At 59.2% G+C, this 102,902-nt stretch overlaps 1 protein-coding gene across 2 annotated transcripts; it reads left to right on the forward strand.

The window, feature by feature from the left end:
- The first annotated feature begins 34,105 nt into the window (after nt 1–34,105).
- On the forward strand, nt 34,106–94,694 carry SHISAL1 (shisa like 1). 2 transcript variants are annotated; one of them, XM_053661409.1, is made up of 5 exons: nt 34,106–34,165; nt 60,451–60,546; nt 62,738–62,951; nt 72,584–72,901; nt 89,364–94,694. In XM_053661409.1, coding segments are annotated over exons 2-5 (600 nt in total). In that variant the 5' UTR covers nt 34,106–34,165; nt 60,451–60,479; the 3' UTR covers nt 89,365–94,694. The 2 variants fall into 2 exon arrangements, with proteins under 2 accessions (XP_053517384.1, XP_037016717.2); XM_037160822.2 differs by lacking the exon at nt 34,106–34,165 and adding an exon at nt 34,928–35,011.
- Nucleotides 94,695–102,902: the final 8,208 nt, after the last annotated feature.

The raw sequence follows: 102,902 nt of genomic DNA on the forward strand, positions 1-102,902 counted from the left end.
AGGGGTTTCCTGCCAGAAGCTGCCTCCCTCTGATCCCGGTAGAGTTGGACCTGCCGGCTTATCAGCCTGTGATGTCCGCTCCCATTTCCTCATCTTCCTTGTTAGCACTTCTGCTCACTTCTTCCTCGCCTGTCTCATGTGGATGGCAGTTGACAGGGGGCGAGGCTGGGAAAGGGAGAACATTCCAGACCGAGGGAACAAGGTGTGCAAAGAGAGGCCCGAGTCAAGAAGGAGGTGGGCGGAGCCTTAGCATCAACCTTCGGGGGGCCTTGAATGCCAGACCAGGGGCAGGCCCAAAGGACAGCGAGGGTTTGGATGTGCTCAGAGCTGTGGTAGAAGCTTCCAGGTGCTGTGTCAGATCAACCAGCCCTCAAGGACACCCCTTTGCGCCTGGGCCCGTGTTGGGTGCTGGGGACACAGAGATGGGCCCTGAACGTGAGGGGCGCATCATCCTCTGCACAGAGGCAGGAAAACCAACGTGGAAGCTCAGGGCTACCCCAGGTAATTCGGGAGGGCTTCCTGGAAGAAGGCTGCCAGGCCAGGAATGAGGCACAGCCAGCGCACAGCAAAGCTGAGCAGAGAGAGCGTGGAGGGTGGGGTGGAAAGGAGGACACACTGTGCCCCCGACATCACACCGCTTGCCAGGCGAACCCCCCCCCCCCACCGTGTTACCTTATTATTGTCTCGGCAGGCCCACCCTGCAACCGGTACTTTTATATCATTTACAGATGAGGACCTGGGTTCGGGGAGGTTAGGTGCCCTTCTGGGAAGTGGCGGAGTGGGGTTCTAGGCGAGGCTGCCCACGGGGCGCTGTGCTCACACTGGGCGCCGCCGGCTGGCGGTGGGCGGAGGGTGCTGGGGAGCCACCGGAGGTGGTAGGCAGAAGAAAGCAAGATCGAACTCCTACTTTCTAAAGGGGACTCTGGGCGAGACGGGTAAGCTGGGAGAGGCCGGCTCAGTCTGTGGCAGAAAGGTGGGGAGAGGCACCTTTGGGGACATCATTTGGGCTGTTCGGAGCCTGTCATGGACCACCAGAGGTTGGCAGCAGGGACCTGGCCCACCTGGCTTCCCCGAGAAGCTCGGCCCCCACCTGAGCCAGGCCCCTGGTGGGTGGGGGAAGGGCGGCCCAGAGCAGCAGTTAAGACCTCGACAATGAGGTGATTATGTCTTGAGCTTTGCTTTAAAAACCTTAATGGATTTTTTCCACTCCATCAAGCCCGCCCTGTGGTCTAGGAATGATAATTGCTATGGAGAAGGAGACTAATGCGTTCTAAGTGAGCATCCGCACCCCACCCCCAGCCTGCTGGCGCGCCCGTGGCCTGGCTTCGGAGCAGGCCCTGTGCAGTGTGAGGTCCTAGCCACCGTCCACCCCCACCCTCTGTGTGACAGTAACCCTAGCTGGGTCCCTCGCTCAGAGGAACACACTCAGTCCCCACAGCAGCCCGCAGCATCCCATTCTCAGAGGGAGAAACCTGGCCCAGAGGCCTGTGCCTGTACCCAGCACCAAGGCTTGCACACCTCTGGTGATGGGGGGCTTACCACCATTCTTCACAGTCCTTCTTGTGATCTAGCTTCCAGATCACCAGTCCGAGGGGGAGGCTAGATCCCAACAGGACTCCTCCACCCCAGAGCTCCGCCTACTTCTAGTCTCCCGAACTCCTCTCGGGAAGCACTGTAACAATGACACACCAGTAACAGTGGCTAACACGTCGGCAGTAGTTGCGGGTGGCAGCCTCTCACCATTCCACACAGGGTGCCCCGTGATGATGCCATGTTATTGCTGGGGACACTGAGACCCAGAGAGCTTGACGCTCACCTGAGGCCACACAGCTTCCTGGGTGCGGGAAAGCAGGGGGAGTTTGTGCCTTCGGCCCCCGAGAGAGGCCTCCTGCACTGGGGAGCAGTGTCCCCACAGCACCGGCTCCCGTTCCTGGTGTGCAGGGCCGTCCTGGTCACAGGCTCCCTGATCCCACCCCCTGCCCTGCAGAGCCCCCACCCTGCTCCTCAGTACCCTTCACCAGGCAGCTGTTTGCTAAAAAGGGCCCAGAGACTCCCCGTAGCGCCCGTGTGATGCTGGAGACCCCCTTTGTTCCCCGAAAGTTTAGAGAGTCTGGAGGCTCCTGCTCTGCTCCCTGGAGTCTGGGGGACAGGGGGACTCAGGGTCCCGCACTTAGCCCTACCACCAACCCTTCATGTGGGACTTGGGCAGTCGACTTCCAGTCCAGAGTCCCTTCAGCTCCACCTACCCCTGAAGGCTGAGTGCCTCTGTTTTTGGCGCACCTACTATGTGCTGGGCACCTGCAGCAGACTTCCACTGTCTTTGATTAGTCCCTGAGTCAGGTGGTGATGCCCCACTTTCATAGAAGAGGAAACTGAGGCCCGTCTTGCTCAGGGCCACGTTAGGTGGAACCAGGGTCGGGGTAGACCCAGGCCTCTAGCTGCTGACTTTTGGTTCCCACTTCCGTTCCGGCCGGGGGTCTGGGACTGAGCCCTCCCTGCTCCCAGATGCACAGCCGCCCCTTTGCTCACAGGGCTCTCTGGTTGCATTCCCGCAGGGCTCCTGTCCCCTGTTTGGAGCCAGCGTTTGGGTCCGCCTTTGTCTGGCAGAACTGGAATTGGGTGGGTGAATAAAGACACCGATTTGCTGAGGATAATTTTTACTTTGCATCTCCAGCATCAGCCAAGCTTCCTCTCAGAGTGCAGAGTGGACTCGCTCGCCAGCACTTAAGATGGCTGCCCTGGCATCAGCCACCGCCCCCTCCACGCACCTTGCCTTCTGGGGCACCCAGTGTTGTTTGCGAGCAGACAACATCTGGGCTGTGCGTGGTCCAGCCGTGGGGAGGGCAGAAGCCGCAGGCCTGCCAGGAGGGGCAAGAGAGCCACAGCCCTCCCTGGAGACACCCTGCCCCCACGCGGGGAGTCCTGCTCTGTTGGGACGCAGCTCCACCCATGTGGCCCCCAGTCATCCCTGGGCCCACGTCTGCTACCAGAAGCACAGGCTAGAAGGTTGATTTGTGCATGAATCACGACCCCATGTGACTTTGGGCAAAAGGCTTCATTTCTCTGGCCTCAGTGTTAGCACCTGGACAACAGGGCATACCTCACGCTTTGCCCCCGCACTGAGCATTAGAGAGAGAGAGCTCGCCACGCATTCACTGCGGTGCCGTCCTTCTCATCCCCACCCCCGGCCCTGCTCCCACACCTGCGGCTTCTGAGCCCATGCTCTTCCCGGGGTCACAGTGCCCCCCGCCTCCCCCAAGGCTGCCACCTTCTGAGCCCTCACAGGCCTCCCGGCCTCTGCTTTGCGGGCTCAGTGGGATGTGTGCGTTTGCCTTAAAGGTAAGTCTCAAATCCAGTACTGACCTTGAGTTCCCCTTTTGCTCCTGTTTCTTGAGACTGTTTTGAATATTACAGGCCCGTTTCATTCCCACAGAAATATCAAGATTGGCTTATCAATGCACAGGCGCACAGGCCCGCTGGGATTGAGCCGGGAGCGCAGGGGCGGGCTGGCTGGTCTGTGAGTTCGAAGCCCTTCGCGGTGGTCAGCCCTCTCATCTCTGAACCAGGCGTGTGTCGCCCCCTCTGAAAACCCGATCCGCTTCTTCCCCTGGGCGGTCTGGTTTTCCCTGGAGATGCCCTGCACACCGTGCTTTAGCTCTATTCTTCAGTGCGTTGTGTCCTGGACGAGATTGAAAATGACCTCTTCAAGGGCTGTTTCCTGCTTATCTGTGGGCGGGGTAGAGAAACACTCTGGGCGTGGCAACCTTGCAGGGAGCAACCTCGCTCGCTCCCCGTGTTCGTTCAGATAGATTATGTGCGATTCTTCTGGATTGTCTATCATCACCTGCCGCGTCGTCTGCACACGCTGACCGTGTTATTTCTTTTCCCCCTGGTCCTCACTCTTCTCCTCGTCTTGACTTACTGTGCCCGCCTCATCGTGAGTGGATGTCCCTGATCTTGGGAGGGGTTTTCAGTCTTTCAATATTAAGTGTTATGTTCGCTGAAGGTTTCGTGGAAACGATTTATCAGGTTAGAGAAATTCCCTCTATTCCCAGGTGGCTTCCATTAAAAATCTTAGGTGGGCGTCAACTTCTATTAAATGCTTTTCTACATCCGTTGAGATATATGTGTATGGTGGTCCCCACACATGGGGGACCACCTGGCTTGGCTGTCTAATGTCCCATTGGGCTTGTACCCCTGAGGAAGCCACCTTGACCCCGAGGCACTGTTCTTTGTCTGTTTGGCCAGACTCTGTTTTGGCGACACTTTAACTGTTTGCCCTTGGATTGTCCTTCCACGTTTCTCTCGTGTCACTCACCATCACTGCCTCTGCCACTGACCGGAACACACGGACCGAGACCCCCGCGTCCTGGTGGGCTCTGGGGCTCTGTCCCTCTGACGGGCAGCTCGCCTCTGGGCTCCCAGGTCTGCTTCGTGTTTTTGAAGGATGTTTCATAAGGCTGTGACTCAGGGTTGGTGGTCATTTTCTCCCAGCATGTTGCGGATGCCACACTTCGGGTTCCCGATGGCGTCGTCTTGTTGGAAAGCCACCTGTCACTCTCTGGCCGCTTGGCTGAAGGCGCTGTGTCTGTTTTCTCCGGCTGCAGTAAGGCCTTGTCTCTGGTTTGCCGAGATGTGCCTCGGCCCGGTTTGGGGGTGCCTCAGTGCGGTCTGTGTGTTGCTCAGGCTTCTCGAATCTTGACTTGATGTCTTTCATCCGATTTGGAAACTTCTTAGAACTTCTTCCTTCAAATATTGCTTCTGTCTAGTTTCCTTTCTCTTGTCCCTCTGGGACTCCGATTACGTGTGCGTTGGATGGTTGAACTGAATCCTGGGCCTTTTGATCGTCTTTTCTGTATTTTCCCTTCTTTTGTCACTGTGGGCTTTCATCTAGATATCGCTTCCTCAGTCATTTTGTGGTTAATTAACTCACTCTTCTGCCTGGATCGCTCTGCCCTCAACCCCATCTCCTGAGTCCTTGTTTTCAGTTATTGTACTTTTCACGTCTAGGTTTCCTTCCTCCTCCTCCTTCACATCTTCCAGCTTCAGGCTGAAACTCTTCATCTTGCCACCTGTGTCCTCGACCACGCCAAGCACAGCGATACTCATGTCAGCGCCTGACAACCCCAGCATTTGGACCACTGGCGGGTGTTGACTTTATCTGTTTTTCTTCTTGTTCTAGTTGCTGGCATGTCTGGGAATATTTCAGTGATTCTTGCACACTGTGTACAAACTTGGAGAGCCTCTGTATAATGTTTTAATGCCCCTGGGAGGGTTTGCATTAGCTTCTGAAGGCGTTTACAAGTGGAGCGAGAGCCTCAATCAAATCAGTTTGGCACTGATGCCAGACTGGGTCTGAGTCTGTCTTAGGCACGTTTCTCTCGGATTTACCCTGGTCCTAGGACCCGGCTGCCTTCCCAGGGCCTTCCGAGGTCCTTCCGAGGTGGTGGCGGCTCTGCCCCTTGGTGGTCCCCGAACTCTGATACTTTTTTCCCACGTGACCATATATCTGCTGGAAGTTCTGTTAAGATTTTCAGTCTCTCAGCAGCCCCTTTCTGCAGGGCTTATTCTGCTTAGGATTCGGCAAGTTTCACAAAGAGGAGACGGAGAAAGTGTCTGACTCACTCCTCTGTGCGCTGTCCTCTCTCCTGGAATTTAGACCCTCCGGTCCTGGACGGCCCAACAGCCCTGACCTCTAAGTTGCGCCCCCCAGCCCCTGGAGACTTCCAAGAACTCAGACCAGCTGCCACTTCTGCTTGATTTGGGGCTCGGCCCCTTAGCCTCGCAGAACAGCTGCCTACACGTTGGCAGACGTCTCCTGGGAAAGGCGGGGTCCGCAGCTGTCAGCCTCGCCTGGATGAGTTTCCTTCTCTCCGGGGTCTGGGCCCTTCAGTCTCAGCTGCCTCTGGCTCTTCCTCGCCTTTAAACAGATGTTTCCCGCATCTCGTCTGCCTTTCCTCTTTGCTCGGAGACCAGGAGACAGGGCAGGAGGGAGCCCATGCTGGCTTCAGCTCGGCTGGGGCAGCGGAGATGGCAGAAGTAGATGGATCGAGAGAGGTGCGGACATGGTGACTGAGATGGGGTGGCCGGGAGTCGGTGATGAATGCACCCTGTCCTCCTGAGAGGCCGGCACAGACCCCAAGCACCAGGCGGGCGTCTGCTCCTGCGGGCCTCTCCCCTGGCGCCCAAACTGCCTGTCTGTGCACCCCTCACTGTGGCCCTGTCCACTCTGTGGGCACTTGGTGGCCACCCGCTGGGAGCCCCGTGTTCCCAGCCTTGTCCAGCCCTGAGTCCGCCCCAGGTTACCGAGGCAATGAGTTTGTTCCTGTGAACTAGTCTAATGACAGGCCGTGGGGAGACCTGGGTCTCTCGGGCCCAAAGGCAGCTGCTCTGTGCCCAGAGGGCTTGAGCTGCAGCTGGGTCACCGGGTGAGTCCCAAGGCTATCTGTCCCCTGGACTCCCGGCTGTCCCAGACCTCACCCGCTTCTGGCCGAGCTGCAGGTCACCTCTGCTCTCCTCAGGTCGGAGGGCGTGTGTGCCAGAGGCCGTGGGCAGCGGGAGGCCGTGGGCGGTGGAGTCTGCCGCAGCCTGGGGGAAGGTAACGCCGCTCGTTATGACCCGGCCCTGTCCTCGGCCTCACCTTCGGGCCGGCGCAGGATTTCAGCAAATAACAAGGACAATCCCTTCCTACCTGCAGCGTCCCCACCCAGGCCCCGCTGTCTGCTGTCCCTCTCTCCTTACCACAGAGGGAAGCGCTGGGCCAGCGAGTCCCCACGGGCTGACCACCCCGGTTTCTCTGTGGTGGGACTGGACCCCAGCAGGGCGGCGCTGCAGGGCAGAGGGGGCTCCCAGGACAGCTGGCTGGCAGGCACCATGTGGGGGTCACTCCTGGTTTCAGATGGAGATCCCCTGAAACAAGCTCCACCCAGAGGGCTCTTTACCGCAGTAACCATAGCGTTTTCCCACGGCGGAGCCAGAGCTGCGAGGCCGGGTCCCGGGGGCAGCCGGGTCCCAGGGGCAGCCGCAGCAAACAAGCACAAATGGGGAGACTCGCAACAGCAGACACCTGTTTGCTCGCAGTTCTGGAGGCCGGACGTCCAAAGTCGAGGTGCCTTCAGGGCCACACTCCTTCCGGCTTCTCCCAGCTCCTGCCAGCTGCTGCCACTGCCACTCCTCAGGTTGTGGCCGCGTCCCTCCAGCCTCTGCCTCCTTCCCCGTCTCGGTCTGACTCTGGTCACCCGGCCTCCTGATAAAGACCCTGATCGCCAGATTTAGGTCCCTCCCTGCACCAACATGACCTCCTCTCAGCTAACTGCATCTTCAAAGATCCCATTTTCAAGAATGCTCACGTTCTGAGGCCCCAGGTAGACATGAACTTGGGGGGACCCTATTCAACCCAGTGCAGGAGCTGGGTGGATACTCGTGACCCGGCCGAAGGAGAGCTGCCACTGTGCCTTCCCGGCAGGCCCTGCCCTGGGTGCCCGGGCCTGTGACTGCTCCCCAAGCACCTGTGCTGTGTCCCAACCCCCCTCTGTGCTGCTCAGTCCTGGTCACAGAGCCACAGCAAGTTCGTGGCTGTCTGAGGCTTCACCAGGCCGTAATCGCAGCCCACACCTGTGACGTCTAGTTTGGATGTTTCAGGAGAAATGTCCTGAGGGCTTCCTTACCCAATGGGGCCAGGGCTGCCAGGGGACCAGGACTGATGGCCATTGAGGGTCCCCAGTGTTCAACCTTATGGCCCTCAGGTCTGGTGACTTCACCTCATATAAAACCTTCAAGGGCCCTGTTATTCTCAGATAAAGACCAACATCTGGGTGTGGCCAGTAGGGGCCTGTGGGCTCTGGCTGGGCCTCGACCACCCAGCGCCGCTCCCTCTCTCTTGGCTTGGGCTGCCCTGAAAGTCCTGCATCGCCTCGAATGCATCCTGCCTCAGGGCCTTTGCACAGCTGTCCCCCAGTCTGAGAACGCCTTTCCCCACCTTTGCTGTGTGGCAGTGGATTCCTCCCCACCGTTGGGTCTCAACAGCCATGTCCTTTGCCCCGGCCAGGCTCCCCACTCTGCAGTTCACAATTGCACGTTATTGGTGATGACCGTGGGGTGTCCCTCACAAGAAAACGCAAGCGCCACCAGGAACCGGCTCTCCACTGCGTCCCTCTGACGAGCACCGCACCTGCCACCTGACTGGGGCCCCCGAACTCTTGCCGAGTGACAGTGTGTCGGGTACCCAGCCTTGGCAGCCTGGTACCTGGGCTTCCGCCTGTCCTGCCCCTTCACGTATGGACTCAGACAAACCACTTTCTTTCTGAGCCTTAGTTTCTCCTAGTGGCAAAATCAGGTTTTGGATCCAGGTCTGTCTGCCTTCCTGAAAAGAGGTGGGGCTCAAAATCGTCCTCCGCACTCTCCCACGTGCCCGGTGAGTATGGCGGCGGGAGCTCCGACTGTGCACCAGGCACTCTGCTAGGCAACGGGCACACAGCTGTGGGACAAAAATGACAAAAGTCCCTGCCTGTCTGAGGTTACCATCCTGGGCGTGGGGCGGGCAGTGAAGCACCATACAACTGGTGGTGCTTTAAGAATCACCGACAGCAGAGCAGGTGAGGTGGCTGGGGCACAGGCAGCCACTGTGGGCCCAGGGGGCTGGGGGGCTTCTCCGTGAAGGTGCCACAGGCCACAGCCTCAGTACGGCTGAGTGCCCAAGGTCTTCGGAAAGGTGAGAGGCTCCCTGCGAGGCGCTGGGCCACAGGGGCGGCCAGAGCCACAGCCTGGAGGCAAGGAAGGCCAGGCCTGGGGTGGCAGGTGGCGGGGCACCCACCACGCAGGGCTCTGCGCCCGTGCTGGCCGAGGCTGGAAGAGGCCTGATGGCCCTGCGGCCGTGGCCCCCGCCCAGGGCAGCAGCTCAGCTTTGCAGATGTCACTCGTGAGCAGAGCTGTGCTATGCAGCCCCCAGGGAGGCTCTCATGGCAGCCGCCCGGGCCTCCCAAGCCTTTCTGGGGGAGGGGATGTGGATGCCCCCCACCCCTCGGCGCACGCACACACAGTGTTCGGCATTCCCTGCACGCACGTGCCCTCCCTCCCAGCCGCCTGCCCAGCAGCACACTTGCCCTGACAGACCAAGAAACGAGAAGGGCCCCAGCTGCTGCCTGGGCCTCCAGGTCCCTCCGAGGCAGGAAGGAATTAATCAGGCTGCAAGCAGCTGACAAATGTGCCCACGGACTGCGAAGGCTCCTTCCCACCCGTCGTAAACCAGCCCTGCGTCCTGCCTGGCCCCAGACAGGCCCTGGACACTGAGCTGCCCCCCCACCACGGGCTCTCCCAAGAGTCCCCCACCCATGCCCAAGGACTCCCTGCCATCGGCCCCAGGAGCCATTCAAGGTCAGGTTCTCACTGACAACTCTGCAGGGCTGCTGGATGCGGACCCGGCCCCGGAGGGATTCTACTGTGTCCCTGCTCCTGGTCACTGCCTGGCAGAAGCTGCACAGAGGGAAACCGGGGGGGGCTGGCTGACTGTGGGGCCGGGAGCCCTGGGTAGCCGGGGTTCGCCCCTCCGCCAGGGCGGGGTGGCAGCAGCATTGATTCTGGCGCGTGGGACTCCGGAAAGGCTCACTTGGTGTGAAGTCTGAGGTGCGGGCTTGGTGAGTGTCCGGCCCTGCCATATACCGTCTGTAGGACTCTAAACAGCCCCTGTCTTCTTTCTGAGCCTCAGTTTTCTCATCTGTAAAACGGGCTCCCAAATTGTCACAAGGGTCAGACGAGATTTAATGACTCCATTGGGGGAGGGGCACCCAGCCTTCTTGTCCACTCAGGAAACCATGACCTCTGGGGGTGGGGGTGGGCCCCCAGACCAGAGAGCTGTCCATGACGGTGCCAGGGTGTTTCTCAATCAGGACTCGATGTGGAAAATGAAGAGCGTGTCGAAGATCCTGGCTGTGGGGTCAGCGTTACGAGTGTGGTCGGTCAGATCGTTAGCTGTATAAATATCCCACTGTAGATCACAGGAAGATGCCTGTGACCTTCATGATAAGATCAGAATACACGGTGGGGTTCTGGGCCCTCTCCTGGTTAGCTGGGTGACGGGACGACCTCTGGGTGGAAGTGGGGCCGTGCTGTCCTTCGGCCCCGCTATTCCCTCCCTGGGGTCCTGTCCTTTCGTGCCAGACAGCGGTCAAGCACCTGGCCAGTTGTCCGTGGTGAGGTCTCCCCGCCACATGTCAAAGGCTCCCCTTGCCCCAAGGGGTCTGCACGGCACCTGCCCCGGCCCTAAGTCGTCGGGGTGATTTGGGCCACCAGCTGCCCTCTGAGACCTGTGCTGGCCAAAGAATGATTTCCAGACCAGTCCGCACTGAAAACAACTGCCCCGATGCCCAGAAGCCTTGAACACACAGGCCCACTACCTCGTCTCCAAATCAGATGTCAAGGACGGTGCCAGTCAGCGGCTGCCGTGTAACAAACCATCCTGGGTCTTCGTGGCTCAACATGCCAGCTGCTGGTTTAGCTCACGGTTGAGTGTGTTGCCTGAGGAGTGGGTGGTTCTGGGCGGGCGCAGCCCACCTCTGCTGGGAGATCTGTGCTGTGCGTCCCAGGTCACAGGTCAGCGGGCAGGATTCCAACACTAGGACCTTCTGGAAAAAGCAACACTGTGGAGGCTGTGGAAGGGTCGGTGGTTGTCAGGGACCGGGAGAGGGAGGGGGGGTGAGCAGGCAGAGCAGAGGGGAGTTTCGGGGTGCGATGCCGGAATGATGGGCACTTGTTATTTGTTACACGTTTGCTCACACCTACGGACTACACAGTATCAAGAGTGGACCGTGATGTAAGGTATGGACGTGGGTGACAGTGATGCGTCCGTGTAGGTCGATTGTCTGTGACAAACACGCCACCAGGGGGGTGTTGATAATAGGGGAGGCTTCGCCTGAGCAGGGGCAGGGGGACACGTGGCCAATCTCTGCCTCTTCCTCTCACTATTGCCATGAACCTAGAATGTTCTACAAAATAAAATGTTTTAAAAACACCCAGCCAACTCCCGTCTGAGCGGATAGGCAGCGGGGAGTAGAGACCATGCTGGGCAGGGCGGCAGAGGGTTGATGGGGAGACGGGAGGACCTGGGGGCGGGGTCCCGGAGTGCAGAGACCTGGGAGGTCGGATGGCACCTCTGGACTCTCCAGGGTGGGGAAGCAGGATCACAGAGTGGAGGACAGAGCGGGAGGAAGGCAGGCCCTGCTCTCTGGCCACTGTCCCTCTCTGTGACCTCAGGCGGTGCCCTCGGGCTCTGGGGACCAGTCCCCTGACACCCGCCTCCTGCTGGGGGTCGCTTCTGTGGCCAGTGTGACGGCCCCTTGCAGCGTCAGTCTGTGGGGCGGGGGGAGTCCTTTCCTCTCTGAAAATCCATCTCAAGCTACCTCTCGAGGGGCTGGGCTCTCACTGCAGGCTCACAGGCTTTTTTCTCTGTGGCTCTGACTCCGCTGGATGGTGCACAGAGCCTCGCAGGAAGTGCCAGGAGCTGCTGGTATCGTGGCGACTGAGCCAGTTCCTGCTCTGCTGTGTGACCTTGGGGCACCCTTCACCTCTCCGTGCCTCAGTAGCCCCATCTGGAAAGTGGGCCTGATGACGGCCCCCCGTGTGGATAAACCTAAGCCCTGGGAGAGCCCCGCACATCTGGATGCCACAGGAGCCACCGTGTGGTTCAGGACCCTTGCTGCTCTTCCCAAAGAGTCCGTTCATTTGTTCCTTCCCTCGTTCAGTTTGGTGTGAGTCTGGCGCATCGCTGGGTCAGAAGCTGATCTGGACCAGGGTCTTCCCCAAAGAGCCCCCAGACCATGGCGGCGGCTGAGACACAGGGAACTCAGGGCTGGCGGTGGACCCTGAGGCTGGGGGTCCTGAGCGAGGGTCCGTCTCTTCCCCTGGGCATCGTCAAGGGCCTCCCGGAGATCTTAGCGGCCAGAGCAGGTCACGTGTGACCCCTTGCAGGACTCTGCCCCACCCCCACCCCAGGCCCCTGTTTCCATCTGCGTGATGGGCGGGAAGAGCACGACGCTCTCCTGACACTCCTGTGCCTCTGCCAGGGGACTTGGGGACACCTTGGGAATGTGGGGCACGGACGCCGGGAGCCGTGCAGGGGAAGGCTTAGCCAGGTGAGAAGAGGACCCCAAGGTCCCTTTCTGCAGATCTATGGCCCGTTGGGAGGGCCAGGTCGACACCCCCAGGAGCCAAGTAGACACCCGCCTGCCCAAGGCCCGCAGAGGCGCCCCTGGCAGGCCGTCTCCGTGGGCAACGCTCAAGGCAGGGGCGCTTCTCTCTGGCTTTATTTCGTTTCCTCCAGAGATCAGCCTCTTAAGGATCAACCTGGACCAAAGAGCTGATTTCTTCAAAGGGAGAGACCCATGGGGAACTCGGTTCTTAATGCACCCTCAGGTGGCCCGGGGGTGGGTCCTCCCCTCCCCTCCCCTCCCCTCCCCTCCCCCCTCCCCTCCCCTCCCCTCCCCTCCCCTCCCCCCTCCCCCCTCCCCTCCCCTCCCCTCCCCTCCCTGCGGAGGTCCCAGTCTGGGAAGCGTGCATGACAGTAAGTGTGTGTGTGTGTGTGTGTGCCTGTGTGTGTCAGTCGATAGCTGATGGATTGACCCACAGGCTAAGGAATAAAAGTGCAGATTGGAAACCAAAGCCTGGTTTCTGCAAACATCACTTAAAGTACGTCCCAGGAGGCATCTGCATTTTAGACGCTTTCTGAAGACAGAAGAGCCCTCTCGGATGTGCCCTGGCTCAGGTTCGAGGCCCTCATCATCATGGCGCAGCTCAGGGGAGCCAGGGAGTGGAGGAGGAAGGCAGAAGCTGGGGCCACGCCTCGCCAGGATGGCAGCAGGGTGGTGCCCGATGGTGGCCGACATGCGGGAGGGCGTTTTTGACAGGTGCCCCATGAAACCCCTCTGGACCTTCTGCAGGAGGGGCTGGGGCATTGGGCTTTGTCCTGCTGCCCGCCCCCATCGCCTGGCTAGTTGCTCTTTGCCCCTTGGCGAATGTCCTTGTTCTAGGAACTCCCAATGGGACTCTCAATGGGGGGGCAGAATGGCTCCATTCCTCTCCCCCCCACCGCTCCCCCCTGGCCCCCGCCGGCCCATCCTCCCCGCCCTTGCAGGGACAGGTATTTCCCATGGTTCCCCAGGCAACTTCGGGGCAACACAAAGTCCAGGCGAGTCTGGGACCTCAGACTCTCCTGGAATCCGAAGCTCCCACGTGTCCCAGCTCAGCTCAGCTGTGGTCTGGGGGCCGGGGTGTGTCAGACTCTCCTGCACGGGCCCGGCACTTCGTCCTCACACGGGGTCCCTCCTGCGGTGCATGGCTGCCGCGGACTCCTGTTCAGAGCCGGTGGCTGGTGCGCTGACTCAAAGGGCGTCAGACGGGGCCTGAGCAGCACCTCGGAACGCCGTGCTAGAGTGCTGGGTGCCATCGGTCACACTGCCCCACTGAAGGAGGGTTCGAGAAAGAAGGGCTCCCTGCTGGTCCCTGCCCCTACCCCGTGAGGCGGCCTCGGGATGCGTCCTCAGCAGTCACATCACAGGGTTGGGGGGACGGCATGTTACTTCTCTGTCCTTTGTGAATTTGTTTTCTGCTCCCCCTGCTCTGCTGCTCATTGGCGTGTGGTCCTGGGTGTGTTCCTGCAGCCCCATAAAACAGGAACACAGATGTCCACCTTCCTTGGGACGATAGGACAAATGAATGTGGTAACTTACGAAAGCATCTACGGGAGCCAGGCCTCGGATGGCCACCTGCTAGGTATTGGTCCCCTCCTCCCTCTTCCTTCCGTAATTTCCAGGACCCCACCCTAACCCTAACACTGACCCTGACGGTGACCCCTAACCCTAACACTGACCCTGACGGTGACCCCTAACCCTACCCCCTGACCCTAACTGATTTCAAGTGACTAAACTCTATTGAATGGACCCATACGACTCACTTAACTGTTTCTCCAAACGATTTGCAACTACAATAAATCCACAACAAACGACTTTGTGCCCAGAGGTTCCTCAGGGACTGTCCCCAGAAGTGGATGCCCCGGGGGCTGGGGCAGCAAACCCTGGCTCTGCCCCTGTCTGGATGGGAGGAAGGGTTTCCTCTGAGGAAAGGATTGGGGGTCTTTAGGGTGAGAACTCTTCTGGGGGAGTTCACTGGCCTGAGGGGCTAGTGTCTGGGTACAGGGAGGGCTCTGCTTCCTCCACAGTCCCAGGTGTCCCAGGGTCCCGTCGCTACCTGGCAGGGTGGATTCAGCTGGCGAGAGGGTCTGATCATCATTTTATTCTTCTAACATCTGTATTGGTTGTCTCTCTCAGGGCTGTAACAAGGCACCACAGTGTGTGTGTGGTCGTGGGGGGGGGTGTTGAAACAATAGACATTGTCTCACTGGTCTGGAAGCCGGAAGTCCAAGGTCAAGGTTCTGACAGGGCTGGCTCCTTCTACACCACTCTCCTTGGTTCGTAGACAGCCGACTTCTTCCTGCGTCCTCCCTCACCTCCTCTTCTTCTGAGGACAGACATCGCTGTAGATTAAAGCCCGCCCGAAATGGCCTCGTTTTAATTTAATAATCTCTCTGAGGACCTGTCTCCTAATTCAGCCCCGGTCTGCGGTCCGGGGGTGAGGACTCCACCAGAGGAGGGTGAGAAGCACAATTCAGCCCGCGACACTGGTAACTCGCCGTAATTCCGGAATTGAAGCACCAGTCATACTGAGCCTCAGGGTCATTCCCTGGTAGCCCCTACAAAACAGCCCCCCGACAACAGTGAGTGCTCTACCTCCTTCGGGGACACGGAGGCCCGGAGAGACCGTGACTGGCCCCAGACACACAGTCTGCCAGGGGCCAAGGCAGGACTGGGACCCAGGCCTGGCTCCGTGCACGGCCTACTGGCTCTCCACGGGGCTGCATCAGCTTCCTAAAACAGTCCGGGAAAGCGCCCGGCTCCCAGAGCCGCCTTTGAGGGCTGTGACGCGGCCAACGAGTTCCATCAGGTGGTAGGTGGCAGCCAGGGGCTCAGTCCCAGGGTGAGCTCGAGGGCACTGAGCGACAGCCACTGATTTTGGCACCCGCGGCATGGGCCCGGGCCAGGCGCTCGGCTGTTCAGGAACTGTTGGATGAGTCTCGAACAACGCCGGCACAGCCGCGGGTTGGGGGGGACACTCGCTCCAGAAGAAGGCAGCTTGCTGTGTGTCTGAACACCAGGGACACCCCCAAGGTCCAGGCCACTTCCCCAGTCCAGCCTGGGCCCTGGCAGGCAGCACGGGGCTGACCGGTGTCCCGGGAGGTGCGGGCCCGAGCTGAGTGACGCCCTCACAGAACTGGGTCGTGATAGAAGTTGGTGGGATTCCTCGGGGGGCAGATCCGGCCCCCACATGTTCTCCATCGGTGCCAGGGCTCCAGGCACCACCACATCACCCAGAAAGACGGTCGAGGATGGGTCCTGATGGAGTGAAAGCCCCTGAGCCCAGCCCCGAATCCTGGCCACCTGTGGTCCCAGCAGCTGCCAGCCATAAACAGCCCAACGGGACTGCGTAGGCAGGGAGCCATGACAGCAAATGACATTTGTCTGGGTCCCAGTTGGAGTTTTCTTCCCAGATGATGCTGGATGGCATGGGCCTACTGTGTGAGAGCTGAATTTCCCAAACCCCCAGGCCACAGGGCAGCGACCGGGAGGAGGGTTCACAGCACCTGAGGCGTGTTTGGAAGCTGCTTCTGTGTGGGGCTCGGTCCGCACAGAGGCCTCACTGAACAGGCGGGGAAGCTGAGGCAGGGGTCAGAAAGGAGGGGTGAGTCCAGTTCCTCCCCTCCCTCCACCCTTCGTATCTAAGTCCTCTGCCCTTCAAGAATCCTGTTGGGCCAGTTCAGCAGGAACTGCCTGCCCTTGATGTCCGGTCAAATCCTCTTGGTGCCTGTCCACCCACTGGCCCCGCTCCCTCAGCTTTGAGCCCCCCACTGTCTTTGCTGGACTGGGAGTTGAGCTCCACCTCTTGCCCCTGTTGCAGGGGTGTCGGTCCCTGTAGCAACAGTCTTGAATGAAGCCCCTTGCTGTTTTTGGCGAGCACCTGACTCAGTCTTTCTCTTTAACACCCACCCTTAGCCCCAGTGGCCCCGCCATCCCCCCAAAGCCGTCCACCCCTGAACTCTTACCCTGTATCATGTGCAGAGCCCGCCTCCCCTCCCTGGCGGGCACCCTCAGCCCCCTGCGCCTGTAAAATGGGTGTGGAGGGGCAACAGGACCACACAGGCAACTCAGAAGGCAGAGCAGGCGCTCAGCAAACGCACGTGGGTTTCCTTCTCTGGGTCTCGTTTACCAGGCGCCTGAAATCTGCCAGCAAAGGAGGCGTCCACATGGCAAGGACCGTCTGCCCTCCTGCCGGGAAAACAAAATCCAAAGCCCAGGTGGTGAGCGAGCGGCCACTCTCAGAAACGGTGACCTCTGCCCAGCTCTCGCTCCTCCATTTATCTCTCTGTTTCGGTGCTCAAAAGGACAGGCAGGTGGCCAGCCGCAGAGCCGAGCAGAATAAAAGGGCCAGGAAGCCGCTGGATGGTCCACTCCGCCCGCAGGGTGCAGGTCCTCAATGAGCCTGTTTTCTCCTCGGCGGCCACGACTGGGCAGGGGGTCGGAAATGCTTTAGATGTTTGTCAGGCCTTTCCCACCCCCTGGCTCGAAGCTCTGAGACTGACCCGCTCGTCTGGGTGAGCCCGCGCAGTCCCAGTGCCTCAAAGGTCATCTGAATCTTTACCTCGGGGGGCTTCCAGGGCAGGGCCTGGGGACAGCGAGACTTGGCAAGTGTGACAATTCCAGCTGTCCTGGGAGTCTGACCCTTGGAGGCCCGTGCAGGGTTTTCGTGCAGGGAGATGCAGACCCAGAGAAGGGCCCAGCCAGCCCAAGGTCACGCCGCAAGTGGGTGGGGGAGCTGGGGGCCCGGATAGGTCCATCCCTTTCCTTCCAGGCCAAGTTCAAAGTCGCCTGCTCCGTGGAGCCTTCCCTGTACCCCCCAGCCCCATCCCAGGCTGGATCAGGGGCCCTCTGGAGCCCCCTGCAGCCCACCAGGCTGCAAGACAGTCACTGCTGATGCCACGCCCTCTGTGGGGGCGGGTGTCTGAGCGGGCAAACTCACCTGCCTGAATGAATGAATGCTCACAAATCTCGTTCCCCTCCTACACACGGTGGAGGGTGGCAGGCAGAGGCCTGACCGAGGGCCCTTTTATCTCCAGCCAGCTCAGACCGGCAACTGACAGCTGATTGCAATAAGACTATCGATAATAACAATAACAAAGTCAGTGCCACCACCGGCTCCCAGAGTCTTACTATGAACCAGGTGCATTTTCCACCGTCTTTTATCGGAGGCGGGTGACAGCGTGGGAGGCGAGTATTATTACTTTAATTTTTCAGGGGAGAAGCCGGGGACTCAGAGGACGGATTCCTTCCGTGAGCCAGGGCGTCACTCGCAGAGGAGACAGTTCTGGAGAGGGTGGGGCTGGGAGAGGGCACAGGACGAGGCAGGGCCCGGCCGGTGGGAGCTTGGAACACGGTGTTCTGGGCGGGGAGGACAAATCACTCCCCGCACACCGGGCGGCTGCAGACAGCAGCGATGCTTCCTCCCGCAGTCCGCAGGCCGGAAGGTCAAGGCGTCAGGAGACTCCGTTCCCGGCCCCTCCCCTCGCTTCTGGGGTTTGCTGGTGATCTTTGCTGGCCCCCCAGCTTGCAGATGCGTCACCCCGTTTTTGCCTCCATCTTCACATGGCATCAGTCTGTGTGCGAGTCTGTGTTCAAATCCCCCCCCTTCTATGGGGCTGTCGGTCATACTGGATCAGGGTGTACTTTAGTGTGGCCTCGGGTGAATTGTCTGTGACAACCCTATCTGGGGTTAGGACTTCAATGTGTGGATTTTGGAAGATGCACTTGAACCCATAACAGCTATCCAAGGATGCCTGGTAGGGGGCTGTAGGTGAGCTGGGCCGGCCACGTGTTTGGTGAGGTCAGGCTGAGTGCGGGTGGGTGCTGAGCATGGGTGCCCAGAGCAGGGGACCAACAGGACCCCGGGGGAGACCAGCTACTTGTCAGGGAGGTGTGGCCTTGCTCCCCCATCGGGACACATAGCTCCACCCCCGCTTTACTCCTCAAACCACAAACCCAGGGTTGCCCTTGCCCTGCCCTCTCCCTCGACCCCCAGACCTGACCCCACCCACTCACAACTCTTGAAGCCGTTCGCCACTCACAAATGAGCAGGTACATACAGAGTAGCGCTGATGGCAAGGGGCGCTTTGGTAGGGGAGCTAAAGCAGCAGGTGTAACTCCAAGGGGCTGCCCTTCTGAGAACAGGACCTGCCCACTGAGGCAGGGTGCAGGCTGGCCGCAGAGATGGCTGAAGACACCAGAACACCTCGGGGCAGGAGCGGCCGCTGCAAAGGCCCCGAGAGCCATAGCGGGACAGCACAGCTGGGAGGGAGGGGAGGCAAATGGTGGAGAGGGGACAAGGAAGGGGCCTTGGAGATGGGTGGGTGCCCCGGGCACCCCCTTCTAGGACCCAGTCTCTGACTCCTCTCGTTCCCCTCGACCTCCCCATCTCGGGGCAGGAGTGGCCTTACGCGCAAACCCAAAGCCTCTCACCCAGGCCCCCAGGCTGGTCCTCGCTGCGCAGGCAGCCGGGCTCCCCAGCCGGCAAGAACAAACAGCGCGTGATTTGCATCATTGCCGTCACTTTATGTAACAATATCATGAAGCCCCGGGGAGGAGCTGTGAAGAAAACCCCCAGAAATAGTGAAATAAAGACAATGGACTCACTCTGAACAGAAACCCCATTTGCAAAACCACAAAAGGGCTCACAATATTTCCAAATCCTCCCGTGGCTTCAGTTTAATTGCCACAAAGTACCATTTTCTTCCTGATGTTTTAATCAACCAATTTAGATGTATTACTGTGCTTGACACATACTTGATTTCTGATAAATGGAACAAAGATGTATTAAAACAAAACAAAACAAAAAACCACACTTGCACAGTCCGGAGCAGCAGGCATGGTTTGCTCAGCAAATTTTTGCTGACGGCCTACTATGCGCCAGGCCCCAGGAGACAGTAGAAAACAAGCAGGTAGAGACCAGTCCCCTTGCTGGAAGGGGCATTTGCAACAATGTAACAAGGGAGCAGGGCCCACAGAGGGTCGGGTGCTCCTGGCTATGGGACAGACTAAAACAACAGAACTGGGGAAGAGAGTCTTACTGGGGTGGGGGCTCTGTGGGAGGCACTGAGACCAGCTGACACTCTCCCCAGGAGTTGCCACCTTCAGGAGCGACTTGAGGGCGGGCAGCGGAATAGCTGTGGGGGTGCCTCGGGGTGACAGCGTGGCAGGGAAGGGAGGCTTCAAGACAGGCCTGGGTGAGGCGGGGCCTCGGAGGGCTGGGGTGCCCTGCAGTGAGGTCACTCGGACCGCAAAGGGGTCACCTCCGGCTGCTCACTGAGAGTAGACTGGGGGGAGGGGTGTGTTCACCCCTCCGCTGCCCAAGCATCTCAGCTGTGTGAGTCTTCCATTCCCCAAACCACCTGGAAGCTTCCCCGGGGCGGGGGTGCCTTGAGGTCAGGAGACAAGGCTGCATTAAGGGTTAGGAAGTGTGGATTTCCCCCCACGGCCCTGGGGAGCCGGCCTCACCGACACCTTAACCTTACTTCTTGCAAAGTGCTGGAGTTCCGGTCAGAAGTTCGCTCTGCTCGTCCTCTGGCAGGAGCTGGGAGGACCCCGGCCTGTGGCAGCACTGGAGGGGGGCGTGAGGGCGGGGAGCAGGATGACCCCAGGCAGCTGCTGCAGCGGTCCAAGCAAAAGGGACTGCGTCTCAGACGGGGTTGAAGCAGACGGCACTGGACAGAGCCCAGCTGCGGCTCTGAGGCTGCGCCCACGGCACCCGAGGAAGCAGAGGAGAGGTGCCTGATTGCGCGGCGGATGGAGCTGGGCACTCCAGAGCAACACTGGGCCCAGAGATGGATGAGACGGGGTGGGGGTGGGGTTGGGGGTGGAGAGGACAGGCAAGGTTAGAAGTACGACCCAAAAGAACTCCAGCCTGCCACCTTCTCTCAGGTGAGCCTTCCAGAGCAGCTCCGGGTCCGCAGCCTTCACCGCCGTGTCCCTGCTGGGTGATGGACGCTTTCCCCAGGCTCCCGGGGGAGCGTGCTAAGCTGCTACTTTAAAGCAGAAACTGGCCCCCATTACATCAATTGTGGGAAATATCCCTGAGGCCGCCGGGTGTCAGGAGGAGGACTGAGGAGGAACAGGTTGGCTGCCTGCCCTCCGCAGGCGGCTCTGACCCCCAGAGGAGCCCACCTTGCAGTCCGCAGGGCAGGGACATGGGCTGCAGACACCTGTGTGTCCACCTCTAGCTGGTCCACGGGAGAGAGCATGGCTTGACCGTGGAGTTGCCAGCAGGTGGGGATTCTGTGCAGCCTCGGGGCCGGGAGGTGGAAGGGCTGGAGCAGCAGCTGGGATGCCCCAGGCGGCGGGGGCCTCCCTACCCTGGTTGCAGGGCACTGGACCCAGAGCCAGGCAGCTGGGGCGTGGAGCCCTAAGTCTGCCAGATGATGGGTCCTTGCCAGCAACCTCCAGGGGGCAGCAGGCTGGGGGCTGCTCACTGCCTGGGGCCTAACTGTGGGGGCCCCCTAACCTCTCTGAGCCTCAGTCACCTCCTTTGTGAAACAGAGCAATCAAAGGGCACCCCAGACCTGGCTGGTGTGGCTCAGTGGACTGAGTGCCGGCCCGGGAACCAAAGAGCACCCAGCAGTGTCTGCATGAGCAGAACCCTGGGCAGTGCGCCAGGCAGTTTTATTTGTTCTGGTCTTGACCTTTTACCTTGTCCTCTCTGGCCCCGGAAGATGGGCCCACGGCCCTTTGTCCTTCTGGTCCACATTCATCCAGCTTGTAACCTTGGCCTCCTATCTACCCTCCCACCTGGCTCTGGGGTCCAGGACTGGCATTTTTCCTTCTTCCCCCCCAGGGTGGCCAGGGCAATGGGGCCAGGGGAGGGTCAGTAGCTGCCACCTGGTGGGGTCCGATCTGATTTTCAGCCCACAGTTTGTGCAGCCTGTCTGTACTGCAGACGAATTACAGAATCATGAAACCCTAGGATAAACACTGACCCTTGTGTGTGTGAATCACTGTAGCAATATCCCCAGAAAGCTGGGATCATTATACTTGATTGCCCCTAGAAATGGGGAGCTCTCTACCTAAGGGGACTGCTCATTCTGACTGTCTCTCTCAGCTCTGACAGTTGGAGCTATTCCTCTGAATCTGCCCTGATAGTCTCCCTTCCGGTTCCAGCCCTGCCCACCGGAGACACATTTCCTGTCCTCCCAGCTCTGCCCTGTGGAGGTCATCTGTGCCAGTCACCCCACCTAGCCTATGCCACAGGGAAGCACAATACCAGCACCGAGTGCCTACTATGTGCTTCAGAAGCACCTACTACATGCCACTTTATGTGCATCTCACACCACAGCACCACACCCCCATGATGGGACATATCCCCATTTTACACAGGAGGAAACTGGATGGGGAAGATCGAGCTGCTAGTCCAAGTTTATGATGCCTGTGAGTGGCTGCACTGTGGGGTTCGCTCGAGGCCATCCGGTTTCAGGGCAATGCCCTGAGCCCTGAGACGGTCCTGCCTGCCCATCCGGAAATGGAGGAGGCCAAGGCGAATGCGTGCACTTGGCAAAGCAAGAGGGAGGCTGGAGGCAGGGGCCTGGGAGGGGCCTCCAGCCTCCAAGTCCCGGGTGAGGGGGTGCATGGAGCCAGCTCCGTGACCTCAGTTGAGGGGTGACATTTTCTCACCTTGGGAACAGCTGTTTCCCCACCTGGGGGACCGGTGACTTGCCGATGGTCACTCACAAGGAAGAGACAGAGCCCAGGTTCAAACGCCCTGCCCTGACCCAGGGGGGGCCTCAAGGACAGCGGCCACGTGAGGGCTCAGTGCTGTCGGAGTTGGAAGCTCTCCGCCCCCAAACAGCTGGCAGGGTTCAGCCACATGCGAAGATGAGGCAGCAGCTGGCCACCCCTCGGGGGGCAGGGTCTTCTCAGTCCTGCTGTGCGAGGGGGTGGCAGGGGCAGCTGGATGTTCAGCTTCCCGTGCTATTCTTAGCTTCTCGGGGCCCACCAGCAAGGTCACTTTCCTGTCCCGAGAAGGAGGTGACTCAGATCTAGACACACGGACAGAGGGCCTGGTCCGCCGCAGTCCGCCGTGCTCCGGAGGCCAGGGCTGCCCCTGGTCCCGGGTGTGGGCCGGGCTGCGCAGCTGGGGAAACCCGTCCGGAAGCCGTTCGCTCGTCCCTATTGCTGTCATGTAGGCAGATACACAGTCTCGCCAAACGGTCGCCACTCTCCCACTGACTCCAAGGGCCCAAGCCCCGGCGTGCTGCAGTGACTGTGTGTCCTCAGCACCGAGGACAGCGCCTGGCACACAGGAGACACCCTGTGGGCACCTGCTGGACGAACGGACTGATCCACACGGTAGCCCCGGTCTACTCTGGAGAAGCGCACTGCCAAGGGAAGGTGGACACGCTGCACAGTGGCCATCGCCACCGCCGAGCACGGGCGAGGTGCTTCCTCCACGTAGCTGCTGTCGGGAGCCCAGGACTTTCCTCACTGGGTCCTCATGAGGGCGCCAACGAGAAGGGTCGCTGACGGGAAGGGTCGCACATCCTTGCTGCACACGGGCAGCTAGGGGCTGCTGGGCAGCGACCCCCAACGCCAGGCTGGGAGTCTCTGCGCCAACGTGAGGGCATCGCTTCTCTGGGCCTGAGGCAGGCGTGGAGGACCAGGTCCCAGGAGAGGCGCCCAGCAGGCAGGGACGCCGGGGCCTGGCAGACCCCGTTCTGACGGAGGGCAGGAGCCTGGTGTATCCGCGGACGCTGGCTGGGCACCCCAAGGCTTGGTGTCCATGGGTATCAGGTGGCCAGAGGCGGGCTTGGGTCAGGCAGGGGGCTGGATGAGGACAGTGTGCAGGCGGGACCCCCGGGGCTGCCCTGTAGAGCGGGTGTGAGAAGGGCCGGATCTACAGGAGGTGGTGGGGTCTGAGGTTAGAGCGCAGATGGACGGCTGGAGTATCAGGGGGCGGTGGGTGGGGGCAAGGCAGAGACGTGGCCCTGGGCGGCACCGGCTTCCTGCCATGGGTGTCTGGTGAATGGGAACGTCCTTCCCGAGGTGTGATGAGATGGAAAAACAGCCAGACTCCACGTCGAGCCTCCTGCCCTCCCCCCTCTTTTTTTTTAAAGATTTTATTTATTTTAGAGAGATGGGAATGGAGAAAGAAAGAGAGGGAGTGAAACATTAATCTGTGGTTGCCTCTAGCACGCCCCATACTGGGGATCTGGCCTGCAACCCAGGCAAGTGCCCTGACTGGGAATCAAAACGACAATGCTTTGGTTTGCAGGCCTGTACTCAATCCACTGAGCTACACCAGCCAGGGCCACTGCCCAACCCTTTTCACCTCTTTTCTACTGCTTCCTTAACCCCTCACCTGCCAGCCCACCCAACACCCCATCTGTTTGATCGGCACCTGCTCACCTCTCCATCCCAAAACACATCCAGCCAGCCACCTGCCCACCTGTCCACCCACCCAGACACACACCCAAGCATCGCCATCTCCCAGCCCGCCATGCACTTCCCACAGCAGCAGTTAGACACTAACTTAGCAAATTAACACGCAGGTGTTATGCTTGCAGCCGTGCCGGGTACCTCAACACACAGCTGTGGGCAAGTTGCTGTTTTTATTATCCCTACAGACTCAGCCACTCATCACTCGAGTACTTGTTCCTCTATTCAAAGGCCCACTCACTCACCTCTCCACGAAGCCCTCCATCTACCCAGCGGTCCTCCTGCACGTGCATCTTCCCATGAGCTCCCTCCCCCGTCATCCATCCATCATCCATCCATCCATCCATCTTACATCCATTCACGCATCCTTCCCCCCACTATCCAACCCCCCACCATCCATTCATTCACCCACCCACCCACCCCTAATCCATCCACCTCTCTGTCCCCTCACCTACCCATATCCACCCATCTTCTCCTCCACCCTTCCATCCACTCACCTACCACCTTTTCACTCACTCCTGATTCCTCCACGCGTTTTCCACAAGAGCTCAGTTACCTGGGTGTCCAGTCCCCTGCTCCTCTCCCAGGATGCAGAGACACGAAACCTTGAGTCTGACACAGGACTCTCCGTGTCATTGGGAAGGGTAGGCCAACACCTGTAAGAACGAGGATCTCTGCCCTAAACTCCAGAGGGAAGCAGAAAAGGCCAATCTGAGCGGACTAATCAGGGGAGTCTTCCTGGAAGAGGAAGACCTGCATAAAGCTGTGATTCCCAGGGGCCTCGCCAACCCCAGGGCACCCAGCCAGCTGGGCTCCAGTGCTTGGTTCACTCCACCCACTGCCCCTCTGGGCTTGCTTCTGTCACCTCTGAAAAAACCAACTGGTTACTTTTTCTCATGACAAAATCAAGCTGTGAGACAGCAAGTGCACGCATGGTTTTATAATAACAATAGTAAACTACCACTCAGTGCTGGAAGCCTCAAACCTACCTGCTGGCCCAGAGGAGGGAGGATTAGAACTGGGGGTGCAGAAGAGGGGCTCCTAACCACACTGTGGACTCCGCTCGTCGCTGTCTGCCATGGGGAGAGCAGCTGGGTTGGGGTGTGGGAAGAATTAATTAAAGTCGGGGATGCACATGGAGAGCTGAGGACGAAAAGTGCAAGTCAAGTGCTAAATGTGCTGATTAATAAAATGAGCTGTGGATGCCGCAGGATGGGGCGGGTCATCCCAGCCACTGGGAGGGAGTCAGTCGCTCCCAGGCTCCTGAGCTGGTGGTGGAGGGGGGAGCCCCGGCCAGTCAGAGCCAGTCACACAGCTTCTCATGCCGAGGCCTGCTCAGGGAGCCCAGAGGACTTGGAGACACAGCAGGACTCAGAGCAGGCTTCCAGGAGGAAGGGGCGAACCATCTGGGTCCTGAAAGATGAACAGGAGAAAAGGAATGGTCCCTGAAGAAACATGGCAGCATGGAAGAATCGCGTGTCCAGGAAGGACCGAGACCAAGCGAGCTGGCAGCGGCCTGTGGCAGGAGAGGGAGCTCAGTAGCCAGTGGAATCAGGCTTCACCCTGAAGACACTGGGGAGCCACAGAAGGGTTTGGAGTAGGAGCATGGTGCTGACAGATTTGGGTTCCACACAGATCCCCTTGGTTCCTGTTTGGAGAACGGCGGGGCGGGCCAGAGGACGGAGTCAGGAAGACAGCCGGCTACTGCCCATGTGCACGCAGGAGACAGTGAGCCTGAACCCGAGGCATCGGTGGGCACTGGAGGGAGGGGCTGAGGGCTGGAGCCGGCAACCAGTACAGAAGTGTTGTCAGGGGCAGTGTCTCCACGCAGACTGGTCCCCATGTCCCTGGCACCGACCGGGTCCTGCTGACACCGTACTCCGTGTCCTGGGGCAGGCCTCGGCTGAGGGTGCCTGCCAGCTGCAGCCATTGCCCACCTGACTCCCCGCCGTGTTGGTGATGCGGCTGCTTCCTCCCCTCCCCTGTGACGTGCAGGTCCCCAAGCTGGCTCGGGTGTCCCCTGGAGGGTAGAGGATGGGACCTCAGCTTACCTGGGAGGGAGGCAGGGGCGGAGGAGGGGCTTCACACACAGTAGGTGCTTAAGATCTAGGAGCTGGCGTTTGAGCAGTGACCTGGCAGCTGCAGCCATTTGCCACTATCGGGGCCAGAGGTTGTGGAGAGCAAGGTAGAGTCCCTACTGCGTGCAGACTGTGCAAAGGCACTACTACAGCCACTGCTAACCATTTTTCTCAGGGTCCCTGAAAGGTAGGAACCGTTGTCCCCCTTTCAAAGATGAGAAAATTTAGGCTCAGAGAGGAAAAGTGGCTTGTCTAAGACCATCTGCTGATACAAGGCAGGCCCAGGGTCTGACTCTGAACGTGGGGCCGATTTTGTAATGTCCGCAATGAAATGGGACACCAAGGCAGTGAAAAGGCTTCCTCTGCTGGTGGCCTTGGGCCAGCCACCGGGCCTTTCTGAGCCTCAGTTTCCTCATCTGCAGCTGGGGTTCATGCCTTGGTACCAGGGTTCCATCTTTGCAGGTGGCTCTTCAGGACCCTCCCATAGTACTTGGGGGGCAGAAGGCAGCCCATGTGCTCTCTGGCCGGACCTCTGGTACCAGGCATCGTGTTCTGGGGAGAAACTTAGAGCAAGATGTGAATAAAACGGGCAGCAGAGGGCTTGACCCCTCCTGTGGTCCGGGGTTCAGGGCAGGAGGGCTGGCATCTCCTGGACCCCCAACTGAGGGCATGATTTCTCTGATCAGGAAAGTGATGCTGGTCTAAATGGTTCTGAACTCCAACCCAGGACAGGCAGCAACTTTCACCCACCTGCTGTGTGACCCTGGGCAAGGTACCAACATCTCTGATCCTCCCTCTCTTCAGCTGCGGTAGAGATAATACTGCCTGGCTTATGGGGGGCCGGCGGGGCTCATGAAGTAATGTTTGCAAAGCCCCAGGCCTCACACTGGGGGTGTGTGTCTGGGCTCCAGAAGCTGGAGTCGCTTTTCCTCTCCCCCCTTCCAAGGAACCGGTCATCCAGGGAAGCCCTGGACTGGGCATGTGGGATGTCCCAGCCACACCCCAGCAGGCCCCTGAGCCGCCCTTTGGAAGTTCTGATTCATCTCAGATGTTGGCCAGTGAACGAGCTGTGGTTGGCAGGCGGCCGGACAGGCGGGGGCTACCTGGCCGAGGCCAGGGGCCCCACCCTGCAGCCGGGGCCAGGCCAGTTTCCCCACAGCCGGAGCTCACCAGAACGGAATTCAGACGGATGCTGGAACCCACCACCCAAGGCTCCCCTTTCTCTGAGCTCCGTGGAAACACGAGATTTTGCAATAATAAAGGTTGCTTCGTGAGGCCAAGCCAAACAATTTACAACATTCAGAGAGGCCGCTGAGCAAAATCAAAGAAGCCTGGAATTCCGACCCCAGCCCTGGGGCCTGAGCTGTCAAACTCCAGACAGCCTGCCTCCCTATGCCTGGGCCGAACCCGTGGGCTGAGCCTGCCAGCGCCTTACACGGCCTGAGCCCGAGGGGCCCAGCCAGAGCAGGTAGGGGAACCGAGGCCTGGGCAGACAGAGCCAGGGCAAGCTCCTGGTCCGGGGAGGTTGAGTGCCTGGGCCCAGGGCAGGGGCAGACCCATGTTCGAATCCCAGCTGTACCGCTTCCCAGCTGTGTGACCCTGGGCGAGTCACTTAACCTCTCTGGGCCTGTTTTGTCAAAGAGAAAGGCATAGAAGCAACTCCTAGGATGGCTATGGGTTCAGGGAGCCCATCCAAGTGGCACCATGAGGCACCGAGTGCCTGATAAGCAGAAACGTCACTGTGTGTCACTTAGACATACATTTGCTCAGCTGATATTATGCACTCAGCCCAGGTGGGGAGGACTGAGAAGCAGCCGTCGAATTAATTCTAAACGAAAGGCAGACGGCCATCTCCGAGGTCAGCAACTTGTCCAGGGCCACACAGCTGCAAAGGCCAGACTCCTGTTCTGGGCTGGAGACCGGACACAACCGATCTTTAGAGTGAAGCTCACACCCCAGTCTCCTAACACACACAGAGGCTCCTGAGAAGGAGCAGATTTCTCCTCTGCCTGCCCCCAGAGCGGCGTGACCTCAGGCCCGCCCACGACCTCTCTGGGCCTGCTCGCTGCAGCTCTGTGCCGAGGGCAGCTCCCCGCCCCCCCCCCGTGTTTCTCTCGAGTGTAAACGGTGAGCAGGGCACAGGACCCGAGAGGCGTAGCCAACTACGCCGACTAGCACTGTGGTTGCTGTCACTGCTGTGCCTGCCCGCGGGAGCGCCAGGCGGTGTGGGAATTAGGTCTCCAGCTCGGGATGCCTGGCTCAGCCAACCAATTTGCATCATGTTAATTCTCATCATCTGTGCGCCGGGTTGGAGATGCAGCCACAGCACCCAGTGAGCCCAGGGGGGGGCCACCAGCTGCAGCGGCCCTCCTAATTCAGATGGACATGGGGAAGTGACACTGTCACCGCCCATATAAGCTGATGCCAGCCAGGAGGCTTGGGGTGGGAGTGAGGGCCCGGGGGCAGACCCAGCTGGGGATCCAGGGGACGTGTGGGGGTCTCCCTCCAGTAGCATCTGCCTGCCTTCCTTTGGGCCGCGCCTCCTATGACCCCAAGGTTGAGGCCGTCCGATGCTCAGTTCAGGAAGGAGAAAATCAATGTGGCCGAGGCCACCAGCTGGCACAAGGGAGCCCAAAGCCAAGCCTAGGGCAGTTGGTGGCTAAGCCAGGGTTCTCTCATTCACCAGGTCCTCCCACAGCCCTGGAGTTGGTGGCAGGGTGTGTCGCCTCCAGTCTTGGCTCACCTGTGAGACTCATGAGGACAGACTGGAGCACAGCGCCCACCCCACAGGCTCATCCTAACTTACTACCCACAATGCACTGAGAAATCGACTCCAAGTAGAGGTCATTACCAGTGACAGTGGACAGGTGAGGAACCCGAGGCTCAAGGAGGCCAGGGACGCACTGAGTCTGTGGGACTCTCAGTTTTCAGCTTTGGGAAGTGCAGGTGGGCGTCCCCCCAACCCCTCCTGGTTCCTGCTGCTCCTCTGAGGCAGACCCCCGACCCTCACAGCGGTTCCTGACTCCTGGATGCCAGCAGGCTCTGAGCCCCAGGGGCCAGGGGCAGGCAGGGCTGCGAGGGTGGCCTCCCGGAGTCCCCCAGTCTCCCCGTCTGCCCGGGTCAGATGCCCAAGTGCATAGCAGAGTCCGAGCTGCTAGCCTTCTGCGGCTGACGGGGACCGTGTGACGCGGGCCAGCACGTCCCTGATACCCACACAGGCAGCTCTAGCAGGCGTGTTCCAAGAGTCAGAAACACCGAGAGCAATCAGGCGCTGTCCTTACGCAGAGGAAACCAGCACGATCTGCCGCTGGTGTCTGACGAGGGACCTGCTCTCTGAACCCAGGTGGACCGGGGAAGTTTGGCCTGTGTGGGCGGGGCCAGTCGTGGGGCGGGGGTGGGGAGAGGCAGAGATCAGAACGCAAAGGGCCTTGAATGCCAAACCCAGGTCTCGGACTTCTTTGGAAGGCAAGACCACAGCCGGTCAGCAGGCAGGGGAGTGGCTAGGTCAGGGCTGCGCTGCGCAAAGACCACCGCGGGGTCTGCTGTGGGAGGGGTGGGCTGTACGGATCTTCACCCCATGAAAAGGTAAGTCACTGGCAGGAGTATGGTTTTCCTATTGCTACATAAATTTTGCAGCTTAGAACAGCGGGCATTTATTACCATGGCTCTGCAGGTCAGAGGTCGGGGGGGCTCGGCGAGCTTCTCTGGCGTCGGCCAGGCTGGGCTCTGAGCCCTCTCCAGGCCCCTCGGGGGACGCCGGCAGCAGCCGTTTCTGGTGGTTGCCGGACCGGGGTCCCCTGCTCATGCTGGGTGTTGGTTGGGGGCTGCTCTCGCCTCCTTGCCCTGCGATCCCATCTCAGCGACAGCCGCCTTGTGTGGAATCCCTCCTCACACTGGCCTCCCTCCGACACCACCGCCACCTGGAGAAAACACTCTGGGCTTTAAAGGGCTGTGTGATCAAGTTGGGTGTGAAGGATAATCCATCTTTAGGTCAACTGACTGATAATCTTAATTACATCTGCAAAACCTCTTTGGCCACTTACTGTGATCCCGGGTTACTCCAAGGGGAAGGTCTGGGGCTGCACCTGTGCTTCCGATACTGCCACAGGAAGCCCTGTCTCCTCCGGGCTCCAAGGGCTGCCAGTGGCCCGGCCAGGCCTCCTGCGGGGGCCAGAACAGAAACTGTGTTCACACCCTGTGGCCCAAGGGCGACGGGCAGGGGAGGAGGAAACTCAGCAGAGGCCCGGGCTCTGCATCTGGCCTCGGGAGAGGCTTCCTGGACCCAGCGACCAGCTCATCACATCTTGCGTCCCAGTCCCCCAGAACTGATTACAAATCCTCGGCCCCAGCAGTGGCTTCCACATACTGCGCATCTGCTGCGGGCCTGGCCCCGAGCAGTGAAGAGCTGTGGCCCACGGAGGGGTGGACAGGTTGAGAGCACAGGCTGCGTTGGGGTGGGGCGAAAGCTCAGTGCTCTGGCCCAGAGCCAGCGTCCCTAACCATTGGGAGGCCCGGCCGCCCCTGGGGTCTGGCCCCACAGTGACAGGGAGGCTTAGCTTACTGTGATCTCTAGCTCCAGGGGCCAGGGGAGAGCAGGGGAGGAGGGCAGCTCACAGCCGCCCACCCGGCGGGGATGGCACTGGGGGGCAGGGGCTTGGTAGCTGGTGGGCTCCCCTTGCCTTCCAAGGGCCCTGGGCCCAGTCTCCCCAGCTCAGGACCTCTGTCCTTGGGGTGAACACGGGGACCAAGTGGCTGCTGCAGTGCAGACACTTCGCTCCGGTTGGGTCGATAAGGAAACAGGCTCCAAGAGGTGGCCGCTCGCCCACCACCCCATCTCCTCCACGGGAGGGACCGACGGGCCAGGGTCCAGGCCACAGGCTCCGGGGCCGTGGTAGCCGTGCCTGTCCCGGCTTGGCCACACCCTTGATGGGCATCTTCGCTGGGCGTTCTCAAAACCTGATTTCCTGTGTCTCGAATTTGGGAATAGGGGCTTAGGGCCGGAACCCTAAGATCTTGAAGAGAGAAGAGGTGGGACTCAGGGGTCCTTGGGAAGGTGAGTGGCTTCCCGAAGAAGATGGGGACAGGGAGAAGGTGACATGGAGGTGGGAGGACAGCAGTTGCAACCCCTTGCCCCATGCGCACCCTGGGGTCTCGGCCTCTAAGTGCCTCCCCATCCCCCTCTCTCCCCTCCCCCCTCCCTCCGGGCTCTGGGGCCAGGCCGCGGTGGAATGCCTCACGCCCCCACCTTCTGATTAAATGGCAGTGAGTTTGACGTGGCAGGTGATCTTCTCGGGAAGCCTGGCTTTAAATTTAGCTCCCTCCCCAGCCAGCCCTTTGAAAAGGCTGCTCTTCACCGACAGCACAGCGCGTGAGTCATCCACCAGGCCGCCCGCCTGTTGAGGGGGGCCGCGCCGATTGCGGGGGAGCAGTCCTCCCGAAGGCAGAGAAATAGTAAATAGGGAAGGATTAAAGGCGCTGGGGGATGAGGAGCAGAGCGCGGTGAGGGTTCTCATGGCGGTCCGTGTAATTACCTGTACCCCCATCACCGCCCCCTCTCCTCCAGCGCCGCCCGGCCCAGCCCAGGGCGGAGACGAGAGTTTGCTGAAGGCTCCACTGAAGCCAGTGCCCCTGCCTGTCACCCCTAAGTCCCCCCCACCCCTGGGCCCGCCGTGCCCCGTCCCTGGATGTACTGGTGTGGAAGGTTGGGAATTGCTCCCACCCCAAAGCTCCTGTCCTGCTCCCGGAACCTGGGGATGCTCCCGCTACGGCAAGAGGACAAAAGGACCTTGCAGGTGTGGTCGGGTCGTGCATCTGGAGATGGAGAATGTCCTGGATTAGCCAGGGCGCCCTCGGTGCACCCACAGGGGCCCTGCTGAGAGGGAGCAGGCGAGGCAGAGAGAGAGGGAAGGTGCTGGCCTTGAAGGCTGGAGGGACGCAGTCACAAGCCAAGGAGGCCTGCAGCCATGGGGGCTGGAAGAACTCCCCCCTCGAACCTCCAAGGAGGCGGTCCTGCCGACACTGTGAGGTCAGCCCCATAAACCTGGTTTTGGGGTTTCTGTGAGGCAATGCACTCGCATCGTTTTAAAGTGTCCGCCACGCACGTTTGCGGTCACTGGTTACGGCAGCCGCAGGAAGCCAGTGCACGGGGGTGGGGAGCAGTGAAAGGACTTGCCTTTCGCCACCTGGCTGCTCAGCGGCCGGGCTGAGGTTAAACCACGAAGCCCGTGCTTTCTCCTGCCCACACTGAAAGAACAGAACGGAAGGGAAACTGATGCAGGTCAAATACCTACTGAGTGTGCCCCGGGTCATTTATTTCAGGATGATCAGCAGGGGGGCTTCCTGTTTGACACGGCCTCTCATGTAATCCTCAGGCTGGCTCTTCAAGGTGGGCGGAATCACTCCCATTTTGCAGATGAGGAAATTGAGGCTTGGGGAGGCAAAGTAGCTGCATCTGTGTGCAGGGCAGGGGGCAGTGGGGCCCTGAGCATAGTGCGGGTGGCCAGCCAGCCCGGCACACAGCGGGCACATCGCGGAGGGCTGAGGAGCCCACACAGGGGCCAGCCTGGCCCCTGGGGACCAGTGGGCTTGATGAGTCTGGGGCTCGGGCACCTGGCTGCAGAGAAGGCTGGGAAGGCAGGCTGGGCAGAGTGGGGACAGGGTCGCAGATGCCAGGATCGGGTGACTGTGTTTCAGCCTGAGGGAAATGGGTGTTGATGGAGGCGTGACCTCCCATGCGTCACCCACCCAGGTGTGCACTCCTTCGGGCGGTGATCTCTCGTCTCATCTCTGGTTGTCCAGCACTGCACCTGAGTCTGGGACAGGCACAGAGCCCTGCTCTGTGATGCAGGGGCAGGGGGGGGGTGCTCCTGAGGCAGCTTTCCACTCACCCGATGCACACACACAGGCCCACAGATCCCCCTCACACGTGGGGACACACACTCCATACCATATATACACCACGTGCACATGTGCGCCCATGCGTGCACACACACTACACACAGTGCCTCCTGAATAACTCAGGAACCCAGCATCTGCCAGCAGAGAGCTCAAAGGGCCATCAGCTCTCAGCCCAAGCCCCGCCCCTTAGACCACAAGGAACTCTGCCCTGTGTCTTCTCTCTGCTCTTCTGTCCCCTCCCTAATATGGGACAATTGTAGGCCCCCATCCAGGGATGGTTTGCAGGCGAGGTGGGGGGTGCACCACGTAACCTCCTGGCTCCCTAATTCCTAACAGCATCGGTGAGAGAGGCGCTGCTGCGACCTTCACTTCGGAGAGGAAAACTGGCATTCGGGGGGTTCCATGCCACACTGAATGGCACGTGGATGGCAAACTCGAATTACTGCCTTGCTCCAACTCCACAAGCCTAGGCACTGGACACCACCCCTCTGCCCTGCCCCCGGACAAGGATAAGCCCGGGGCTGCAGCCTGGGCCTCACTGTGCTGAGGGGTCCCCATGGCAGGGCCCAGGCCTGGTCTACCAGGGTGGATCAATGTCCAGCCCAGCGCACCTGCTCAGACCATGTCCATTGGAGGAGAGAAGGGGCCTGGGTTCCTGGGGTGCAGATGGGAAACTGAGGCACCCCACAGGCGCAGACTTCCTGCAGGGGGCACCCTGGCACTCTCCCACCCCACCCTCCAGTTGCATCCCCCAGGCACCCGTCCAGACCTCAGTGCCATTGGGTCTGAAGGTGAAAGGTCGTGCTAGGAGGGCTGTCTCTGCGAGGACAAAGATGCCCCAGCAAAGTGCTGGGGTCTGGGACTGAGTCCTGGGCTTCAAGGTTAGGGGCCTGAGCAGCAGCCCCGGTTCTGCTCCTGGCGCGGGCGACCTCACTGTGCCGGGTGGGCCCTGTCTGTGACTGCGGTGAGGAATCAGTAACACAACGCACAGGAAGGGTTCAGCCCAGTTTCTGGGGACTCACAGCCTGGTCCGTGGCAGTGCAGGATCCCGGACAACCCGCTCTCCCGGCACTCACACTGACTCCCCGAACGACTGTCCCTCTGTTGGGTCCTTCAGGAGACTACAACGTGGCCTCTCTGTGACCTTCTTTACCCCTGGAGGTCGCCGGGCCAGGGACGGAGGTGGGGAAACAGGTTTACTGAGATTGGCTCCCTGGTTTGAGGCCACACAGCAAGGCAGGCATGGTCCTGTGCTGCAGGTGAGGGGTGCAGTGGGGGGCCCCAGGAATGGGGGCGGCAGGAGGAGAGGTGAGGAGGAGGCCAGAGGAGGAGAGGAGGCCCAAGCAGTGGTCTTGCTGTGGTACGAGGAGCAGAGCTTTTCCCTAGGGAAGTGGACAGAGGGACCTGCCTGACCAGAAGCGTTCTCCTAAGCCAGCCCAGCCCTGACTTTGACCTCGTGCAGAATCGGACTGCAGGGAATTTGCGGCTCAACAATAACACTGGGGGAGGCGCTGCGAGGCGGGGTGGGGCCGCCCCCGGGCAGGACGCAGGAGGGGCTGGGTGAGCCCCCCTGGTCCAGCCTGGCCCAGGGCTGGTGAGCCGTCAGGAGCGAGGCAGGTGAGCATGAGCTGGGCCTGGGGAGACGAGAGAAAGAAGGACCGAAGGAGCGAGGAAGGAACGAAGCAAAGGAAGGAGAAGGGGGAGGAGAAAGAGGGAAAAGTAGAAAGAAAGGAGTGAAAGAGGCCAGCAAGGAAGATGCCGGGAAGAATGAACAGCAGGAGGAACGAGCGAAAGGTAGCTAAAGAAACATTAAGAGAAGCACAAAGAGGGAGAGAGCGCGCGCGAGGAGAAGAAAAGAGATTGCGAAAGGAAAAATGAGAGGAGGTGCGGGGGGGGGGGGGGGGGGGGAGAGGGAGAGAGAGAGGCAGAGAGGCCGCGGCAGGCGCAGGAGAGAGGGGGAGCGCGGCGCGGCGGCGGGGCCGGCCGGCTGGAAGCCGCGAGCTCGGAGAGGGGGCAGCAGAGAGGGCGCGAGCGGGCGACCAGCGGCAAAGAGTGAAGTGGCGGCGGCGGCGGCGAGCGCAGGGCCCGGCGAGCATGAACGCGGCGGTGGCGGCGGCGGGCGCGGCGCGGGGCGCGGGGCCGGCGGGCGGGCGGGCGGCGCGGGCCGCCCAGTAGCCGCGGGCGGGCGGGCGAAGGGGCATGCGGCCGGCGGCCGGACCAGCAGCCGGAGCCCCAGCCCGAGCCGGAGCCCCGGCGCCGCTCCGCGCCCCACCAGCCTAGGAGCGGGCGCCTTCCCGGCGCCGGCCCGGAGCCCCCGAGTCCCCGCAGCCCCCGGAGTCCGGACAACTGTTGCGGCAGAGGCGGCACGGCGGGGGCGTGGGCGGCCCCGGGCCTCAGCAGGCGGCTCAGCCCGGCAGGCGCGGCTGCCGGCAGCGGAGCGAGGAGCGAGGCGGCGGGCACGAGGTGAGCCGCGCCCCAGGAGGGTTGGGCGGGGGCTACGCGGGGCGGGGGCGCGCGGGGCCGGGGTCCTAGCGCTTCGAGAAAGGGGCCGGGGGGCGGAGCTCCTGGTGGAGGAGGGTCCGGGAGAGTTGGGGGCGGCGTCTTCTGCGCCCCGGCTTCTGAGACGGGGTGCGGAATCCCGGGGCAGGAGGGGTGGGCGTACTTGGGGAGGCCGGTTCGGTGCGTTGAAGGTCTGGGGTGCTTTGAAAAGGGGCCGGGGGCACCCATGGGGAGAAGCTGGGGGCAGGAGCCGTATGGGGCAGACGGTGCCCTGGCATTGGGGTCCGCGCCAGGGCTCGCAGAGGTCGAGGTCGCTGAACCCTGGAGAGGACCGGGCCCGGGCTGGAGGAGCAGTCCCGGGGCGCAGTGTGTCGGGACGCCGCTGCTGGGGCCGGAATCCGCGTCCGAGGCGGGACCGGAGTCGGAGGACAGAGTCAGAGAGCGCAGCGAGCTGGGAGACCCGCGCGCGCCGGGAGCCGCGAGCGCACCGGACAGGGGTCCGGAGCCACGCCGGAGACCGGGCCGGGCCCGGGGGTCCTAGCTGGGTGGCGCGGGCGACCAGGAAGGTCCCTCCAAGTGCGTACCCCTCGCTCCCCGCCCGCCGTGTGGTCCCAGCGGAGCCGCCGCCGTCTCCCGGGGCCGACTCAATATTGATCCTGCGCCTGGGGCCGGGTGGCCCGGAGGCGGCCTCCGAAGCTCGTTAGCGCCAGAGGTTGCCATGGCAACGAGACCCCAAGCGTCCTCAGGTTATATTCTAATTATTATTATCATTATTAGTATTAGTATTTGTTACTGAGCCGGAGGAAACAAGAAAGGAGGGAGAGAGCCAGCGCATCCTGGCGGCTCCAACCTCTGTCTTTGCAAAGAGCCAGTGCTGCCGGCTCTTCGGGGGTCGGGTTCTCAGTGCGGCTGCCCCGCGGCACCCCTGGGGCGGTGGGGCCGGGACGGGGAGTTACGTAATCCGCCGTGGGAGTGCGTCTGTAAGCCTCCGTTCTGTCCGCCGCTCTCGGCCTCTCTGATCTCCCGGCTTAGGGATGGCTCGTGCCCAGGGAAGCCCAGACAGGGATGTGAAGAGCCGCCAGTGCCTCCTGTCCCCGGGCTGTGTGACCTTGAGCAAGGAGCCTGACCTCTCTGAGCCTCTGTTTCCCCACCCGAAAAGTAGCATGGGAGCCATTCCCACCTCAGAAGGGTGCTGCGAGGTCACCCTGTAGGGCCCATGTGCTGCTGGCTGGGTGACCCCAGGCTGCTGGCGGCCCTTCCCTGGGCCTCAGTTTCCATGGTTTAGAGGGAGGCCCCCGACCCCCCGCATGACTAAGACGTCCTCAGGCACCGGTGCCCTGCGACTCCCACTCTTTGGACACTGACATCCTGGGCAGCCAGCCAGCGGGGCTGGGTTCACACCCCGGCCAGGGCAGGGCCTCGTTCCTTCCTTGTTCCCACACCTGCCCGAGGGTCCGAGTGCGGCCAGGAAGCAGGCAGCCCAGCCGACTTCCTGGGGCCTCTTCACCTCTAGGCGGGCAGTGCGGTTTGATTGGCCATATCATTCAACACCAGAGTCAGGGTAACCTGTCGTCCTGGCGTCAGCCCAGGGTTGTCCAGGGTTGTCCAGAATCAGGGGGTACCTCCCCCTCTGTCCCCGAACTGTGTGACTACTCAGGATAGACTGCTCTCTGTAAACAGTGCATTTCTCCAGAGAGGCTGTTGGCCGTGCCTGTCCTGGCTGGGGGTGGAGTACGGGGCAAAAGGTGGCTGGAAAGTTCCATGCTGCCGGGCGGCACTGCCCCTGCCGGCCTAGACTGAGCCCAGGTGGGAGTTCTGCCTGTCCATTAAGGTCACCAGCCCCCTGAGCTGTTCCTGGCCCTGTCTCAGGCATTTGGGAGGAATTGCACTGCCTTCCAGGGACAGAGAAGGGAAGCCACCTGGCTTGGAGCTATGTGTGTGTTGGAGTGGATGCTTGTGTGAGAACGTGTGTGGCGTGTGAGCGTGTGTGCGTCCCACTCCCTCCCTCCCAGGCCACCTGGCCTGGACCTTATCAGGGGCAGGGCCCTGCTGCTCAGACCTTCCTGAGTGAGGGAGAAAGGGAGCGAGGCTGCCCCAGGGACGTCCGGGGACCTCTGAGAGCCACTCCCTTGGCCATCCACTGTCCGTCCGTCCGGCCATCCACTGTCCATCCGTCCAACCATCCATTCCTTCACTCCCCTTTAGCCAGCTCAGCAAGCCACCATGTCTGTTGCTGAAGGCGTTTTTAGCTCTGCCCTGGGCAGCTCTTGAGAAAACTGCCCCCAGTGGGGTTGGAGCTGTGCCTGGGGAGAGCCAACGTGGTGGCAGAACGCAGGTGGGGAGCGGCTGTCCCAGAGAGCCTGAGGACTGTCGGCGGGGAGCCTGGTCCAGAGGCAGACGAGAATCAGCCAGAAGGGAGGGGGAGGTGGGGTGTGGCAAGGGTGGGGCTGCTGGCCTGAGGAGCAGCTGGGAGGGAGCCGACACCACCCTGCCTGGGGAGGACTAGGACAGCAGAGGTGGGGGGGGGGTGGAGGGCGTCAGGGTTGGAGCTTGGAGGCTTACACCACCTGTGGGTGGGAGCTCGTGGGTGGGGTGGGCAGAGGGTGGGATAGTTTGGATGCAAGGAGTTCAGTTGCCACATCCAGGGTAAGCGGTCGCAGCCCAGCCAGCCTCTCCTCCCTTCCGGCTGTGCTGTGGGAGGGGAGGCAGCAAGGGCACACAGACCTGGGTGCTTTGTTGTCTGCGTCCGTTAGTCACATCCCTGACACTTGCCCGAGGCTGCACCTGCCAGTGAAAGCCCACCGTGCCCCTGTGTGCCAGGCACGGTGCTGGACAGGGTCCATCTCATGGACCCTCAGGGACGGTGCCCCTACAAGCTGGCGATTACTGATTCTGTTGTGCACACGAGAAAATAGGCTCAGAGAGGTTCAAATAACCCAGCTGGGACCCCATCCTAACCACTGCACCACACCACCCGGAGCCCGGCCCACACCTGATGGCGATCACAGTGGCTCTTTGGACACAGGGCAGTGAGCCACTGCAGGTCAGGATCTCCGGGCCTCACATGCTGGTCATTGTCCTGTTTATCGACTCCGGACAGACCCAGGGCGTAGCCCGTCCTGCACTCAGAAGAAAGATACCACCTCTGCTCTTAGCGAGACTCCACCTCTGTCAGCTTGGCCTCTGCGACTTCAGCTTCTCCCCAGCCGAGTCCCAGGGAAGAGTTGTACCAATTTTAGAATGAACCAAGAACCCTACCCCCAGAGAGGCTTTTCCCAGCCTAGCCGCTCTTCCTAGCGGTTACTGAAGCAGCAGTCAACCCCTAAGAACAGCGGAGCCTGCTGCCGAAACACTTCCACGAGGTGGGGTCACAGGCACTGTAGAACCAGTGAACACCAGCCGGGTCACTGAGGCCCTGCGTCCCACCGGCCGCGCTCTGCTGGGGATGCGGTGTGCCCCTCACTGCTGCTGCCGCTCTCGCCCGCCTCAGACCTGGCAGGGAGGAGGTCCCCACCCCTCCCTCCCTCCCTCTTTCCTCCGTTCATCCAGCACTCTCACTCCTGACCCTCTTCTCCCTGTGCGACCCCCTGGGGGAGATAAGGGGATCCCAAGGCCCCTCAGGCCTGTCCCCAGGGAGCTCCTTGCCTAGACACCACCAGGACTTGGATGCGTTTGGTGTCCGACCTGGGCCGGGCCCTGTCAGTGTCCCCCTTCCCTCGAGTCAGCGTGGCCCACTGTGCACGATCTCCTCCTTCTGACCAGGCTGGACACTTGGGGCCGCTCCCCTGGGCTTCCTGACTTCTCCACTCACTGGCAGAGAACTTGCCCTCTGGGCCTGGGCTTTCCTGTCCAGCAGGGCGGGGACTGAGAGTAGCAATGGGGAAGGCGCTGGGAGGGGCTTCAGCATGGGAGTCCCCACTCTGTGTAGCTTATAGTTGTGGGGGGAGGCAAATACAGGGACCCTGGCGAGTGGGGGGCCATGTGCTGCGCTGTGGTGGAGCGAAGCCTGGAGTGGCTGCCGCATGGCCTGTGTGGGGGCTTGGGGCTCATCCTCTTGCGTGTATACAGAGGGGGACACTGAGGCCCAGAGCAGGCTGGTGACGTGCTCAAGGTCACAGTGAAGGGGGCACCTTGGAAGGCCAAGGATGTTCACGGACAGGACGCAAACCTCTGAGGCCACAGCCTAGAGTTGGGGGAGGGGTGCAAACACTCTTTGGAAGATGAAATTTTCGCTGAAGCCCCCGAGGCTCTCCCTCCAGAAACGAGCCTTCAGAATCTCCCCCTTGTTGGCCATCCAAGTGGAAAAGCAGAAGCCAGAGGACATGCAAACGCCTCCCCGCCCGCGTTTCCCACGTCAGACGTGAATGGAACGCTCCCGTGCGCGTCCTCGACGGCCCCGCCTCCTTCACGCCCACCTGGGGCCGCCCTCCCCTCGCTGCGCACGTGTCGGTGAGCACAGCCACCTCCGCAGAGGCACGCAAACTCGCCTTCCAGAAATTAAGAAATAATGCGCGAGTTTCTCAAATTACACCCATTTAACACTGAATTAAATTCTGGAAACTCTAAAAGCCCTGGGAGGAAAAAAAATGTGTTTTTTTTTTTTGGTTCACACTTCCCTGGAAAGTGAGACAAACCGTGATCTTCTGAAACCCAGCTACACGATCTGGTTGCTCCTCACCGGCGGCTGCAGAGCTGTGCCCGGGAAGACGGCGCTCTGGCTCCGCTGGGCTGTGAGATTTGCGTTGGGAAATTGGGCTGGGAAAGTTTGTCCCCTGCGCCAGATCCCCAGCTCCCGGTCGCATAATGGGCTCAAAATAAAGTGTCGCTTTCTTAGACATTGGCACAAATTAAAAAAGCAAATTTCCTCCATACTCCAGTACGAGCGTTTCCTCCCTGGGTGAGTTACAGAAGCCACGGAGATTTGCTTTCACTCTGGGCTCCTTCCGGTCGTCGGGAGAATCTTCTGTGCAGCTGGATCTGCAGAGCCACGGAAAATGCATCTGGCTGTCATCCGTATTTCCAGAACACCCACCCTGTGCCAGACCCAGTGCTGGGTCCAGAAGACAAGAGATGGTTGAAATAGGACCCCCCGCCTGGGGGTGGTGTGCAGGACGCCTGTTACAGGCAGGAGAACAGAAGGAAACAAGGTGTCTGTGAGGCCCCAGCCTGCCTGAGTGGTCAGGGAGGGCTTTCTGGAGGAGGCAGCTTTTGGCTTGGGTCCTGAAGGGTGGAAAGGAGGGTGCCAGGCAGAAGGGGCAGAGGACACTTCAAGAACAGGAGCAGCCTGAGGAAAGTCTTGAAGCGGGTTTCAGACAGGCACGCCTCCCAGGGCATCTTCGGATTTTATTGTTTGCAGTTTTCTTTCTCACAGAGCCCTTTCATATCCACCATCTTCGGGCGCCTTCAGGCAACCCAAGGGGAAAACAAGGTGGCCAGGGTCATTGCCAGATGGGGCTCGGGGCTGGGGATCACAGCTTTAGGGTGGGGGGCAAGCATGGTAAGCATTATATGGAAATTCTAAAAAATCCAAGAACCACAGGCCCTGATGCCAAGCCGACAGTGTTCCCCCTCCCCCTCCATATGAGCCGTGTTCCTCCTCCTCCGGTGCAGGCTCTGCGCCTCCTTGCGTCTGCACCCAGGAAGCGGGGGGACGGAGCCTCTCTCTGCCCATTGCAGGAACCCCCGCATCTTTCCATTGGTGTTCAGCCTTCAGCTAAGGGAGAGTCCAGCACGACCCCTCCTGAGCTTGCTTTGGAAAGCCTTTGCTGTTTAGATTGTGCAGGCGCAGGGCGGGAATGGCATCATCTGGGTGTAACTGGAGCATCCGATCCCTGGGACCACGAGGCCTCTGGGGAATGAGCGGAGCCTCTGAGCCGAGGCCCTTTGTCAGGGCAACCGGCAGAGTTGCAGGCGGGTTCTTGTCGCCGGTCCCTGGAGAACAACCTGGAATCTCGGAGGCTGTGCCCTGGGCTCTACCCTGAAAACGCCCCCCTGCGCTCATTTCTGACTCCAAGACCCTGGGCAAGTCACGTAACCTCTGAGCCTCAGTCTCCTCAACTGTAAAACGGGTGGTTGTGCGCACCCGGTCAGGTGCGTTCGCCGAGGGTGCTCCTGAGCACACAAGGTGCGCCCCGAACCGCAGTGGCGGCTGCAGTCTCACTTCAGCACTGCCGCTGGGACCTTCCTGCTTACGTGTCCACAGCGCTCCTGGCCCTCAGGGAAAAGGCCAGGCAGGAACAAACTGGACCCTCCCGAACCCCTGGAGAGGGCACTGTTGGCTGTTGACTGAGCGAGAAAACAAAGCAAGTGAGCCGTCAGGCTGCGAGGGGGCTGCCCAGCGGGGCACAGTCACCCAGCGCCTGTTACATCCCCTCTCGGAGCCTCCGTGTCTTTGCTCCAAAATGGGGGTAGCGCTCACCTCACAGGGGTCTTGCGAGAGTTAAATGACTTGTTGGAGGAAGGTGCTTGGTGCAGGGACTGGCGTGTAGCGCATGCTCAGTAAATGTTACTGGTATGATCACCACTGTGACATTGAATGCACACACCCAGGGGACATGGGAGTGAAGGGGCTTCTCTCTGTCCTTGAAGGATGGAGGCTGCCCTTTGCCTGACTTAGCTCTGCAGCCAGCACCCAGCTCAGGTGTCTTTGGACATGTCTGTGAATGACGAGGTGGACGGATGGATGGGTGGCTGGGAGCCTGAATGAATGAATATATGGGTAGATGGATACATGGGTGTATGGATGGATGAATGTATGGGTGGGTGGATAGGTGGTTTGATGGATGGACGGATGGTTGGATGAATGGGTGGATGGGGGTGGATGAGGGAGGAGGAGGATGGATGGACGGTGCGTGGATACGTAGTTTGAAGCGCCGATGGATGGGTGGATGAGTGAGTGAAAGATGGCTGTGGAGGAACATCGCAGGTCTGAGATCAGGCAGCGCAGGAAGGGAACAGAGGACTGGGGCAGGAGCTTCGCTTTGGGGGCTTTGGGGGCTGTGAGCAAAGAGGTAGAATGAGTCTTGTTGCCAGATGTGATCTGTCTTCTCTGAAAGAACATTTGTTGTCCCCATTTAAGGGGACCGGAGATGGTGGCCCAAGCCTAGGGGCCCAGGCCACTTGATGTCCTTGATGGTTTGGTTCTGGAGCTGGACAGAGCTGTGGCTTCCACCTCCGTGTGTCTCTGAACCACGGGTCCCTCGGTAACACGGGGACAGTGCTGTCTCCCCTGGGGCCGTGGTGGAGGGCAGACGCCTTTGAGTGTCCTTTGTAATTTGTAAATCTGCGGTAGTCCCCCTGCCCCCGAATTTTACTTCCTGTGGTTTCTGTCCCCACGGTCAACCACAGTCCAAAAAATTACATGGAAAATTCCGGAAATAAACAATTTACGAATTTTAACTCGTGCGCCTTCTGTGTAGTGTGGTGAGATCTCAGACTGCCCTGCTCCGTGCCACCCAGGCCGGGGACCGTCCCTCCGTCTGGCGTGTGCCCCAGCAGATGCTCCCTGCCTGTGAGTCACACAGCCGCTGTCACCGGTGTCCCGTGGCTGTAGGGCCATCGTGGTGCGTGTGCCCAAGGTGCCTCATTTTATGGTCATCACTGCTCTGTCCTGTTGCATTTGGTGGTGCTCCTCTCTCACTGAGCCCGATTTGTAAGTGAACTTCACCATGGGTGTGTCTGTACAGGAAAAGCGTAGTATAGACAGGGCTCTGTACCAGCTGCAGTCTCAGGCGTGCACCGGGGATCTTGGAATGTGTCCCCTGAGGATAAGGGGGTGCGGCTGTACTGTGACAATCAGAAGAGGTGTTTGGGTTCCTCAGGGAGGTTGACGGCTGCACAGGTTTTTCGATGGCGTGGGGCCGGCCAGCCTGTGGACTGTCTGATTCTGGCCTGGGGGCCGAGGTGAGGGGTCAGGGAAGGGTGGGAAGGAGGGGCCACCAATCAGTGGGTGGGATCAGGCCCTCGGGGAGCCACAGAGCAGCCCCAGGGATGGGAGCTGTGTGTCCAAGCCCCCCAGGGGCCCTGATCTACTGGGGAGACCCCCGCCCTTGTCCTCGATGAAGCCCTGTCCCAGGGGCCAGCGAACACACCTGGCCCGCTGCCCGGAGCATTCCGTGAGCAGGGGCAGGTTCTGTTTTCCTCCCAATGTTGGAGAAGGGATGTGACTCCACGGCCCCCGGCTGCTGGACAGCGGAGCCAGGACTCAGGCCCCTCTCCTGGGGCAGGGCCCCCACCTGTGCTCGCCCCTCAGTGCTGTGCAGCCTCACCCAGCCTCTCCACACTGTCCGCCTCCGTTCTGTCCACTGTGAAGTGGGGTCCCCAGCATCTGGGCCAGGGGTCCTGAGGCAGAGTGTCCCAGGGCAGAGCCCTCCACATACTTCCCCTCATCTGTCAGCATCCCTGTCACTTAAATTCCTTTTACTTGGGGACCCGGGAGGACCCAGGGAGGAGCAGCACTGGAGCGGCCCCAGTGGTGTCTGGGCCCAGAGGTCAAGGGCAGCAGGGTCTTGTACCTCCAAAGTCTGGGTTCTCTGCTTCTCCTCGGGAGGGGCCCAGTGTCAGACGAGTGGGTAAGCCATCCGGGGGGTGCAGGTCCCGTGGTCACTCACTCCCAAGATGGCTCCCAAGGCCCGCATCAGCAGGCCTGCAGTCTGCAGGAAGACTGGGCACAGCGCCCTTGGTGCCCGAGCTGGGAGTCCTGCAGGAAGGACTCTGCCAGTGTGGGTTACAACACAGGGTGGGGAGCCATTCTGCCTGGGGCAAAGGGGCGGAGCTTCAGGGCAGCCTTCTCAGGGGAGGCGGCACCCCAGGAGGTGGAGGCTGAACTGACTGGGTGGAGAAACAAGGGATGGGGGCACTGAGGCAGAGGGGGCAGTGCACACGGGGCCCGGAGGAAGGAACGTGGGCGAGCCCCCAGCACCTGGCGGCCCCGCGGCTTCTGTGGAAAGCTGAGCAGGCGAGGTGTGGGAGTTGGCACGGGACTGACCCCTGAGGACTCAGGGACCTGAAGGCGTTCGCACTTACTCTGTGGACCTAGGATGGCGGGCGTGTGGCGTGAGGGCCGCGTCTGGCCATTGCTGGGTCTGGTACAGATGCCACCAACCGATCCATCACAGCCCAGGTGGCCGGGCAGCCCCCAGCAGTGGGTACTGCAGGGCCCAGGATGACACCTGTTTGCCCCGTCGCTGTGGTCCGCAGGGACCATGATGGTCCTTCATGGTTGTCAAGGGGCCGTGGCTCAGCCCTGTAAGCAGAGCGCTTTCCCGATGGGAGAGAAAGGCTGGCTGCAGCCTGTACCTCCACTCAGACCACAGGTTCCCATGTGCCCGCCCCCCACAGACAGCAAAACCTTCTCTTCCAGAGAAGTCCTGGGGGGGTTGTGCGTGAGTACTGCCTGGGACCCCCGCCCCAGCTCCCCGTGAGCCCCTGTCAGTCCCCAGGGCGGCCCAGGTGTTCGGCTGGGGCCTGGCCAGAAAGCGGAGTCACTGAGGGAGGGCCAGGGCCTGGCGGAATTCTGAGAAAAACTAGGGAAAGATGAGGGGACTCTTCTCCTGAAATTCAAACAATTGGACAATCTGTTCTGGATCGATTTAGAAGCACTGAAGTGAAGGAAGGAAAAAAAACCACAGAAAATACAGTGTGAAAGCTATTTTCTCTCTCTCGCAGCTGGGAAGAGGGATGAGCTGGCGTTTATTTTCGGACTGTCCAAGGCTGTGGCCGAGGCCTCTCACCTTCTTGCGCCCCCTCCACCACTGCCCCAGTGCACTCGGCGCTGCCCCCCACCCCGGGCCCCCTCCTCCTGCACACCTAGTGCTGGGCTGGCAGCGGGGCCTCGCTCGTGGGTCGTGGACGTAGCCAAGGTAGCCGCCCTGAGGGAGGCCTCTCCTGGGCAGATGGGGGGTGGGGGGCATGGCGGACCATCCCTCCCTCCAGACCACGGCACCTCCGTGCCAAGGACAGGTGTGTTTGTCTAGCTCAGTCCTGCGCCCTCGGGGTCTAGAGTTGGGACTGGCATGTATTGGGTTGGCCAAATGTCCGTTACTTTTTTTCCATTCGATGGCTCTCTTATCGCTTACTTGTCTTTAACTTCATTCAAAGCAATTTTGTTAGACTGTGTTGTGACAGCTGGCCTATCAGTGTGCATTTAAAAACACTTACCAAAATTGGTGCATTTTTCTGTAGCCATTTTAATATTGAAGATGGAAGTAAATATACAACATTTTCAGCGTATTATGCTTTATTGTTTCAAGAAAGGTAAAAATGCAACTGAATCGCAAAACTAAAGAGAAGGTGCTGTGACTGATCAAACCTGTCAAAAGTGGTTTGGGAAGTTTCTTGCTACTAATGACATTTTGCCCAAATAACCCTTTGCTGTGGGGCTGTCTTATGCATTAGAAGATGTTTAGCCCTGGCCTCTACCTGCTAGAAGCCAATAGTGGGAGACAGCTGACATTCTCAGAATATCCCAGTCAATAAAGTTATTGGTGAAAATGAAAAAGGAGCCGTTTAGTTTACGGGAAAAAACTAAACAGGTTCTCGCCACCCGGCTAGTAGGCACTCGGTGTGAGTTTCCTGCCGGAGTGTCGGCTGAGAGGCACACGGAGGGGCGGTTGGAGGGATGGTCGGGGGCAGGGAGGAAACTGGGGCTCGGGACGGACGGAGCAGCTGTTCGTGGTCACACGTCTGTTAGTGGCGGAGGCGGGGCTGGGAGCAGATCTGCCACCCCAAGACTGGGTGTCCCCCACTGCGCTGGTCCCTGGGGCCTGGAGCATGCCGGAGACGTTTAGGGGCCGAAATGCCAGCCACCGCGCTCACCCTGGGTGCAGCCCAGCCCACTGCTCCTGACACAACGCCCACGTTCGGTTTTTCATGATCCGGCCAAATGCCGATTGTTTTGAAAGAAGCATGCTCAGCGTGAGGCCAGACCAGTACCAGGGAGGGGCAGGGTGCAGACCCCCAGCCCCCGAGCCTTCCATCCTCTGACCTGTCCCCGGTGGGAGGGGGCGCCCTGTCGGCGGCACTGTGCTGATGTGAGGAGTTTGGGGCGGGGGCTCAATTTGCCAGACCCCCTGAGTGTGGGGGAGGGGCTCCATCTGCAGGACCCCCTGAGTATAGGAGAGCGGTAGGTAGGAAAGCAGGCCAGCTGATGGCAAAGAAACCAAAGAAATGTCTCTTCTTTCCACCCCAGGTGGGCACTGGGAGAGAGGGAGCTTCCCCGTGGGTTCCCTCCCATCACCACTTCCTCTCCTAATGCTCAAAGCCAAGAACCCCGCGGCCCAGGAGGAACCTGGACTTGGACCACAGACCAGCTTGGGCCCCAGTCCCAGGAGCTCGGCGGCTGTGTGGCCGTGGGCAGGCGACACACCTCTCTGAGTGCTGGCTTCCTCAGTGTGCAGACTCGGAGCAGCGGCCCTTCTCTTTTAGAAAAAGGAAGGGGACAGTGCTTGTCGGGAGCCCAGCTCGGGGAGGACGCTCCGGCGGTCCTCACGTCAGGCCTCCCTCCCCGTCTCTCCAGGGGGCAGGCCCACTGCTCTGTACAGTTTGGGTTCCGCCCCGGCGGGCTGGAGCCTGGGCCCCGTGGAGGGCAGGGCCAGGTGTGGCCGGCGTGGCATCGTGCAGGGAGCCCTGCAGCAAGACCCGAGAGGCCCGGGTGCCACTGTGCGAGCTGTGTGACCCCACAGCCTCTCTGAGCCTATGTCCTCCTTGGAGGACCATGTCTCGGGGGCGCTGCAGCTCACCTAAGAGAAGGCTGCCGGGGTGGGAAGGAGAGGGAAGCCCGTGTGCTGGCCACCCGCTGACCACCCAGCATGGCCCTGGGTTCCCGAAGATTGTCTCACCTAATCTTCGCAGCACCCACGTGAGGCTTGGGTCAGCCCCCCACACTACAGTGAGAGAGTCCTGGAGAGGCTGTGTCACAGGCCAGGGTCCCAGGGCCACTCTGTCCCTCCCCCAGTCCAGCCTGCACTCTCGGTCCTCTGTCCAGCCCAGAGGTGGCCCTGCACCAGGCCCGGGTCTAGCCCCTGCCTTCTCGTGGAACCTGCCCTCCGCACCCTGGTTCTGCTGGGGCCTCCTGGCAACAGGGCTCTTCGTGAATGCTCTCTGGCCTTACCTCCACCCCCTGGAAAATGGTGAGCCCACATTCCCCGAAGCGGCACACTAACCAGCCTCCATAACTCTGTTCATTTAGGTGGCACCCTACACTGGGATGTCCAGCCGTTTCTCCCCGTCATAAACGAGGTACATTTTCCAAAAGCAGGGGCTGGGGAGTCGCATTCAGCATCCCCCGCCCCGGGCGCCAGGCTCCGTCCTGGTGACCGGGTGGCGGCAGCGGGCGGGCCTCCCTGGCTGGGCTGCGGGCTGTGTTCTGACCCAGCTCTCTGCTCCCTCAAGCGTCTGGGCCTGCGGAGGGGGGCGGGCCGGCAGGGGCTCCGGCTGCTCCGTAGACACAGGCAAACACCTTCATTAGTGAGTCTTTTCTCTCCAGGGCGCAGACTCAGCATCAGGATGGGTCTCCTCGGAGGAGTGACCGTGGAAGTGGGAGTAGACAGAGGAGGTGCTCGCTTGGGCTGGCTGTGCTGGGGAGGGGCCCCAGGCTGGGCGGGGGGAGCAGTGCCTGTGACGTGGCTGACGCCAGAGCCCAGGCCCTGGTGTGGCGGCCTCCTCGGGCCGAGCGCTGGGCCTCCCCCGGGTCTCCTGGACTGGAACAAGGACTCAGAGAGTGTCTCTGCAGGGGTGTGCGTGATGGGGGTCTCCCTCCCTCCTGGACTCACTGCCCCCAACTCCTGACAGGGAGCTGACCCCTCGTTCATGGGCGGGGCCAGTGGGGAGAGGCAGCAAAGCGACTGCAGACTGGGGATGGCAGCGGCATTCAGTCTGGGGTGCAACAGGTCTGGGGTGCTGCGGGGCTGTTCAGGCCTGGGCCCTGCGAGCTGGTGGGGGTGAGCACGGGTTTGCAGGTGCTCAGGAGACGGCCCAGGGCCACCGCCTGTCCCCTTTGGAAGTGTACTGTTTCCCTTTCTGTCCGGCCGTGGCCACCAGCGAGTCCTGTTGGGTGTGGAGTGCCTGGGTCACAGTGGGTCCCTGTGGCCACCCAGCTGGGGGGCTGACACATTTGAGAGGTGCCTCTGAAGCTGGCCCAGCTCTGGGCAGTCGCCGGCCCTCCTCCCACTCAGCAGCTTTGGTGCCAATTATGGAGCGTGTGGGCGAGAGGCTCCTGAACCCCCAGAAGTGGAGCCGGGTCCAGGGGCGGCGCGTGGACGTGGGCCCTCCAGGCCCGCTGTGGGGTTTAGAGGTGCCAGGCTGGTGTGGGGAGCAGTCAGGTGCCGCCCTGTGGTCCCGGCAGCTGCGCTGTTTGTGTGAGTTTGAAGCTGGCTGGCCTAAAGGCAGCTTCTTTTAATCACAACTGACAACGGCTCTCACCACCGAAGCAGCAGTAGCCGACTTCTCTTCTGACTCCGTTTGTTATCACTCGCTGGGCTGCCCCTCCCCCAGCTCCTCCACCGCCCAGCCCCCCATCACACCAGGAGGAACCCGCAGGTCTGTTTGCTGCCTGGGAATGCTGCTGCTTGCCTCCTGGGCGGGCACAGCCCGGGGCTCCTCACACCTGCAGGCGCCCAGGGGTGGGCAGGCACTGGCCTCTGATTCTGCGGGTGGGTGGCCCCAGGGCCTGCGCTTCTAGCCAGACTGAAGAAGGTGCCTGGGGTGCTCACCTGGGGGGCATGCAGGTGCGCTGCACCTGGGGATCCAGGGCTCCCACACAAGGGTTTGAGGACTGGGGCTGCCTGGTTGGGCTAATAAAGTTTTATTGGGACACGGCCTCCACTGTGGTTCAGCTCTGTCTCCGCCACTGTCTCCCGGTAACTGCGGAGCTGAGTCGCTGCACAGGGCCTGGCGGCCGCCAGCTGGCTGACACCTGCTGCCTGGCCCTTCACAGGGGACTCTCCTGACCTCCGGGTGGGCACTGCAGCTCTGGAACTGAGCCAGAGGCAGAACCCCCTGGAGGGCTGGAGAAGGTGCGGACCTCGTGCCCCAGCCTGGCTGCGATCCAGCAGGTCCAAGGGGCCGAGAGCCTATGTCTCTAACCAGCTCCCCCGGGGGCGGGGGCCACACTCCCAGCACTCAGGCCAGGGTCCCCCATGACCTCCACCCCTCGCATCCCACTCTGAGCATGGTCCCCGTCAGACAGAACAGGGAACCAAGGATCTGGGAGGTACCCTGGTGTCCCAAGGCCCTGAACCGATGAGCTCTGAGTCTCCCCCCACCACAGCGGCACCCTGGCCCAGCCACCTCACCCCAGGCACCTCACCCCAGGGTGCAGCGTATTCTGCACACACCGTGCTTTGGGCGTGACGCCCTAGGGTGCGGCATACCCTGCCAGTTTGCCTGGCTCAGTCTGCTCCGGGTCGGGGCTCCACACCGGGACCTGCTATTAGTAGTAGCGACACCTCACACTGCAGAATGCCTCGTCCTCACAGGGTTGGGAGGTCAGGGTGTCAAGGGCACGGCCAAGAGCACCCGGCACCCAGCAGGCTGGCTCCCTCCCCTCCCCAGTATCTGCAGAGCAGCTGGCTTTGTGGTGCGTCCCATTAGCAACCTTGGTTGGGTACCGTCACCTCCCTCAGGCGGAGACCGGTCCTGTCACCCCTGAATCACCTGACACCGCTGTGAATGGTCAAAGGCAGCCTGTCCCCGCACACTCTTCCCCACCCTCACCTTCCCCTGACCTGGGAGGAGCAGGGGGGCTGGACACCCACTTGAGTGGCTGAGCCGCCTACCCAGTCCAGTGAGAGGCGGCTGTGGGGTGGGACTCTATGCCTGGGTGACACCAGGCTCCACCTGCTCAGGTCCAATCACCGTTGTAGGAGGACATTTCATGACCAGATGTCCCCAATTAACAGATGAGGAAACTGAGGCACAGGGCGAGGGGACTGGGTGTCTGGGACTCTCCAGGCAGAGGCCAGGAATCTGCTTGGAGCCAAGTCCTTACTGGAATCAGACCATCCCAGCACCAGGGATAAACCTCCTCGAACCCGGCACCCGGGATGAGAGCCGGAACAAGGACCGGCGTGCCCCACCCCTGCGGCCCCAGGAGGACCCCGCCCTGGGGTCCTCTCTTACAAACAGTGCGCCTGAGAACGGTCTCGGACCCGGTGCCGACGGGCCAGCAGGGCCCCCGAAGCCCAGGAGGGGGCTGGTGCCACGTCGCACAGCGACTGAGCGCCCCAGTGCGCACGAGGCTGCTGGGAAGTCTGCCCGGACTCCCTGACCTGGCTGTGGGGCTGACCGAGTAAAAGTGCAGCTGCGTTGTCTCCTGTCCCAGGTGCTCGGGGTGTGGCTCGCTTTTGAAGAGCAGCTTAAAAACAGGGAGGTAGCCCAGGATCAGAGAGGTGAAGGCACTTGCCCAGGGCCACACAGCTGAGGAGAGGCAGAGCGGGGACAGGAGCCGGAGCGGCCAGGCCTGTGCAGGCCAGAGGCAGGAGGGGACGCCCTTGCGCCACGTGACGCGTTGTCCTGTGTGAATGCACTAAGTGTGCCCTTCCCGCACTTTGTCTCTCTCGGTCCCTCTGCCGGAGCACCTCGCCCTTCCCTGGTTATCCACTGCCAGACCCCTGCCCTGGGTTCAGGCCTAGTCCCACCACCAACAGGCTGCTGGGTGACCTGGGACAAGTCACTTACTCCCTGTGTCTCAGGTTCCTCATCGGCCTGGGCAAGGGGCACGCAGGCCAGGCAATGCAGAGCACTGGCGTCCTCACGGGACGAGGAAGGACGTCTGTCTCCCGCCCAGCTCAGGATGGGCAGGTTCTCGGCCATGGGGAGGAGGGCGAGGGAGCTGGCCTCCTTTACAGACAGGCTTTATTTTTTATTGTATTTATTTATTTGTTTGTTTGTTTGTTTATTTTAATATGTTTTATTGATTATGCCATTACAGTTGTCCCATTTCCCCCCCTTCATTTCCCTCCACCCTGCACACTCCCATTTCCCCCCTTTAGTTCATGTCCATATGTCTCAAGTTCTTTAGATTCTATATTTCCCATGCTATTCTTGCCCCTCCTCCCTATTTTCTATCTACGGTCTATGCTACTTATTCTCTGTACCTTCTCCCCCCTTCTCCTCCCACTCCCCTGTTGCTCACCCTCCATGTGATCTCCATTTCTATGGTTCCACTCCTGATCTAGCTGTCCTCTTAGTTTGCTTTTGTTTTAGGTGTGGTTCTTAATAACTGTGAGTTTGCTGTCCTTTCACTGTTCATCTTTTTTATCTTCTTTTTCTTAGGTAAGTCCCTTTAACATTTCATATAATAAGGGCTTGGTGATGATGAACTCCTTGAACTTGACCTTATCTGAGAAGCACTTTATCTGTCCTTCCATTCTAAATGAAAGCTTTGCTGGTTAGATCAATCTTGGTTGTAGTTTTTTGGATTTCATGACTTGGAATACTTCTTTCCAGCCCCTTCTTGCCTGTAAGGTCTCTTTTGAGAAATCCGCTGACAGTCTGATGGGAATTCCTTTGTAGGTGACTGTCTCCTTATCTCTTGCTGCTTCTAGGATTCTCTCCTTCATTTTAATCTTGGCTAATGTAATTATGATGTGCCTTGGTGTGTTTCTTCTTGGGTCCAACTTCTTTTGGACTCTCTGAGCTTCCTGGATTTCCTGGAAGTCTATTTCCTTGGCCAGATTGGGGAAGTTCTCCTTTATTATTTGTTCAAATAAGTTTTCCACTGGTGGCTGTTCCTCTTCCCCTTCTGGTACCCCTATAATTCGGATGTTGGAGCGTTTAAAGATGTCCTGGAGGTTCCTAAGCCTCTCCTCATTTTTTAAAAATTCTTCTTTCTTTATATTTTTCTGTTTGGTTATTTTTTTTCTTCCTTCTGGTTTACTCCCTTGATTTGAGTCCCAGTTTCCTTTTCATCACTATTGGTTTCCTGTGCATTTTCCTTCATTTCACTTAGTGTAGCCTTCGTTTTTTTCATCTAATTTGTGACTAAAATCAACCAATTCTGTGAGCATCCTGATCACCAGTGTTTTGAACTGTGCATCTGATAGGCTGACTGTCTCTTGGTCGTTTAGATGTATTGGCTCTGGGGCTTTGAGCTGTTCTTCAGATTGAGCCGTAATGTTTTGGTCTGTTTGTGCCTGTTATGTATGAGGGGTGGAGCCTTAGGTGTTTACCAGGGTGGGGCGACCCAGTCTCTGGGTTGTGACACTGTATGTGCGGGCGGGGTCAGAGAGGGGCAATGGCATTTTTTCTGCTCTTTTTAGGATTTCAGTCCCCTCTGCTGCTTCCTGCAAGCAAATTGGGCCCTTCTGATGCTGGTTCCTGGATGTGTGGGCTTGTGCACCCTCCAGGACCCAGTGGGTCTTTCCAACGAACTCTCTGAGCCTGGGAGCCTCTCCTGGCACCTTGACCCCTGAAAGTTTTTTCATTTGGTGCTTTTAGGCTTTAATTCCCATCTCTGGGGCCCTGGTTTGCGTGGTCTATCTCACTGCTCGCTCCTTTACCTGGTTTATCTGCATGCAAATGTGTGACCGCAGTCAGCCAGCCGCCTTGCGCCCTCACTGGGTGTGCCCATTGCCACCTCACGCCTGGGATCTGCCAACTGCCGCCTGTGCACCTGGGTCTGTCCGGCTGATTTTTCCTGCGAGACCCCTCTTCACTGCCACCGACTCTACCCCTCTTACTGGTCTGGATGAACGGTTTGTTGTTGTCGGACTTTGGTACAGTTCAATTTTCTCTCTGTTTTGGTTGCGCTCTGGTTTCTAAATCTTTGTTGTTCATAAACTTGGTTGTGCGAGGAGGTACAGTGTTACCACCTACACCTCCATCTTGGCCGGAAGTCCTGCAGCCTGGCTTTAAAAGCCACCTGTGGCTCTGGCCACGACAGAAATGCTCCTATGGTCTCCCTCAAGCTCTTTCCCAGTTCAGCCACCCTGCTTCGTGACCACTGCCTCCGCCACCGCACACCTTCCCAGCTCCCCGCCCCTCCCAGCTCTCGGGGTGGCTGTGCCATTCTGTGGGCACACCCGGTCGGCTGGGCAGAGGGCCGGGGGACAGGCCCCAGGCCCCCTCGGGGTCACAGCTGGCTGCTGTGTGAGCTGGACCGGCCCCCCCTTCCCCCACAAGCAGGCCCAGGAATGTGCAGAAGCGCCTGGTGTAGCGGGAGCTCAAATGGCTCGTCAGCCCCAAGTCACTGCCTTATCTCTGTCCTTCTCCTTTGCTCTGCTTCCCAGCCCTTTCTCGCCAGCACCCAAGCTCAGGAATCGTGGGGCGGTCAGGGGCCGAGAGTGCCCCCCAGCCCCACCGGCTGCTGTGGCCGTGTCTCCCGGGCACTGGCCCCTCCCCAGCTCCTTCCGCCCTCGGCCTGTGCACAGGCTGGGCTCCCGGGGGGCACGCTCGCCTCCAGGCCCACGCACACCTGCTCACCTGTCAGCTCAGCCTCCTCTGGGCACCCCGCCCACACCAGGCTGCCTGCGTCACGGCATGTGGGTGTCTGGTTGACTTCGTGAGGGCGGTCGGCCTCTTCGGCCCACCATGGAGCCTGAAGTCCGCAGCCCGCCATCAGTGTGGAATGAGTGAACGAGAGACTGAACAGATGCCTCCCTCACCTCCTAGGCCCTGCCAGCACCCCTGCAAGGTGGTGTGTTACCCCCGTGTGCAGGTGGGAAACTGAGGCTAGAGGGTGACATGCCCAGATCGGCCAGCCAGTAAGCGGCAGAGCTTGGGCGCCAGGCCGGGCGCCCACTTGGTGTAAGGCCCTGCCGTTCTGTCCAGGGAGGATCCGTCCGTTTTGAACGAAGGGCTCTGCCTTTTTCATTTTGCACCAGACCCTGCAAATCATGTTGCCCAGTCCTAGCCCTTGTCCAGGTCACAGCCCAGTGGAGGGGACAGGCACTGCCCAGAGAGGCCCGAGCACAGGAAAGGTGGACGGCAGTGAGCTCGGAGGGCAGCGAGCGCACGGCAGGGCCCCCAGCCACGTGCAGGGGTCAGGGAAGGCCACTCGGAGGACACAGGTCTGGGAGTTGTGTCTGAACCTGCCAGGCGAAGGGAAGGCACAGCTTGGTGGGGCACACGGGGGAGGGGCTGGAGGGTGGCCTGAGGGGCTAGCACCCTGGCCGGGTCTGGTTTGCACTCTGATGCCCCATGGGAGGCCCTCGGGGGGTTAACCGGGGGTTGATGGAATGGGATCTGCCTTTTGAAAGCTTCGGGTGGGTTGCAAGGGACGGGGCAGTTCAGGGAGACCCCGCAGACCTGGGAGATTCGGGGAGGGGGAAGTGGAGCGACAGGAGGGGCAGACTCGGCCTGCAGAGCACAGAGACGGGGCGACACGGGACCTCGGGGCCTGTTCCAGGTTCAGCGAGAGGACGTGGGCGAAGGGCTGACACGGGGCGGGTGCCAGCAGGGCCTCAGTTCACCGTGGCCGTCACTGCTGGCCAGGCAGCCCAGAACCCTGGCTGCCCATGGTGAACACGTCGCCCTCCAGTCTGTGCCTGTCGTCTGTGCGTGTACTCAGCCACCTCGGGGCACAGTGACAATGCATCCTACCTTCCTGCCGCCGCCGCTTCCTCCCGAGGGCACATGGGGTCGGGAGGGTGAGCTTCACACAGGTGCTGTGCCTCCGAAGTGGCTGTTCCCAGACACGAGGTTTCGGGGGGAGATTTTACAACAGCAAACGGACGCTGTCCTGGAAACAGACAGACAGACTCGGGACGAGGCCTGGCCCCCCAGCGAAGGGCCCTGGGAACTGGGGAGCTCGCCGGAGGTCAAACCTCGCCATGGACACCTTGGGCACTCACACACAGGTGCACATGTGAACGCTGGTCCGTCGGTGTAGGCGGGCACGCAGCTTGAACGCTGGCTCTGCCCCTCTGCCCCCACCTGCACCCTGGGGAGGCGACAGTGCGGCCTGGGGTGTGGCAAGGGGGGAGGGCGCTCTGCCCAGGGTGGGGTCCCCACAGCCATTGCTGCTGTCTCCTTGTTGTTAGTTTCAGACCTGTCTGCTGGGCACCTGCTGCCCTCGGGCCCCGCACTGAGGCCACGAAGGGCCCTGCTTTTGCTCCATGACTAATTCATGGTGCTCATACTGTTCCCGCTGAGAGAAAGAGGGGGACTGCCCAGGCAGGAGAGGGAGGGGAAGGCGTCTGGAGCACGAGGTCCGCAGAGCAGGTCCCGGAGGGCTGGGCTGGAGAAGCGGAGTGAGCAGCGACAGCAGGGGGCGCTCAGGAGTGAGCATGGACTTGAGCTTGGAACCACCCAGACTCCTCAGGTGGCAGGCGGGTGGTCAGAAGGCAGGCCCCGAGGGCGGCCTAGGAGCTGGCCTGGCGGGTGAGGCCTGGGTGGAGGCAGACAGCACGCACCACGGGCACTGTGGGAGCTCCTGCTGGACGCCGGCCCCTCCCGAGCGCTCTGACGCATTGCTTCATTCAGTTGTCACAGTGATTAGATACTATTCTTGTTCCCATTTTAGCCAAGAACACTGAGGAGACTTGTCCCAGGTCACATAGGGTATGGTTACAAAACATGGAGCCAGGACTTGGCCCCAGGAGATGTGGCCCAAGCCCAAGGGCCTGACCCTTGGTCAGGCAGTGCCGCCCTTGACTTAGTCCAGGCCAGAGATGATGCGCTTGGCCACGCCCGGTGCTGGGCCAGGGGCCAGCTGTCGGGCCTGGGGTGCCCATCGCCGCCCCTCCCTGCATGGCCCCACGTCTGCTGCCACCCCTCCCCTGCCTAGCCCGCCTCACGGACCAAAACAGATCTGTTGCTCCCGCTGGGATTTAATTCATCTTCCCCTGCTCTGTTTCTCTTCACATGCCCTCCTTCCTCTTCTCTCTGGCCTCGCCAAATTCGGTGTTTAAAAATAATCCTCAAATCTGGGAACTGCAGTCCCCAGCTGACCCCGGGGGCAGACCGCAGAGATGCTTGCCTGGCTCGTGACTGTGGATCAGTCCGCATCCCCCTAACCAGAATGTTCCTACGGCAATTTGAGCTTATTGTTGGCCACGAGCGACCGTCCTGGGCAGTTTACCAATTTTCAAAGAAATGGAACCTGGACCATAAGTCGAATCTGCCTGTGGTGCATATGTGCTTTCGGTGGGCGTCTGAGGGCCCTGCAGACCCCTCCGGGCTGGGGGGGCGAGTAAGTTCGAAGGCTGGGTTGGCCTCCTGTCTGAGCCGCCGCGTGGCTGAACGACCTTGGGCAGGTCACTTCACCTCTCTGAGCCCCAGTTTCCCTCTTCACAAGATGGCGGTTTGATGATCCACCTCACTGGCTGTTGGGAATTCCCTGGTCACATGGTGAAAACCCGGAGCCCAACACCTCTGATGAGCTCAGCCAGCAAAAGCCAGACCCGAGCGGAGGCCCCCTGCAGCACCCAGCAGCAGCGCCTGGCGGGGTAGTGGCGAGGTGGGGTGCGCACCCTTCCCGCCAGCACGCCTGTTGCTGCTGGAGCAGCTTCCTGCAGATGTCCCCTGTGGGTGTCCCAGCAGGGCGTACCGGCCGGTATGACATGCCCTCCTCACCCGTGCTCAAAGTCCCGGAGCCCAGGTCCCCCTCTGCTGACGCGAGGAGGGTCGAGGTGATGGCTTTGGCCTTGTGAATGTCAGCGCTCTCGGTCACGTGATCCCTGAGGCCGGCCCTCTCGTGGAGACCGAGCCACACAGTTCCTGACCAGGCAGGGAAGGGGCACTGGCTCCCAGGCTTCGCTGCCCTGGGTGCTGGAAAGGGAATCTTATGTAACTTCCCAGGGGGCGGATTTTTCTTCCCCTCCAGATTCAGCCTTCGGTTCTGGCACCGGAGCTGCCCTGGGAGCCTGGGCAGGTAGAACAGGCCCCTCCCCAGCCCAGAGGGTCCCCGACCTCGGCCAGGCAGCCCTAGGAGTGGCCCAGGAGACTGAGCAGACCACGAGGAGTGCGCCAGGGGCCAGGGGCCAGACGCAGCCACAGAGCGTCATGGTGGGGCACACTGGTGGTGCGCGGGACCCGGACACACACAGGCAGCGTAACCCTCACCACAGGCCCCAGGCCACCGGTCAGTTCCCCCGGACCATCCCAAGGGCCCAGGGCCGGTGGCCCCGGCTGGGATTCTCCCCCATCTCCGTGGGACTCCAGAGCCCGAGCTCTGTGGCTACTGTCCCCAGCTGGCAAGGCCCTGGTCTGGGGCCCTCCTGGGCTGAGGGAGTAGGGCATGGGGGCCAACCACTGCAGGTATTACTGGCGGGCATCCTCACCCCGTACCCCTGACGGCAGGGACCCCCATCCTCCCAGCCCCTAGAGCCCAGCTCAGACCCTTTTCAACAGTCAGCAGTCAGTGAGTAGTTGTTGAAAGAGTCAATGAATGAACACACGAATTAATGCATTAATTAATTACTGTAAGACATGGAATCTGATAGTTCTCAGTGGAGAGACCAACTTCTTCCGGCTGATGGAATGGAGGCAGGCTTCCTGGAGGAGGTGGCGTTGGAGCAGCTTCTAAAGGGATACAGGATATGGACTCACAGGCATGAGGGGAGGGCACCCAAGTGTGAATGACAGCTCCCCCCATGGATACAGGGCTTTGTAGGCAGTGGGAGCAGCAGGAGAGCGCGCTGGGCAGAGATGGAGCCCCTTCCTTCCGGCATTCATTGGACCGACCTGCCAGCTCTCAGCCTTGAGCCTCAGTTCCAGAAGTGGGGCAGCCCCACCTGCAGGGGCCAGAAGGACCTGGCGTCTGGAGACTCATCTCTGCCCCCCGCGGGTGTGGCTCCGCATCTGTGGGATAAGGCCCGTGGCGGGTGCCCTCTCAGAGGGCCTGGCCTCCTCCCCGCCTCCCCGCCAGTGTCCGGGACTCATCCCTAGGCTCCCTAGCAGAAATCCCTTCCTAAGCACTTTGAAACGCTTTAATCTGCTCCAGCCTCACCAGAGGGCCCCGAGGGAGGCAGGGAGGACACCCCGGCTCAGAGCAATTAAGCAGGGTACAGCGGGTGGGGCAGAGCAGGCTCAGGGTGGGAAGGAGAGGGCTGCCTGAGAGACGGGAGGGCCCTTCCCCAGAGGGCATACAGAAGCACTAGGGGCAAGCACTGTGCTGAGGCATTTCAGCTTTGTCTTTGGGACTTGCCACCCCATTTTTTTAAAATCCTGGCTCCAACATCCGAAGAAGGGCTCCTGCTACCCTCGGGCCCCTACGCAGCCCGGGCGCCGGTGAGGAGACCGAAGACCCGAGAGCAGGGCCAGGGCCAGATCCTGACCTTCCTGAGACTGGCCCTGAGTCTGGCCCCGCCTCCTCGCTGCGAAGTCCCCAGAGCCCATGTTGCCCCCGTGGCTTCCTGCCCTGCCAGCCACGGAGCAGGAGGCAGCGCAGCCTCAGGCCTGGCTGGCATCCCTGCTCTCTCCCTGAGCAGGTTGCCAGCTTTGAGAGTGAGGACAGGCCAGCTTATTGGTGGCCCCTGGAGCCCAAGCCGGGCCAGTGCCCCAGGACAGAGTGGGCAGTCCGAGGGGCCACTGCTGTGGGCCGCGTGTGGCCCTGCTGCCTCTCCTCTTCCGGAAGCGTGTTCCCCAGCAGCAAGTTGCACTGTGTGTGCAGACCTCTGGGGCCACCCCCGGGGAGCTGGACAGGAGCCAGCCGAGGCGCAGCCCGGCCAGGAGGGCCCGCAGGGTCTGCGCCGAGGCGGATCCTGGCTCTCCCTGTGTCCCCCACCCCCAGTGACATCCTGCTCCCAGCTGAGCCGGTGAGAACGCTCCACCCTCCAGGGGCTTCGGGAACCAAGTGCCCCAGGCTGGGGGCTCTCCGACAAATGCTCCCCCTGCCAGGAGGCCAGACCCCGAGGGGTCTGCGAGGCTGCCTCCTTATGGGGGCTCTGGGGGAGACTAGTTTCCCCTAGTTTCTGGGGGTTTGCTGGCAGTCCTTGGGGTTCCCTGGCTTGTAAGCTCCTCACCCCATCTCTGCCTCCCCCTTCCCACGTCTTCTCCCCGGGTGCACCTCTGTGTCCATGTTCCCTCTCTGTAAGGACACAGGTCGTGTTGGGTCAGGGCCCAGCGTCCCCCAGTGTGACCTCATCTCAGCCAATCCCATCTTCACCAGCCCCCCTTCCCAGTAAAAGCCGGTTCTCAGTTACTGGGGTCAGGACTGCAATGTGAATTTGGGGGGACGACATTCACGCACCGCAGTGGGGTGCCATCAGGGCCTGGCACGTGGTAGGTGCTCAGCAAATTCATCCTCTCTACCTCCCCACACTGGCTTCCCAGCGCCCCACCTCAGGGCCTTTGCCCTGGGTGCACCCCAGGCTGCAGCCCCCTCCCAAGGAGCCACCCTGCTGGTCTGGTGGCGCTCAAGTCTGCTCAGTGGAGACCTCCGCAGTGAGGCTGCCCAGAGGGCCCGTGTTGGCACCCTGCACCCCCACCCCACGCACACACCTTGCTCTGTTTCCCCTCCTAGCTCTTTGTTTTGTGAACCGCACGCACAAGTTACCATCAGCCCCTTGTAAGTGCGCGGTTCAGCGGCATCAGGTGCATTCACACGGTAGACAACATTCTCAGCTCCCCAAACTGGGACTGTCCCCCTTAACCACGAACTCCCCGTGCCCCCACCCCAGTCCCTGGCGCCGCCCCCATGCCACCGTCTGTCTCTATGAGCGTGACCCCTCCGGGACCCCATAGGAGTGGCGTCACGCAGCACCAGCGCTTGCCGGGCGGGCTCCGTCCACTCGGCATGACGTCCTCAGGTTCCTCCGAGTTGCAGCCGGAGTTGGAGTTTCCTGCCTTTTGAAGGCGGACTGTCCTTCCGTTGCCCGGATGGGCCTGTTTGGGTTTCTTCGTTCATCCGTCTGCAGACGCTGGTTGTTCCCACCTGTCGGCCGGTGCCCGTGAGCTGCGTCTGCGCGAGTCCCCGCTGCCCGTGCTCCAGGCCGTCTCCCCAGGGGCCTCGGAGCGTTTTAAATGTCCATCTGTTTGTGGGTTGTCACTAGTGAGCGCCTGCCAGGGCAGGCACGGTTGCTGTTTAGTTCTGCTTGTGTCTGTTCAGTTTACCACGGGGTCCCCGATGCCTGGAAGGTGGCTGGCCCTATGCGCACGGCGGCGGGGTTAAACACAGAAGTCAGGGCTCGTGCACAGCAGGGCAACGGCCCCCCCCCCACCGCGCAGTCGCCTCCCGAGGCCGCCCCTCGGTTATCTCCACCACCTGCGCCACCCGTCCGCTGACGAAGTCTCATTTTGCCGAGAAAAGAAGAGGAGGTGACAGTTGACTAGTGGGGGAAGGTCATGCGTTCCAGAAAGGAAATTGGATGGCCTGTTTCCATCCTCCGCGGCTCGGCCCCTGCCCCCAGCAAACCCGCGTCCCCGTCTGCGCCGTGCTCCCCGCTGTGGACGGCACAGCCAGTGTCTGTCTCGGCCGCCGCCGACCGCAGCCCACACCGGCCTCTCCGGGTCTCGTTGAACAGGCGGCGCTGGACGGACCGATGCAAGCCGAATGATGACCAGTTGTGGCCAGCGGTCCCTGAACCTGCTCACTGTCCTCTCACTGCTGATTTCGGCAGGTAAGGCTGCCGAGCTTGGTGGGGGGGAGATGTGGGGGGCAAGGCGACCCTTCCCAGGCCCATGCCAGCCCAGCCAGCATCATGGGTGCTGGCTAGGGGTGCTCGGAGTCCACTGCCCCACTGGCATCCCCCTCATGAGGAGCTTCTGTTCAGGGCTGCACCCCATGCACCCGCCTGGGGGCGCAGCTGAGACGTTTTCTCAGAGGCTGGGGGCTTCACGGTGGCTGCCAGCCAGCCTGGGAGAGGACCTCACTGGAATTCTCTCCCCTGCTCCTTCAAGTCAAAGGGCAGTGATGTCGTAGGCCTCCCCTTGTGTGGATGAGCACACCCTGAGGCTTGGGGAGGAAGCCAGCTAGCCAGAGACAGCCCAGCCAGTGAGGGGCTGGGATTCGAACCCCCGCTGCGTGACACCCGGGCCCCGCCTCCTAGCATCAGCCTCCTAGGCCATGCCGGGGCCCCAGCTGGGGTTGCAGGTGGGGTCTCACTCTCCTGTTGACGAAGATGGGTGGAAACCCAGTCCTTCAGCGTCTCCAAAGCAGCACCGGCTGACCAGGGAAGCTGCTCTAATCCCAACAGCAAGGGTGGCCGCGCACGCTGAGCCCTGACCGGCTGAGCCCTGACCAGCTGAGCCCTGCCCGTCACCCCGTCTCTGTCTGTCTCTCCCTGTGTCTCTCTCGGAACCTCTGTGCCCCCTTGCTCATCTCCACCTCCAGCATGTCATTCCCCAGGCCCCGCGTCCCGAACCCAAGCCCGTCAGCAGTGCCAGTCCACACTCCCTGGCCCCAGCCCAGTGCTTCTGATTCAAAAAGTCCAAGGTCCTGCCCACCAGCCCTCAGAGCACGCAGCTCGGCAGCTCACACTTGGAGACCGCAGCTCTGGGCCTCGGTGTTCTCATCCATACAATGGGAGCACACGGGACTAAACGAGAAGGTGTACCTCTGGGGACTTACTCGGTGACCTCTGCATCCCCTGAGAGGCCTTCTGTTCCCCGAGGAGGTGGCTGAGCCGGGGTCCTGGTGCTCCCCTGACTGCTGAGGTGTAGGGACCCGGCTCCCGCAGTGGCTGTGCTCCCTTCCACAGAAGAGAGCGCTGGCCTTAGGGCAGGGTCCAGGGGCTCCCCAGGCCATCCAGGGGTCCACCGGCCAGCACGGCCGCACTGGGACACCCCGAGCAGCTCGGGCAGAGGACACTAGGAGCTGGGTGGGCTGCATTCTGACCGCCCCTCATGGAGACAGAGCTTCCAACCAGCCAGAGGAGCATGTGCCAAAGCAGCGCCTTTGTGGCTGGAGAAATGTATTCAGCCAGCGAGGGCCCTTTTCAGTGATACAAATTAGATACAGCGATCCCTTTTATGAAGGTACTAATTAAGCCCGAGACAGCGGCTCCAGGATTTTTCCATTGTTATATTTATTCAAGTTTCTCTCCTGCTTATCGCCATTGGCACGACAGTAATAAATGCCGTCCTGGGCTGGCAGCAGCCGCAGAGGCTGCACAGGGGCCTCCCTCTGAGGCCAGGGCAGCTGTCACTAGGAGGCGGGGCCACTGGGACAGGCCTCTGGGCACATTCAGGTCTAGGGAACTGCTTTAGTAGAAACCAAGGTACGCAGCGGGTTCCCTTTCTCCCCAAGGGGGACTGGTTCTTGCACCCAGAGCCAGCCCGGGCTTGTTGGCAGGCCTCCCCCGAACCCTGGCCACACAGCGGCAGAGGCGGGTAAAGCCAGTGATGGCGGCATGCAGAGGGCTCCCACGGGGGGCAGGCCTGGGTGGATGCCCACTCCACCAGCACCTCCCAGCTCAGGCAGGTCACGGCAGGCCTCCGAGCCTCAGTTTCTGCATCTGTAAAGTGGGCCCTCAGACCTGCCCGTTACAGTAGCCGGCTGGCCTAAAGGAGGCAGAGCCTGCAAGGCTGTAGCTAACTCATCCTGGGTGAGTGCCTGCGGTGTGCAGAGATGCCAGGGAGGGTCCACGGGAGGAGTCCAGGTGGGGGCCACAGAGTGTGCAGGTCTGTGGTCGGAGGGAGGGGGTGGGAGCCCGGAGGGGCCTTCCTGATGGAGGTGAGGCTCGCTCGGTGGGCAGAGACCCGCGGGACCCTAGGCCAGACCCACCAGGCCCCACCAGGCCCCACCAGGCCCCACCACTGGTGCTCCGGCCTGTGAGGGCACCTGCTGAGCCCCGGGCCTCTGTTTTCCAGTCCTGTCCGCGCATTTCCGGGTCTGTGAGCCCTACACCGACCACAAAGGCCACTATCACTTCGGCTTCCACTGCCCCCGGCTCTCGGACAACAAAACCTTCATCCTGTGCTGTCACCATAACAACACAGTCTTCAAGTACTGCTGCAACGAGACGGAGTTCCAGGCGGTGATGCAGGCGAACCTCACGGCCAGCTCTGAGGGCTACGCGCACAAGTAAGTGCCCCGCCCCCGAGTGGGCCCCCCTCAAGGCTGGGCGTTGGCTGTGCACCCCATGCCCCGGGGCAGCTGTTGGGGAACAGCAGCCAGGATGGGGGGTGGCTGCGAGGAACCTGGGGGAGTTCAAAGGACCAGGTTTTCTGGCTGGTTCTATCCTCAGAGCTTCGGCCTTTCCATCTGAGAAATGGGCGTGTGACGCCTACCTCTCAGGACTGCTGCCAAATTAAATGAGGTCATGTGTGTGGAAGGCTTTTAGGCAAAAAGTGCTTGGGCCTAAAACCCAGGGGACCCAAGTTCCTTCATTGGTTCCTTATTCGTTCGACAGTTTCTTGTTGGTACCGTTGACCCAGAGGTTACTCGGACACAGCCTCCTTCCCTGGGGTGATTGGAGAACCTGAGACGGGGCCGATGGAGGGGGCCCTGAGGGGTGGTCAGAGGGGCGGGTTCGGAGCAGGAAAACAGTGGGCGTGTGCTCAGGCGGAAGCAGCCTGCGCTTCTCTCATTCTGAGCGGCACTGAGCATCCGGTCATGCGTCGGAGAGCCGTTTGTGTTTCTCTTCCTCTGAGCTAGCCGTATACGGCCTCTGTTGTATCTTTGTCCATTTTCTTACTTATTTATAGGAACTCTTTACATGTGAAGGGAATATGCATTACAAAGATTTTCACAATGTGTCTGAATTTGTGATTTTTTTCCCCATGCTCAATTTTTAAAAAAGATTTTATGTATTCATTTTTAGAGAGAGGGGGAGGGAGGGGGGAAGAGAGGGAGACAAACATCAATGTGTGGTGTCTCCCGAATGCCCCCTACTGGGGACCTGGCCCTCCACCCAGGGATGTGCTGTGACTAGGAATTGAACTGGTGGCCCTTTGGCTCTCGGGCCATCACGCAGTCCACTGAGCCACACCAGCCAGGGCTCATGCTTTATTTGTAATTGTTATATAGTCAGTTGTGTCTAATTTTTAAAAATGTCTTCTGGCTTTTGTATCATACTAAGAAAGACTTTCTTTACTCTGACATCATTAAAAATACCCCCCCCTTTTTTTTACTTCTTTTATGTTTTGATTTGTTGCCTTCAAATCTTTGTCAGAAATGTATTTGGATATCAGCTTTGAGGTAGGAATCAAAATTGTTTTAATTTTTCCAGGTGGATAGTCTACTGTCCCAACACCAGCCACTGAGTTGTCTGTCTTTTTCCCACTGGCGAGAAATGCAAACTCATATTCTGTAATGTACTCACTTTGAGTATTAAAGTATTAGGTAGGGAACACTGGGTGTGAAGTGGATTTTCTACCCACATGCGAGCACCGGGCTGTGGTCAATACCACGCTGTACCTTTACTGTGCTTTAAAGTCGTCTCGGTCTGTTCTCCACGGCTCTTTCATTATAAGGACTCGGGAATTAGCTTGTGTGGTGCCCCTGCCCACCCCTCCAAAAACCCAATTGGTATTTTTCCCGAGATTGTGTTGAACTCATACATTAACTCCAGGAGATTTGACTTTTCATGATGCTGAATATTCCTCTCCCAGAACATGCTCTGTCTTCCCGTTTGTTCAAATTGTCTTTCATAGTAATTTGGAGTTTCCTTTATATAGATATCATACATATCTTTCACATTTATTTCTATGTATTTTTATGCTACTATAAATAGGGTCTTTTCTTCCACTAGATCTTCTAAGCAACTGCTGTTCAGAGGATCTTACCCAGTGGTTTCTACACATGAATTTTACACGCAGCCAGCTTACTAATATTTCTCATCTCTGTAATACTTCTTCAGTTGCTTCTCTTAGGTTTACTTTGCCATTTGCAAACAATGATCACTATTTCCTGCTTTCCAAGTTTGTGCCTCACTTCTTTTTCTTGTCTAATCCTGTTGGCAAGCACCTCTAAAACAGGCTGTGAAATTGTCGGGCATTCTTATCCTCCTCCTCACTTGAATGGGGATGCTTCAGATATTTCGCTAATAACTCTGAGGCTGATTCTTAGGGCAAACGTATTCTTTTTGTGGGGAAGAAAAACCCACTTGGAAGGAGTGTCTGTTGAGTGACTGTCGAAGGGATTCCGAGTCCTGGCCTGTCTGAGGTTGGGGCTCTGGCGCTCTCCCACGACGCCCAGCTCGCTTGGGGAAGTCGCCTCTCTGTTCCCTTTGGTCAGGCAGGAAGTTTGACTCTCTCCCCGTCTCCCCTCCTCCGGCCACAGCTGGCTCCCCAGCCTTCCTTCCTCAGATGCAGGGTGAATGTCTTCCCATCTGCTCAGGCCTTAGAACAATCCTGTATGTGGAGTCTGTCAGCAAGGCCTGCCCGTGACAAGGGTGGGAACCAGGCCCAGAATCTCGCCCAAGCCGATTATAAGAGCAACGACCAATGCCCTGAGGGGGGAGAGTAGTGCCAGGACTGGGGTGAGGACCCCAACATGTCCTGTTGTGGTTGCCAGCCAAACGCCAGACAGAAGACAGGAGCATGGCCAGACTTCTCCAAGGCTCTGGTGAGCGGTGTCTGGGACCCTGGTTTGGCGGCCGGCAGCTTTCTGTAATTCGAGCCCTCACACAGGATGTCACACGGATCTCACAGTGGGCCCTGGCCATGCTGGCGAAGAGCGGGAGCCCCAAACAGAGGCCTTCCCTCCGGGGACCGGAAACACTGAAGATCAGAAGCTTAGCTCAGCTCTTATGCTGGAAGTTCAGACGGCGTTACAGAGCGTGCGGCCGGTGTTACGCAGTGTGCGGCACAGTGTTACGGAGCGTGCAGCGCGGTGCACGGGCTCTGTGCTCAGCTCTCCCCTCTGAGTCCCCATCCTTCGCCCACAGACTGGAGGAAGCAGAGTCTGGGAGAAGCCAAGTAACCTGCCTGGTTAGGGCTACCGGTCCATGGCGGAGCCATGGGGCCCAGGTTGGAGCCGGAGGGGCCGCAGGCGGGGATGCGGGCGGAAGCCGTGTGGGCACCTGGGCCCGCCCTTCCCTGGGGGGCTGCACTGCTGGCCCCACCCAGCACCCTGGCTGTGCCAGGCAGCCGAGTCTCGGACGATGAAGTGTGGGTGCAGGATCAGCCCCCGGGGGAGAGCCACCACTCTGGGGGGATGTCTTGTTCCTTGTTTCACTGAGTGCCCCACCCACCACCTCCCTTTCCACATCCCGGACGGGCCCAGGGTGGCCCAGCAGCTGCCTGGTCGTGCGGTGAGCCCCACTCCTCACCCCACTGGTCCAGTCACACAGCTCCTTGCGCCCTTGGAGCGAGGCCTGGGCCCAGTCCTGTGTGTTTGCAAGTGTTTCAGACGGTGGGAGCCACAGGGTCCAGAGGAATGAGACTTTCCAGGCAGAGTCCCAACCCTGGGCCCTAGTGTCACGTGTGAGGAGAATAGTGGGGACCGGACAGGCAGTGGGGTCGGGAGGGAGCAGGGTGGGCGCTCAGACTTTCTCCTGAGGGCAGCAAGGCGTGGGGGAGGGTGTGGCAGAGGGGCGACTGGAGCTGTGCCGTGGGGAGGAGAGAGCTGAGTCCCAGAGCTCTGTTCAGGGTGGGTCTGTGGACCCGGAGGGACAGGGCCTGCGAGGCCAGGAGGTCCTGGAGGGCCCTGGTGTGTGAGGGGAGCCAGGTGGAGTCCCTCTCGGGGACTGCCCCGCCCTTGGGGGCACTGGATTGGTCATCCCCTGGGTGAGTCGTTAATCCTCACAGCTACTCCAGGAGGGAGAAGGAAGGGCCAGGCTCAGGCAGGTGCGCTCACCTGTTGTTGCTCCAGTCCCTTGACCTGGGGGACACCCAGGTCCTTGTCCTGGCCACTGGCTCTGCCACTGCCAGGATGTGTCTGATGCACCAAACCTCAGCCAAGAGGCCAGCTGGTCCCACATCCCAGACAGGGCAGCGTCCACCGGCCTCGGTCTGCACCGACCAGGGCAGCCGTGACCCAGGTCTGGCTTCATGAAGATGCACAAGGTCCATCAGGGGCAAGGACTACCTGGCACCTACCCACCCTGCCACCCTGCCGCCCTGCCAGTCAATCAGCCAGGAGGCGGGACCACTGACAGGGCACTGGAGAGCGCTGCTGACGACATTTATCTGTGTTTTCCGGGAGGAAAAGGATGCTTTGTTTTGGCTCTGGCTGCCTGGCGGAAGGAAGAGCAGGCTGAGCAAGGGACACAGCCATGCCCAGCCCAGTGCCAGGCGAGGGACCCCTGGTGTTCAGGACAGAGGTGCCGCTCACTCTCCAATGCGGGTACTGGGCCAGAGCGTCTGCCCTGGGCACAGGGTGGATGGGCACGGGGTGGGGTGTGAGGGGTCAGCAGTCCGCTCTCGGAGGACAGGTCTCACTGGCCCTGGTGACAAGGAGAGCAGTTTTGTGCAAGGCCGGGGTGCTCCTTCGCCAGACAGGTGGACTCTGGGGCAGGCACGTGGGAGAGGGCTCCCAGCACTACAGAGCATGCTCAGAGGCCTTGGAGGGGCAGGTGGACCAGGGCTTCACTCTGCACCTGAAACCTCTTCCCTGAAGCTGTCCTTCCCCAGTGCTCAGAAGTGTGCCAGTCACACAGAGGGCCGGGTGCAGGGCCCCCGGTGCTCTGGGCTGGTCCCGTGGGCCGGGCACCACCCCCCAGCATGCTCCGGGCTCTGAGTCCAGCCCTGGTATGAGGTCGGAAGCCTCGGTGGTCTTGTTGGTTGCTCAACCCCATCAAGGCCCATTAGGTGTAAGACCTCCTCACACTGGCGGCCTTGTAGACAGGGGAGGGTCTCCCACACACGGGGACGGGAGACAAGTGAGCACTTAGGAGCACTTGGGGTGGTGGGAGGGGCCACCCACCAACCCGTTCACCTGCGTGGAGGTGTCTCCATAGAGGAGGCCTCGCTGGCTACGCTGCACCAGGGCCGAGGCTCAGAGAGGGTGAGGACTTGCCCGTGGTCACACAGTGTCCGCACGGCAGAGTGGGGTTCGAGACCCGGGCTCAGTTATGCCATGAGAACGAGTAGCCCCAGGGACGACCCTGGGGCTTGAGGCACAAAGGCTTATTTTTGGCTCCCACCCCAGGTCTCTCTGAGGTCCCTTGTGGCTCTGGCATGAGCATTCTGTGCCCCAGGCTGATGGAGCAGCCCCCACAGCAGAGGGGAAGAGTGTCAGCAAAGCCACAGAGCAACTCCCATTCGGGAGCAACAGTGTCAACCTGTGTTTATTTTTGTGTGGTTTTTTGTTGTTTATTTGTTTGTTTGTTTGATTTGGCCAAAGCACATCACTGGGCCAAATCTGTTTCCAGCCAGGGAGACACCCAGGCTGGATCCCGGGGGCAGGCCTGTAGGGAGGGCCAGCGAGTATTGTGGATGCTACTTCATTGGCCCCAAGCCCATGTGTCTCAGGCACTGGACAACTTCGTTCTGCTGTGTGACCTTGGGCAAGTTGCCTTGCCTCTCTGGGCTGGGAGCGGTGAGCACCCAGATGCTTTAGTCACAGGAGCAGCCCCTCCGGGCCCTTTCTCCTCCAGGCCCCGTGGCATCTCTCTAAGCCTTGGCGCCGCACACACACCTAGCGAGCCCTGTCATCCGGGTTGCAGATGGCTTCCCGAGACCACAGTGAGTGCGTGTTGCCGAGTTGGCACTGGCATTCAGACAGCCCTGACCCAGTCCAGAGTTCAGCACCGGTTAGCCGGCCGCCACAGCCCACAGGCTGCCTCACAGTGGCCTGGGTGCTGGGGTGTTTTGGGTGAGGCCGGACACCCTGCTGGGTGCTGACAGGGCTCCCCTCTTCCGTCTGCCCCGGCTCCCACCAGGCGCAGCTGCTTCTCTGCTGACCTGCTTGCTCCCATCTCCGGAAGGTGTTCAGTGAGGTTCCTCGGTCAGAGAAGGTCTCGTTCATTGCTCTGGAAACATCCAAAGAATGCAAATCAGCAAATGTCCCAAAATAGAATGAAGAGCTTGAAGTTTGGCTGGCTTCACATCTTGCCCCATAAAACGGCCTCTATTTTAGCTTCTGCCCTTTAAACACACACACACACACCCATAAAAGACCTCTGCATCTGCACAGAATTAATTTCCAGATCATATTTTTTAATTAAATTAAAAAAAACAAAAACAAGATGCTCCCAGCCAGCCAGCCATGAACAGGGCTGGCCGTGGAAGGCAAGAGAGCCGTTGGTGATGGTGCCCGTGGCCTGACTCCCCAGCTGGCTGCCGCCTCCAGGGAAGTGGGAGTCAGGGAAGGGGGCACCTCCTGCAGGGGGCGTTCCAGATCCCCTTCTCTAAGATCTGTGTCACCAAGGCCTGTCTGTGATGACAGGGACATGATGAGATGGTGCGGGGGGCGGGGGGGGGGACTGGAGCCCATCCTCAGGTCCCGGTGGCAGGCGAGCTGGGACAAGTGGGTACCCACACAGGTGTGAGCCGGCTCCCTGGGTGTTTGTCCTGGACTTGACCTTGGGATTTCTCCAAGTTTCAGCACAGTCTGAAGTCAAGTGGACCCGGATGCCAACCAAGCATGGCCACTTTCTGGCTGTGCGCCTTTAGCAGGGGCTCTGTCCCTCTGAGATTCATTTCCTCTTCTGTGAACTGGGGAGACCGATGGGCTTCTCAGTCGGTGACCCCGGGCACTGAGTGTTGTGATCGCTGTCAGACTGTTAACTCTTAGTGAGCGTGTGCAGGGAAGATGCAGCCTAGTGACGAAGTTAGTGTCCAGGCCACCATGGTCACCAGATTGCCGTCAGCCCTCAGTGTGCATTGGCTTACATAGCGTCAAAGGTGGCCCTGTGCTGACATCTGGGCACACAGAGATAAGACGACCCGGTCCCGGCCCCAGGCAGCTGTGATCCCAAGGTGCCAACAGTCCCACGGAACAGTGAAGGCAGCATCCTGTGTTCTGGGAGACCCAGTGGCTTTAGGAGCCCAGGGGTGGCTTCCTGGAGAAGGTGACAGCTGTTCTGAGACATGGGGGCAGGGCCAGCTGGGGGCACAGCAGGTCAGGATCGAGTTCCAGGCGGAGGAGTAGCGTAGACAAAGCGCTGGAGTTGGCTGGTCTGCTCTCAGAACCTGGGGGGCACCTGTCCAGGGGGGATGTGGCCATGGTTGGATGTGTGTCTCGGGGTGAGACTGCGGGTTCAGTCCCGGCTCTGCCACTGAATGGCCGTGAGACCTCAGACACACCTTTTCTTCCTCTGAGCCTCCTGCTCTGTCTGTAAACAGGGGGTGGGGATGATACCAATAACCCTCCCTCTGGACACAGGTGTTGGAGGGGCTGAGAGGTGGAAGCGTTTAGAGCAATGCCTGCCCGGCTGCTTCCGTGACGTGCCATTTCCCAGTCCGGGAGGCTCCAGGCCCAGCCACGGTCCAGCCGCCACCCCCAGCTGACCCCGTCCTGGACTCCCTCCCTGCAGGGCAGTGTCCGAAAACAACTGCCCCTGCTGGCCCCTCCCTGTACCCTGCCTCAGCCCCCTCGGCTGCTGCCTCGGGAATCCCTGAGGAAGCACAGTGCTTACACACCCCTGTGGGGGCTCCAGGGATGTCCTCCTCTGTCCTTGGGGATGTCCACCCCAGGACTCCTGCCGCAGCATGCCACACCAGCTGCCAGGGGAGTCCTGGCACATTCAGGCGTCTCCCAGTAAGTGTGGCTGCCTTTGCACAAGACTGGCAGTCACTCACACCTTAGCCTGAACGAGCCCCCAAGACTCCTGCCGGCCTCATGGAGGTGGTGGCTGGTGGTGGGACTGCAGGCAGGTGGCTGTGATAGAAACTTTCTGGTTACTCATGGCTCAGGCAGAGATGCAGCCCCGATCTCCTGTAGTGCCTGCTCCGCTCTGTCGAGGGCTCCGACCTGCAGAGGTCTCTCCCTGGAGGGGCCACTAGGGGTGGGGTGGGGTGGGGAGGAGGGCATTCCAGGCAGAGGGCACAGGTGAGCACAGTGAGCATCCTGGCCCGTCCAGCCCTGGGAGGTGGTCGGAGGGGAGTAGCCCCATCTCCTTGCTGAGGCCAAGGCTGGGCTGGCGTGAACTGAGCTGGAAAACAGGTGCAGAGTCTGGGAACTGAGACCAGAAGGGCTCCACCTCATTGCTCCCCAGGCCCAGAGAGATGCAGCAATTCTCCCAGGCCACACAGCAAAGCCGGGCCAATGAGGAACCAGAACCCAAGCCCAGCTCCCCGGCTCCAGGCAGGTTCTAGAGGGACCTGCTATGGGGACCTAGGACAAGGAGAGGCCTTGTCTGGTGAGAGCTGGGGTGGGTCCTGCCCTGTGGGTTGTGGGGCAGCGAGGCTCCGCTTCTCAGGGGCAGGCCACGGGTCTGCCACCCGCCGGGGCACACCCACATGGGCAGATGGCAGCAGCGGCGTTTGAGTGATTGGTACACTGGTCTCTTTAAACAGCCGGAGTCCCTGGTGAGCACTGCTCAGAGCAAAGCAGCCCCAGCTGCAGCGGCAAGCCGGGAAAAGGGCCCTCCCTGGGCATAGGGGGCAGGGGGCACACCTGGACCTGGCCTGGGCAGGAAGATATACACCAGGTGGTCCCGGCGGTGGGGCTGGGCTTCAGGGTCGCCCAGGCTGGAGCAGGGGCCTGGTCCACCCTGTTGGAGGAACAGCACGTCTGGTCTCCAAGAGGCGGTGGTTGGAGTCCGGCCAGGGAGGAAGCAGGTGCGGAACGGAAGGCCTGGCGTCAGAGCCAGCAGGGCCGGCTCCTTGGTGAAGGCGCAGCTGGGGCGGGGGTCCAGGCTGCACAAAGGGGCTGTGGGCACTCGCAGCTTCTGGAGGGCCCAAGCCCTCGGTGGGAAATGCTGGGTAAATGAAGGGCAACAATGATGTGGGGGCCCTGAGACCCCCCTGCTGCACACAGCCTGGTGAAGGGGACCGAGAGGGGCGGGGGTAGAGGGAGGGCAGGGGGCAGGTGGAACAGCCAGGACCAGTGACGGCTGCGCGGGGCGTGCAAGGGGCGGCCAAGCTGATGCCCTGTTTCCTGGGCTTCTGAGAAGGAGGGAGGCTGGGAGCAGGCTGGGAAGAAGCCGGGCCTGAGTTGGGTGCCCTGGCCGAGTTCCGCAGCCTGTGGGGGTGGGAGGTAGGCACTGTGTAGGTGCTGAGGGGCAGGGGCTTACGGCTCTGGAACTTGGGTCAATTTGTCTTGAGACGACAGCAGTCCCCCATTGGCCTGGGCCCAGCAAGATGGGGCGGAGCTGGCATCCCGGGGCCAGAAACAGCTTAACAAGGGCCCCGGGGGTGGGCCAGCAGGGGGCACCCACAAGGGACAGGTCTGTCCATGGCAGGTCTGTGAGTAGCACCCATGTTGGGGGGACCTGAGGGTGAAGGGAGAGTCTGCCACAGCCTGGGAGCCCCGAACGCCCGACTGAGAGTCCCCTCCAAAAGGGCAAAATGGGTGGCTTTCCAAGTTTTCATGGTCTGGTCACAGGTTTACCAGTGTCTGCCCCTCCCGTCCCCACCAAGTCCCCCGCCCAAGGACTTGGAGTGTGGGGGAGCTGACAGGGTCCAGGGCAGCGGATTCCAGGGTCCGGGAGGAGGCAGACGGGGCAGTTCGGGGAGACGATGGGGAGGGTGGGTGTGAGGAAAGGGGGCCAGGAGTCCTCAGGGCCCTGCCCCCTGGGACCCGGAAAAGCGCTGTGTTCTCCGATCGCCCAGCCGACTGACCGCTGTCGTCCCTCTCAGCCTCTCTGTTGCTTTGTGTTTCCCCAGCAACTACACCGCCCTGTTGGGAGTGTGGATCTATGGGTTTTTCGTGCTGATGCTGCTGGTCCTGGATCTTTTGTATTACTCGGCCATGAACTACGACATTTGCAAGGTTTACCTGGCGCGGTGGGGCATCCATGGACGCTGGATGAAGCCGGACCCCCGGCGGTGGGGGAACCCTGCCCGGGGGCCCCGGCCAGCACAGCCGGCCCCGCAGCCCCAGCCTCCCCCAGGCTCCCTGCCACAAGCCCCCCAGGCTGTGCACACGCTGCAGGGAGACACCCACAGCCCACCGCTGGTGACCTTCCAGAGTTCGTCTGCCTGGTGAGTGGTTGCAATCGGGTCCCCGGCTGCCCACAGAGCTGGGAAAATACTAGATGATTATCACCACTGTGTTCGACTCGTCAGTTACCTGATTATTTGTGAAGAAAGATGCGAAGTTGCCCATCGTAACATGTGCCCGGACAGGGGAGTCAAAACGAGGGGAGGAAATGGAGCCTGGAAGCATAGCTTGCAAGTGGATTGCACCTAGAGCCTGGTGTGAGAGTCACTGTCACAGAGTGTTAACTGGCGTTGGGAGCTCCCCAGCTGCCAAGGCAAAAGGGGAAATCGAGTGGCTTTCCAAGTTTTCGAAGTTTGGTTAAAGAAAGCAAATCGGTCTGTGAGGGGCAGGGGGGAAGGTTTTTCAGCATGAATTTGGAACGTGAGCCTCTTGGGTTCCATCCTGCACACGTGCTGAGTCCCGGAAGGCATCTGAGGCAGCACAGTGCGGGCAGCCTGCTCGGTGAGCCTCGGGAGGAGGGGAGGAAGCCAGGGAGGGAGGTGGGTCTTGGGGGACTGCTCTTGTAGGGCTGGGGGAGCGTGTTCCAGGCCGACCTCCTCTGCTGTGACTCTCATGTCTGCCTGGTCCCAGTCTGACGGGCGGGAGGGGAGAAACCTGAGCTGGGGGGCCCTGGCCGCAGAGCCGAGCCGGAAGAAGGGGGCGGGGCCTGTGCACCTTGGAGCAGGGCCCGTCTGTGCTGCTGGCAGGAGTCAGCCCCTGCAGGAACCGGGCTGAGTGCAGGTGCTCCAATTAGGGCTGGGCGCAGGGGTTCTGACGCTCTGGGGGTGCAGGGGGCCTGCTCAACTGCAGCCACCGGCACATGACCCCAGGACGTCATAACACCGTGCCCAGGCTGCAAGACTGAGGTGCAAAAACCTATGTCACAGTGGTCACTGCCAAGTCCATGAGCTTTGAAAGCAACCCAAGCCAGGTTCAAGTCCCATCCCTGCCATTTACCAGCTCGTAACTTCAGGCAAGTTACTTCACCCCCTTAACCTTCCTTCCAGTCCTCAGGAAGAACGCACCCCTTTCACCCTGGGCTTGTCCTGAGGATGAAATGCCTGGCACATAGTAGGTGCTCAGTTCACCATGGCTGTGTTCTCACGGGAGATGCAACCATGCTAGCGAATGACCACTTAAACAGCTAATGGGCGGTGACCTTTTCAATAATGGATGACTTAAATAATTAACAGGGCACACTTAAATCAGCTTGTGCTTATTGATCGAATAATTGCCCCATCGATCACACAGGACACAAAGACCCGGCCTTGCTCAGCAAAGTTTGACGGGGGCTCCTGGTGGTATGGAAGTGACGAGTGGAAGTGACACATAGCCTGTTGGCCTATTCCCGCTGGTGGGTCTGCTCAGACGTGCGTCCTTCACGGCAGACACTCTGGGCTGTCTATCACCCAAGTGTGTCCTCACCTGATGGTCGCATCAGGAAGTGCCAGAGCATGTGCACGAGGCCAAGAGGCCTCAGAATGCTCATGAGCACCCCCAAGAGTTCCTCTTCCCTCTGTGTCCCACCCAGAAGCCCCCACAGCCCGCCGCTGTGCCCGAGGGCCCCCCTTTCTCTCTCCCTGCTTTTGCCTCCTGACCCTGTCAGCCTGGTGGCCTCTCTCTTTGTCCCTGCCATCTGCGTCATGCTGGCAGCCCTGGCACCGAGTGCAGCCGTTGCCCCTGCGGCTTTCTTCCCTCATCTGTGCATTTTCACTTCACAGTCGCTGCCATCCGCATGTAAAACTGTGTCATGGGCTTTTCATTCAGCATTATGTCCTGGCGAGCTTCCTGCCTTGCTGAGACCTTTTTGTAACCACTGCTTTAATGGCCGCATTAACTGTCCACCGAGAGATGACGGTCCATCACTCAGTGACCCACTTCCCTGGCTCAGGCCACCTGGGGTTTTCGATTCCCCACCTGCTCTGGTCCTCCTCCCACCTCTCAGAGCAGGGCCAGGTCCGGGACTGGAGCGTTTCCAGGTGTCGGCCTCGGAACCCCTCCCGCCCCTGCCCAGGCAGGAGCTGCCTCGCAGGGGCCGCCCCAGGGTCCAGCCCTCACTCCCTCCGGAAGCCAAGCACCAGCATCGGAGCAACTCCGCCCGCTACGAGTCCCTGCTTTCTTTTCTTTTTTAAATTTTATTTAGTTATTTTTCAAGTACAGTTTTTTGTCTATTTCTCCCATCCCGGCCTCCCCCGCCCCGTGCTCCCCACCTCCCTCTCATTTCCACCCCCCTTAGTTCTCGTGCCTGTGTCCTTCCTATTTGTTCCTCCAAATCCCTCCCCCTTTTTCCCCTTAAATTCCCTTCCCTCTCCCCTCTGGTCACTGTCCCCTTGTTCTCTATTTCATTGTCTTTGTTTTTTTTTTCTGCTTGCTTGTTTGTTTTGTTGTTTAGCTTCCTGTTAAAGGTGAGATCATATGGTATTTGTCTTTCAACACCTGGCCTGTTTCACTCAGCATAATGCTTTCCAGTTCCATCCATGTTGTTGCAAAGGGTAGTAGCTCCTTCTTTCTCTCTGCTGCATAGAATTCCATTGTGTATATGTACCACAATTTTTTGATCCATTCATTTACTGATGGGCACCTAGGTTGCTTCCAGCTCTTGGCTATTGTAAATTGTGCTGCTATGAACATTGTGGTGCATAGGTTCTTTGAAATTGATGTTTTAGGATTCTTAGGATATAATTCTAGCAGTGGAATTGCTGGGTCAAAAGGCAGGTCGATTTTTATTTTTCTGAGAAAATTCCATACTGTTTTCCATAATGGTTGTACCAGTCTGCAGTTCCACCAACAGTGAACTAAGGACCCCTTTTCCCCACAACCTCTCCAACATTTGTTGTTTGTTGCTTTGTTTATGATAGCCATCCTGACTGGTGTAAAGTGGTATCTCATTGTGGTTTTAATTTGCATCTCTCTGATAGCTAGCGATACTGAGCGTCTCTTCATGTGTCTCTGGATGCTCTGTATGTCCTCCTTGGAGAAGTGTCTATTCAAGTCCTTTTCCCATTTTTTAATTGGGTTGGTTGTCTTCTTAGAAAGTCCCTGCTTTCTTACAGGCTGACAGCGGAGCGGGCAGGCGCAAAGGCTCTTAGAGGCTGACAGGCTTGGGTTCCAATCTTGCTGCCTTTTTTTTTGACAGTGGGGGCTGGGGCGGTGCTCCAGCAGATGACGTGACCGACGCCCCTCACCTGGAAGAGGTGCCGTCTGCTCACAGGGAGGAGACACGGGAGTCCCTCACTGGCAGGAACTGATCTGAAAACGTCCCTCCTCGCTCCCTGGCAACGCATCGGGGGCGGGCAGGCTTTCTGCGATGTTGAAGACAGCAGTCAGCTGTCCCACGGGTCTCCAGACCTCTGGGCCGAGTGCCATCTGTCTAGGGAGCAATCAACACCCAAACAGGGTTTCAGTGGATGAGTAGGAGTTTTCTGGAAATGGAAACCGTCAATCTAGGCAGAGAGCAGCTCGGGCTTCCTCTGTCGGCCCCGCCCGGTGCCTGCCCGGGGATCACCTGCTCAGAGAGGCCTTCCCCGACTAAGGTTTATAAAACAGCACCAGCCCCCCGTCCGCCATCGCTTCCTACCCCCTCATCTTCCCTCAGTTTCCTTGGGTTGTGCGCCGCCTGCCTCCGTGTTTGCTGTGTGGTCTGCTGTCTTCTCCACACTGAGGGACCCCAAGAGCGTGGGGGTCGGTCTGTTGTGTGGTCAGCACCTGGTTGCCGGTGCTCAGCAAACAGGTGTGGAGTGAACGCATCTTCTTCTGCCCAGCGCCTGGCTCTGGGTGGGTGCCCAGCAGGCATTGGGTCAGCGAGCGAGCCCATTGTTCTTGTTAACGGCAGTGTCTCTCACTTGTTGAGGAACTGCTCAGCTCGGCAGTTGCAGCGGAGCCGTTTGAGGTCCCCAGGAGCGTGGCAGCTTGGTCATCCTGAGCTCCGTGCGTGGAGGAGGAAACTGAGGCACATAGAGTGTTAGCCAGCAGCCAGGTGTGAAGCCACGCCCATGCGGAAGCCACGCCCAGGTGGGGCTGAGCAGAGCCCCCTTGCTGGAGCGGGAAGCAGCCTCTGCCTGCGCTGTTCCTGCTGGGGGAGCTAAACCCCAACACGGTGTTCACAAAGCCTTTGCCCCATGTTGGCCTGGTGGCGGGAATCCCTGTGCAGGGCTGGCCTTACCCACTGTGGGGGTGGGGCCTCGAGGAGCCCCCAAAGCCTGGGAGGTCTGGGGCTCCCCGCTGGCAAGGGCCCAGCATTGACCTGAAACTTGCAGTGGGTGCCCCCCCCACATCCCCGGCACTGGCTCCGTCGCGGCCACCAGGGGCCGGGGCTGCTTGCGTGGTTGGCTTGGTGTAGTTTGGGGCCTTCATCCTTTCTCTTGCCCATCTGTGGAGGTCTTTCCCAGCCCTTGGAATCTTTTTGGAACCCAGAGGAGGAGGTAGGGTGGCCCGGTGACCCGTCCATCCACGTGGCAGCTGGCCACCTGCCTCCTTCCTCTGGGAACCCCGCCCCCTCCAAGGAGGGCCCAGTTGCACTGGCAACTCACGGGCCATCTCAAGTAGAGTTTTAACTTGGAAAATCCCACCACTGTACCCCAGCAAACCCACAGAGCGGGGCCGGCACAGTCTCGGAGTAAGAGCTGGGTTCTCGGAGTACAGAGCTCCCTGCGTTTGCTAGCCAGGAACCTGGGGCAAAGCACTTAACTGTTCTGAGCCTCAGTTTCCCCAGCGAGGTTCAGGATGGGGCAGCCTGGGACAGGTACCTCCAGGAGTGCTGACTGCAGTTATTGGGGTTGTTAGGTTATTAGCGCAGGAGCAGCAGAGAGAGGGAAGCCCCCCACCCCCACCCCGCAGGCCTCTCCTGCTGGCTACTTTCCTAAGTGCAGCCGTTCCTCTTTCTGATCGTGCCCTAATGCAGGTTTGCAGTCTGATTTTTTTCACTTGCATTAAATTAGTTGTTATCCTGCTATGTGACTTAATTTTTCTAAACACCATTTTAGCAGCTGCCCAGTCATCCAGATCCCGTGTGCCAGCTAGCAGGACCTCAGCCGTCCTGCCAGGGAGGCATTCATACAGCTGACAGGTTTTTTTTTTATGGTGACAAAGAGTGTCGCAGGGGCAGCAGCAAACACCTGTGGGTGTTGATGGTTTTTCCTTTTTTGAATTATTGCCTCGGGATAGATTCCCAGCGGGAAGTTATTGAGTCCGGGGGCTCGACAGCTTTCTGTTTCGGTCTGTTGGTGCCAGCCGCGTTCCCAAAGCGACTGTCCCCAGCAGTGGCTTTGGAGGATGTCACTTCACAGCCCAGTCTCCAGCACCTGGCGCGCCCACCCTCGTTTTGACAGGGTTTGCTGTGTCTGTAACTGGATCGCCTTCCCTCAGTTTGTTAATTAATTGCACCTCCTCCTCCAGGGGCTGCGCGTTCCTGCGTTTATTTCGCTCTGCCCCCAAGACAGGTGGTAATTGAAGTCTTTTCCAGACCCCGGTTCCTCGGTGCCCCTCTTGCTTGCCTAGCTCTCTCCCCGGGAACTATTTACTTAATACATTTTTAATCGAGTTTAAATCAAGTCGCTTTTTCGGACAAGTCCGACTTGCTTTAAGCAATCGCATCCGTGGTTGAGGAGCCAGACTTCCGCTAATTCCCATGAGAATAAACCCAGAGACGCAGCCAAGGGCTGCCAGGGCCACCTTGCCCCGGCCCCTTGAGAGCTGCTGTTAGATTTCCAGGAATTCTGGGAGCCCGCTGTTCAACGTGGCCGCTGACAAAAGCGAGAGGATGCAAATGTGCAATTAGGTAAATTATATAAAACACTAAAGTAATAGACCCTGGAACCTCTTCGCTTCCTAATTGTGTGGCTGCTCTGGCTGCTGTTCGTGTTCCCGAGGCCCTACAGCTACTGAATCCATGCAGTGAAGAGCTGCATCCGGGTGGCTGCGCCCCTGTCTCTTCCCAACCTCGAGGTCTGGGACCTCGTGTGGGCAGTGTTCACACCACGGAAATGGGCAGCAAGCGCCACAGGGTAGAGCTCTTCTTCCCCGCTGGAGGACCGGTCGTGAAGGGCTCGCCGGCGCCCACTCTCCACAGCTCACAGCTCCAGAGCTCACCCACTCAGCACCTCGAATGGCGCACCGGCCCCAGCGCTCCGTGCTCCTCACTCTGGGGAAGGCGTGTGCTCCTGTGCACGTGTGTGAGCAGGAGCCCAGTGTTTCTGGGGACCAGGGTAGCTGGGACAAGAAGCCAGGTGGCCTGGAAGGGGGGTTCATCCACCCATTGCAGCTCCTGGCCCTCCCGAGCAAAGAAAGCAGGGGAGACGGCCAGCAGAAAGAGTGGCCCCTCTGTCCTGTCACACATCTGCGCTGGGTCCCCAAAGGGAGCGTTTTGGGCCATCAGCCCCTTTGCAAACACTCCAGCTCCATCTTGCTTTTCTTTCTTGGAAGCAGTTCACCGTGAGGGGCAGCCCAGGCACTTTGAACCTCCTTGTTTTTTCAACAGGCACTTAGTGAGGGCCGCCTGTGCCTGGTGTAAGTGCTGAGGATAAAAGAGAAGGAAAAATCAATGTATCCAGCTACCGGGCGAATACACCTTAGAGGAAATGGTGGAGAAGTCACTCTGAGGATGCACTTCTAGAATAAACTAGACTGAGCCTGGCTGTCCACAGCCCCTCTTCCGGCCGAGGGTCCACTGTATCTGGGCTCGGCAGGGTGGGTGAACGAGGGCCAGCTGGATCCGCAGGCCCTGTGACCAAGGGCTGCCATTCACTTCTCCCATGTCTGTGTGCCTGCCTGGGATATGGGGGTGTCAGGGGCATGGAGATATCCCCATTAGGAGCTGGGCACAGAGTGGGTGCTCAACCCCATAGCACCCCTATTCCAGAGACACACTGCCAGGCACACTTCGTCCTCGGAGCAGCTCTTGCCATCCTGCCCCGGAGGAGACCCCACTGCCTCCTGCCCCGAACACCAGTTTGGAACTGAGCAAGACTCCTGACCTGGCTGCTGCAGTCCTGGTTAGCGAGACAAAGGTGCCGGCTTGCCAGGCAGTGAGCAAAGAGAGGATCCGCCGAGGCCCGGGTGGTTCCGGGGGCTCCAGACTACCCACCGGTCAGGAGTGCCCCTCCAGGTCAGTTGGACACGCCATCGCTCTCTGGGCTGCAAGGAAAACTCGGGGAAGCGGGGCCACTGGGAATGGAAACTGTGGTGGGGCGGTGACTGTTATGGCCCCCAAATGACTGAGTTCAGGGACTCTTAAAGTCCAGCTTCCCGATCCACCCGGCAGGGCAAGGAGGAAGGGCTTACCTCCACCTGTGTGGGGCAGGGGGGCCACGGAGCCTTTCCTTGTCACCCCCGCCCCCCATTAGAGAAATTGCTAAAATGTTTGTTTCTAAGAATAGATGCTTGTTGGTGCAGCAGATGCCTCCCGACATGGGCTTTCAGCTCCGTGAGGGTGATGGAACCCGGCGCTTTCAGGGTGACCTCTGGAACACCCCCCAGAATGTCCTTCCTGTCACTCTCAAGGTGTCCAGCAGGAGCTGGGGGCACGTCTGCCAGATGGCATTGGCTTGGAGGTCGGGGATTGGCTCCGTCACGTCCATTGCTGGACCTTCGGCCTGGGTATGGCAACAAGGGCTCTGGGTCCCCTGGGCCAGGCCCCTGGGCTCCAGGCTACTCAGCTGTGTGTCTTTGTGCAAGTGGCTTTGCCTCTCTGAGCTACACACTGGTGGAAGCACCTCCCTCGGTGCTTCCACCTGCCCACAAGCTCCTGTCCATCCTTGCCCCGGCCACTCTGCTCCCCCAGGCCTCCCTCCCTTCCCTGGAGGACTTCTCCCTGCTCCCTGTCCCAGCTTGGCCTGTCCTGGCATCTGTGCCCACTACATGGGGTGAGGGCGGGCACTGGCTGAGTCCTCCCGAACATCCCAGCCCTGGAGCTGAGCCCTGGGCTGGGGTCCCGCCTACTGGTTCGACTGCCCCACCACTGGCAAACCATGTCACCTTGGGCAGCCGTGTCCCTCCCAGCCTCACTTGTCCCTCGTGTGGGACAAAGGGATGAGACGCTTCTACAGGGTCTTTCAACTCCAAAGCTCTCTGCACATCTTTCCGGCTGGTGGAGACGCGGTCAGGGCCAAGAATGGATGTGGGAAGTGCTTTGAAAAATTCATGGCAGGAGGCGGGGAGAGCATTGTTGTGCGGACGGAGGAGGGGGTTCTGGACAGAGGCCGGGATGAAAGGACAGCGCCCGAAGCACTTGGAGCCGCTTCATGTAGAACTCAGATCTCCCGGAAAGGCAAGGACATCAAATATTTACCAAAGCAGCATTAAAAATTAACCTTTAGGATGCAGATGTTTAAAGGACCCGAGCTCCCCAGAGATGGCCGGAAGTCAGGAAGGGGCAGGGAGGGGAAGGCGGCCTCATGCCGGGCATGAAGAATGAAGTGCCCAGAGCCAGGGACAGCGCCCCACGGAGCCCCGGTCCCCCTACCCGCCAGGGCCAAAGCCGGAGCGGCCTCAGCCCTGCACCTGCAGAGGCACTGGCCCACCCACCTTGGCCCCCAGCCCCTGCTGACCCCCTGTCTCACTGCTCGGGCTGCCACACTGCCTGACACCGATGTACTGTCTCTGTCATTTGGGGACCATCTGCCTTCCCACCTGCTGGTCTGATCCACAAGGGAGGGGCTTCTGTGGGGGCGAGTTTGCTGCTCTGTCCCACCCCCGGGAACCTAGGGAGGGGACACGCACCCTTCTCTGACTCTGACCCTTCGTCCCCCCGCTTTTAAGGCCCCTTTTGATCACACTAGGCCCCCTGGGGGAAGCCGGACCATCTCCCCACCTACAGGCCCTCGGCCTGTTCACATCAGCAGAATCTCTTTCACCACGTGAGGCTCCATTCACAGTTTCTGGGGGTCAGGACGGGGCACCCAGGCCTATATGTGGGGTCACAGGACAGGCGATGGTCAGCTTCGGTATGTACCGCCCTCCAGTTTCCCCAGCAGCTAGACATTTGGGGCTCCCCTGCCCCTCCCCAGCATGGGGTGCAGTCTGCCCTTTTCATCTTAGCGGGTTCAGGGGGCCTCGTAGGAGCAACTCATTGTAGTTTACTGTGGCACTGACCCAATGCGTGCATTTCACTTCCATCGTCATTATCCAAGCACACCTCCTCCATGCAGCCTCCTGGGACCGCGCCTTTGGTAGCCACCAAAGGTGTCTGTAGGATTGCAGTCTCCCCTCTGTGGGGTCGCCATCTTTGCCCTGTGGTTCGCTCCCCCTATACTGTCTGCTCCTTTGTCAGCTACGGGGACCGCGTCTCCACCTCTCGTGTCATTGAGGGAATGTGACAGGAAAACACGGTGCCCTTAGCCCCACACCTGGCAGGGCCAGTCAGCGCTAAACTAACAACCGTGGGCTCTGAGCCTTGCTGGGCCTCCTGGTCTTCATTCTCCCCGCAGCGAGGCCCTTGTGCCTTGTGATTCCTCTGCTTTTGTCCCTTGTCACAGGCTCTCAGCCGTCTGGAAGTGCCAAGTCACTGTCTTAACCTTCTGATTAGGGTGCAGGTGCAGCCAGCCCCGGTCAGCAGGGCCACAGGGCCGCTGCCCGGTTGGCCTCCCTTCCCCCAGCCCCCAGACCCTCACTCACACCCCAGGCCACTGCCCTGCATCGGAGACCTCTGCTCTCTGTAGTCAGCAGGCCCGGCTGGAGTCCCCGCCCCACCACTAACTGGATACTGCGTGACCCTGGGCAAGTGACATTCCCTCCCTTCCCTCCCTCGTCTGTAACAGGGGGAGCCAAGACCTCATGTTGCAGGGGTGCTGGGGAGCTAAGTGAGCCGCCGATGTAGGAAAGGAACACCTAGTCCGCGCCAGTCCTGACTCCACCTTTGTTAGAATTGGGAGGGGCGGCGGGACTGTTTAAATGCCCTCGCCTGGCAGGTGAAGCGCTTGGCGGTGGCCGCCTCTCCAGACTCAGCGCTGCCTGGAGCACCTTGTGCCGCCCGCTGGGATCCTCTGCATGGCCCTGGCTTGGACGGTACCCTCCTCCTGGGGTCCCTTCCCATCTTCCTGACTGACTCTGCTCAGGCCAGGCTTGGCATCGGCCCCAGAGAGATTTCCCTGACCGCTGCCCCCACGCCCCCACGCCCCCAGGCCCCCAGGTGCTCACTGCTGACACAAGTGCAGACCTGCCACTCTGGTTTGGGTCCCCACCAACTCGGGGTCATTGAGGGCAGAGCTCACGCCTGATCGGGGCTGTGCCCCCAGCCCTGGCCTGGCCGAGGAAGCCTCTGGCTCTGGTGGCAGGTGCACTGGTGGCCTGCTTGGCACCGAGGGGCCAGGCAACACGGAAAGTGCCTGGGAGGAGGGGGACTCCTGGTGACAGGAGCCACAGCTTCCTGTCTGCTCTCGTGGGCAGCAGCTCCCTTGTGGCTGAGGCATGGCGGCCACAAAAGCTGAACGAAAGTTGACATTTGCTGAAGCTTTGTTCCGGAAAGCTCTGCAGAGGCAAAGCATTCCCAAGGCCAGTGCGACACAGTGGGGCGATGGGCTGGGCTGTGTCCAGATGGGCCATGTCGGAGGTGTTCCTGGCCAGGGACGGTCCCGCCGGTGAAAGTCCTCACTGGCTCGCAGTGAGGCTGCTCCCACGCGCCAGCATGGCATCCGGTAGGACCTGACACCCAGAGAAGTTTAGTGACTTGCCCTGGGTCACGCGGCTTGCGAGGGGCAACACCAGGATCCGGACCCAGGCTTCTGCGGCCCCACACCAGTGTGCTGGCGGCTGCCACAGACGCCCGTGGGAGCCGGGCAGGCTGTGTGGAGGGAAGGGCCCCGTGAGCAGGTCCTGCTGGACGAGGAGGAGTCTGTCAAATAGAGAAAGCCCGTGGGCCAGCGGTGAGTCCAGACAGAGGTCCTTCGAAGGGGGCCCCACAAGGAGAGACAAGAGGTGCTCTAAGGAGCCCCACACACCCAGCCAAAGCATCTGAGTGACCCCCCAGAAGCCAGAAGCAGAGTTCCCTTAACATCATTGATGTAGAAATGTTCCATGTTATCCCAAAGAATTCATATAAAATGTGTACATAACATACAAGAACTAATGAAGCAACGGCCTGTTCTCGCTGCCCAGCTGAGTGCAAAGCGCCCTCTGAACCACGGAGGCCCGCCACACGGCCCTCCCCCTCTGGAGTCCACTGCCTGTCACCCCCCAAACAGGTGTCTCCCTAGGGAGGTACTGCAGAGAAACCACGCCAGGAAAATAGAGAGGCCGTCCTGGAGAGGGGCCCAGAGGCGGGGGTAGAGCTCGGAGTCCTTGGCCAAGGTTGGAATGAGGCAGCCTCTGCTCAGAAAATAGGGCGCCTCTTTCCATGCCAGCCTGGAACAGCCAGGATGAGGAAGAAGAGACACTGTCTGCTGTCCCCACAGACACAGCACAGAAGGCCCGCCCTTGTGGGACGCAGGAGCGGTGAGGAGGCAGTCAGTCCTCGGCTTTGGAGACAGGCCAGCAGGCAGGCCGTGCAGCAGGGAGCAGTGAAGTCTGCAGGGGCACCGTGGGGGTTGTTCAGAGAGACCTCCCTGGGGAGCCATCTGCACGGGGACCTGAGGTTGCTGAGAAAATGAGCTGCGCACAGACCAGAGGAGAGCAGGCCTGGCACAGGGGACAGCAAGGGGAGAGGTCCCGAGGCCATCGTGCCCGTGGGTGCTGGAGGGACAGCACAGAAGCGCTGTGGCTGGAGAGGACGATGTGAGAGGGGACCACATCAGGAAGGGACAGAAGGGCCAGCGTGAGAGTCACCAGGGCCTTGGTGACAAGAGGCCATTAGAGGGCTTCAAGCAGAAGAGATTCAATCTCAATATATATATTTTTCATAAAAGCACAGAGTGCTCTGGCTTCTGCATTGAGAATACATTGCAGGGAGGTTGGGCAGGGAGATCAGTTAAGAGGGTAGAAACCTGGGGGAGAGAGGAAGGTGGCCTGGCCAGCCCCCCAAGTGAGAAAGAGGAGTCAGGGGCAGTTCCAGGTCTTTCCGCCTGAGCTGCTGGGAGGCTGGAGCCACCGTCAGCTGAGCCAAGGTGGGGAGAACCCCAAGGGGTAGAAGGAAGCTGGAGACTTCTGTGTTGGACAGAACGAAATGCCTGTTAGGCATGCCAGGGTGTCTCCAGGAGGCTGCTGGGATTCAACTGTGAAGTTCAGGGGAGAGGCCCTCCTGAGGACAGCCCTCCAGGACGGCCATCAGAGAGGAGGGTGCCTGAGGATGGCTTCCTGAGACAGCAGACTGTCAGCAGCCAGGGCTCCTGGACGGCGGGCTGGCCCTCTCTGGCGCTGGTGCGTTCTTCGGCGAAGCCAGGGACCACTGCTTTTGAGCCAGTGTCCTGCGGGTGACGTTTTACTGACCCTATTCCTCCACCTTTAGCCACGTTGCAGCAAAAAGGAAGCTTGCACGTGCGTGCCCCCTCCAGCCCCTTTGTAGGGTAATTGTTGGGTGGAAATGCTGGGTACAGCAGAGGCTTCTCCCCCAAAACCTGCAAACTCGCAGACTCGTGGTGCGTGCGACCCTCCGGGCCTGGGCCGGTGTGCGGACCGGGATCTTCCTGGAGAAGTTTGCCAGGAAGGCTTCCACGTGCGCTGCTCGTATTTCTGGCTTTGAATTTTCAAATTTGCCAGTTTCTCTCCTTCTTGGCAGTCAGTCTGCATAGATTCTCTCTTCTCAGATCCTTTGAGTAATTTCTGTTTTCCTGGAAACCCACCCGTGGCATCGAAGTTTTCTGATTCGGTTGGAAGTGTGGAGCGGTGAGCCCCTGGGCTCTCCTCCTGCTAACTGCCCGCCCCTCGTCCCGCTGTGCCCACTCCGCGCCGGCGTGGGCACCGGCCCTGGGGGTGTAGCGCTGGGCCTGCACTAAAGCCCTGCCGTCCCGGAGCCTGCAGGTGATTTTGGTAGAGCTGGTTTTGTTTTGTGGTTTTGTTATATTGTCACATTCTAGTGTGTTGTGGTATAAGAATTTTATCTTAATTCTGCCTTTTGGAATTTGCTTTCTTTGTGGTACCATGGTCAGTTTTATTGTGTGTGTGTGTGTGTGTGTGTGTTTTCAAGAGTGTTTGAACAGAAGGTAGATTCCATTTCTCACGCTCACGCACGCATGCGCACACACACTCAATGTTACTAACGTGGTCATTGGGCCCCATGTACTCTTATTTATGTGTTGGCCACTTTCCCCTGTGATGGACAGAGACAGGAGACTGAAAATGCACCGACACGGGAACAGTCTGTCTTCCTCCCGCTCCACCCATTCCTCCTCGCCGAGTGTCGAAGCCGTGCTGCTCGGCGCCTGGACACTCGTCCCTGTAGCTGTGGCGCCTCTCATCCTCGATGCCCGCACGGGACCCTCTCCCGCTCAGTCGGTACTTGGGGCCCTAACCGCAGCTTTCTCTAACCGTCAGCTCAGGAGCCCTGCTTTTCTCCGTTTGCCCCTGTTGGTTGTTTCAGTCCTTCCTATTTTTAAAATCCGGTAAAGCACGCAACACAGCGTGCACCATTTTAACCGTCGGAAGTGCACTGTTCAGGGGCATTGAGTCCACTCGCATTCTCGTGCGGCGACGCAGGGACTCCTCTGTCACCTGTCTGCCCTTTTACACCGACCCTCTGGATCACTCCGCCTGCGGCGGGTTTTCTGTGCGATTCGGTCTGAGGGTCTTTTTTTTTTTTTTTTTTTTTTAAGCAGCGCGCCTGGCCCACGGATGCTGGCAGATCCTGCAGATACAGTTGGTCTTGGTTCTGCCGTTATCGTCGATGATGTGCTTTCTGCTTTTATAGCTTTTGTGGGGGTTGTCGGGTTTCACCATATGTCTCTGTTTTGTTTTATTTTTTGTGTCTGTGCCTTCCGACAATTTGGAAAGCTGTGTTTTTGATGCCGTGGTTTGCTTTGTAATTATACTATAAGGATGTGATGCCCTTAATCATTTATTTCTTTAGACTATGTTTATTTTCTCCCTATTATGAACAATGTCCAAATTAACATACCATATTTTGCTGTGTATAATGCGCTCTTTTTACCCAAATTTTTGAGGGAAAATAAGGGTGCTCACTATAGAAGGGTAGTACTAATTTCATATCTATATTAATGTTATTAATTTTTGTGTTTATGCTTATCCATTAAAAGTGTAACTCTAGAAAGCAATAATGATATCCATGTGTAAAATAATACCCTGCAATACGATACTCGGTTTCATTTCTAAATATAAATAAGTAAATAATTGAATTAAAAATTAAAATGAAAGGTTTTTTTTTCCTGAAAGTTTGGGCTAAAAACGTGGGGGTAGGCATTCTACACGGCAAAATACGGTACTTCTACTTTCCGTCTCTTTCTCCAAATGATTTCAGTGGATGATACACTATTATTTCTTCCACTTACCTTTGCAGCTGTTACGTACACCTCTAACCTCCACCTACAAATGAGTAAGGCGCGCTTTATCTCTGCTTCTCCCCTCCCCATTTATTTTTATTTGTACCAGTTCTGTTTCCTCTCTCATTCCTTCCTACGAAAGTCAAAGTCCTCAGACTTGTTTTGGGCGCATCCCACTGGTCAGAGAGACCCCCGCTGCCAGAGGGCTCGCCCCAGAGACCCCATCGACTCCAAGTGCGCCCTCTAGTGATTGATATAGGAGGGGCTCGCGGGAACTATAATTCAAAACTGCATTCAAAAATTTTTTGTTGACTTTGTCCTTAAAAAGGGTTCATCTGGGCTTTCGGTTCTTGGCTCACGCATTCGTTCATGTAACAAATCTTTATGAAGCCCCCACTGTGTGTCAATTCCTGTTCTAGACCCTGGCGCCACAAAAATAAACACACCGCACAAGCACTTGGGCTTCTTGTAGCGAGCGAGGGACGGTAAGTGGTGAACCAGACCAGTAAGTGAACTATGTGGTGTGCTGTGGAGACAAAGCAGGTGATGGGGGACCAGGAGCTGGCTTTGCTCTGCGGGGCAGCGGAAAAGGCTCCACGGAGTCTCCCGCCCCGATTCCGTGCGTGTTTCCAAAGACACGGTCAGGCCCTGACTCAGTCCCCAGAAGCGTCACTCGCTCCAGAAAGATGGCCCATGCTGGCTCAGTCACAGGCCCTCCCCGATCTCTCGCCACGCCCCTGACCATCTGCGCTGCGCTGCTTGGTTGAAGATGGATTTTCCGTTAAGAGCATTAATAAGGTGCAAGTAGCAGAGACCTAGTGGCCCTGGTGGGGAGGTGCACGGTCAAGGCCACCTCCAGGACCAGGTCGCTCCCTGCGTTAGTGAGAGGCTTCATTCTTGTGCTGTCACTAGATCCGTGTCCCCTTCCCAGTACACTTTCATGGCAGTGCTGTGGGTCATGTGATCACCCCTACCTGCAAGGGAGTCTGGGAAGGGGAGTGTCTGTGACTGGGTGACCGCCCTACCGTTGGGTACAGGACAGGGAACGCATGGTGCCTGCTGCAGTGGAAGTTGTGTTTCTGCGCCTCACTGTCCTTGTTTGGAGGTGACAGAGAGGAGAAAGGGCTGAAGCAACTCGACTCTGCCCGTTGAAGCTGCCCACGCTCCGTCCCCGAGCCAGGAGCACCCGTTTTCTTCCCCATGGCTCTTCATGATGAGGTCATAGCCAGTGGTCTGGTCCCGAGAGTCATAATGGTTGGTATGATAATGATGAACAGTACCAGAATCTGCTCTTAATAATCTTTACTTTGTCATAGCAAGGGTGACCATAAGTTTATCATCAAAACTGGAAAAGTTTGTGAAAAGGGGAACAATATTAAAAATCATGTCAAAGTCCTGGCTGGTGTGGTTCAGTGGATTGAGTGCTGACCTGTGAACTGAAAGGTTGCTGGTTTGATTCCCAGGCAGGAAACATGCCTGGGTTTCAGGCCAGGTCCCTGGTTGAGGGCATGCAAGAAGCACCTCATCTATGTATCTCTCGCACATCGATGTTTATCTCCTCTCTTTTTCCCTCCCTTCCTCTCTCTCTAAAAATAAATAAATAAAATATTTTTAAAAAATCATGTCAGTGCAACAGGTGTTAACTGAAGCTGTCCAAAACCAAGACATGCTGAAAGAGATGAACACTGTTGGTTTTGTGAGCTGATCTGATGTCTCAGAGATTGAAAATTACATCTTTATATCTGCTCTCTCTGTTCTAATAATTAGCCTATTGATTCTCTTGGATTTTCTATCTGTATTATCTGCAAATAATTGTTATTTGGGATCTTCCCTTCCCTTCCTGAAATGCTATGCGTTTTTCTTGTCTTATTGCATGGGGCAGACATGCTAGCACTAGTAGATGGAACTGCCTAGTGTCAACAGGCTTGCTTGTCTTGCTTCCAGTCTTAAAATCAAACCATTCTCAATGTCCAGAAGACAAAGGCAAGTCAGGGGCTTAGAGAAACACTAGCTTCTCCTGGCACTGAGTTCTGAGAGAAATGTCCTCAGTGTATCCCCAAGGAGAAGACACCGTGTGATATTTTCTTTCCTTCTGCTTCCCCAGAAAACCCTTTTGCCGTGCCTCAGGATGGGGGAGGTGAGACCCGAAGCACCTGGCGCAGCCTCCAAGAAGTTCAACTTCAACAGAGATGCCAGGGAGAGCCGAGGTGGCTGCCATGGTGGCAGAGGAGGAAATACCACCTGTGCCCCAAACCCTCTTCCGCGGACTTCTACGATTAGGAGCAAACTCAGGGGTGGGAGCCCGGAGGGGCAGGGGAGGGAGTTCTGAGCCACCTGTCCGCAAGCAATAGTCCCATATTGGGCTGGTGGCTTCTGAGAGGTGACGCCATGGTGGACTCAAGACGACCAACACAAAGCTGCTCTGGCCACTTCAGGCCAGAAGAATCTCGGCCTGTGCGTCGTATCCGGGGCTCCCTCACCTCTGTTCCCTCCAATAGTGGCTCGTGGGCCTGCGCGTGTCAGAGTTTTGAATGTGAGTGTGTGTGTGTGCACATGTGTGATTTGGGTGTTCTCTTTGCTCGTTTGGTTGGTTGGTTTTTATTGGGTCCCTCCAAGTTCTCTGATACGGAGGCCACCCTGGGGTCTCATCCTGGGTGCCAGCTCTCTGCTGCAGCTGTGAGCCAGGTGGAGCTGGTAAGCACAGGGCCCAGCCCTGCTGAGTCTGGGGCGCACTGGGGTGGCAATGAGGGGTGTGTCTCTGACCATCCACGGGTGGGCACTAGGTTGGGTGTCTCCGTGCACACCCATCTCACCACCCATGAGGGGGTGTGATCACCCCCCATCAGAAATGGCTCTGGGCAAGGGAGGTGTCGAGGGTCACACGGTAAGGAGGGCACCCAGCCCCTCAGTCAGGGCTGTGGGAACCCCCAAGTCCAAGCTCCCAGCCCAGAGCACCCCCAGCCCAGTCCCAGGGCACCTCCTGGTCACTTCCCAGGGGGACAGGCCATCACCCCAAGTTTTCCACTGTCACTGCTCTGGTCCTCAATCACACAGCACATTCTGCTGGAGGGCCTGCCATGTGCCAGACCCCATGCCGGACGGCAGTGGGGACAGAGAAGAGCAAGGCAGTCCTCATCCCTGCCCCAGGGGGCCACCAGCTGTGTGTGGAAATCCAGAGGGGAAGGTTCTAGAAACCCTTTCATTTCAAGGTAGGACTTTCACACAGACCTGGATGCCCATAACATTCACCCACGGAGCTGGCCACGGCCCCTGCCCACCCCCGCCCTGGGCACACAAGGAAGGGCATCTGCCTGCCAGTGCGTGCACACTCACTCCACTAGTGTCAGTGACACCGAAGTTGCCCCCAGCTCTGAGCGCGGCAGGCCCTGCTTGGTCAGTATGCGTCCCCTCAGCTTACACAGACGCAGCAGTGGGCAGGCAGGCCCCACTACTGCTCAGGGGCTGGTTTTCCAGCTGGGAGAGGGGCCCGAGAGGAACAGGTGGCGGGTGAGGAAGACGGGGATAGTGGGGAGTGCTCTGCCAATAAGCCAGGAACAGCGTGCGAGTGTGGGCTCTGTTGCACTTGGGCCATCTGGGCAGGTCTTTCTCAGCAGGTGACGTGCCCTGATCCGAAGGATAAGCAAGAGCCAACTAAAAGAGCATTGCAGCTGGAGGAAACAGCTAGTGCAAAGGCCCTGGGGCAGCAGCAGGCTCAGTGAGTTCAGGAAATCCAAGGAAACCCAGGGCGGCAGGGACCCAGAGGGGGTGCAGGAGGGAATGAGGGGGCAGAGCCCGGACGCTGTGGTTCTCTGTGAGTCAGGCCCCCTCCCTTGATAAAGCAGAAGGAACTTTCCAGGGTGTGAAGTGTTTTCCATACAGCCTGGCTCTTCATTCTCTCAACGGCCCCATAAAGAAGGGATTCCATTTTACGGACTAGGAGGCCGAGACTCAGATGGGTGGCATGGCTTGCCCAAGGCCCCCAGGTAGGCTGTGGAAGACCCAGACTCCTCCAGACAGTGGCCCAGGGGCACGGCCTGGGCCAGGCAACATGGGAGACCCCTTGCGTGGGGTCTCAGTGGGGGATGGGCATGGATGCCCTTACCTCAGACCCGAGTCGTCCAGGCCACGCGCCAGGCCTTGTCCTCGTGGAGAAGCAGTTGCCATTCGGCCCAGCTGGATCAGCCTATACCTGCCTCCCATGTGGGCAGCCTGGGAAGTCACCAGAACCTAACCCTGTGGCTTAGGGGGCAGGGCGGTACAAGACCCAGATGCTGACATCGGCTCTGCATTAAGAGGAGTGTGACCTTGGGCAAGTCCTGTACCCTCTCTGCCCTCAGGTTCCCAGTTGGTAAGAGGAAGGAGTCAGACCAGGCTCTTAGATGGCTGAGGGTTCAGCTTTCTGTGGTTCTGGGGCCCTTTCTCTGCCAGAAAGGAGCTCGTGGCCTTGCCTCCCTGCCCGAGGCCTGGAGCGGGAGGTCACTGTCGCGTGGACCAGCTAGAGCCAGGATTCACTTGCTCCACAGCCCAGAGATCTACAACTTGCAGGATGCAAACCAGATCCAGGGCAGCTGGTGGTGCAGGTGGGCGGGGCCACAGCCCCACCCCGTCCCGCTGGGTGGCCTTGGGCAAGTCACTTCCTGTCTGAGCCTCAGTGTCTCACCTGCCTGTAGGCTGGGGGTGATGGGGGAGGTGAGGGTCAAGGACAGTGCACGTGGGTCCCCAAACCCCTCGGGACCCTGGGTCATCCCCACCAAACCTGTCCCCATCCTCCTGTGGTCGGCAGACATGCCAACTGAATAGTGTCCCTGAGAATAAGAGGCGGAGTAGTGACAGGTTCCAGTAGAGACTTCTAGAGCTAGTGACTTGTAGTGACTCCCAAACCCGAGTCTTCAAGCTGCCTCTGTTTACTTTTTACTGTGAACTCCCGGCTATCATCACGCCACTTGTCAGAATAACAGCAACAATAATACAAAAAAAACCCCGGGTGAGGCCGACACGGCTCCAAGGCACCGGTGTTGGGTGCCAGCGTGTGTGACTCGCCCCTGAGTGTGTAGGGACACCCCCCGCAGGGGATCTCTGTGTTGTTAGTGAGCAGTTCCTTCCGTCCGGGTGTGACTGATGCGTTTGGGAATCTCTGTTGGGAACCACTGGCTGGCAGCCCCCACGGGCCTCTGGCCCATGCCTTGACCTCTGAGGCTGCCCCTACGTCTCCAGGAGCAGCCTGCTCAGGCGAACATCTGACGCTGGCCAGGACCAATGTGAAACAGGCCTTAATTGAAAACACGCACGCACGTGCACACGGGTGCCTGTGCACGCACACACGCACGCACACGTGCACGCACGCACACGTGCGCCCACGTGATCCTGCAGGCAGAGCCCGTCTCTCTCGCTGTCCCTGTTGCTTTAGAAACACAGGTAGGCAGCCAGCTGGGGCGGGTGGCCTCTCCCCTCACCATTCGCAAAACTCTTCAGGCGCGTGCACACCCCAGGACTGGAAAGGAGGACTGTGGGACGGGGTATCTGGCCATACATGGCCAGAAAAGGAGGTGACAGACTTCTGCTGAGACACACTTCCCGGCTCACCATCAAGTCCAAAGATCCGCTTAGCTCATTTCAGTGACGAGGAGGCTGTCGGGGGTGGCTGTGCCCAGGACCGTCCCCCGCACCCCCAGCAGAGCCTGCAGACCCCGCTCTGTGCCAGGAAGGCATCCCGACCTTCACTGCCTGTCCAGCCCGCTGCCCCTGCCCTGGCCTGGTTCCCTGGCCCAGCAGACACCCTGTTCACTGTGTCTACAAGAGGCTGTGCTGTAAGACAAGCTTCCCAGGGTCACGGGCTTTTAAAACACCGTCATTGGTTTATTTTGTTTTCAACTTGGCTGATCGGTGCTCCACCAACAGAGAGCAGCACGCCCTCGGCGGCCTCTCGAGTGGATGGGCGGAGACCTCCTGGGAGAGCTGGCGGGGTCACGGGGCCCTTTCCTGTCCATGCTGAGACGCAGCCAGGCCCTCACCGAGAGGCGGCTCTGTGGGACCCCTCCCACATCAGCCGTGCCGATCGGCCCAGACGAGTAGAGGTGACTGGGAGATTCTGGGTCTTACAGCCCACCTGGCCCCCACAGACCGTCCGGAAGGTCAGAGGGGCGGCCAGCCACCCCGCGAGTGCCTGACACTGTGGTACCTGCCATCTGCAGCCCTGGAACACATTTCCCAGCCCCCTTGTCACGCAGACGCAGTGCCACACGGTAGTTGAGTGAACGGATGCAGCTTTGGGGCTGGTGCCTGAAACACTTACACGTTGAGGTTGGGCAGTCAGGTGAGGCAGAAGGTCCCACAAAACCCATTTGTGTGCCCACGCGTTCATCCGTCTACCTGGCGGGGGCTCTCCCGGCTCCGAGCCCGGGACCCATCTGGGAGTAGCGCCTGCTGGTGATGGAAAACATGCTGTGTCCGAGGGGGGGGCTGGGGTCATGCTGCAGTGGCTGGTTGTGCCTAACAGCAGTGCTCGGACTCACGAAGCAGACAAGGGAGCAGGTGCCTCTCCCGACCACGAAAGTGACCTTGGAGGTGGTGTGGTCCCCCCACCCCAAGTTTCTAGTCCAAGACCCTGCCAGACAGCTGGTGCTAGACAGATGCTTGGTGAGTGAATAGCTGCAACCATTAGTCCCACTAGACCCAAAACTCCTACCTTCATGCCAAAGCCCTGACCTGTTTGCCCTTGACGGACCGAAATGCAGGGCTGCTGCGGTGCCCACGTCCGGGGGCACTGTTCGCAGCGCCGTCACGTGAATGGTCGCAGGCTCTCAGGGCGCCGTTCCCTGGATGTGGCTGTGAATGGAGGCTCCGGGGCTTGTGCGATGAGGGGCCCTGTTGAATGGCCCTCGACCACCCCCCAAAAATGACAGGATCCCGTCGAAGGCAGATGAGCCCTAGGAAGGCTCACCCATGCACCTGGTGGAAAGTGACAGGCGGCTTGGCCACCGAACTGGTTCGCGAGAGAACCTGTCTAGAAACCTCGCCCTGGTTTCTCCCGGGCGGTCGTGTCCTGTCTTTTCCCCCGTCTTCTGTGTCAAAGCTGGCGGGATGCGTCACAGCCCACCACCCGAACCGCCAGAGGCTGGGCGACGCGCACGCTGAGGGTGGGGCTCAGTCACCTAACAAGGCAGGGCCCCCCAGTGGGTCGGCGGGGCCAGGGTGCGCAGCTACGGGTGGGACAGAAGCGTCTTCTCTTTCCTGTTAACCCCGACGTCGTGGGGACCGGCGTGGGGCCTCTCTGAGAGTGGATAACCAAAAACCAGTAACGTTCCTACTATCAATAATAATAATATAATGTATTAATAATGATGTGTTTTACACTGACCGCTGTTGCACTGCTTTTGTCTTTATATACAGTAGTTTTTATAAAGATGTCCTTAGGTTTTAATAAAGGAGTGTCATGTCCACGGTGCCCTGTATTGAAATTGGCTTTCTTGTTCCAGGATGCCCTCACGGGACCCTGCACTCCTGTCCCTGGTTGCGCTCTGTCCAAAGGAGGGTGGAGGACAAGGGGTCTTGGCCAAGGAGCTCTCTCAGGTGGTATCAGGGCAGCTGGTCGCACAAGACCACCCTGAAGACCTTGGGGGTCCAGCGTTCACCCCTTAGGTCCACCCCCCACAAGGGGCAAGAGCCAAGTCGGCGGGGAGACAGAGCCATGAAGGGGAGGTGGCAGGTGAGGCTGGAAGGTGCTGGGAGGTGGCCACTGATACTTTGTGACCTCACGTCACCCTTGTGCCCCGGGCTGGTGCTGTGGGACAGCAGCTCTTCCCGGGCAGGCGCAGCTCGGTACCCGGCTCTGAAGGTGACTGCGTGCCAATGCCAGCGGGGGAGCTCGTGGAGAGGGAGCAGCCCTCAGCTCCGAGAGAGGGACAGACATGTTTATTGGACAAAGGGGGGGTTTGTGCCTCCAATAGCCAGTGTGACCCCCAGGGCCACACTGGACCCCCCGCCCCACCCAGGTCCCCGCCTCATTAACAGTCTGGTCAGAGCCGTAGCAAAGGGGCCAGGCCCGAATCGGCTCAGTTTCAGTATCAGACGCTGGTCAGAGCTCTTCCTCCCTCCCCGACTGGCTTGAGTTGCGTGTGACGGCTTAGTGGGCCGGGCAGGACTCTCGACATGTCCTCGTCCTCCTCAGCCCAGTCGGCCTCAGGGCGGGAGACAGAAAAACAACCAGAGAAAGGGCGAGTTTTGGGCAGACTGCTGACACAGCTTTGCTGCTGTGCACATGTTCTTGGGGGGCAAATGGAGATTTCTTTGATCCCGGGGGGGTCTTCTTGTGCCCCTGTAAAACTTATATTCACACAAAAACCTGTACCCCCAAACTGGAAAACATGCAAATGCCCTTCAGCCGTGGACGGCTGAACAGACTGCGCACACCCTCGGGGGTACCACTCAGCGATGAAACAGAAGGCGTCGCTCAGTGACCTGCGCAACCGTCTGCTTGAAGCTCCAGAGAATCCCACTGCATGAACAGGGCCAGTCCCCAGAGGTCACACACTGCATGATTCCATGCACAGAATGTCCTTGAAATAGCACCATTATAGAAATGGGGGACAGATTGGTGACCATCAGGGACTGAGGTGGTGATGGGCAGGAGGCCAGTGGGCGCAGCTATAAGTAGGGGCAGAGGAGGAATCCTGATGGTGATGGAAATGTTACCTATCTGCGTACCAACGGTAACACTGCAGATGTGACATGTTCCTACAGTTTGTGCAAGATGTCACCATTGGGGAAAACTGGGTGAGGGGGTCTCTTTGCACTGCTTCTTACAACTGCGTGGGAATACACAGTTATCTAGGAAGGAAAGGGTTCAATTTGGAAAAGCAGGTTAGACACAACTGAAGAAAGAATGAATGAACCTGAACATGTGTAGAAAGGCAATACCCAGATGATGACCGTGGAGCCAGAAGGACGGAAAGCACTAGATCGTGGGAAACGTGTGACTTGCAGGAAGTTGTGGTGCCAACAAGGTGTGAAGGAGAAAGAAGAAGAGACTACTTGAAGAGCTAAAAGGCTGGAAAATTTTTACAAATGATTAAAGACATAAAGTCACAGATTCGAGAATCTTTGCTTCTTAACCTCTGCCTCACCCCAGGGATCCCTCATGTTACCTTATGGCTACACCCACTTCCCTCCGGCCCCATCCCCCACCACCAGCAGTCAGCAATCTGTCCTCCATTCTGTCACTGCGTCATTTCAAGAACATTCTGTCAATAGAATTAGACACGATGTAATCTTTCGGCGTTGGAGCGGGGCCACTTCAAGCAAGTAGTGCCCCTTCGAGACGCAAAAGACAAAGAGAAAACTTAAAAGCAGCTACAGAAGTAGGCATCACCAAGCAGTGCCTTAGAGAAGTCCCCTCCATAAAGGGACTCAAGAAGCCAGCTGCTCTCACCTGCTGTCTCCGCAACATTCCACGCAGAGCTTCCCCTTGGTAAACGCCACTAAACAGAAGTAGAGAGAGAAGGGAGGTTCTCTTAGCACCTCGCCCCAGAAAGTGTTGTATGTTGTCTTCCTAAAATCCCCAAAGGAGAACACAGTCTAAACACTCTATGATCAAATCAACATGCTGTTGGCATAAGAAGAGACACACTAATCAGCCCTGGCTGGTGTGGCTCCGTGGATTGAGCACAAGCCTGCAAACCACAGGATCGCCAGTTCAATTCCCAGTCGGGGCACATGCCTGGATTGCTGGCCAGGTCCCTGGTGGGGGGCTCTCTAGTGGCCAACACACATTGATGTTTCTCTCTCTCTCTCTCTCTCTTTCTCCCTCCCTCCCCCTCTCTCTAAAAACAAATAAATAAAATCCTAAAAAAAAGAGAGACACACTAATCAGACTACAGAGATATATGTGAGTATATGTGATAATTTAATATAAGAAAAGTAGTGTTTCAGTACAGTGGGGAATTGCTCATTAATACATAATTAGTATGATTGTTTCCCAAGTATTTACAAATGATGTTGGCATGACTGGCTGCCCATACAGGAGCAAATAAAACTGAATCCCTATTTTAGCCATAAGTGAAAATAAGCTTGATATTAAAGACCCAAATAAAACAATAAAAATTCAGCCAGAAGTTTTAAAGGACTACAAGAACTCTGTCAGTGTGGAGAACATTCTTAACCAAGACCAGACACCCAGGAGCTCAGGAAGAAATGGTGAAATTTGTCAATATTACAATTAGTTTTTGTATGACAAAAGATCACACAAACACGAGTGAGAGGTTTAAACGCAGAGAACACATACAAGGCTTATGTTTAATCAGCAGGGAGTGTGAGCAAACCGACAGAAGAGGAATATACAACCCGAGCTCAGGAGAAGGGACATCAAGAGGCAATTCAGAGAATGAACCTCAATGCCCACAAATGCTGAAAAGACTTTCAAACGCTCCAGTGCAGAAGGGAGCGAAGTAAAAATAACGAGGTGCCACCTTACACCCATCAGACTGGCAAAAAGCAAATCTATAAATCTGTCATTCGCAGCTGGGTGAGAAAAGGGTACTCGCACGCATGCACTGCCGTGGGAAATGAGAATTATTTTAACCTTTGTGGAAAGCAATCTGAAAATATCTATTAAAATTGAAAATACATGCAGCCTTCGACGACCCAGCGTGGATGGCAGGGGATGGAATCCCGTGTTGGCATGGAAACGGTGATGCTGAGCAGCAGGGACCGGGCGGAGAGCGCTGAGCACACAGCTCTCCGGAAGCAAACCTGTACGTGCGTGTCCACCCCTGTATTTATCATCAAACGCGTTGGCATAAAGGATGTGGGGCCCAAAGTGTACAAATAATAATAATATGGTATGTAATACTCTTTAGTGTAAGTTTTATGTAGTCAACTGATTGTCCGAGAAGGTCTATCGCAATCAGCCAATGAGTAAGTGCCGGGCTGTCGCGGATGCCCTTGCGTGCGCAGTGTCATCCTCCTCCGAGCGGCAGGCGGAAGCGACACCGGAAGACGCGGCGGAAAGCCAGTCCACCCCGGCGGCAGGACACTCTTCTTTGCGGGACCGGGTAACAGTTTTGAAGTCCGGGCAGCATAATCTTGTGCGCTATTCCCAATGCCATCGCTACAGACGAGACACGGTTTTAAGTCGCATTTGCGTTTATCGAAGCTACCGTGTCTTAAGTCTAGACAGCCAACGCGGCCCAAAGTCAGGCCCTGGCTTGTCGCGTGTGTCCAGGTCCACGGTGTGTGCGCTGCCACCACGGCCCCCTGGACACGGTCCGGGGCGTGCCTGCACAGAGGCACACTGTTCCACAGCGCGTGGGAGGGTTCGTCACCCCTGTTTCTAACACATTTCATTATAAGCGTATAGAATGTAATTTTTTACCAGCTGCATGCAATGACTGGCTCGCAAAATTAGCCAGAGGCTGTGTGAGGAGCCCGCATGCGTCACCTCCAGTGCGCCCCTGAGCGTGTCTGGCTAGCATGGAAAGACCACGCCTTGGAAATCTATGCAACTATTCAAGGGAACGAATTGAGGGTCTACCAGAGATTTTGGAGGGGCTGTCAAATCAGAACTGCACAGTGCAGACACGAGAAGATGGGATCAGGTGCTTGTTTGTGACCTAAGGCCCCACACAGAACTTCTGTGTGTGTGTCTGCACATCTACGCACACGGGCAGGACAGTAAGGCAGTGTGACCTGGGGACCTAGGGTGCTCGAGTGGGGGGTGGGGGAAAGGGAGCGAAGCAAAACAGGACACAAAGATGCCTGCAGGGCAAACCCTGCCCACGCTACACACGGGCAGTATGCTATCCGTGATAAACACGTGTGTGTCTTCACGTCATTAAAACACGTTTCAAAACCCAGTCGTCAGCTGGACGGGTGTCGAGGTTATTTATTGTTGTATAACAAAGCACCCTGAACATAGCAGCTGAAAACACCCACAGCCATTTGCTGGGACAATTCTGTGGGGTGAGCATGTGGGTTCTGCACTTCACGGGCGTGGGGCTGGGGTGCTGGATGGCCGCAGGGTTCAGCATGGCCTGCCTCACATGGCTGGCTGTTGACAGGGGCGACGGCTGGAAGCTCAGCGGCAGCTGTTGGGTGGGGACCTCGGTTCTCCCCGGGGCCTCTCTGCGTGGTTGCTTGGGCTTCCTCACAGCATGGCGACTGAGGGAGCGAGGGAGCGGGCAGAGGAAGTGATGCTACCAGGTACAGGACTCAGATTAAACGGGCCTTGCAGACCCCTGTCAGGACCCGGTAGGCCTTTGTCAGGAGCCCGTAGGGCCCTGTCAGGACCGTGTAGGCTTCTATCAGGACCTTGGCTGGTTCTTTGGGTGAAACGTGGGAGTCTTTGCAAGGATTTGCAGGGAGGAGTCACATGCTCTGGTTTAGTGTTTTCAAGGGTTTAGTGTTTTCAAGTGTTTTTAGTATTTTCCGGTTTAGTGTTCTCCATCCAACTGGACTGAGAGCACACAGTAGGGCAAGGGTGGAGGCGGCTTGTATGTACCCAGACAGAAGCAGTGGGTTGGAGAAAAGCAGTCAGATTCTGGATTCGTAAGTTTTAAGATTTATTTGTTTATTTTTGGAGAGAGGGGAAGGGAAGGAAATACATCAATCCATCAATTTTTTGCCTCTCGTGCGCCACCTACTGGGGACCTTGCTGGCAACCCAGGTATATGCCCTAAATGGGAATGGAACCTGCGACCCTTTTGCTTTGCAGGCCGGCGCTCAGTCCACTGAGCCACACCAGCCAGGACTGGAGTCAGAAGGTTTTTGGAGGTAGAGCCAGCACAATTTCCTGACAGATCAGAGGGGGTTGGGTATGAGAGAGAGGAAGCTCGGGTGGGTGCGAGGCGCCGGGCCTGAGCAAGTGGCCCAGGGCTACCGCCAGGGTCAGCAGACATGGGTTGGCGGGGAGGTGGTGGGAGGTGGGGGTGGACAGGCTGAGCTTCAGAGGCCGCGGCTGTGACATCCGGTGGAAGTATCACGGAGGCAGGTGGGAACCTGGCTGGAGGTCAGAGCGGAGCCCAGGCTCCAGTTATTATGTGGACATCACTGGCATCTCAGCAACGGTTAAAACTTCGAGCAGGATCACTGAGGGTGCGAGGGGTTAGTATAAGGGAATGCACACAGTCCAAGGGTGGAGTTCTGGGAGCTCCAACGTGTTCAAGGCCAAGGAGACCAGAGAACCAGCAAGCGAGTGGGGAGGCACCGGCAGACACATGTGGGGTCCCTGGGAGCAGGAGCAGGGGAGGGCAGCCGGGCACTCAGCCTGTCGGGCGCTGCTGCCTGTCTTCCAGGCCAGTACATGAGGTCTGGCCAAGGACTATGGACTTTGGACTGGGGGCCAGGACCTCACTCAGAGCGGCTTTAGGGAACCCACGGGACAAAGAGCTTGCCTGGGGAGGTGGGGAGAAGTCAAAAAAGATGGGGAGGAGTGGTATCCTTTCATGGAGCTTTCATGTCGGGAGGAGAGAGGAGACAGGGCAGGAGGGCAGAGGAAGCAGAAACAGAGATTTTTATGCAGCTGGGAGAGCCAGCTGGCTGCCTGGACGCTGGGGGAAGAGCTGCTGGCGGGAGGTGGGCGAGCACCTTCCCGGAGCGGGCCCTGAGGGGCAGGGCCAGACACACTGCGAGGGCCCAAACGGAGGTGCCCTGGCCCAAGCAGCCTCGGCTTCGATGGGCCTTTCTAGCCGGAGGGCACCGCACCCTCACCCAACTTTCCCTGCCTCTGCCCTGCACCCCCAACTCCAAAAGGAGGGTGAGCCCCTGGAGCGCACAGCAGCTGGACGCTCAGATGGGTACTTCTCCAGAGCAGGGTGCATCCCTTTAAAAAAGACTATCCTTCCCTGGCTGGTTGTACCTCGGTGGATTGAGGATGAACTGAAAGGTCGCTGGTTCAATTCCCAGTCAGGGCACATGCCTGAGTTGTGGGCCCGGTCCCCAGTAGAGGGTGCATGAGAGGCAACCATTCATTGATGTTTCTCTCCCTCTCTTTCTCCCTCCCTTCCCCTCTCTCGAAAAATTAAATAAAATCTTTTTTTAAAAAAAAGAACATCCTGACTGGCCTGACGCCCCCTTTGTATTAATTGCCTCAGAAAAAAAAACCCAAGTAGCTGGCAAATACTCAAGCCAAGCCCCGGTGGGGGAGGCAGCAAGACTTACTCCACGAGGAATCTGCAGCCGAGCCCGAGGCAGGGCCAGACGGCTCCTGTTCGGAACGTCTATCCGTGGCTCCCCAGTCTAATTTCTGAATGTGACAGAGAATAAATATTGGTCTTTCCTTTTGCAGCCTTCTCTTTGGGGGGGTTCAGCCACATAGATGTTGTCACCTCTGGTTTTCTAGAAGTACGGAGACACTGGGGCCCGGAGGTGGGAGGCGGGGGGACATCACCCAGCATCTCACAGAGAGATGGCGGCGGGACGGGGAGAGGAGCGCCAGAAGGTCCAAGCCCTCGGAGGGCAGCTGAGGGTGTCCGAAGCTGGAGTTCTACCTCCTGCTTTTGTTCCTCCCATGCACCCTGACAAGGGCTCATCCAACTACTGCTTGCATACCACTAATGATGGGGAGCTCACCACTAGTAAGGGTTAATCCCATTGTTGGATGGTTCGGAAAGTTAGATCAGAATGATGGGGATGGTGGTGATGATGATGGTGGCGATGTCACCTGACATTATTGAACTCAACGTGCCCAGCAATGTTTCAAGCTTTTAGGTGGATTCTCTTTCTTGGCTTTCATAACAACCCCCCAGAGAGTAGATTCCCATTGCTTCCCTTTGATAGAGAAGGGAACTGAGGCTCAGGGAGGGAAGCGACTGATCCAGGGTCACGGCAGTGAGTAGAGGATGCACCCAGGACTCACTCCCCAGGTTCACGCTCAAGCACTGCACTCCACCCATGGGCTCCTCCAGCAACGAGCTGCACCTGAGCCGCCCGTGGGCCCCGCCAGCAACAGGCTGCACCTGAGCCGCCCGTGGGCCCCGCCAGCAACAGGCTGCACCTGAGCCGCCCGTGGGCCCCGCCAGCAACAGGCTGCACCTGAGCCGCCCGTGCGTCCCGCCAGCAACAGGCTGCACCTGAGCCGCCCGTGGGCCCCGCCAGCAACAGGCTGCACCTGAGCCGCCCGTGCGCCCCGCCAGCAACAGGCTGCACCTGAGCCGCCCGTGGGCCCCGCCAGCAACAGGCTGCACCTGAGCCGCCTCTGTGTTCTCGGCCCCAAACCCGGGGCTGCACGCAGTGGGCATCAGGGAAGGTCTGTGAGGAAGGGCCTGTCCACAGGGTCTGTGCAGTGTGAAAGCCCCACCCGTGCACTGATGCCTTTTTAGGCAATAAGCGTATCAACTGATTTGAACCGCTCGTAGATGAATGAATTCACACAATTGTTGGCTCACCCAGGTCACTTGGCCGCTCCTTGTAGGAGAAGCATTCCTGGGGCACCTGTGCGTTCCTTTTGCTACCGCCCAGGCCTCTGGGAGGCTGCTGCCCTAGCTTAGTCCAGGCCCCCAGGAACCCAGGGGCTGCATACCCCCTGGAACAAACCTGAGGGTGGGGGAGGACCCTGGGAGCTCTGAAGTGAGAAAGGCTGCCCCAGCTCACAAGAAAAGAAGCGTGGGGGCAGGGCCGGGGGAGGGGAGGGGGCAACTTCACTCGGTTACCA

This window comes from Artibeus jamaicensis, unplaced genomic scaffold, assembly GCF_021234435.1.
Source record: "Artibeus jamaicensis isolate MK-2021 breed Jamaican fruit bat unplaced genomic scaffold, CSHL_Jam_final contig_233, whole genome shotgun sequence".
NCBI classification, from domain to species: domain Eukaryota; kingdom Metazoa; phylum Chordata; class Mammalia; order Chiroptera; family Phyllostomidae; genus Artibeus; species Artibeus jamaicensis.

Excerpts from the sequence above, each read along its gene's own strand:
- SHISAL1 (XM_053661409.1), top strand. The coding sequence starts at position 60,480 with ATGATGACCAGTTGTGGCCAGCGGTCCCTGAACCTGCTCACTGTCCTC. Across the intron at positions 60,547-62,737 it reads CTCACTGCTGATTTCGGCAG|TCCTGTCCGCGCATTTCCGG; the intron begins GTAAGGCTGCCG and ends TCTGTTTTCCAG. Across the intron at positions 62,952-72,583 it reads TCTGAGGGCTACGCGCACAA|CAACTACACCGCCCTGTTGG; the intron begins GTAAGTGCCCCG and ends GTGTTTCCCCAG.